Source organism: Ambystoma mexicanum, chromosome 9 (assembly GCF_040938575.1).
Source record: "Ambystoma mexicanum isolate Mex_15411 chromosome 9, UKY_AmexF1_1, whole genome shotgun sequence".
Lineage (NCBI taxonomy): Eukaryota > Metazoa > Chordata > Amphibia > Caudata > Ambystomatidae > Ambystoma > Ambystoma mexicanum.
Window position 1 is genome coordinate 89,504,231 of NC_090931.1, and position 144,179 is coordinate 89,648,409.

The window sequence follows — 144,179 nt, forward strand, 5'->3', positions numbered from 1 at the left end:
ACCTTACTTATTTATAAATTCGAGTATTTCACAGTCTGTGAAGGAACTATCTTTTGCTGCTCCTACCCCACGCAGAACGAAACCCTTTGTTGCTTCTCCTCCCTCCATAGATAAATCATCTGTCTCTTCAATTAATGAGGAGGTAATACCACACTCTTCGAATGGTCTCACAGAAATAGCTTTAACAGCGATAAATCTTGCAATACAATCCCAAGTGAAACTTTTCGAAACACTTGACACTAGGCTTGTCTCCCAAGCCGATCAACTTGGGAAAATTCTGAACTGGCAACACTCGCATTCACTCTTCCAAACACAAGCACAAAACAACCCTAAGTCACCTGTACAAATAACACCACAGAACAAAGTGACATCTGTGTTACCACAAGAATCTCTAGACTCAAATCATATAGGACTAAATTGTCATGCTGTACCTCCAATACCTGCTATAATTATTGAGCGAACAGAAAACATTCCTAAATCCAAACCACAGATCCTGGCACATGATTTAACTAAGAATCAAACGAACACGAAAGAAAATGCAAATGCAAACTATGTAGTGTTTTTAGCCCCATGTGAAAAAACAACAGGAATGACAAATAAGCCAAACAAAAAGAAATCTTCATTCAAATTAAAAAAGAAATCTGAGAATGTTAAAAAGAATTTGTCTCAAATCTGTTGTATGGACCGCTTGCAAAGTCATTACAGAAAAAATACAAATTACAAGCTTCCTTAAAGAAGTATTTACATCCAACTGAGTCTAAAAGATTGACCCAGCACTACCAACCATTAGATGACCTAGTCGCTGCTTTACCGGTAACACCGGAATTAAATCTAACATCCTTTCCTGATCCCAATTCCTCAATGGCGGAAATTACCAGTTGCAGGTTACGACAGAGTGAATTTCTTCAAGCAGTTGACGCATATATGAGCAATCACCCTGTGCAAAAAGATTTAATTTTCACCCCACATGATAAGGATTGTTGCATCTCAAATAAAGTAGCTCATGCACAAAGAGTAAAAGAACTTTCATCTCTTCCTAAAACCGACTCACACCTGCGACCTGACGTACAGAGTACAGCAGTGTATGTGTCAGTATGCGAGCAACTAATCAATAATCAACCTCCTAAATTAAACTCTGAACTTCTGAAAAGCAAAGTAGCAACAGAGTTAGACTTGAAACCGCTCATTAAAACAACCGTCTCACAGCTGATGGAAGAAATGAGCATCCCAAAAAAACAGATAAAGTCGCCCTTGCCAATGAATACAGATCATCAAAATAAACCAAAACAAACGGTCAAAGACGAGCTATTCACTCTCTTGTCCTAAAATGTTGCCCAGCTCCATGTACTCAATAAAGTCTGAATAGAACTTCTGTTTTACAGATCTTCAGTGAACTACCGGCTCTGGACGATATTAGTACTGTCGACTTGGAGCTGGTCGAATTTATAAATCCATTAAATAGAAAGGCTGTCATTTTATGGATGAACTCCAAAGTTGTCCTTAACACCATATGGATGGTTAAATCCCAACTTTTCGAACTGGGTTTTGAAATATCATCATCCCTTTCTTCCTCTGAAATCCAAACACTTAAAGAGCCTCCTCAAATGTCTTCCGCAACAAATGATAAATTTAACTCTCAATCTCCATGAACCACTCATTGCAACTGCAATTCAGCCAAGAACCAAAATTAGCTAACTGATGCCAATGCACTAAGCTGGTCCTTGGTTAGTTGGAACGCTAGAGGTTTTAAACACTTGATTAACAACCAGGACTCTACGTTGATAAATTATGATATCATCTTACTGCAAGAAACCTAGTTACTTTCTTCTCCTGTCTGGAACAATTATGACATCTTATCTGTTCCAGCGAAAAAAGCTAAACTGGGTCGTCCAGTCCCAGGTCTTCTAATAGCTACTAAACAGAGCACTCGAATTGCATTGACAAATTGGTTCTCTCCAAACCCCTTTATTCAAATGGTCAAACTATCAAAAAATCAAACAATTTATGCTGTTATCAATGTGTACTGGAACCCGGAAGGAATAAATGACGACGGGTTCCTAGAATCCATAACCGAAACTCTGGATCTGATTGCTCAAGAAAAACAATACTGTTATACAATATTAGCTGGTGACCTCAACCTACATTGTCTAGATTCGAAGCGCTTCTTAGAACGCTCTAGACTATCAAAATGGAACAATCTAATCAAATCCAGAAACTTGTTTATGCTCAATGGTGCCTGGTCGTCAGATATTCCTCCGTTGCCATCTGGCATAGGGGAACCAGCTCAGCTCTTATTGATTTTGTATATGTGGATATGATATTATTTTCTCAACTAACCTCCTTTAATGTAATACACTCTGACTTAAGTGACCATAATAAGCTATGCCTGTCGTGGATTCACAGGACTATAGAGAAGACATCTCCTAGCAAAATCCACTCAGGGCATATAGTGGTTAACACTGCCAGGAACAGACTTAGATGGTAAGAACCATCATTGAATGCATTTAAGATATGTTATACTTCAGAAATTGTGCGAGTGAGACAAAAAGACCACGCATCTAGTTTAATTTACCCAGAACTAATGCAACAGTTTCAACCTAAATCCATCCGGATGGAAACTAAGCAAACACCTCATTTGCATGTTCATAATCATGAAGTTCATTGAATGAAAACATACGCGAGATACCTTAAACGCAAAGCCATGAGTTTACCTATAGAGGAGCGAGCCAAAGCTCTAACAAGGATTAACTACAAATTATAAAAATTGGATAAAAGGTACAAAATCCAAGCTATACCAAGAAGATTGGAACCAAATGCTTAGAAATCTATCTTGTAAAAATGCATCTCAAACTTGGGCGCTGATAAATCAAACAACTTCTGGAACACAGGTGTCAGTTCAAGCGAATATGATTAAAGAACAAAAATGGATTGACTATTATAAAAAAAATATACAGTCTTCCAGTCTCTGTCACTTTCCAGAGAACTCAAACAGAGGAAAGAAACTTTGAGCTCAGTTATGATTGTGATGACATTTTATATTACATAAATAAAAGCAGCCACTCCAGGGCCTCTGGCCCTGATGGATTATCCAATGCAAATTTGAAAAAACATCCAGATATTTGGGCCGACATTCTTAAAATCATGTTTGACAACATACTACTTACTCAGCACATCCCCGATTCTTAGACTGGCTCAATCACTATACCAATTTATAAGAAGGGTGATCGTGCAAACCCTGCTAGCTACCGACCAATATCACTTCTTGATGCCCCTAGTAAAATCTTTGGGCGCATCATACTAAAGGAACTAAATAAATGGTCATTACACGAAGGGAAGAGAGATCCCCTACAATCAGGGTTTGTGAGTGGCATTTGCACGGTGCCCAATATGATTGCTTTAAGCATGATACAAGATCAAAGTGCCATAAGACAACAGCCGTTATATTTGGCTTTCATCGACTTCAGAATGGCCTTCGTTTCTGTTGATAGAAACCTACTATATACCAAACTAGAAGCTTATGGATGCCCATCGTCTTTACTAACCTTGATCAGATTATTACACACAAATACCACTATGAGAATTAGGCTTACACATGAAGGCCTATTATCAGCGGCTTTCAGAACTTTACGTGGCCTAAAACAAGGATGCATCTTGGCTTCAATATTGTTTAATCTCTTTATACTTGACATGGGCTTGTTTTTTCTTCGAATTACATCAGACTCTCCTAAACTAGGGTCCCAGCGTATTCCGTGGATGTTATACGCGGACAACCTTATACTAATGTCGCACACACCAATTGGTTTGCAGAATCTATTAAATGCACTAACTGACTTTGTTAAAGCTAATCGTTTGATCATTAACTTGGAAAAAACACAGGTTCTTGTCTATACGAATTCTAAAAAACATAGACAGTTTAATTATGTATGTCATTTGCAAGATGTTCCGCTTAAGGTTGTCAATGAGTACAAATATTTAGGAATTAATGTTTATAATAATCCTTCATACATGTTGTACCATGATACCCTTAACATCAAGATGAATAATTTAATATCTCAAGCCAAGATTCTGAATTACAAATATGGTAAGTTTACCTGTTAACATGTGGCATTATTTTATGAGCTGAAAGTTATTCCTATAATGCTATATGGAGCAGAATCAAAATTAAACACGCATACAAAAGTATGGAATACTCTTGAAGGCCGTTTTTGGAAAACAATTTTGCATTTACCCAATTCCACTCCATTGCCAATAATTCGACATGAACTGGGTTTAATGCCAATGGCAGCTCGCTTAAGCTGGTGCATGTGTAATTTCTTTCGTAAGTGTATATTGGGCCTTGAGGACAACAATATTCTAAGCGCAACAGCCCATCACCTTATAACTTCAAAGAATAATTTCCTAAAGAAATGGCGTGTAAATGTCCTAGAAACCATGGCTAAAGCTGACATAACTCTGACTCTATTACTTGAGAATCCTTCTCGCGCTAAGGTGAAATTGTATCAGTGGGACTGGATTGAAAATCAATCCATCTGTATGACCTACAAAGATTTTGACACTAACTGGTTTGGACACAAAATGTTGCGGGCCATGACTTTCTACCTGTTAAAATGCCCTTCCAAAACTCTGAGGCAAAAGTTTCTAAGGTTTAGGGTAAATCTGTGGCCTACATGAGAAATTCTAACACGTCAAATGAAAATTCCATCAAACCTGAATTATTGTCGTTTTTGTCAAATAACTACGGTTAAAGAAACGCTGCAACATCTAATAGTAAGGTGTCCAAAATTACTTTCACAAAGAATGATATACTTCAAGAACTTGGTTTGTATGTATGGTGACAAAAGTGATGATGAAATCTGGCAGGTGTTATTTTCAACAGATAGACTACCACTTATGAAGGATTTAACACAGTTTTTGGATTGTATTTTACCAGTGGAAATCAAACTCTAGTGAAAGAATAATGAAATTACTAATTTCTGTCCTTATTTACTTCATAGTGCTAGTTTTGTTTCATCTCATCACAATCATTTTCCTTTCGATTTTATTTTTATATTTTTCCTTCCTTTTAGAGAATATTAACTGTTTTAATTATGAATGAACTAAATGTTTGCAACATGTTTTGTATTTGAAAAGTTGTTTAATTTCAACTAAATCAAATTAAAAAAAAAATAGTAATAAGAAACATGAAGTTTACTTAATAGTTTCTGGTAAGTTTTGTTGTTACTGTTGTGTAGGTCTGCTGTTGCTTCTTGCTGTGCAGTTTCTGTGAGGTAATTATGTTGGAGGCATATCTTTTTTGTTTTGGTATATTCCATTTTAGTACATATGCTATTTAAATGGACAGTAGATGTGTTACATATATAGGTTCCACTTCTTATTTATTATTACATATAATGTGTTTATGTGCTGCTTTTTGAACTTGTTCAGTGTTTATATGGCATGATAGAATAATTTAAGATACCCCCTGAGTTTTTGGGCAGTGTTGATGCTGTCCGCATCCGTCCGTGGACATACGCACAGTCCGCGGACATAAAATCACTAGCTGGGGGTTCAGTATGTTCTATGTTACATATATATAAAGTAAGGGAATCCTAGTAAACATGTATCAAATTCACACTATGAATATGTATATTCAGTAAAAAAAACGTTGCTAAAGGGAGGTTAGGGTTAAGTTGAGCTATTAAAAAGCTATGAAATTCAGTAAAAAGACTTTGTTAAAGGGATGTTATGGTTAAGTTGCGCTACTAAAAACCTATGAAATTCAGTAAAAAAGCATTGTTAAAGGGACGTTATGGTTCAAAGTAAAAACAAAACCCCCCTGAAATTCGCTAGTTATGGTAAGCTAAGCAACCATAACTCGCGTCACCAACGTGCATTGCTAAGACCAACACCCAGGACATCAAAGATGACATCACAAATGTCATTGATGACATCACATGTGCATGTACTTTTCATGAAAAGTCTTTACAAAGGATTCTTATTATAATGTTCACAAAAAAGTGTCAAAACTCATTGGAATAAATATCATGAGCTATGTAGTGCATTAAAACATGCATTAATATAAATAGTTCTATTATGAAGTTCTTTACAGTATAGCAAGCTACTCATGTATAAACATAAGCATTGTGTGCAGCATACATGATAGACATGCAATATTCATAATCTTCCCATGTTGAATAGTGAAATGATAAATGTTTTCTTATTAGAGTTTTGTGTACTGTGCAACATGTAATAAGTAGCTAATGAAACCCAATTCCTATATAATTTTATTATTACATACAAAACACAAAGACACAACAACACATACAAATATGAGTATATACAGGGAACGTGAAGTACGCAAAAAAGCAGCAGTACAACCAGAAATTGTTCATAACCTATCTGATTATCTTTATGTTTAGAAATGATTGCTCTGCTTCAAACCTACTGCTTCCCTATGTGTACCTATCACATTATGTGACTGCATCCTAAAGAGAGTTATGCAAATACAAATATGAGCATATCCAGAGAAAGTACAGTAATAAAATAACAGCAGAACAATAAGAAGTGTTGATAACCTTACTGATTGTCTTCATACAGAGAAAGCATTGCTGTCTTTCAAGTGTGTAGTCTCCTTATGTATATGTTTCATATGCTGTGAGTGAACCCCAAATACATTACTGTAAGAACATATTTGAAGTATACAGCTACAAATATTGTACTTTTTGATTTCTTTGTTCCTAAGTATTACTGGCTAAGATATGACAGTAAAGGAAAAAAGAGGGAGCCAGACATGTGTTGTCATCAGTGATGTCATCAATGACATTTGTGATGTCATCTTTGATGTCCTGGGTGTTAGTCTTAGCAATGCACATTGGTGGCACGAGTTATGGTTGCTTAGCTTACCATAACTAGTGAATTTCAGAGGTTTTTTGGTTTTACTTTGAACCACAACTATTTTTTACCGAATTTCGTAGGTTATTAATAGCGCAACTTAACCATAGTTTTTTTACTGAATATATATATATACATATATATACATATTTGTGAAAGAGTTCAAGATTTATTTTTTACCAAACCATTATTATATTTTTTTTAGATGCAGATCTCAGTGAATCGGGAAATAGAAATGTTGGCCTGTCACACAGTAGTTTTTGATGCAGATGCGTTTTATTAAGAGGAGATATTTACTCTGAGAGTTGAAGTATACATATCAAGTGTTGAAGAGAGATGACATGGTTAGGGGTAGAGGTTTTGGATGTGATTGCTGGATGGGTGTGTGACTCTTTGAAAGCTGACAATGAGAAGTGTTAAGAAAATGGAATGGAAAGAGTAGAAGGGCTGCCCTCCACAAGTGGGTGTAACGCTCACCTGATATCCATGGGGACGCCACTCAGCCCTGGTTGGACCACTCGCACTCTCGAACCCCTCCCTTGGAACCTGTTCAGCAAAGGATTGGGCTTGCTATAAAGGAATTCCAATTAAAATCCTATTGTCTCTTGTTGTTTGGCTCCCTCCTCCCTTGAGGACCAAACCTTCCCCTTAAGCCTTCTTCTCACCTTGCTTTTTTGTATGATGTACTCTCCGTCCTGCTTCTCGGTGCAGGGGTGCATGGCTGGCGTGGGCACATTGCGACCTAGTTGCTTCACTGGTGCGGGCCCTGTTTGAGTCCAGACCTGCTGTGACTCCAGTTCGTTATGGTAAGTCCGCTGTTTTTACAGTCTCGATAATCTGTCCTTCTCTCTTTCTCCTGTCCTTTGATAATGTCTCAGTTTCTTACTCTAGGTGCAGGAAGAGATTATTGTTGTGCTGATTAGAATTGAGCACGAGGATGTGAGTGATGTGTGATGCACAGCGTTATTGGTCTTTTCTTGCGCTGACCTGTGTCTCCCCTTCTTTCTTGCAGGCCGCTGTAATGTCCCAGAATGGATGCTGACAGAGAGTACTAAGTGGTGAGTGAATGTACTTCTTGGCTTTTCATGTGCTAACCTGTGTTTTCTCTCTCTTGCAGGTCGGTGTGAGGTTGCGGAACGGGAGCAGACCAAGAGCGGCTCGAATTCAGGTAAGCGTCTGGTGGTTCTTGCTGCTTTCTGAATTGAAATATGGAACGCTTACTAATGTTGTCTTCTTTCCCTTCTTTCCAGGTTGCGGCGTTCCGGAGATGGATGCAGCACTGAGATGCTGTGTTCACTGGACCGGGTGAGTGATGGATTGAGAACAGGATGCTTCTCACAGGTAAGTGTCGTACTAAAGATGTTCTTGTTGTTCATTCAGGTATGCGACTCCAGGAAAGCAGGTAAGGAACTCAGGAGATCGAGCTGAGCACAGTGAGCGTTACGCTGCTAACTGCAGAGTAACTTGAAGCGTGTTCCTCTGTTTGGGCAGGGCTTATATAGCCTCAGGTATCCCAAGGCCCGACCACCCAAAACACTAGACCGCATAGCTCAGTTCTTTGAACTGAGCTATGTGGAAGCCTCTATGTTGAGCCAAGCCCATTACAAAGTCCAGGCTCCCATGTTACCTTTACATTGAGCATGAGCCTGGCACCAGAGGCGCTAGGACTGACTTCAGGAGAGTCTTTGGTGAGATGGCAAGGCCTTTGGGGCCATAATAGGAGACCCTAACATGGGTCCAAAGTGTAGGCTGCCTTGCCTATGAGGGTTGGGGGTAGGGATCGTCACAGCACTCCCCCCCCCATGCCCCTCTCACGGTTGTCCTTCTGCCTGGTCCTGGTTTGGTGATTCCGATGGAACCGTTTTATCAAGCGTAGTGCATGAACGTACTCACAAGGTTCCCACGTTCTGTCCTGCAGGCCATATCCTTTCCAATCTACTAGATAGTATAGCTTGGCCCTGGTGTATTTTGAATTCAGAATGTCTTTAACCTTTGATCACTACTTGTTTTGGTGGGGTTGTAACACGGGTCCCAGGTTGGACAGGTTTCAGAAGAGATACATGGAACACAGGATGAATCTGCATATTGGATGTTAGGGCTAGCTTAACAGCCACTGGGTTTATTATAGATTTGATAGTAAAAGGACGTAGGTATCGTGGGCGAAAGGTCTGGGTTCCTTTTATGGGCACATGTTTTGATGCTAACCAGACTTTGTCTCCAAAATGGTAATTGGAAGCCTTTCCACGATGCTGGTCAGCGAATTTCTTTTGTCGTGTCTTGGCTTGGAGTAAATGTTCGGCTGCCTTTTTGATGTATTGAGAAATTATCGCGTGTAAGGTTTTAATTGCTGGCTTTTCCAGGGTAGTTGGAACCTCTAGTTTGGAAGTGCGTGGATGTCTGCCATATATGGTATAGAACAGAGTCTGCCCAGTACTGGTGTGTAAAGAATTATTATAGGCGTATTCTGCTATCCATAACAAGTCCTTCCAACTTCCTTCCACTTGATGTAGCATACAGCGTAGGTATTGTTCGAGAGTTTGGTTCGTTCTTTCTGTTTGACCATCCGTTTGGGTATGGTGACTAGTGGATAATCGTATATCGATTTGGCCATAGAACGGCACTTCCTCCAGAAGTTGGACACAAACTGAGTACTTCGATCTGAGATCAGCACAGAAGGGAACCCGCACGATATCTTCAAAAAACACCTTTGTGGCTAGATGCATTCGGGAGACCTTAAAAAGGAACGATATCTGCCATTTTCGAAAATAAGTCCACAACCACTAGAATGGTGTTGAATCCTTACTGGGAGGTAAGTCGGTGATGAAATCGGGAGACAGTGTATGCCAGGATGCCGGTGGGATTTCCAATGGTCGAAGGAGTCCAGCTGGTTTTTGCTTAGGTAATTCATTTCGTGCACACACTCCGCAGGATAGGATAAATTGAATAACATCCTTGCGCCAAGTGGGCCACCAGTAGCTTTGTTTTACTTTGGCTAGAGTTTCAGGAATTCCAGGGTGGCCTTCAATTAAAGAGTTGTGATAGCCAGATTCGATTTGTTCTTGTAATTCTTTACTTGGTAGGTATAAACGATTCCTGAAATATGGTAGTTGGTCTTTAATCATATGGTATTCCCCTTGTGTATTCCATTCTTGTGATTGCTTAGGACTCATCAAGTGTTGACTCTTCTCCTGCAGCTCGCTCTGAGTCATTGTTGCTGTAAGGCCGAGGAGTTTGTCACTTGGAATTAGAATCAGCCTTTCTGTTTCTGACTCCCGGTGGAAACATTATTACATAATCGTACTCTGCGAAAAGGGCCCAGTGTAGTTGCCGTGAAGAATGAGCCTTTGCTGTTTTCAGGAATTGTAGGTTTGCGTGATCAGTTATTACAGTGATTGTATGCCTGGCACCTAGGAGATAATGTCGCCAGACCTTAAAGGCTGACTTGATGGCTAGAAGTTCTTTGTCCGTGATAGCGTAGTTGAGTTCAGCTGGTGAAAACTCACATGACCAGAAGGCTACAGGGTGTAATTAACCAGTTTCGGGGTGCCTTTGTGAGAGGACAGCTCCAATTGCCATGCTTGAGGCATCTGGTTCCACCACATAAGGGAGATCTGGACGAGGATGTCGTAGAATCGGGGCGGAAGTGAACATCACCTCGAGTTCTTGGAAGGCCTTCTCTGCTTCATCTGTCCATTGGAATTTCTTATTGATTTTCCTTAATGATGTGATCGGGTGCACTATCTGAGAAAACCCTGGGATGAATCGGCGGTCAAGGTTTGCAAAACCCAGCATGCCCTGGACTCCTTTGAATGAATTTGGCAATGGCCAATTAAGAATGGCATCTACTTTGTGTACGTCCATTCGGATTCCTTTTGGGGTGAGGACGAAACCGAGGAACTCCACTTCGGTCCGCAGACACAGCGGCAGTCCGCGGACGGCATGTGCCACATCCTGACCTTTCATGGATGCCTGCCATGGAAATGGGACTGTGGGGAGTAGCCAATCAGGTTTGCTGGGTGTGGTATACAGGAACAAAGAGGGTAGTAGGAGCTTTGTTTGCACGAGTTGTGATTGCAGTGATAAAGGTTATGCCGATTTCTTTGAGAAGGCACATTGTGTGGATTCTGGGGGGACTCTTCAATTCAGTCATTGAAGGTATAGCTGATAATCAGGGTATCCTTGGAAATATTGGAATGGCAGAAGTAGAAGTTTCCTGCAGTGCAGTTTGTGGCTCAAACTGGGCAAGATTGCTTTAATATTTTGAGAATATGGCTCACTTCAAATATCCAGATATTGTGATTGTCCATTGTGGAGGGGGACAGTTTGGCATTCGTGACTCCAGTGTCTTTGCAAGTTTTAAAAGCCTAATGCAACTGTTTCCTGCTGCTCTGATTATTTTATGATATTATGTCCAGCAAACTTTTTCAGTCCTCAAATTGAACAATCAAGACAGATTGTCAATAAAGGTGCATCTGCTTTTTTGAATGGTTCTGGAACGTCACCTTTTCAGAATGAATTTTTGTCTGAATGGAATTCACTTCACAAATACTGGCAATGCAATTTTCCTTTATAATGTAAGAAATGCATTGAAGAGGTTCCTATAAAGAAAAAAACAACATAAAAGAAACAAAAAGAGGAAAAGAAAGGAGTTTGTTTCCAAACCTCCAACAAAAAAAAGGTTCTTTTCAGAGCCACCACTAAAGATCAAATAACTTACATTGGGGGTCATTACTAGTTTGCTGGTCCGGGAACTACAGTACCGGTAAGCTTGCCGGTACCGTAGTTCCCAGACCGGCAAACTGCAAGTTCTGTGGGCGGGCACCCTCCCGCCCACCAGGTCTGACCTGGTGGGCAGAACAGCACCCGCGCACAGACACAGATGGTAGCACTGGCACATTTACAATGCTCCCCATTCGAATTGAGCCCTATTGGGCCCGATTGGGTTAAATGGGAATGGAGAGCATTTCATTCTGGCGTCCGTGAAAAGTTACCATGACCGGCAAGGCCGTAATGACCTGGTAATTGCCCATTTGCAGGTGCCAGAATTTTTTGTAAGTTTGGCGGCAGCCTGCTGGTTTTACCCGCAAGGCTAATGCCAAACTTATAATGAAGCCCATTGTGTTTAATTTCCCCACGCACCCCGTTCAAATGGATGATCTGTCTGCGGACATTGCAGTAGTCTGCAGACATCACGTGACTCATCCTGGTCTTTTGTTGCTGCCTGGCATGGAGAGGGGACTGTGGAGGCCTCGGATAGTTGTGGTGTCCGCGGCAATCGGAGGATCAGCCAATAGGGCTTCCTTGGTATGGTATAGAGGAAGAGAGGATAGGAGTTTTGTTAGTAGGAGTTGTGAGAGGATTGAACATGGCCATGAAAATGTCATTCAGCAGGCAGAGTGTTTGGATTTTGGAGAACTCTTGGGTCCACTGGGTGAAGGTGTATGCTGAGCACTGTGAAATAGCTGAAAATCTTGGATTTCCTGAATCGGAATTGTTCTGGTACGCAGCGTGTGACATGAAGGGGGTGGACTTGCTCCCATTTTGTGCAAATATGGTTCAGTTGAAGCATCTGGACATTGTTATCATTCTTTGTGGTGGGAACAGTTTGGGGAATGTGACTAGAATCTCATTGCAGTTTGCAATGAAGGAGACATTGGGAAAGTTGAAGGAAATGTTCCCTAATTCCAAAATAATATTTTCTTGAATTGCCCAGAGACAGATGTGGATGTGTTCTAGTTCATTTGGTTTGCAAATGGAAAAAGAAAGGCACAACGTCAATAAAGCTGTGTGTGCTTCAGTTTGCGATGTTGGGATGACTTTGTTCCATAATGAGAACATTAAATTTGATAGGGCCAACATTTCTCGATGAGATGAAGTCCATCTATCTGATGTGGGTAGTCAGATTTTTGTGGAAAACATTAAAAATGCTTTAAAAGCAGTTTTTGTGATAGTGAGAAGAAATAATGAATATCAGCAAAATGTTGTAAAAAAAGAATATATATATATATATATATATATATATATATATATATATATATATATATTCAGTAAAAGAACTTTGTTAAAGGGACGTTATGGTTAAGTTGCGCTACTAAAAACCTATGAAATTCAGTGAAAAAACTTTGTTAAAGGGACGTTATGGTTCAAAGTAAAACCGAAAAACCCCTGAAATTCAGCAGTTATGGTAAGATAAGCAACCATAACTGGCGCCACCGTGCACTGCTAAAACTTACACCCAGGACATCAAAGATGACATCACAAATGCAAAAGCATGTCAGCCAGGTCGATGGCGCAAGTGATAGGATTATCACATAATGTTGGTGCACAGCAGCCTGATTTATCGTTTCTTTAGTGAACAAAAAGTCGAGTAAGGCCCATAAGAAATGGTACTATCAGCGGACATAAGGAGGGTTCTTAGAACACTTTCAACCTGACAACGAACAATACGAACAGCGTTCTCAGAACACCCCCATTTTGTTTAATTGCAAACATTTCGGGACACCGCGAGCGTTCTTAGAACACATTCAACTTGCCAGAGTACAATATGGACAGCGTCCTCAGAACACCCCCATTTTGTTTATGTACGAACATTTAAGGACACTGCGAGTGTTCTTAGCTCAATTTTAGCTTGCTTGCGAACAAAACGGACACATACTCTGTCCTCAGAACACCCCACCATTTAGTTTATTTACAAAATTTCAGAACAGCCGTGTTGTACGCAGACAAATCGAACACAACAAAAGCATCTAGCACATAAAAAAAAACAGAACATTAAACCTATCTCATACTCCCCCACCCTCCCCAAACACTCTTACACACCAACACACTCCACTAAATACAATTTTTAATCCAAGTTTCACCGCGCTGTCCGTGGTCGACGGCGAATGCAAGATGGCGGGCACCACTGAAAATCTGACGCGCTCCACGCCCCACGCCGTCCAATCAGCGGACACGTCGCATGTCCGCGGACATCACGCTAGCCGCTCGGCCAATCGGGCCGCTGTCCGCGGAGCGAACCGGAAATCCGTCCGCAGAGCGAACGGAGATATCACTAATTTTTTTGCCTTATATTTTGGTCATTTAAAAAAAAAAACTACTGGACGGATTTACACCAAATTTGCAAAAGCACACTTTCGGGACCAAGCCCCTGCTACTGCCGCAAATTTGGTGTAAATCCGTCCAGCGGTTTGGACTGTAGGCGTGCGCACATTTTTTTCCCATTATGTCTATGGGAAAAAACAAAAGTTTTGGGACCCCCCTATAACTTTGCCCCCCCCCCTGGACCAAACCTCTCCAAACTTTGCAAAAAAATTCAGAGTGGGCTATATATGTTTTTTGCAAAGTTTAGTGAGGATTCGTCCAGAGGGAGCGAAGTTATAAGCCACTAAAAAATGCTCTTCCTATGGAAACACCAACCTAACCATAACTACATGGACGCTACTGCGTCCATGTAATATATATATATACAATTACAATGATCCCAATTGTCCCAGGCCCAAAATATATTTAAATGTCCACGGACCACCACGCTGTCCACGGACTTTGCAGGATGCACAGGGGCCTGCAACAATTTTCGCATTTCTATTTTTTTAACTGTGAAAGGTGGCTCCCAAAGGAATGTTTTTTTATGTTTTCAATTTTGTACTTGTTTCGACCATTTCTTCTCATCAGAGGCAAGGTAGGGGACGGAAGGGGTACCAACCACAGGGACGAAGGGGCAGGTGGAGAGGTGGAGAGAGGAAGATGTTGGGCAGATTAATCAGGTAGGTGGCAGTGTTTCTCATGCTCCATGACCGCAGCCTCAAAAACACTCCCAAACTTCTCCCCCTTATAGATCGGCGCTTCACAGTACATGCATAGCACTGTGACCCTTGAAAGGTAAGGGTCAACAGCATTTTGTAAGGCCTACAAAGCCACCGCTGGGATCCTCTGGCATTTGCTTTCCCAGAACACTCTGGTCGGCCGATTTGGTGTGGCGCCCCATGGAAGTAGTCCTGTAGGAATACAAGCCATGTTTCCCGTGACTGATCTTTAACTTTGCACTGAGCACATCAAACCTTGTTTGCATGTGCCTTTGGAACATTTCCAACAGTGGTGAAAAATTGACACACCCAGGACTCACTCTGAGTACTGGTCACAGAGACTTCTTCCACTTCATCCTCTTCTTCTTGATCTTGCTCTGTATTACCGTGCCTGTTCCCCTCTTGAGGCCCTCAAGGTGGTTGATTGCAGCAGGTTTTCAGAGATCTGGAAAGCAGGTGTTCGCCAGATGCTCTTTCCTGGACAGCCAGATTGAGAATGTTGATTTGATTTCATTTCATTTATACTGCGCTCCACTGACCCCGAGGGTTAAGAGCGCCGACATACAGATATTTACAAAAATAAGTAGCCCAGGAACTGAGCACACAATCTATGATACATAAACAAATAAACAGCTTCCAGGAGGAGATAAAAACAAAATATGTTATGCAACAACATCCATGGAAAAAAACAGGTCAGTTCAAGACAATTCTTAACTTGGTAGAGATGTTTGTATGTAGGTTTGTGATTCTGTCAAAAAATGAAGGTAGACTACTTAGACCACATCCAATAACAATACAGTCAGTGTTATCAGTAGAACACCAATTGTTTAACTGTAATCTCTGAAGGACTTTCAAGTCTTGGGTTCTGACACAATTAGAGCCCACTTTTTGATAGAGCCACAATATAATTGTATTCCTAAGTGCCTCCCTTCATTCAAATTCCCTAGGCTTGCCACCATTTGTGATGATGATATTTTTGGGGTCCAAAACAAAGCTCCTTATACTGGGGTCCATACATTTAGCCATCGTTGATTATTTTTGCCTAATATCCTTGGACATTAAAGTCGCAGAAGATGAAACAGAATTAGATGGAGGCGGGGTACTATTCACGGAACTTCACCCCTTGGGTCAGGAGCAGGATAGGCTACCATAGCCTGCAACGGCCAGTCTTTATATGGAGACTCTATGAAGTCAGTCTGGCAGCCCTGGTAGAGCCCACTCTATGGGAAGGGGTTTCAGAAGACCTTTCAGATCCTTGCAGTTCCGTTTGTCCAGACTTCTGCTAGTTTACCGGATGTGAAACAAGCACTTTTGGGCCAATAGAAGCCACCCAGGCAAGCCCAGCTCCAGGAATTTTCAACTGGGTGGGCCAGGTTTCTGACTAGGGGCCCATATTTTATTGGGTGTGGGTCTAGGAGTACCCTAAATAAAGTGCTGGCGTTGAACCAGATTTCCCATATCCGTGATCCAGCAAGAAATGTCTTCCCAAATCTGGAAAAAATACATTTGAACCACTCAATATAAAAAAACAGGACCGGACAAATAGAGCAGCAGGGAAAATAGTGTTGCAACATCAATCTACCTATCCTCCCTTCACATCTGCTCCCCCCTTTCTATTATATCCGATCCTCCATCACCTTTCACCCCAAGTCTCCTGCCTTCAGATCCTCTAACCACCATTCCCATTTACCTTCACTCCCCATAATCCCACCAGCCCCCCAGCATGCCTTTCTTGGCCTGGCTGGGGAAAATCGATGCCTCCTCCTCTGAGAGGGCTGAGCGGTGAGGACCCCAGTCTTTGTACCATCTCAGATGGTTTCGCCCAACAATGCCTTTCTGAACACTGTGACTCCTCCCAGGAGAATGTGCTTGTGCTCCCTCCATCTTGCTGTGAAAGATACAGCCCCCCCCTCCAGAATACTGAAGCGAGGAATAGATTTAGTATTTTACAAAATTACATTTTAAACATAACAGTTTATATTTTGTTGCATTTTTGCAGTACATTTTTATTAGGTTGAGGGTGCAAGGGAGTGCTAGCATATAGGATAGAATTCAAGGGATGGGAGAGCTGCATCAGGAGTTTTTTAAAGATTGTACCTTAAACTTCCATTGCTTGTGGCGCTGTTTAAACTCAGTGAAAATAATACCCGGCTCGATTGAAATTGAATTGCAGTGCTTTTGGCAGTCTATGGGATTTGAATCAGAGTTTCTTGTCTGCACGTGTGACTATGGGCAAGAACTACAATCCCCAGAAGGATTGTAGTTCTAGGCAGCTACTTCCCACCAAACCTGCCGCGCACGCGCCAGCGCGCACAGGCAGGCACAGTCTGCTACATTCTGTGGAAGGAGTGGCGGAGCAGCTACATGTCCTCTGTATTCTGGACAGAAAAGCCTTTTACATCCATAATTAATGTTGCTCCTGGACAACAATATAAACGGTGAGATGTCTAAGGGGAGCTGCGACCTTAAACAAAGGGAGAGAGAAGATCCCCCTCAAGGGCATTTCATCCCACTCCCTGCTACACCATACAATTAAGGTAGGATTGCTAAACACCAGATCCATGTGCAAACACACACTGAGCATACATGAGCTGATCACGGAGAAAGAAATTGATCGACTTTGTATTACTGAAACGTGGCTTAAAGACCCAATAGGATCCACCTGTGACATTGCTGTACCATAGGGATACACAGTGTATAATACTAACAGGGAAGGTAGCCAGGATGGGGGAGTGGCTATTGTAGCGAGAGAGGTCATTGAAACTATTCAAAGCAAATTTCAGTTGTCATGGATGTGAAACCCTACAGCTCAAATTAAAGTTTACACCTAGCGACTGTATCAACTTAATAGTCATTTATAGACCTCCATCGTTAGTCTCAGACTTTGCAAATGACCTCAGCTCACAACTCAAACTTAAAATCACCTAATCCATCCACATTCTTAGTAGGAGATTTTAACCACTGGAGAGGTAATAAGGTGGATAAAGAAGCCCCCTCTCTCTCGAGAAGACCTTAACAAATGTTGATTATGTTGTTATTAACAACGAACCCACACCCCCACAAGGCAGCCAACTGGACTGGGCCTTAACGCACAACCTGCAGACTCAGAGGGTCATCTCAGAACCATGTATATGGAGTGATCACTATCCGGTGTCTTTTGAGGTATCATTGTCTAACACCAAACAGCATCATCATCCTCATATAAAAGTACAGAGTAGACATTTTAAAAATGTAGGACCAGAACAACTCAAACCCTGCATCACAAGATTCCTGAAATCCTTCCAAGAGCAAGACAGCTGTGAGATAATGCTGGACAAATACCTTGCACAGATTCAGAATCTGGTGGAACAGGAAGCCCCCATGAAAACTAAAATAGTGAGGAAGAATAGTAATCACCAGAAGTGGTTCAGTGAAGAACTAAACAATCAGAAAGTAGAAAAAAAAGAGCGCTAGAAAGAAAATGGCACCAAAATCGCTCCAAGGAAAATAAAGACAAATGGAGTCAAGCCAATAAAAAATACAGGAAAGCATTAGAGAAGCTAAGGCGAATCATTACAATAAAGAAATAGCAGCAGCATCAAATGCTACAAGCAAAATATTTGAAATATTAAAAAGCATAGAAAAACCTAAAGTCTTTACTCGCCCTTTTCACCATCTAAGGAAGACTGCGATATAGTCCAAATGCCTTTGCAGCAAAAATGCAAAAGGCAAGAGACAACATAGTTAAAGCCAGAGAACAATCAGCAGAAGTCATGCCAGAGAAAGACTGTTTTAATCAGGGAGTCACTGATTCCTTTAATTTCACATCAGTCTTGGAAGCAGAACTGCTGGTTGTACTAAACAAAATGAAACCAACATCATGTGCCGGAAATATACTTCCTTCAAAATGATACTAGAAAATAAGGAAATATTTGCGCCTGTTTTGGTTAAAATAATTAACGCATCTTTTAAAGAAGGTTCATTACCGAAGAAAATTTGAAAAGTCGCAATTGCGCCTTTTGTTAAAAAAGGTGGTTTTGTAATGTGTATCTTAGGTGAGGTGGTGACATCACTGTTGTATGGAATGTAGTGTGTGGAGTGTTGGGGATGTTATGCTCTGAAAGCTGGTTCTAAGATTGACAGTTGAGAGCTATGCTGGATTGATGGGACATGCCAATGTTTCTTCCTGGCAACTAACGTGCAATAAGCCTACAAATATCTTACCTTCTGGTTGGGGTGTTACTTCAGGTACCAAGATATTACACTGGCAATGAGGATGGGATCCTGTCGAGGAGGGGACAGTTCAGAGCCAGGAAACATTGCCCTCCAGTGAATCCATGTCCCGGTATCAAGCTGTTAGCAGGCTAAGACCCAGAGTTGTTTAAACTGGGCTGTGTATGCCTCTTCAGCAGGCCGGGTGATGCTGAAGAGAGGAGCCTTGTCGGCACACAGGTCGGTGTGCAGTGTAGGTTTGAGCACTCACTCTAAGGGCCGCCAGTCCCCAGTTACCGGGTGGTGCTGTGGGTAGGAGTTCGGTGCACAGGTCGGTGTGCAGCACTTGCGTGGGTGCACCAGCCCTAGTGCCACCTTAACCCTGTGAATGGGTGCTGCTGTGGGAGAATAGCAGCACAAGGGTCGGTGTGTGGGGCTCCAAGGAGTATTTTCTCATGTTCCAGCTGTGAGGGCCCAGCTGACCGGGCGGCGTTGTGAGCGGGCTCCAAATCGCGTGCGGGACCAGCTGGAAACGTTCCGCATGTTGGAGCAGAAGTACGAGTAAAGTGCCCCGGGGCTAAGGCAGGAGTCAAGCTGCTGCGTGGTGTGGGAGTAGAGAAGGGCCAGAATGCAGGTGACTGCCCGCCCAGGTGGGCATGGTGGTTCATGTTGTGTGCCGTGGAGAAGGGTGTCGGGGGAGAGGTGCCCCGGTGCTGTGGACGCCAGAGAACCCGTGGCCATTGGTGCGCAGCGGAGATGTTGTCTTGGGCATGTCTCAAGCCAAATGGTGACGTTGCCCTCTACGGAGCATGCGTTCCAGCATAAGAAGCTGGAATATGGATGTACTGTTGACGGGTAGTCCGAATGGTCACCAGGAGTCATGTTGCCCTAGTCTGGGCGTGCGTTCCAGCGTGAGCAGCTGGAACGCAAGGAAGAATTACGTTGCATTGCATGTACGCAGTAAAGGAAAAGTACTTCCTGCCGGAAGACCACATCATTGTGATAATAGCAACAATGTGGATCTGTGTGGTGTCATGGAGAGGGTGAGTGCGGACACCCGCGTGGACTCCACGGGGAGTTTTGAACTCTTGTCGGAGAGACCCAGTGATGAAGGTTCATTGAACTGCAGTTCCATTGGGCCAGGTGCAAGGGAGGATTCGCCTGTAGCCTTTGACCGGAGTTGTTGTGCTGTGTGGGCCTTGGAGCAGTTAGGTCCTGAATCACGGCAGCTTGATGCGAGGAGGAGGACGTTCCTGTTTAAGGGGAACATTTTTCACTAGTGAGAAATGTATATGTGTGGCTGGCTGTGTTTTTGGTTGTAGTGTGTATGTGTAGCATGGGCCTGTGTCAGTGAGTGTGGATTGCGCGCATTGAAAATTTGTGTATGGATGTGTCTGGATGTGTGTTATTGTGATATAGTTTTGGATTTATAATGAGCTGTGCAAATGTAATATTGAGTTGAGTATGGTTGGTGTTTTAAGTTACAGTGCACTAAAATACTAAAATTGCATTGCACTTTCTTGTGTAACCTATTTTTCTTTCAGGTGAGAATGAACAGTTGGCATTATCGACTCCTGGGTGGGGGTACTCGCGTGTAAAGTCAGGTGCTTGATCTGTAACCATACTTTCTTGCAGGTCGGATTTGGGACTGTAGGGTCTGGACGGACTCGTGGTGGGGGACTCATGAGTTTTGATTGCGCATTGATATCAGTGGAGTTAACAAAGTGCTAAAAAATGTTACTGTGATGAATTGGTTGTTCTAACATTTATCTTTCAGTGGGATTGCTGATGTATTTCTGATGTCGGATTGTGCACATTTGCGTATTTATGCCAAAGTATTGTTTTGTATATGCCTGCCTATTGCTTGCATAGCATTGTGTGCATATGGTATGTGAGGGCAACCTCTAGGTTGTGTGTGTGTGTGGGGGTGTGTTCTGCTAATTGCAATGTGCCATGATGGTGTCCCGATGGTAACGTAGTGTGATTCGAGTTTTCCATTGGTTAGTGACTTGATGTACTGCTAGTCCAGATTGGTGTCCCATGGTAACCTAGTGTTATTCGGGTTTTCCATTGGTTAGTGACTTGGTGTGCTGCTAGTGCAGTTTGGTTAGGACTTGGTGTCCTCTGAGTTAGAGTTAGGTGTGCTGCAGGGTGCAGATTGGCAAGGACTAGGGGTCCTAGGTGTGTGTGAGTGTACTGCGGTTATGCAGTTGACTGGACTAGGGGTCCAAGGTGTGTGTGTGTGGGTATACTGCGGTGGTGCCGTTGGCTGGACTAGGGGTCCTAGGTTTCTGGTGTATTCGTATTGTGTTGGTTTAAGGTGGGTGTTTTTGCGCAATCCTGTAGGATTGGATTTCTTAGGTGTTCTTGTTGTGTTGGGGTGCTGTTGTGGACTGATCTTGGGATGGTGTGCTTGTTGTTGCTCTTCTTGAGCTGGGTTCGTGCCCAAGGGTGGCAGCCCTGGTGCCCTAGGGTGCAGACTAGGGCGGAAGGTTGTTTGTGCACGGATTGTTTGGTGCGTTAGGTAGTGTATCTGTGGGAACGCCGGGTCGTGGCAGGTCCTAGGTTCCAAGGGGCAGCTTGGAACAGATGGTAGTGCTTAGTTTATTGTTTTTGTTCCTCGAGAGTATTTCCAGTTCTGTTTTATGGGAGGAGTTAGCCCTTATTTGACTGCGTTGGGTTCCTCATTATTGTGTTTTTAGAGGGAGGAGTAGATTTGGAGTTGGATTTGGGTGTGTTCGGGAGTTGGAGTTGGGTGTCTTGGTTGACACGGGTTGGTTTATGTTGTCCAAATTGTTGGTGGCACAATTAGATAGTGTATTCTTGGGGTGCCATGTAGGTATGGTTTGTCCCATGGTTTTGTGGTTAAGCACAATTCCCTTTTGTCATAAATCTGGAGTGTTGAGGGTTAGGTGAGCTCTGGGTGGCAGTTTTCTTGTCCTCGGTGGAGTATGGTTAGTTGATGCATTACGTGCTTGGCACACGTCTATGAAGGGGATGTCAGTGATGGTTTTAGTGGAATTCCTCCTTGTTCAAGGAATGAAAGGAGGGAGAGGTGTTGTAATGTGTAGCTTAGGTGAGGTGGTGACATCACTGTTGTATGGAATGTAGTGATGTCAGAGTGTGTGGAGCGTTGGGGACGTTATTCTCTGAAAGATGGTTCTAAGACTGACAGTTGAGAGCTATGCTGGATTGATGAGACATGCCGATGTTTGTTCCTGGCAACTAACATGCAATAAATTACAAATATCTTACCTGCTGGTCCGGGTGTTACTTCAGGTACCATGATATTACAAAAAAACCTTTGAAGTTACCTTCATGTCTCCTAGAGGCCACCTCATCACAGCTCTTTGGTAATTTCATCTACTGTTGTTCTGAATGTTTCTTTGGCTCTTCCTCATCTCAGTCCTATCTGGTCTAAGAGATGTAATGATAGAGACTTCACAATAACATACAGTAGTAGCTTCGGGTTGGGAGGAAGAAAGAGTTAATAGGGCCATGGCTCCAGGGAACAAGAGTTGAGGGGGGTCTTTTATTGTATGGGAGTCCTCATTCCCATGAGGGGAGTCTCTCCATATAAGGTCCTCCAACCTTTTACCAACTCTAGGGGGACTTTGGGGTAGCTGCCTCACCTCCCTAGCCTAATAGGGAAGGGCTACCCTCTGGGGAGAAGTGATGAGAACCCGGGAATCATCACAAGTACCACCTGGTCATAAGATGGGAAAAGTCGGAAAATGGTGAGAATACCCAGACATATAATGGCATTGCTTGGCAAATGTCTGTCTAATACCTATATGCAAGTCAACACTGTTGGATTTGCGATTGCTTGTTTAAGACAGGACTTCAGTGCAAAATACAGAGACATTGACAAAGATACTGCTCATAAAATCAGCTGGCTGAAGAGACACATTAAGAGATTTGTATTACACCAGGAGCTCATTTTGTATTTGTATTTTTGTATTGTCTATTGTTCTTTATATAGCGCCTTTATCCAAAGCGCTTTACATAAAAGATCAACAGTACATCAGAACAGCAGAGCAAAACATAGATCAGGTAAAGGCGGTAACAATTAATCAGGGCACTGAAGCAGTTGAGTTGCTAAGGAGGAACGGAATAGAGAGTAAGGCCCTCATTACAACTCAGGCGTTAAGGGTTAACGCCACCGTTAACCCTTAACGCCTGATTCTGATTTTAACGCCTGCTTTTAGCAGCCGTTAAAATCCATGGCGCTAATCCGCCATGATGCTAATTACGCCACCGTAATTTACGGTGGCGTAATTAGCGCCTTCCCCACTCCCATTATGCCCTATGGGGCAAAAATGGGAATGGGGAAGGGAAAATGGGAAATGGGGATTTACCACCCCACTCACCTTGGAATGGGGCGGTAAATCCGCCATCCACCATGGTGTAAAGTTGGTGTACTTAGCACCAAGGTTGTAATGACCTCCTAAGAATTAATAGAGCGTAGGGACAGAGGGAGCAAGTTCCAGTGAAGTGGGGCGAGGAGCTGAAAAGAGCGAAAGCAGGAATGAGCGCAGGGAGGATGGGGAACGTTCAGTCTAAAGAGATCCGAGGAGCGAGAGAAGGAGAGGGAGAGTAGAATGAAAAGAGAGATGCAAGATAGTCAGGGCCAGTCTGGAGAGAGATTTGAACACTATGCAAAGAAAGTTGTATTTATGTTCAGAGTGGAAAGACAACCAACCAAGTGAGGCAAGAGACGAACAGATCGAGTCATGATAGGCGAGAACACAAAGTGAGCAAATGGCTGAATGATAGATAAATTTAAGAGGAAAAAGGTGCGAGTGAGGAAGACCAAAGAAGGTGACCGAACAGTAGAAAAGTCGAGAGAAGATGAACAACGAGATGAGAGGTTTTGAGGCGTGGAAAGTAAGGAAAGGGCAGACTCTGTGAATGTTGTAGAGATGGAATCGACAGGCGTGGGGGGATATTATTTGATATACAGCATTTATAACGCACCTAAACACAAGTGTTTCAAGGCGCGACGAGGTAAGGGAGGGGGAACAGAGGGAAGATAGATAACGATCCTACTAGGCCAGGTGTCATTCAGATCACGCAAGTGCATGGGAAGGGGGAAGGGCAAAGTGCAGGGAGGGAAGGGGAAGGGGACATGGGATAAATGAATAAATAACAAGAATAAAGTATAGCCAGCAGGTGGCAAGGGAAAAGGGTAAGTGCAGGCATCAGGTGCCAAGTGGGGATACAGTCCCCAAGTGTGGGGGTATCCAGGAGGGCAGTGCAGGTGTGCGACTGGCGGAGAGGGGGACCTGATGCCCGAGATCAGAGGGTGGCCAGGTAAACCAGTGCAGTTTCAGTATAAGCCAGGAAATCAGCAGGGGAGCGGAGGAGAAAAAGCTGAAGCAAAGAGAAAGGTTTTGAGGTGCTTCTGGAACTGGAGATGGTTCTCCTCAAGTTTCAGGGGGGCAGGGAGGCTGTTCCAGAAGGAGGCCCCGGCCGAAGAAAGTGATCTACCATCAACTCGTTGCTTGGAGAAGTGACTGACCCTGAGGGAGTTGGAGGTGGATGAGCGAAGAGCTTGAGAAGGAGGATATTTACGAAGAGAGAGTTGAAGGTATTGAGGCCCATGGCCCCAAAAGAGGATGTGACAGAGATTTGGTGAGCAAAGGAAAGGTTAGAGTCAAAGTAGAGGAAGAAATGACGGGTTGTAGGGGAGATGGATATGCTAGACTGGGAAAAGGAGATGGATGGGGGAGGAGACTGTAGTGGGAGAGTGTTTGCAGGAAAGAATAAGACTTTGGCCTTGCTGGCATTCAAAGTGGGTAGTCATCCAGGATTTGATAGCAGACAGGCAAGTTGAGGTAGTAGAGTGAATGTCAGGTGTGAAAGAGGAGAATGAGAGAAAGTGCTCAGTGTTGTCAGAATAGAAGTGGTGAGATAGTCCAAAAGAGGAGATTGTAGGGGTGAGAAAAGAAGTATATAAGGAGAATAGAAAGGGACCAAGTACTGATCCTTGAGGAACACTGTGATTGAGGGACGAGAGGTAGAGAGGTCTGGCCACCTCAGGAGACAGCAAAAGTGTGGTTGGATAGGTAAGAGGAAAACCATGATAGAACAGAGCCACAAACCAGGAGATAGAGTTCAGAAGCAAAGAGTGATCAACGGTGTCAAAAGCAGCAGATACGTTGAGAAGAATAAGAACAGAGGTGTGCTTACAATAATGAGCTGTGAGAAGAGAGTTAATCACATAAGTTAAAACTGTTTCAGAGGAGTGACGGGGGCGAAAGCCAGACTAAGTGGGGGGAAGAAGAGTTAGACCAGAGATAAATAAGGAGATTTGAGAATAAACAAGATGCTCAAGGAGTTTAGATAGAAAGGGTAAGAGGGATATAGTATTGTTTTTTTTTTAAGATAGGAATGATGATGGCATGTTTGAAAGCAGAGGGGAAGGTAGAAGTGGAGAGACACATATTGAGGAAAGAGGTAGGGAAGGGTACCAGTAACTGATAGATTTTGGGAATGAGCGAGGAAGGAATGGGGTCGGTGGGGGCGCCAGTGAGGGTGAGCTTTGGCTAAGAAGAGAGCAACCTCAGAGTCAGAGACAGGGGTGAAGTTAGAGATAGTGTTGGGAGGGGCGGGGGCGGTGAAGGAGAGGGGCTATAAGAGGGTGGTAGTAGAATTTACTGGCAGAGAGAACTTTAAAAGAAAAGAGGTTTGCATGGTCAGATGCTAATAAGGATGAGTTAATGGAAGGATCAGGTAGGGAGGTTAAAGTTAGTGTTTGAAAGAGACGTTGAGGATGAGTAGATTGAGCATGGAGAAGGTCCAAGAAATAAGTGCATTTTGCAGAGTTGATACAGTTCACATAGAGAGTATGATAGGAAAAGTAAGTGGCGTGATTGGTGGGAGAACAGAGTTTGAACCAGCACTTTTCAAGGTGACGTAGAAAGCGGCACATAGCACAGAGATGGGGAGAAAGCCAGGGTTGGGCAGGTTTTGCGAGTAGGTTGAAAAGTAGAACGTCGAGGCTGGACGCAAGAGATGAAGAAAGAGTGGAGGCAGCTTCCTCGGCAGAGAGAGTAGAAAAGTTTGCGAGAGAAGGAAGGGAGTTAATACAGGTGTCATAGAAGAGGGAGGAACTGAAGTTGTGTAAGTCACGCCTAAAGAATGTATTGGTAGAGGAGAGAGCAGAGATACTAGGAGAAGTGAGTGGGAGCAGTTAGGCAGAGAGTAAAGAGTGATCGGATAAGTGGACAGGTAGAGCAGAAGAAGAGGAAACAGTGAATGAGGAAATAAAAATCAAGTCAAGAGTGGAACCAGAAGTATGAGTGGGAGGAGTAGGAAGTGGGGGGAGCAGGTGTGAATCAAGTATGCTGAGGAAGGGAGAGGTGAAATGAGTAGAGGAGAGATGGAGGTTAAAGTCTCCAAACAGGACAAATGGAGTAGTACTAGGTAGGATGTGACCAAGAAGGTGGTCAATATCCTCATAGAAAGAGCCAAGTGGGCCAGGTGGGCAGTAAACAATGAAAAGGATATGGCATGGGGAACAGAGAAGATCTTATATAGGAATTCAAACAAGGAATATTCCGGTAAGGGGATAGGTGAAGGGATAGACACACAGTTAGAGCGATGTAGAACTCCAATGCCGCCACCCCTTCCATTGGAGCGAGGTACTTGGGCAAAGTAGGAAAGGGAAGAAGTGAGAGAAGCAGCTACTGTAGAGTTGTGGGGAAGAATCCAAGTTTCAGTTATGCATAGGAAGTGGAGATGTAAGCGTAAAAAAGGTCCAGAACTGCAGTGGTCTTATTGCAGAATGATCTAGCATTCCATAGGCCCAGGTTAATCGCAGTAGAGGTATAGACAGTTTGTTGGTACACAAGGTTAGGATTTGAACGTGTGGTGTTAGAGCGACATTTTGAATGAAGTGGTCCAGGTGGTGAATTGGTAGGTATTGTGACAGTCATGCAAAGGATAAACAGTACCTTTGTGGTGGTCCAGGCTTCAGATAATGATAGGTAGCCAGGTAGGTGCAGGAAGGGGCCGCAGGTGAGCAGGGTCATGGCTATAGGGATATTAGCTGCAGACAGACCTGCTGTGGACAGCTGCAGACAGCAACGTTTCACTTAGCCCCACTTTGCCACGGCTTCGCCTGAAGGCAGGTTTTTCAAGCCACAGTGCGCGGGATGAAAGCGGGGCTGGTGGGCGTGGCCTCACCCTGTCAGTGGTTGCCTGGCAATGGGGGTAGCATCCTCCTAGCAGCGATGCTTGCAAGGTGGTCCAGATGGGTGGGGGCCGAGATGTGGAGGTTGAAGGCAGTCCTGGGAGGTGCTGGGAACACTCCCAGAACTGCAACCAGATTGCAGTACACTTGTCCCACTTTGCCGTGGCTTTGCCTGAAGGCAGGTTTTTCATGCCGCGGTGAGCGGGATGAAATTGATGCAGGTGGGCGTGGCCTCACGCTGTCAGTGGTTGTCTGGCAATTGGGGGAGCGTCCTCCTAGCGGCGATGCTTGCAAGATGGTCCAGATGGTGTGGGGGCCAAGATGTGGATGCCCAAGGCAGTCCTGGGAAGAGATGGAAACACTCCCAGATCTGCAACCAGATTGCAGTACACTTGTCCCACTTCACTGTGGCTTCGCCTGAAGACAGGTTTTTCAAGCCGCGGCAAGCGGGATGAGGGATGGAAGTGAGTCAGGTGGGCGTGGCCTCGAGCCATCAGTGGTTGCCTGGCAATGGGGGGAGCGTCCTCCTAGCAGCGTGGGGGAGCGTCCTTCTAGCAGCGATGCTTGCAAGGTGGTCCAGTTGGTGTGGGGTCTGAGATGTGGAGGCCCAAGGCAGTCCTGGGAGAAGCTGGAAACACTCCCAGAGTTGCAACCAGATTGCAGTACACTTGTCCCAGTTTGCCAAGGCTTCACCTGAAGGAGGGGTTTTGAAGCCGCGGCTAGCAGGATGAAAGCGAGGCAGGTGAGCGTGGCCTCACACTATCAGTGGTTGCCTGGCAATGGGAGAGCATCCGCCTAGCGGCAATGCTTGCAAGGTGGTCCAGATGGTGTGGGGGCCGAGATGTGGAGGCCCAAAGCATTTCTGGGAGGAGCTGGAAACACTCCCAGAGCTGCAACCAGCTTGCAGTACACTTGTCTCACTTCGCCGGGGCTTCGCCTGAAGGCAGGTTTTTCAAGCCACGGTGAGTGGGATGATAGTGAGGCAGGTGGGCGTGGCCTTGAGCTGTCAGTGGTTGCCTGGCAATGGGGGAGGATCCTCCTAGCGGCGATGCTTGCAAGGTGGTACAGTTGGTGTGGGGGCTGAGATGTGGAGGCCCAGGGCAGTCCTGAGAGGAGCTGGAAACACTCCCAGAGCTGCAACCAGCTTGCAGTACACTTGTCTCACTTCGCCGGGGCTTCGCCTGAAGGCGAGTTTTTCAAGCCACGGTGAGTGGAATTAAAGTGAGGCAGGTGGGCGTGGCCTTGAGCTGTCAGTGGTTGCCTGGCAATGGGAGAGCATCCTCCTAGCGGTGATGCTTGCAAGGTGGTCCAGATGGTGTGGGGGCTGAGATGTGGAGGCCTAAGGCAGTCCTGGTAGGAGCTGGAAACACTCCCATAGCTGCAACCAGATTGCAGTACACTTGTCCAACTTGGCCACGGCTTCACCTAAAGGTGGGTTTTTCAAGAGGCAATTAAGTAATTCAAGACTCAAAAGAATGCTTAGCTACAACACTGGACGGCACTATATAGCAACACGTATTGTGTTTCTTTGTGATGGAGTTTGCTCAAAGAGTTCCATAAAGGTCACGTTTTGGTGGTGTGGGGCAGGCATTTGGTGGTAATGCCATAGGCATTAACATATACCTGGCTAGTCATTGTGTGGGTAAATTACTAATCTCACCCATTGGAGGTGTGTTTCTCCGAACATTTCATCTCCATCCTATCTGTGTTCCGCAGCATTAGTTCTGGCTTGCACCTAATAGGCAAATGTCTCTGAACGAATTTGAACCACTTGCATTGCTCTGGCCAGCCTTCCATACCAATGTTTTTAAATCAGCCTTGGCCATGTCACTAATCCCAAATTTCTAGACCACATGGCCTAAACATTCATGTGGTTGCTTGTGTTCGAGTGCAGAGCTGACATGGTCAAGCAATTGAGATTGAAATACACCTTTTGGTGGCAGCACCAAGAGTCAATTGCTAATGGCTTTTCTCCTTCTGTAATGGCACCGACATACTTCAGAATTATTGATTGGAATGTTGTGTAGAGCAATGGTAGTGGTAATGTTGAATTCAAAGCCTTACATCTATCACTATTTGATTTTACTACACTCTCCCCTCCTGAATTACATTTTTGTTACTACCGTCCTTATCTTTTAGCTTATACTAAAGTAGTTAATGCAGCAGAATATATAATTTGAATGTAATTTGTAAGGGCCCCGAGTCAGATGATGCACCTTCTGCAGAAATGTGTGTTCAGGCAACATCACCTGTCATCTACTGTTTGATATGGTTAAACATTTTATTAAGCATGAAGAGAAAAGATGCTATATTCCCACAAAAGAGAAATGTACTTTAAATTACAGAAAACAAAATTGTGATCTTAGTTTTGAGAACATACTAGTAGGCAGCCAGCTTGAATAAGTGTGCAACCTCACTTAAAGCTGTAAATGGCCCTCCATCTCCCTGGTCATTTCATGATTGTGGGCCATAAATCATTGTCTAGGGCATGCAAATAAATCCTGGCCGGGCCTCCTGCAGTTCAGCCTCTCAGAATGATATCTCTGAGGTTGCTGCAGCATGTTTAGAGTCAAATCCACCCCCCAGATCCCTACTCCATTGTGTTCCAGTGGTATTTATCACCACTGGCATGGCCTCCTTTCTAGGGGGATCCAGGGGATGGCCTTGGGGGGTGCATCTGGCAGGCCTTAAGACGTGCACAAAGGAGGTTCTGGGGCACTATAACCTTCACACACACATTTCACTCCCTCCCGTCCATGCCATCTGGCTTCAAGGTCTCCACCCTCGTTTTGGACTATATTTTACCCCTCCCTGCAACTCGTTATACAGATCACACGATTGTCGATCAACGATGTGCCCTGTCCATCCTCTTTGAACATTTCAGGACTTGTTACTTTGGGGTTGCTGGTCAAAGGGCACCTGTTGCCATGGAATTCAGGGATCCTAAGGTCTAATCAGTTATATGGGCTATAACTTGTGGTCATCTGGGAATGGGCTGTGTGCACATTCCTCTCGAGCAAAAAACACATTTTAGCAACACTGTCAGAACAATGAATAGACGTTGTGACAGTCGGGGGTGTGGGCTGTCCTCATGAGTGTTCAGGCATGGCTGGAGAATTCCCTCATCTAGCAATTTGGCCCTAGTGCATACAAAGTGCATTTGCTGCGCAGTGCCTCCCTTCAACCAATGGTTACTAATATCTGCGCAAAATGGCAATGCTACTTGCACCCTGCGCTACACTATGTGGGTTGATTATATTTGATTATATTGAAGTGAGGTCCTTTATATTGGGAGGTGGCCCTCTCGTCATCGTCCCCTACCCCCTGGCCCATCATAGTGCTTTGAATGCACCTCGCCTCACTCTAAAGCACTTAGGGGGGTGGGACGGGGCTGCCCCCATCCCAACAAGGTTGCAGCTGGCCAGATTGGACCTTGGTAGACATTAATAATGGGTGGAGGATAAAATAGTAACCACCCACCGGGTAGTTGGAGGGAGGCAACCATTATCCCACTATACAAGAAGGGCGATCAGGATTCTCCAAGCAACTATAGGCCAATCTCGTTGATCAACTCACTGGCAAAACTTTACTCCAGGGTGCTTTTGCACCGTCTGGAGGACTGGGTCGCTAGAGAAGGGTATCCTTTCTGATGTACAAGCGGGATTCAGAGCAGGTATTTCCACGGTAGACCAGGCCATGAGGCTGGACCTCTTATGCTGGAACAACATGCTCTGAATTCACAATGTTTATATCTGGCAGTTGTGGACCTACAGTCGGCTTTCGACACAGTCCAGAGGGATTCACTGTGGGCTGTGTTAGAGGGTTTAGACATTCCATCATCCCTGGGTAATGCTATTAAGTCATTATATTCTGGGAATACAGCACAGATACGTTTGGGGTCTGGGGAATTAACCTATCCAGTATTTATTGATGTAGGGGTTAGGCAGGGATGCATTTTGGCACCTCTGCTATTTCTATTATACATCAATAGTCTAGTCCCTGGATTCTTAGATGTTGCAAGGGATGCCCCAATGCTGGGCAATAAAGAATGGAACCTACTGCTGTTTGCAGATGATGCAGTCTTGTTGTCACAGACTACGGTTGGCCTGCAAAATCAATTGGGTGTTTTCAATAAGCTATGTTCTGCAAAGGGCCTTAGAATACATTTTTCCAAAACTAAAACCATGCAGTGTTCTGGTACTGGGAGAAAGGTCCGAGTATGGGCACATTTCAACTTAAATGGCCAGCCCTTGGAGTCTGTGGACTCATATACATACTTGGGGCTGATCTTTTCGAATAAACTGAAATGGCAGGACCAGTGTAATGGCCACTTGTCCAGGATCACAAGAGTGGCACCATCAAGTGGAGGGAGCAGGGGGCATCATGGGTCACGCACGTCCCTTTGGAACATTTATACATGGGGGGCCTGGTTGCACACAGTCCTGGCGCCTTTGGCGCCAGGCTCATAGTAGGATTTAAACAGGACATTTCCATTATGGGCAGAAGTGCTTAGAATGAACAGGAACTCGTATTATGAGTAAGAATACTCTCAAGAACTCTCATGTATGTAACTACTCCGGGTGTGGTCTCCATCTGCATCTGCACATGCAACTTCTAGGAGTGGCAGGGTGTGGCAAACAAAACTATGCTGGGGTGCCTAGCCTGAAGAGCTCAGCTATAAAAGCCAGCCCAACCCCAAGGCACACGCTTCGCTTTATTCTGCACCTCTGTGCAGTGTAATGCTCACCGTCGCCTGGGATTCATCTTACCTGGAGTTATCCTGCCATCTTCATCTGTGCTTACCACTGGAGAATCATGCTCTCACCTGTACGCTTCCTCCCGGCACCGCGGCTCACCTGCAAACATCTCGGAGTGCAGACATCTTCCTCCTGGCACCACGGCTCACCTGCAAACATCTCGGAGCGCAGACATCTTCTTCCTGGCAACACAGCTCACTGGCAAACACCCCAGAATGAAGACAGCATCATCTAGGGATCGCGGCACGATGCACTCCATCCAAACTCGTAGCACTTGCAAAGGAAAGGCAAAAGACAAGGTTAGACACTTAACAGACATAACGTTAAGGGCACGCTGCCATTAAAACCTTGCACCTTCCCTAAAGCCATCACTCCCCTGCTGCTGGACATCGCGGTCGCATCCATCTTCCGCTCAGCCACGATCCGCTACTCCACAGCTGTTGCTAGGATACATTTCCACCTATTTGGGAGAAAACAGACAGAAACGTTATTCAGAGCTAACAAAAAAAAAACATTGAGAGCAATGACATCAAGACATTGAGAGGGAAAAGACAAAGTACATTGAAAGAAAGCAGAATCTGGGGAAAGTCAAAAGACATTGAGAGAAAGCAGAAGCCGGACTGGACTAATACTCAGGATTCAGTGAAGGAACTAGATTCCACCAACAAGCGCCCCTGCCAGAAGTAGCAGGACAGAGCGCTCATCATTCACATTTACCAGGTGATCCTTATGGGCCGGTACGTGCCCACAGAAATCGCACCTTGGGTTGAAGTGGTTGGGAGATACCACAGTCACCTACCAGCGCATTCACGTTTTCCCATATCCACGGAGGAGCAGTGCCACCAATTGTCGCTGCCCATAGCTGATCCGCAGGGGACGAAACCAGAAGGGGGAGATCTAACACCACAGAGGGCTGCAACCATGCCCCAATGCCTCCACAGAGACCAGGTGAGCGTAACAACCAGATAGCAAGGTGTTCACTTTCACATCTGCGTCAGTGTGGCCTCATTAGGAATCTGGTGACAAGATTGGAGGGTGAGGGTCTTTTGGTTCCCCTAAAAATGTATCAGGCCTAGGCAATCCCAGGGACAATTCATGGTGCCGATTTATGGGGAGTAAAGGATTGCACTGCCATTCAGACCACCAAAAACACATTTTTGAAAACATTGTTGGGTTTACCCTGCAATACGCCGTCCACGCCAGTGGCATGTGAATTTGGTCTTATCGAGATCCAATACACCATTATGATGCAGCCAGTGTTTTACTGGCTGCGTATTTGGAATAGTGAAGCCTTGGTTTTGTTTAGGGAAGGTTTGGAGGAGGTTCTCTTGACACCAGGTGGCAGGAATCTTCCTTGGTTCAGGCATGTAAGAACCATGCTTTTCAACATTGGACTGGGGGATCTTTGGAATGACCCCACAAGGTCGGGTAGTGCCTATAAGGTGGTGGTCAAGAACATCTGTAGAGAATGGGCATGGATTTTGATGGTTGATAATTGTCTAAGGGGGGAAAAAAGAAAGGGCTTACCTGCTGCTTAAGGATGTCTGGAGGTTGGAGGTATATCTAAACCTCCCGATGGCAGCAAAACTAAAAACATGGTTTGCTAAGTTCCGATTAGGCATACTCCCATTGGGCCATGAGTCTGCTAAGTGGAAGAGTGGGCCTTGTCCCTCGTCCGAATGCCCCCTTTGTGGCAAGGGGCCTGAGGATGAGGCGCATCTTTTCTTTTTCTGCAAGGCCCACTCTTAGGCAAGGAGCATAGTCTTGCCCCGGTTTGGAGCCACCTAATCCACCTCCCAATTCCATCAGCCAATCGAGCCCTGAATATGTGCTATCAGTCTCAAATTTCTTAAGAGCTGCATTCAAGAAGAGAATGCTGGGGACTAGCATGAGCGCAAAACTGGGAAAGTAGTAGCTGGGTGGGATGCGTGTACTGTCCTGGGATTCATATAAGTGAACATTGGTTTTATTATTGTATGCTCATTTTTAACAAAATGTTTTTTACGATACCGAGAATAATGCAGATATCAATGTAAATTGTGTTTTTGATGTTTTATAACTGCAAAGATTGTAATTTGATGGAGACTTGTTAAAGGTAAAGATGATGATGATGATAAATTGGTGCAACACCATCGAGGGGCAGGGAACCTATACCCTTCCATATGAGGGAGACTGTTGAGAGTAAGTCCCACATACAGAAAGAGGTATCCCTTCCTCTGTGACTCTCAAGCCATCATGCCTGTTTGAGAGGATGGGCAACAGCCTGGCATGGCTGAACACCACATGTACCAGGTTCTAGAGCATCAGGTCAATTAAGACCCCAGAGGCCAGACCCACTGAAGCTGCGTTTGGAAGACCAAGGAACTTGAAGTGGTTTTGGTAATCCTTGGAGACCTGAAACACAAAGGCATGAATCAGGGTTCTTCAGTGGATCTTCAACAAGCCTCATGCGAGAGCCTTGCAGAGACATTTGTAAAAGTGTTGTTTTGTACCACTGAAAAGATTGAGAAACATCAATTTCCTTGTGACAATAGAATACATACCTTGTTTTTCTAAGGCCTTTCGAGTCTCAGCCTCATCGTGCGTCCCTCTGCCATGACACCAACCTTGTGATGAAAACTAAACAGAGATTAACAGTGTTATTTCTGGCTTGGTGTCATCAATGTCAAGCAGTTGATGAATGTTCACTTGGCAATCAAAAAGGCACACAAACAGCAATAAATTAAAAGCTACAAGTGACATTAGACAAACATTAACAAAGACATTAAGTCTTCTTTAAGATGTCATTTCAAATGTAGGTTTCTTGCTATATATACGCTCCAGGCAAATGCAGAAATTGTAGCTCTCAAGATGTGGCAGAACTTACCAGAGCACCAGACCTCTGGCCTGAGCCTACACGAATACCATGACAAATGCCTTGATGGAACGATGTTGTGGGAAACATACCTTAGGAAAGGATCTCCATTCTGTGACGATACGATAGAACAGATATTTTCTGCTTTGATCAAAATCTTTTCTTCGGGTACGTATGATTAACATTTGCATGCTGTAGGCTGTAATTTCTCATTCTTGCTTCACAAATCCAGAGCCTCCCACAGCAGTGATAGCGGGCGCTATGCTTGACGGAGAGGACCTCCTGATCATATGTGACCACCAGACCTTTCTTGCTAAAGTGCATCTAAAACCTGTGCCAGTGTGCAGACAACCCTGTCAGTGCAATCTGGTTGCTTGAAGAAAAGAGAAAGGGGGAAAGAGGTGTTAAAGTTTGCTTTATATTTATTTTAAGAGTCCTAAAAATGATTTTGTCGTTCCGACGTTAGTATTTAAACTCATGATGAATGATGTCAGCCCGATGCCCATGCTGATGCCATTGCTGTGAAATGCTTCAATCACAGGACAAGTTACAGGGAAATTCTATTTGGGCTTTATTCACAGCAAACATTTACTTAACTGTGCATTAGTCTAGGGTGAACTTCTGGATAAGGGACAGGTTATGTTTCAAAAGTCACTCTGCAGCTCCTAGAAGAGTTAGCAAATCTGTGATTATTTGTAGGTCTCTTGGGGCTCATAGTTTCCATTGTAGTTATATCTACTATGGTGGCCATTCTGGGTTCTTTCCGGTCATCAAGCTGCGCGAGGACAATGTTTAAGATGTCTGTTCAAGTACGAGCTGTAAATAACTGCATTGTCGTGGGTCTGGTGTGTCCCTCAGTGTATTCTTTAATTCTCTGGAATTTCCATATCTCTCTCCTGCATTCACATGTCCGAAGGCTGTGTGGGAGGACCTGTTCAGGATCGGGGACACTGCACTTGTTGGTGAATGTGCATGGTTCCCAAGCGCTGCAGCTTGACACTCATCCTTGCGGGTGCCGCAAGCATCAAAGACACTTGTGGTTATATGGGGGATGTTTAGGCGGTTGAACATCTGCCACACTGAGTGGAGAGGTTTCAGTAAACCTAGTGGGACTGTTTCCTGCCAAGCAGCCCATGCAGTGGGAGAATGCATCGAGGATCCTCCTCGTTCTGCCACCTGACTCACACTCTACTGGCTTTAGCAGCTACTCACCCTAGAAGTGACCATAAAAGACAGGAATGTCTCCAGGGGCACTCGTGGGCAATGACCCTTAAGCATAGGCCCGCCTCCAGGGGCAATCAAGGGCAGTGAGGCTAGAGGACAGGAACACTTGCATGGGCACTCATGGGCAATGACCCTGAGTTTAGGAATGCCTCTAGGGGCAGCCATGAGCAGTGACCCTAGAGGATAGGGACCCCTCCAGTGGCACTTATAGGCATTGACCCTAGAGCATAGGAAAGCCTTCTGGGCACTCATGGAAAGTGGTGGTAATGCATAGTAATGCCTCCACAGGCACTCATGCCCAGTGACCCTCTACACAGAGTTCAGCAGTTTTCTTGGCATTGCACGGCTTAGGGATTTGAACATTGTCAAATGGGATTCTGGCACAAATTCAATCTATGGGAATATTTGCAATGTTAGTAAAGGTGAGCTTTTCCAAATACTGCATACAGGGGACATACTCAATTATAGAGTACTGACCATCTGTAAAAATAATTAGTCAACAACTAGTCAATCAGCTTTGAGAAAAGAGTACAATGTTAGAGCAGCAAATACTTGATTTTTAAAATAATATTTATTATAATGGATTCTCTCTCGTAAGATAGGTGGCACTCTCAGCTGCACTGTCTGCAGCAGCAGCAGTCAGGAGAGCAGGGCCTGCTAATCTGGTACCGTGAGGTTCAGGTCAGACGTGGGTGTGGACGTGGCATGCTGTGCCCTGCGCAGGGCCGCAGGCAGCACCTGCGCTTTAGCACTGCACGTGCCCACTGCCCTCGTAACAGAGTTTAGCTTGTGTGAATGTCCTTTCTTCTCCGACGAGTGGACGGTCTTCTGGTGACTGGACCATCCTCTGTAGCCGGTCCTGCTGCACACTAGCTGGAGCCTTGTGTATCATGACAGGAGGATTCAAGGGTACGTGATACTTTGAGTATTATAAAATGCCAGGTGAAATGTATGCTGTTCACAGAGTACTGCAGAATGCCTTCAAAATTGGAAAAGGTTGCAGTGATGGGATTGGGAATGTTGTGTGATTTCCAGAAGACGGGACGGGTTACGTGCATTCAATATCATGGTTTGTCTATGATGCCCAGGCAATTTGAACGACAGGCATGTTGTACGTTTTATGAAATGCCCTGTGGGTTTCGGTAGTATGAGGAGGATTATATATATAATAATAATCAGCAAATACCAAGTAATCGATCAGCATGGCACTGCAGTACTAAATATATGGCAATTCTGTTATGTAAGGTTGGCTTCTTGGCACTGCAACCGTGGCCGCAGGTCAAATGAAGAGCCAAGTCTTGATAAACTGCAACTTCAATGCTTGTGCTGTTCAGAGGGCGTGTTACACAGCAGGGCAAGATGGTGTCTGGCATGCACTCCTCTGTGCATTATGTTATGGCCAGGGGATTGAAAGGGACAGCAATGGGCCCCGGGGAGAGTGGAGGATTTTTGAATGCATCACGCTCACTTACCAAGTTCCTGAGTAAACAGTTCTCCACAACCTGGGGAGATGCCCTTCAAGCACTCTGGCTTTATTTAACCCTGACTTAAAGTCAAGTCAGCCTAACGTGGACCTACACAGAGCCGGCCCCCATCCATTGGCCTGGGCAGTCTGTGTGGTGGCACAGGGCCTCACTATGAAGGGGGGTTGCAGACACTAGTGCCTGCCCCTACTATAACAAGTCACAACATTATTTTAAAGTTGGGTTGTGCTGCATCCTTGGACGATGTGTGCTTTTCTGTTTGTCCGAGTGAGGCTATGTTGTGCCCTCCCATACCCCTCTGATGTTCTTAAAACAAATATACCCCACCAGCAGCCCATCAAAAGCTGCAGGACCCACAATTATGGCTTATCACTTTCTTTCATCTAGTAGAGCTTTTAAAGTGTGAGCGATTTATAAGTGAAGTGATCGCCCATTTAAGAGACCAACCATTGTTTTGGACAAGACGTTAGTTTCCATGTTAAATAATGCAAAGGGTCATTTCTATTCTAAAACCACACGCAAACCACCATTTATCAGCCTAAAGTTATGCCCTCCTCCAAGCAACTTAAGATGTAGCATACTAAGCAGTTTTAATCTAACTACATTATTTTCAGATGTTCATATTTAATATACCAAAAGCAGTTATTTTTGTCAAACATTGAAGCACAAACCAGTAACCTTTTCACACATTGCCTTTTGTTATGAGTCTAAGGGCCTCATTACGACCCTGGCGGTACGAGTGAACGGCGCTGTAAAAGGTGCCGGCGCCGTTCACTCCTTACCGCCGCATTACGAGTTCCCCTTGCCGGGTCCCGCGAGGGGAAGAGGGAGTAAACAAAGGGCCATCTCGTAATGGCCCGTTGTTTGCTCTCTCTCCCAATCCCATTCAGCCCTATGGGGGCTGAAATGGGAATGGGGAAGGACCGTGTCCGGGTCCTTGGAGGTAAGAATTACCGGGCCTTCCGAACTCGGAATGGCCCGGTAAATCCTCATTCCAAGGACCCGGACGCCGCCAATAGCTGCATGGTTACCGCCGAACTCGTAATGAGGGCCTAAGTCTTGAAAGTAAATATTAAAAACTCAAAGGCCATTTTTGCCTTCTGATGAATTGCATTCTGGTATTTGTAGTCTCCCATTCAAAATAGGGAGAATGATGCCACAACTGTACACATTTTGCCTAACATGTTCCTATAAGGATCTATATATTTTTGTGAATACCTTACTATGGTTTGAGTACTTTTTAAGTAATCTTTATAAAACAAAGTACTGTTCAAAGCCAAACATGGGGGAGGGGAAATGATGAGAGGGCAAGCGAATCATGTATAATTATACAAACCCCAGCCCTGTGCCCTTCAGTGTTTCTCCTCCAAAGAGACTCTATCCACTTATCAGGAATCCTTCCACTAGGCCTCATATCTATGCAAATGCCTGGATAGGGTTTTGAACAGTGCATTCCATTTAAGAGACACAAACAGTGCATTAGGGACAAAGCCTCCAGACACAGCCTTGACTTGGAAAAGATGCAAAAATTAGCCTTATCTATCAGAAATAATCACCCTTAACTCTTCCAATAGACCCACTAGATCTCATCTGACCAACCAGATCTACGTGCCTGCCTTCAAAAGAACCAACGCTGGAGGGTCTAGCTTTCAACACTTGGCACCCAAAAACTGGAATGCCCTGCCCACAACACTAAGAAACAAAAGATCCTATACTGCCTTCCGCAAAATGTTGAAAACCATACTGTTTTGCTAGATCCTACCAATGTATATAGACACGCTGTTCAACTGTAACAGCATAACATATGCATGTTGCCATTCTCTGTACTATTGTCCCTGTTATTTATACTGTCACACCTGTTCATTGCTATACCTGTTCCAAGTGAGTATTTCTGTAACAGCGCCACAATGCCCCAGGGCCGATGTGCGCTTTATAAATGCAAATAAACAAATTAGGGATTCATTCTGCCACTTTACCAATTATGACAAATGCATGTCCTGAGGATGACCAAGGAATGATGGCACACATATATAGAGCCACCCTCTGACAGATGACTAAGGAGGATTTTAACTGGTTGCTATAGGAATAAAAACATTCTCTTTGTGAGGTGAAGCCCATCATAACATTAGTTGTCTTCAGCAGACTGGTCCATAGTTAGTGTCTCCAAAAACATAGCTGTACGGTACACATTACTGTCTTGCATACAACCTTGCATTGGAGAAAGGAACTCTTGTATGTTTGTCATGACTTTGGGAAGGCAAACTTGTTCCTAACCCTGGGTCATGGCAAGACCCCCATTTGCTTAATGTGGCAGGACTGTAAAGGCAAGTGAACATCTGGTTCTTCAGCCTCCTACTCAAAAGGATCTTGATGAATGTGGACCTGCCAGTAAAGAGTAAGACCTGAGTTCTCAACTTCATGATGATACTAATGGACCTTCCAGTGGTATGTGCGGCTGCCATACTTTTCTTCTACGCTGCGCCCTGAGTCCACTGTGGGACTCCAACTGCCTACCCTTATACAACAACAGGATCCAGACTGCATTGGTCCAAACACTGATGAAAAACCTGTGAAGAGGACCACTGCCCTGAGGATCAGCCTCCATGGGGTGGTACACATGAGTATCAGTCGACCGGATTGGTCGGCATACCCTCCCATTGCTGTGCCCAGACGCCGCTGGATGGTGGAGCCGTTGCATCCAAAAGCAGGATCCTTAGGCTGCAGCAGCTCTCCTGTGCTTGCTGTTGCCATGCTGCTCCTCTGTTACAAAACCAAGGCAAAGGTAAGGCTATTGCAAACAAGCATGTAAATGGCCCCACTACACTTGCCCTCCGATCGTATTGTGAAATTTTATTGCATTAGCATCACTGTTATCCCATGTCCGACCCCCTTTCTGTCTCCCGCACGACGCTGCCCAATACAGGACTGTCCTTCCCAAACCCAAACTGCAGTGCTAAAACCCAACCTGGCCCAGTTCATGCTGCCGCCCACGATAACTACTGGGAAACCACTGGGACACAAAGACCCAAAATCTGCATCAGCAAAGGCTTCCACACCCACCCTCTTGAATTCGGCTCTGCCTGCCTCGCATCTAATCTATTACACCTCAGGTAGGGTCACTATATCCCTCCCGACCAACACAAATAATGACCCCACAGAACCTCAGCCAGAAAGTGAACTAAACAGTGTCGCACTCTGGCCCACACTGGTACCCAAGCCTATCCAGCATTGCATCAAGGTCCAGAATAACCCAGACAGTCTAACCCTGAAATCCCACGGCAATTGGTGGTTAAAAGTATGCGCCGTACTGACCCGATTAGATCAGCATCTCCAAAAAGGCAACCTGTGCTCCACAACTCCTCACTATCGATCAATACTATCAGGAATGTCACATTAGGCCTGAACCCCACTGCCTAGCCACCGTCATTAATTCCAGAAATACCCACTTAGGTATGAGATCACAACCTGGTGTCAAAGCTTGCATCCCTAGCCCCTCAAGCATTGAACCTACAAGCCCACCGTCCCCCAAACACCACCATGCCAACTTAAATAGAGTCATTACTAACAATCTGAAACAAGACAAGCCTAAACCAACTAACAGCAATGCTAGTGGCCCTAAGAATAAAACTAGCTAAAGAGCCACACACATTGCCCCCGCTAAACCTATACTCAAGCCCTCTGCTAGAGGAACCTCACTATTCACCTCCCATCAAGATACAATCTCCATAGGCTCAGGACCACCACCTGCCCTCCTCAAATGTGCACTAATAAATGCCAGGTAGCTCTCGGCCCACGCCCTAGACATCCATGACCTGATCACGACACAACATTTTTACATACTTTCTATAACCGAGACCTGGCTACATCAAGCTTCTGGTCCTCTGCTATCACTGGCACCTCACGACGGCTTTACCATCCTCAGACAGGACAGAGAGAAATCCAGAGGAGGAGGTGTCACTAACCTCACAATGGAAGATAACTGTGAACTCCACACAGTTAAACTCACCATTGCCCCGCAGACTCCATCACTATTCACATCCTATAGCGACCGCGAGGCCAAATCACGATCTTTGAAGAAAGCCTTGTTCGCATGCTAGGAAAATAATTCAAACCCTCATACTCAGGGACTTCAAACTAGGCCTGAATGACCGCACTGATATTGCGGCCTCAGCGGTCGCAAAAGCCCACACTGACCTAGGTTTTATCCATTGGATCTCAGTCCCCACCCACAACCATGGGAGATCCTAGACTGGGCAGTGGACCTAAATAACCAGATCTCCATTACATCCAATCTGCCATGCCCATGGACAGAACACCACACTGTCATATTTACCCTCCTTTTCCTAAAACAGCAGCTCAATGCCCTCACTGCCACGCCCACTACCCTCTATCGATGCTCTCGTAAAATTTCCAAAGAGTCTATCTTACATCATTTTACCTCTCGGCCCACACCCTAGACATCCATGACCTGATCATGACACAACATTTTTACATACTTTCTATAACCGAGACCTGGTTACATCAAGCTTCTGGTCCTCTGCTATCACTGGCACCTCACGATGGCTTTACCATCCTCAGACAGGACAGAGAGAAATCCAGAGGAGGAGGTGTCACTAACCTCACAATGGAAGATTACTGTGAACTCCTCACAGTTAAACTCAAAACTGCCCCGCAAACTCCATCACTATTCACATCCTATAGCGATCGCGAGGCCAAATCACGACCTTTGAAGAAAGCCTTGTTCACATGCTAGGAAAATAATTCAAACCGACTACTAGAACCCTCATACTCGGGGACTTCAAACTAGGCCTGAATGACCGCACTGATATTGCGGCCTCAGCGGTCACAAAAGCCCGCACTGACCTAGGTTTTATCCATTGGATCTCAGCACCCACCCACAACCATGGTAGATCCTGGATTGGGCAGTGGACCTAAATAACCAGATCTCCATTACATCCAATCTGCCATGCCCATGGACAGAGCACCACACTGTCATATTTACCCTCCTTTTGCTAAGACAGCAGCTCAATACCCTCACTGCCACGCCCACTACCCTCTATCGATGCTCTCGTAAAATGTCCAGAGTCCATCTTGCATCATTTTACCTCTCTCCTACCAGAGAAAATTGTCTCAACAGACCCAACTACGCTAGAAGTCTTGTACTCCAGCACCATGACCTCTGCCGTAAACCTGGTGACCCCTCTAGTGCCTAGGAGAGCCGAACTAGCCAGACATATCAATGTGTGGTTTACCCCCGACCTGCAAGCTCTGTGCATGAAAACAATACAAGCAGAAGTCGCCTGCAGAATTAAGAGCGTCCTTCAACTCCATCGCCAACGAATATAAACAGGCAATTGTTACAGACAAAGTGATGGCCTTAAATTCTAGAATAACGAATGCCAGTTCAAACTCTCAGGAGATCTTTAAAATCCTCAGAGAGTTAGAAACCCCAGACCCTCCACCACTTCAATCTCGAAAGACAAAGCATCTAGCTACAACTTAAAAATGCTGAAAAACAAGGCCTGAGTACCACGCCCATTCCACACCTGTCCACACTTCCGCAGGGCACGTACTTGTTTTACTTCAGGGAAGTGTCTGAAGTGGAAACAGCCAAAATCCTAAAAAAGCTCAAACCATCCAAATGCAAAGGGGACATCTACACCACTAACATTAGTAAAGGCTGTTCGGAAGACCTAGTCCTTTACATCACAAGATGTATTAATCTCCTTCCTCTGTTTGACCCGCCAGTCCCCAAAAACTACCCCCGCACTACAACAGTAACATTCTTACTATTAAAGATCCTTGACAGAGTAGCCTATGGCCAAATCCAGTTATTCTTAGAAACTTACCACATCCTAGGGTTGCGACAGTCAGATTTCAGGCCAGGTCACGAAACAGAATCAGCTTTACTAGACCTGAAAAACAAACTGGATTCCTTCACCTGGTACATCAAAAAACTCTTTGAAACCACCTTATTGAATCAGCCAACTTCTCCCGGGAAGCCACAACCTGGTTAGTCTTCTTCTGGGAGGGGAGAACCATGAGAGTCTTCTCAGAGATGGCTTGTATCCCCTATCCCCATTCCATGTGGAGTGCCTCAAGAATCCTGCATCTCCCCCCTCCCTCTACAACATTTTTATCAAACCCCTCTTCGACCTTCTGGAATCCATCGGCATAGCATACACAAACTATGCCGACGACACCCAAATCCTCCCACTTACTGGTTTTTACGGCACTGACTCCCCCATGATGAACAGAATATATTCAACCATTCAAGCCTGGATGACCACAAATCACCTTTGTCTAAACGATGATAAGACCGAGAATCTGTTAGCTGGGTCTCCAGCCGCTAATAAAACTCCACACTCAATTTGCAGCTTTCATGACGTATGGCACCTGAATTCCGGTCTCAGCCTTGCTAAAAAGTTGTGCGTCTACCTGGATACCTCCCTCACCCTCTCCGGACAAATGAATGTGATTGCATCCTCCACAGCATATACAACAAAACTCATCAACACAGCCTGACAATTCCTCGCACCATTGCCAGAGCCGTCATAGGACTTGATTATTGTAAGGCTCTCTTTGCAGTGACTTCAAAACAAAAACATAACATTAACAGACCGGTAATCCAAAACAATGCCCTTTGTGCAGCACTGAACCTATCTAAAAAAAAGAGCACATAAAAGCAGCAAGAAAAGCATTACACTGGCTCCCAATCAGAGAGAGAATCATCTTCAAAACTATATCCATTACACACAAATTTTTGGCAAATGTGGCCTCTGAAACTTGTCTCAGAAACGTGTGCAATCCAAGTCCCCCAGACCTGTCAGAGCACTCCACTTTCACCGCCTTGTGCCACCATCATTCAAGAAAAGGAGGAGGCAATGGTAGTGCATCACTGGAACTCGCTCCCCCCTACGCTAAGGGTGGAATAATCCTACTGGCCTTTCCGTAAGGCTTTAAAGACTGAGCTATTCACCTAATAAAATAGGATTCATATTATTAGTACGGTTACCTAACTGTCTACTATACAAGCCAGCTTTCTGCCCCTCTTACTGCCTTGCCTATGTCTCTGCGAGGAACTGGTTCCACAACAGCACCCTGGTGCTCCAGGGGTTAGGTGCTTTACACATGTAAAAATAAATAAATAAATGTATGCCCCAGGATGTGGTAAGAAGTTGCAATCCTGGAGAGGTTGTTTTCCCTTATTGTGGCCATGTGTTGCTTTTCAGTGCACAAGCAGGGGACACTTGTGAGTGAACACTTTTTTCAAAAGGCGAACGCTAACCGCTCAGGCGATTTTGAGGACGGCTTACTTGCTCAAATGTTAGGTTACAAGGATTTCACCCATGTTGTTATGTTCCAAGTGTTGACACCTACCTGCAAGACCATATAAAGTGCCGTAAAAACACGTCTTGTATTGGGATTTTGTTTTCTCTGGAATATTAGGATTAAAATATGGGCACTTTTTATACTGTGGCAGCGTGCTTATTGGAAAACACAGATGATTGAATTTATTTTCTGAAACATAACACTGGGAGTGGAAGAGGACGTGAGTAAGGTTCAATGGGATCCATCCACAGCAGAAGGCGTGACCAATGTGTTAGATGAAGGTTGGGAAGGGTTAGGACCCGGAGTGTTGTGGGTTGGGGCAATCTGAAACTTTGCCTGGGGTGGCTGGCAACATTCCTTGCACCGGCCCTGGTGGGGTCCAGCAAACAGGGAATGCTGCTACCTCCGCTCATATGATCTTGATTAAAAGACACAAGTGACATATTATGTATCCTAAATCACAAACCATTGGTCCACACCTGTATATCAATGTGATGTGACTTTAGGGAACTTGCATTATATTGCAATGGGGGAGAACATCTTTCAGTGGTACAGAAGGGGTCCTGCTAATGCCAGTGTGAGATGATTTTTTTAAAAGACATACTGCTCATGCTTTATGAGCTAAACAGGCTTTTTAGGAGTCTTTATACATTAAGTTCAAAGTGACTCTATTGATCTAAATTCAATGCCAGCTATAGGCCCTATACATTTACATAATCAAATGAATTAGAGATGGATGTAAGTCACCCGAGAACCAGCATGGCCCTCTTTGTCAGGCAGAGGGCCTCTTACACTGTTGAAAATAACTTTGTCAAATGTGGATGCTATATTTTAGAACTCTCGAACCCAAGCATGGTCTTATTTTATTTATTGGACATTTGTATGGTGCCTATAAACACGTGTTTCAAGGCACCACAAGACAATGGGGGAGGGAACAGGGGAGAACAAATAAATAGTGAGCGACAGTCCTACTAGGCCTTGTGACATTGGGATTGTGAAAGTACAGTGAGAAATAAGTGAAGTTGCGAAGGGGCAGGTCAGGGAGGAAGGTAAATGGGATTAAAGGGGGAGGAGAAGTGCAAGAAGGAAGGGGGGCCCAGGGCTGGGCAAGTGCTGACGGTGGCCTGGGAGGGTAAGTGCCATGTGGAAGAGTGGTAAGGGAAAATAGTGCCAGGAATGGGCAGACCAAATACAGGCTGGTCAGGGAAGCGGGCCCGAGGGAAAGCGCTGGTAGGAGTACTGAGGAGGACTGGGTCTGGAGGGCCTGACCCTGATAAGGGCACATAAGGGTCCAGGCACCAGTCACAGCGGCAGGGGGATGGATGGTTGGATTACCAGGGCATGGGGAGAGGGAAGGAGGAGGTGAAAAGGAAAATCTTAACGAGTTTCCGTAACTTGAGATCCGGCTCAAGTCTGAGAGATGCTAGGAGGCCATTTCAGAGGGAGGCTCCTGTCAAGGAAAGAGATCTACCCCCCAGGGGTCCGAATGGCAAGGATTTTAGTCTTACTGTCATTAAGACAGAGATCATTAGCAGAACATCAAGCCTGAATAGCTGTCAGGCAGTCAGATATGAGAGTGGAAGGGGAGGATGCTGTGATAAATCCTTTGGAGTCCTCATGAAAACCCTTAAAAGTAGTCTCCTCTCAGGTGTCCAGGGAAAGGCAGCAGCTTCCTGATCCTGACTCTTGGAGGCGGTGTTAGCCGGAAGGATCACCTGAGTGGAGAAGGGACCCAGGGTAACAGGAGGACTTTGTGGGATGAAACGTGTTATTTCACTGCATCAAGGATGAGAATATCATTAATACTGACACATGAAATGGCATGCTGTCAAAAATAACTATTTTTCAAGTGTCAGAGTACAAGTCAAGACAATCGTAACCAGTCACGTATTAAGAGTGAGAACAACTTTTATAAAACATCTAACAATCTTAGAAATAGGAACCCCTGGGAGAATCATGTAGAGAAGTCTTTAAAGGCTATCAATTTAAATCCTGACAATCCTCATTACTCTGTAAAACCCAATGTATCTTTTAATCCTTCTGATACTCCTTTAAGAAATATTCTCAAGGAGAGAAAATAACTTGGTGATCAAAATGTATATTTATTACATACATAATAAAAAAGATATGCTACGAAATGGGACTTTTACTAGTTTCATTTATATATATTTATTTATATATATTGATTTATATTATGTTATATCATGTTGTTTTCTCCCTGTGAAATGTGCCCCTTTAAAGTTGTCTTCCACCGCATAATAGTCCACTTTCATGAAGTGAAGCGATGTGTGATTCGTTGGTGGATACAGAACGTAAAATCGGATTTGAGAGGATCAGACATGTTCATTTGGTCATGTCTGTTGCAATACAAAAATATGCTTCATACTTTAGGCTATTAACATATTCCCATCTGATTTCTTTTTTTTCTATACAGTTCGTGTGAAAGGAAACACTATGATTCAAATGTCTTTGCACCCCATCATTCATTACAACTTTCCAGCATGTGAATATTTCACAGAAATCATTGTTGGAACTGCGACTGACAGAAGTTTCCGTGAGCTAGAGAAATGGTGGAAGAACGAAGCCAATGCCATAGACATGAGCCATATAGCTCAGTTTGTTTGTGAAGGTGAAGGCAACAGGTATGCAATCAGCAGTGGTGCACCTATCTGCATTTATGTAATACATCGGATCACCAAAGTTGGGCCAAATTTCTTCCAACTTTGCCATTAGGTGCCTTTCGGTTTTGCCCTCTCTCTCTTTCATGTACCATGGCTGCAATCAGTCCTAATTATTTATACTCAGAGACACACATTTTATTTCTTAGTGTTGTACCCCACTCCTAATACCAAAATTATAACATAACTCAAATTACCTGCTAATCTACATGATTAAATTGACAGCTCTCATAAAATCCCATTTACGTACAATATGATGTTTCTAGATGTCCTGGGTTTGCACGTTGCTAATTCTCCTACTGCCTCTCGGCAGTGTTTTACAATCCCATGCCTTGCAGTGTTTCAGTAGCTTGACTCTTGTAGAATCACTTTCAATTCTGAATGCAGAAAATTGTCTTGCGTACATGGCCTGTTTCTCTTTCCCTTCTACTGCAGTTTCCACCATTTTATGTTCCTCACACTTCTCTCGCCCTTTTCAACTCTCTCTCCATTTGCTCCCTGCAGTATTAGCCCTTCTTTAACTAGGCCTCTGACGAACCCCGGATAAAGCCATTATAGACATAGAAAACAGATGTATTACTTGCGTCTTCATGACATGCTACATACTTGGACAGCTTTCAGTTATGGACTCATCACACAGGTGGGGTGCTCCCATTTCTCTTTCTGCATTTTGGTGACTGATGGTACTGGGTGATTTTAGCTCAGCGCTGTGCGCTTGCATATACTAATGGACTGCCAGTACGACAGAAGACCCTCTTTCTCCAATAGTACATTTTAGAGAATTTGTAGAGGCCAAATACAATTATTATAAAATTGTCTAAAATCTCATCAATTCGGAATCAAAATGGTGCGATTACCTGGGCATCTAATAGCTGTGCCTGGCAAAAGCTTAACACGTATGCACAAGCTAAACATTGGTGGATTTGCAAATGATTGTTTTAAACAGGACTTCATTGAAAGACTCAAAGAGTGCTTATGAATCGAGTGGCTGAAAGCAGGCCTGGTAACACATTTGTATTACACCAGTAGCATGTTTACAACTCCAATTAGGTCTTTAACGCTCAGAAGACTGCTATGAAGAAACACTGACAGGCACTTTGAATGCAAAGCCTGATTGGGGGGCTTGATTAAAGCGAGCTCAAATAATTCCCAGGAGGAAGTGTGTTGGGTGGGCAGAGGCAGGAATGGTTGAAAAGGGCCATATGGAACAGCTTGGCCATGGGCAAGCAACGGGTGGGCTCATAAGCAACCAAAACCTGTAGACTGTGTGCCCCTCCTCATATGTCATTCCTCTGTCTTCCTCCTCCCATGCTATTCCTCCCTATCTCTACTCCAATGCAATAGATTTGTCTCACAGGTCTCCCAAGTGACACCTAATTGTCCAAGCTAAACACAGGAGCTGCCTTTCAAGAAAATGGAGTCTGGCATTTGAGCATGCACTATTTGAAAAGAGGGTGCTCCGTGTAGGAACCCCATACTCCCTTCACAAAACTGAAACACCTTTTGACAAGTGAGAACAAAAACACAGCTATGAAAAAAGGTAAATAAAAGATGTTGAGACAAAATTTGGAACATCACAAAAAGCAGAAGAGCATATTGGTACTTGCTCAAGTATGGCTGCCCGAGGTATACTTGCTGCCAGAAAGAAATGTGGCATTGGGCGCAGTTACATTCACCTCAATTAAAAGGAGCCACCCACTTACCAAATGATAGATAGGACATCTGACTTAAGTAGTGCAGCGGACCACATATAGATTACAACAGCTACAATACAAATATAACAAGTCACCAATTGGGCTTGTTGAACAGCAAATAAATGGCATATGTGCTAATCGTGGAGACAATTACTGAAGCTCAGGCTCCATAATGACACTTCAATTTATTTTATTTTAACATTGTGTAAAAGTTTGTATAAAGCACAAACACAAATAAATAAATAAAAATGACACTAATACGGGAGTGTGTCAGTGAGATGCGATGTGGCACCCGATCCCTCCTGGTTAGCATCTAGTTGAAGATTAATGCACTGTTATAAAGACGCGTAGGCTAAATTTGAGCTGATCACAGACATATTAGGTTTTGGAAATGTATTAAGGGCAGGATAGGGCCAAATGATACTTGTTCTATGCAAACATATAAATAATAGCTTCTCCTTCAGCATCTGGGTTTATAAAGACTCAGTCCAGTTTCCATTCCTTGGGTGTATCCTTAATTATTTCATAAATTAGTTCTCCTCCTTGGTCTTGATGGCTCATGTGTACCTCCTCGTGCGCTGAGCAAGAAAACCCCTATACCAAAACCCTAGAGCACACTGTGGAGATTCTGCTCATAGTTTTTACAGTATCTCACCCTCCCTCTCCTTGGACCATCTCATGGGAACATGTCTACCCCTGGGACTTCTGATTGTGGCTGTGGGATGATTAGAGGGACAATTCTATTTGCCATAAATCACTGGTGTGCCATCGCAATTTACTTCACTATGCGGTGATGTTGATCGAGCCTATATCAGACGAGACTGAATTGTTTTTTATATTTTGTTTTTGGAAGTTTTAAGTGCTAGTAACTATGTTTCGTGGAAGGATCCGCTTCAACTAGTTTACTTTGTGAAACTATAAACCATATAATGTCTCTAAACCGGAAAACCACATCTTCTTTCTTTGATGCTCAGGGATCAGAGCAGATGAGTGCCTTGTTTACTGTAATATGACGGCTTATATGTTGTTTAAATAGCGAAGTGGAAGCGTGAGCGTAGCCGAGAGCAGGTACGCCAGCAACAAAAGCTCTTCTGTGAATTGTTTATCAGCGTGCCAGACACAAGCATCCTCCAGAAGATGCGACTGCAGGGAACAGGAAGCCGACATGCAGACTCTCTAAGTTTCCTCGAAAACCTTTGGGAGTTGCCCAGAGTGGCCCCATCTGAAGCAGCAGTCATCTCAGGTACTAGATTACCCAGCCTACAAGCACAAGACACCACCCTATTGAGCATGTGAAAGACATGCAATGCCAGATTGAGCCACTAGAGGGCGCTTGAGAGTGATTTCTAATACAGGGAAACTTCAGCAGTGTAAGAGTTTCTTTCTTGTCATATACACACAAACAGAATGTCCGAAGCCTCCTCTGTCTAGACAGAGATGATAACATTCCTTACTAAGTATCCTTAGCAAGGGATCATAGATCGCGCCCAGGGTGTTAGGATAATTGTTGGACCTAGCGGGTCCACTAGCCAAAATAATGGAAATGGCCCAAAAAGCCAAGGAGTAGGAAACCCCCATGGACCGAAACATAAACAAAAACACAGACACAATCTAATGAAACAACTTTAAGTTCCATTTTAACATTTGAGAAGAGAATATCAAACTCACGTTTCCTTTTAGCAATCAATAATTTTAACAATTACTTAAAAACATAGAAATACTAAATAATTTCTTATTTCAAAATATGTCATGCAAAGGATGTGTATTTATCCATAGGACTAGTCTAGCTGTTTCATTTTTATAATTTAGCCAATTTTGGGTGTATTTAACCATGCAATCATATTGTAAATCTTGTATTTAAGATTTAAAAACAAAAAGATCAATGTGCTTTGACTCATAACGTTCATTATTTGCTTTAAAAGGCAACACAATTTTCCTCAATGTAACAATTTGAATAAATATCATTCACTCTGGCCTCGTGCAAAAAGCATGCATTATTCACCACGTTTTTATTTAATCACTGCAGAATACAGTGTACAGAATGACACTATTCCTGAAGAAAAATAAACATAACATCTAAAGAACTGTTAGGGAGAATTCTTTCTTTAGGCTGAATTTCCTAACCTAGTGAGTCCCCCTGCAGCTTTGCTGTATTTCTGGAGTTTGTTTTTTCCTCCTGCCAAGAGTGAGACTCTTTTTCTCCCACTCTTGGACATGATTTATGGTATTCCTTTGACTGGTAATGTGTTTTATGGGCTATGGGGTCCTTTACTCCACAGGGTCTCGTGTCTTTACTATGTGTGTTACACAGCACCCTCCGTGCAGTAACACAGGGGTGTCTTAGTGACACCCCACCATAGACTCCATACCCTGGGACTGACTACTGTCTCCCAGGGCATGTAAAGTCACCATTGGCTTTACTAGTCCCAAATTATTAATAGAAACCAGTACAAACCATGATATTGTGGACGTACTGGTCGGGGAAATTCGATTGCCCCGGGGTCTGTTAGTCGAGGGGGCACGTCTCCATCCCTACTGATCGAGTTTTGGCTGGTGGCAGTGGAAACTACTTTTTATATTCGACCGCAAATATTTTCCTATGGGATTTTCCCATTGTTCGAGGCTACCAACTTTAATTATTTAATTCTCATAGCCTCAAACATACCGCCGGTTTAATAATTAATATTAATTCTCCGGTTGGTATTTTTTGCCAAGACTCGATTCTAAAATGGCATTTGTGTTCTCTTCTGTGACTCCAACCCAAGTCGAGCCCTTTGTTCCACTTTTTGGCGGGCTTCTCCACAGAAGCCTCCAAAAGTGGTGCCACTCTGTCTGGGTACCACAGGGGGTGGGGGAGGGGGTTTAGGCACCCTGGACTGAGTTACCTTGGTAACTCAAGTCGCACTCTTGTGTGATTGGACCAAGTGGTGAGCCGGCCGGCTCACCACTTAGCATGTTTGAGTGACAGCTAGGCTGAGTGAATGGGGGTTTTCTGCATAAAAGCAGGGCTTTGGGGACTGGAACTTCAGAAGTCACCAAAGGACCTGAGAATCCGACGAGGGAGAAGTTGAGCCGACCTACCACAATGACACCACCGGTGGAGCCCTGCAGAACCGACTCACCACTTCCCAATGACAGAGAAGATCTCCCGGCTGGAGAGGCTTCTTCCCCTGACTGGTGGGCACAACCAGTTTACCTTTCTTTCTTCGCACCCCAGCCCGGTTTGTGGTCGAATTGCCCGTGCCAAGCACCCCGGCAGCCGGATAGCCACTCACCACTGAACCACGAATCACCGGACCGCTCCTTGTACCTGAGAAACTCCGCGGCTGGTTTCTTCCCTGGCAGTGCAACGGACTCCTGTCTTCCTCCACGACGAGATCCTCTCTTCCCCCGGACAAAGCACCGACTTGCATCCGCTGCCAGGAACAACTGCCCCCGCTGGAGCGTTCTCACCACTTTAAGGTACCGTGTCCACCAGGCCTCCCTTTCTAAAGATTGCTACAAGGTAATAATAACTCCTTAACCTTCTGGACTGGGCTGGCCGCCTTGACCCTCTAACTGGTCCCTTTCTTTGGTCCAACTCCTTTTTGAACCTCTACAAGACTTTCGTGCACTGCAACCATGTGACCTTGGACACATTTCATTTGGATCCTCTGAAAGTGGGTCCGGCCTCTTGAGCTCTAACTTCACGGTTTTACTTTGCCTTCCTCTCTTGTGATGTTCTGATAAAAGTGTTGGGATCTGTTTCAACTTGTTCTCTGCTTTTCTCTCCCTTTTTAAAACGAACTATTAGAGTGCCATCTACGTTAAGTGCTCACCGATGTCTGAAAATAAGTGGAGCTTTACTTAAGACTTGTCTAATATTCTTTTAAGGGAGTGTATATCTTTTAGTGACCGTGTTTTTGAATTGCTTACTGTTAGTGCCTGTGTGTTTTTCTAGATGTGGTTTTAAATAAATAATTATATCTCTTTTACACCAAGCCCTGGTCAGTGTTTACTTGTTCTATTGTGTGCTCTGGACCTATTGTGAATACTCTGTATACCACCTAACTCTTCTTGAGGGAAATCTGACTGCTCAGCCACAGCTACCAAATGAATCTGTGTGGTACAGACTGCTATCAAGTGGGTTTACTGCCAAACACCTGTAGTCCTAAATCTTTTGCAGTGGTCCCAGAGCGAACTGCACAGGTTTCCGCCTAACACTGGAGTACAGCGGTGGGATTTGTATTGAGTATACACTTTAGAGTGCTTGTTGAACACTTTAGGACAACTAACCACAGAGCTTAGCACTAAAAAGCTGATTTTCTAACTATGTCTGCTATGGAGAGTTATACCCTAGAATCATTGTCTGCCAAAACTGCTGATTGCTTAAAAGAATTGTGTAGACATAAGAATCTCTCTGAGAAGGGCAAGAAAATGGTACTTATAGAAAGATTGTTAGAAAACCAAAGTCTGGGTGGTACAGAGGAATCTACCCCCCAGCAAATGTAGAAAACAGTAATGGTATTGATCTGAATCAAAGTCTTGAGAATGAGTCAGAAGAGGAAAGTGAACCTAATGAAGTTAGCCACTCTGAGCCTCTGTCTGCCTTACCTACTGTAACTACTGGGCCTATACCAGGTCCCACATGTAACCCTGCTTATTTTGAACTTGAAAAAATGAAGCTTGAATTAGAGTACACACATTTTTTAGCTCAATCTGAAAGAAACCAAGAGCTAGAGTTCAGAAGAATGAATGCCCAGGCTGAGCAGAAGCAAGCTGAGTTAAGACTCAGGGAAATAGAGCTTAATCATGAATTAGAAATGAAAAAGTTGTCTGTGGAAAATGCTTCTCTCTCCTCTGGTTCTTCTAGGAGTTCCAGTCCCAAAAGACCCCAGATGCCTAAGGAATTAGTGGGTATGTATGAACCTAGATTGGATGTGTTGGATTGGTTGAAAATGTTTGAGTATAATCATGGGCTCCAGGACATCACAGGGAATGCGTTACTTCCCTGGTTGTTCTCTAGGCTTCGCCCTGTTGCAACTGATGTGGTAATGCAGTTGGGGGAGGCGGATAAGAAGAATTATGAATGTGTGAAGCTAGCTTTGATAGCTATATTTGGGAAGACCCCTTTCCAGTATCTTAAGAGGTTTAGGACCCTCAAAAAGCATGATGGCACCCCTTGGGCTACCTGGGTGAGTGAAAGTTTGAAAAACTTAGAGGGATGGATTAAGGGTTACAGAGTTAACACTTATGAAGGAATGAAGAATCTTGTAATGTTGGAGTCAATTTATGATGCCTGCTCTCCTGAGCTCACACAGCACTTGGCTGATTCAAAGGAATTAGATTCCAGGAAGTTAGCTAAGGCTGCTGACTTGTGGGTTGCCAACAGGGCCACTCACAAGGATTCTGGGGCTACTCAGAAAAAGGATGAGGGGAAAACAGCAAAAAAAGGACTCCAAAGAGAATTCTAATAATTCCAATTCCAAAGAGGGCCCCAAACAGAACCAAAAGGGTAAGCCACCAGGGAAACCAAATCAGGCTAGTGTACCTCCTGGTGCCAAACCAGAAGGAGGTCAGAACAAGCCAGCATTCCAGAAAGCATTTGGTAAATGCTGTGTTTGTGGCTCTACTGACCATGTGAAAGGAGATCCCAGATGTAAGGTTAAACCTTCAGGGGTCCAGCTTGTCTCCTTAGCCTTCGCTCCAGAGGAGGAAGTACAAATGGCAAGTGGAAACTTTCTGTTCCTGGCTGATGAACCCATTGGAGTCTCAGCTAGTGTTTCTTTAGTGTCTCTGGGTCTGTAGGAACAACAGAACTTAGATGTCTATAATTGTATCCCAGATAATACTAAAGAATATTATAAGGACAGTGTCAAGGTGAATGGTCAGGAGACTCCTGCCATTAGGGACACTGGGGCCAGCATAACTGTGGTGGACAAATCGTTTTTTTCAGGCTGAGGATGTTGCTAAGGCACCCAAACGCCTCACCAAGTTAGCTGGAGGGCCTGTGCAGATGCTTCCCCAATTACCCGTTCTCATCCAGTGTAATGACATGACTGTGAAGATACCTGTCAGCATACAAAGTCAGGTGCCAGGAAGGGTTCTGCTGGGTAATGACGTGATAACTCTTGGAGTAGTGTCACATACACCCAGATCTCCTAGTAAAATGTTACAGGAGCTCACCAGACCTGCAAGGGAGAGAACCATGAGAGGTACTCCCAAGGAGATGATGAAGAAAGAGATCACTCCTGCTCCACTAGAGATGTCAGCTGCTGTCTCTAAGAAACTAGAAGAAAAAGGGAAACCTAAAACTTCTAAAAAGAACCTCACAGCCAGCACTCCAGTGCAGCCAACAAGGACTTCCCCTAGGTTGTCCAAAGTTACACCAGTAACTCCCCCTCCAGCTGAGGCTGAGAGGGAGGTACAACCCTGTGTGGTTGAACTAGACTCTGAAGAAGAGCTAGTAGAAGTCCAGGAATTCATTGGAGATCTGGACCCTGTTGACCATCCTGAGCTGCAGTCTTTACTGGCAGAAGGTGGACCCAACAGGGCAGACTTCAGTAAGGAACAGAGAGAATGTCCAATTCTGGAAGGTCTTCGCCACCAGGCAGATGCTCAGGCTGAAGGGCAAGAGCCTGGGAAATATAGGTTATACTGGGAAGATGGCCTCTTCTACAGTGAACCAACCGAGTCTGCACCTGGGGACAACAAACGACTTGTAGTACCCCAAGAGAACAGACCACAGTTCTTGCAGTTAGCCCATGAGATTCCCTTGGCTGGTCACTTGAGTTTCAAGAAGACTAAGGAAAGCCTCTGACTCTACTTCTATTGGCCAAAGATGGGGGCCGAAGTAGATAAATACTGCAGGAGCTGCCACACCTGCCAGACTTCTGGTAAGGTTGGCTCCAAGAATGTGGCACCTTTAGTGCCTCTCCCAGTTGTGGGAGTCCCATTTGAGAGAGTAGGGATCGACATTGTTGGTCCCCTTGATCCTTCAACTTCCTCAGGCAACAGGATTATACTTGTTGTAGTAGACCATGCTACTAGGTACCCTGAGGCAATTTCTATGAGGATTGATACAGCTCCGACTGTGGCTAAGGCCCTCCTTGGTATTTTTACCAGGGTTGGGTTTCCTAAGGAATTAATCTCTGACAGGGGGTCAAATTGTATGTCCCACTACATGAAAGCCATGTGGAATACCTGCAGAGTTACTTACAAGTTCTCAACCGCATACCACCCTCAGACAAATGGACTGGTTGAAAGGTTCAACAGAAAAAAATAACAGGTGTCCATACACTTATGGAACACTCCCGTCCCCTGCACACCCTTAGAATTGAAAATACAATCAATATTTATAACATTTAGCTTGATTATAAGTAACACAAAAATTTAGGAAACCAGTTTTTTGTAAAAAATTCTCTGTATATTTCAAATAAATTGTTGCTGTAGTCCACCAATTGTTCTTCACATATTATTTCAACAAAACATTAATTTCCGTATTCACAGCATACTAGAATAAATGCACTTCCTGAAAATAATTTTTTGAAAAAAATGTTTTTATGCAATTTCCTTCATTGGTCCTCGGGGCTAAACAATGTTCGTGGCTTTAACTCGACGCGTTTCAGGGTTTGATCCCCATTCTTCAGGAGTTATTCACCCACTTTCAAACTTTCTTTTTTTAACTTTTTCTCAATCACCTATAACATATAATGCTATAGTTAGATTCTGTATTTTAGTTATGAACACCTCTGTCATATTGTCATAATCACTGGTAGAAGTAATGATCGCCTAGACGGTCACCTGTCTCTACGGTAGGTTTACTCAGAGTGTCTTTCAATCTGAAATTTAGTGACTTTTAACCAATTCTAAAAAAAACATCTAAAAAACACGAGCTAATTATTTTTGACAAAAAATTGGAAGAAAGGATTTATAGAATTATAGTGCCTATAATATCTCATCTCTCAGTCTATCAATCATGAGAACTGTACCAACATTGTAATTACCTCGAGGTGTCAGGTCCAAGCCCCCAATTATAGGTATTATGTACATCCAATTGTGGATAACTGGACTCGGTGCAATGGTTCCACTCAGTATCCAAGTGCCTGGTTTAGAATCCACTCAATGGGGAGTCCCTCACAGGTGTGTATCTATAGTAGGAATAATCAACAAATCACATGTTGAGTTGAACTCTCTATATGCCGTGTGGAAGTATCAAAAAGTCATGGTAATTAAAATGCAAGTTAAAATGCAACCAGTGCATCCACTTAGATCTAATGTGACCCACCTCTTAAAGAGTAGATAAAGCGTCTGTCCGCTTCATTCGGCGTTCGTGTTAACCAAAAAATGGCCGTTTGTTTATATTGTGACGAAATCACGTCACGGCGTGATGATGTCACGTCCACAATACGTCAGCGTATGACGTGATGACGTCTGCGCATGACGGTGGCGTATAGATCGATCTATGCTGTGTATGTGTGTCTATATGTAAGAATGTATTCAAATGTAATCCTTATTACAAGAACATGTGGGTGGCACTCCACAATGGCAATAGTGCCATGGTACAAAATGTTAAGGAGAGATGTTCAGAGAGACTAATAAATATGAACATCTAGGCCTTCATTAGAACTTTTATGACAGTATGCTCACATGCTGCGTTGTTTGTTCTAAAGTTTTAGGCTGTATATTATATGCATGTATCACAATGTTGTGTATAGAAAATAAGAAACAACATTAATAAACAATTTTTCTGTCATAACATATCTGTTACATTATAAATCATCATGTTTTCTAATGCTGTATAGCAACCCTTAACTATTTGTAACACACATATTGTTGCAGTTTAATGACAAAGTGCACCGTTAGTAAGCATATTAGTGTCTTGTATTTACACATCTGTTACACTTTTACTCATCCTAGTTCGCCACTTTGTGGAACATTGGTTGCGAGAAAAAAAGATAGGTCATCTATTGCATAATTGGGAGAAAAGATCTATGAGGAATGGATTTGTGGTTTACTATGGCATGATGATGATGCCCAACCAATGGGGTTTTATGTTATTTTCACCTGTATCTTTCTGATTATATTTATTTCCTCAGTTGTTATGGTGTTTAGAGTGGGGAGGGGCTCCCCAGAAGTCCATCATTAGTGATTTACAAAAATCAAGCCAGACTATAGTCTTCATTCATTCCATTTGGTGCATGACTGTTTAGTTTTTCGATCCAATGGATCTCTCTTTGGTCCATCAGTTTGCCATGGTTGCCTCCTCTCTGGGATTTCTTCACTACTTCAAGTATTATGACCTTTAATTGTGCTATGCTGTGTTTTTTCATAGCAAAGTGTCTAGCTACTGGTGAATGTATGTTTTAGTCCTTATATTGCTCTTATGTTCATTCCAGCGCTCTTTCGCCTTTCTCTGGGTCTGGCCCACATAGTAGATCCCGCAGGGACAACTTAGTCCGTAGATGACGGATTTAGTATCACATGTAGCAAAGTCGTGTAATTGAATTTTGTTACCATTGTTTGGGTGTCTCACATAGCTGCCCTTCATTATATTGTTGCAATTACCACAACTTAAGCATGCAAAGGTGCCTGCTTTTTTCTTTGTTAATGTTCGTTGACTGTCCAATCTGGGTCTTTCAGCTTTAACTAGTTGATCCCTGAAGTTCCGTCCTCATTTATACACAATTATGGGTGGTTCAGAAAGAGTCTCTTGAGTTGCGGGTCAAGTTCTATAATTCTCCAGTTCTTCTTAATCATTCTTGTTATATGGTGACTTTGAGCTGAGTATCTTAATGCATATAGGAATGGTATCTCCTTGGATTTGTTTTTTGCAATTAGTAGATTCTTTCTAACCAACTTCTGTGTTTTTTCCTCTGCTTTTTTAATCGTAGATTCTGGATATCCTCTTTTCTTGTATTTCTCGGTCATCCGAATATTTTCCTCTTTAAGTGTTTCTGTGGATGAGATGATCCTTTTGAGACGAAGAAATTACTGTACGGTAAATTATTTCTCAGATGTTCCGGATGATGGCTTTGAAAATGTAGAGTATTGTTAAAATCTGTGGGTTTGTGATATATGTTTGTAGTGATACCTTCCTGTTTGATTTTCAGTTCCACATCCAAGGTTCAACAGAACCATGAAGAGCATGATAGGTGCTTTAGAGGACCCCCTTAAAAGAAAGTGGGACCTTCTACTGCCATGCCTTCTCTTTGCTTATAGAGAAGTCCCTCAGGAGGGAGTAGGTTATTCTCCCTTTGAACTTCTCCATGGTCATCCGGTCAGAGGTCCATTGGCTCTGATCAAGGAGGGGTTGGAGAGTGCTCCTTCCCCCAAGCCAGTCAGAGTGACTGACTATGTGATAGGTCTCCAAAGGAGAATGTCACAAATGATGGCAGAAGCAAGTAATAACTTGAAAGCTGGACAGGCATTGGTCAAGCACTGGCATGACCAAAAGGCTAACTTGGTTGAGTTTACTCAGGACCAGCTAGTTCTTGTTATGATTCCAACAAGGCAGAGGGCCTTGCAAGACAAATGGATGGGACCTCTCAAAGTTGTGGGTAGACTTGGAGAGGTCAACTTTCTGGTGGACTCGGGCAACCCCAAGGAGGCTCTGACAGTCTTCCACACCAACAGACTAAAAGCGTATGTCTCCAGACCTGATGTAGGAGCTTTGCTTCTAGCATCATCAGAGGAAGAAGAAGAGAGTGACGCTCTTCCTGATCTCCTCAGAGGCTTACCTTTAGATGACAAAATTGAAGGAGTAAATCTCTCTTCAAATCTGATACCTGAGCTAAAGGAAGAGTGCAAATCTATGTTGAATCAGTTTGCCTCTCTGTTCTCACTTTCACCAGGCTTGACCCCTTGGGGACAGCATGACATACTCACTGGTGACTGTCTGCCAGTCAAAAGCAGAGGATATGGAATGTCAGAAAATGTAAGAACCCACATCAAAGGTGAGGTCAACAAGATGCTTGATCTCGGGGTAATAGAGCCCTCTACTGGTCCATGGTCTAGCCCAGTTGTGTTAGTTCCAAATGCAGGATCTAAAGAACTTAGATTCTGTGTGGATTGCAGAGCTCTTAATGCAGTCACTAAGACTGATGCCCACCCTTTGCCAAGAACAGATGAGTTGGTGGATAGACTTGGTGCAGCCAAGTTCCTCAGCACATTTGACTTGACGTCAGGCTATTGGCAAATAGCCCTGACAGACCATGCCAAGGAGAACACTGCATTTTCTACCCCAGTTGGCTTATACCAGTTTAAGGTTATGCCTTTTGGATTGAAACATGCACCTGCTAAGTTTCAAAGGATGGTAAACCAGGTTCTGAATGGGATGGAGGACTTCTGCATGGCATTCTTGGATGACATAGCAGTGTTCAGCAATTCCTGGGAGGAACATGTGGACCACCTGAGATACGTTTTGCAGGCTCTTGGAAAGGCCAATCTCCATAAAGGCAAGTAAATGCCAGATTGGACAGAGTAAAGTGGTCTACCTTGGACATGAGGTAGGAGGTGGAGAAATAAGGCCTTTGCCCAGTAAGATTGAAGCTGTGCAAAATTGGACAACACCTACTACTCAGACGCAGGTGAGAGCCTTCTTAGGTCTCACTGGGTATTACAGGAATTTCATTGAGAACTATGGGTCCATAGCTTCTCCACTGAATGTCATCTCCTCTCCTAAATTCCCTAAAAAGGTTAGATGGAATGAGGAATGCAATCAGGCCTTTGAAACCCTGAAAAAGGCTCTTTGCCAAGCCCCAGTACTCAGAGCTCCTGGCTATCTCCAAACTTTCATTGTGCAAACAGATGCTTCAAATGTAGGAATAGGTGCAGTCCTCAGTCAACTGGATGGGAAAGGTAGGGAGCACCCCATTTGCTTACTCAGCCGAAAGCTGAAGGATCCTGAGACAAGGTGGGCAACAATCGAAAGAGAATGTTTTGCTATTGTGTGGGCACTGAAGAAGTTTAGGCCATACTTGTATGGTTCTACTTTTGTCATTCAGACTGACCACCAACCCTTGAGATTGTTAATGCAAATGAAAGGGGAACATCCAAAACTATTGAGATGGTCAATCTGCCTTCAATGGTTTGACTTCACCATTGAGCACAGGTCAAGGTGTCACCATCCAAATGCTGATGGACTCTCTAGGATGTATGTAATCGACTAGAGGTATGAGGTTCATCCAGGAGTGGATTAAATCCTCCTGTCCCTTAGTCTGGGGGGGCGTGTGTTAGGGAGAATTCTCTCTTTAGGCTGAATTTCCTAACCTAGTGAGTCCCTCAGCAGCTTTGCTGGATTTCTGGAGTTTGCTTTTTCCTCCTGCCAAGAGTGAGACTCTTTTTCTCCCACTCTTGGACATGATTTATGGTATTCCTTTGACTGGTAATGTGTTTTATGGGCTATGGCGTCCTTTATTCCATAGGGTCTCATGTGTTTTTCCTATGTGTGTTACACAGAACCCTCCGTGCAGTAACACAGGGGTGTCATAGTGACACCCCACCATAGACTCCATACCCTGGGACTGACTACTGTCTCCCAGTGCGTGTAAAGTCACCATTGGCTTTACTAGTCCCAAATTATTAACAGAAACCGGTACAAACCATCATATTGTGGACGTACTGGTCGGGGCAATTCGATTGCCCCGGGGTCTGTTAGTCGAGGGGGCACGTCTCCGTCCCCCCTGATCGAGTTTTGGCTGGTGGCAGTGGATACTACTTTTTATATTCGACCGCAAATATATCCCTATGGGATTTTCCCATTGTTCGAGGCTACCAACTTTAATTATTTAATTCTCATAGCCTCGAACATACCACCGGTTTATTTATTTAATATGAATTCACCGGTTGGTATTTTTTGCCAGGACGCGTTTCTAAAATGGCGTTTGTGTTCTCTTCTGTGACTCCAACCCAAGTCGAGCCCTTTGTTCTACATTTTGGCGGGCTTCTCCACAGAAGCCTCCAAAAGTGGTGCCACTCTGTCTGGGTACCACAGGGGGTGTGGGAGGGGGTTTAGGCACCCTGGACTGAGTTACCTTGTGCGCAGGGGTGTAAAATTGCTCTAGCCGCCGCATTCTGGTGCATTTGAATGTGGTTTAACAGATAGTGAGGTTGGCTATAGTACAGTGAATTATAGTAATCAACTGTACTAAGGACCAAAGCCGCAACCACAGGGGAATGGAAATGGCAAGATATAAAGGGGAGGACCTTCCGCAGGGTACGTAATTTAAAGTGACTCGATTTACGGACAGCGCCAACCTGCTCTGCCATAGAAAGAGAAGATGCAAATGCTACCCCCAGATCTCACTGAGGAAGACGGAATAGGGAAAGGTCCAAGAGAAAGAGGCCAGAAATCAGGAGTCCAGAAGGAGAGGGGGCAGGTTTTGCCAACCTCTAAGACCTCAGTTTTACCGCCATTTAATTTAAGTGCATTTTTTTCCATCAGGCACCTAAATCCTCCAAGCAGCTCCTGAGCCGAACCGCGGTTTCAGGACGAGATAGGTACAGATGGACCAGATCGTGGTCCGCATACTTGTTATATGGTTTCATTCTATTGTGGTGGTTGTGGCCAGTTGCCAGATTCTTGGGGGCATGGCCATAGGCCATGGGCCCAAGATTCTGCCCACTGGCCACAACCACCACAGTAGTGATATGTGTATAGTAATTATATGTAATGTAGTGGGAGTACAAAGTAAAATGGTGGAATTATATAATTGAACTATATATGGTATTTAAGATTAAAGTACAATTGAGGAGAGTGCTGATGGAATATGTATTTGTTTATACTTGGTACGGTTGGTTGCATTCAGTAATGAAGCTGGAATCTCTGGTTAATTTTTTGTGGAGACAAAAACTGTATAAGTTGTTAAGCAGGATAGTTTAAGAACTTTAATTGCATACCATTTTACACATACATTACTTTTGTGACCCTCATAAACAGTACATTCTATGTTCTATGTTTGGTACACCATTAGTGTATGATACACTGTTGTTGTATTAACATACAATAATCATTGGGTCATTGGCAAAGAATTTCTACAGGATAAAAAAAATGCTATTACAATTATGTGAGTGTAAGTGTGATAGTATGTTTCTTTGAAGTGTGTTGTCATTAAGAGAATGTTTAAAGTAGTTGTTAGATGCTAGTTGGCATATTCTAACTACCGTATCCTTTAGAAGAAGTTTTGTAGTAACAAGAATTGTGATGGCATATTTGAAGTGTATTGCAATAAAGGGTATTTTTGTAGTAGTTATCTACCTGTTGGCGTATTCTAACTTGATTGACTTTTAAAAGTACTATTGTAGTATTATGGATGTATTTAGACACCTGTTGAATAGTCAAACTGTTGATTGTACTACAGTTAGAGGGTACATTTGGGTTGAAGGAATATTAAATAGGCATTTGTTAGATTTGCTGGTAACCTATGTTTTGGAGGTGTTGTTACATTTAAACCAACCACTTCTTTTTTGACATATGCAGCATAGTCCCCCTGAAGTGGTTACAGCACCAATGTGGTACATTAGGTCTACTCTTGTGAAGGTTTTCTTGCCACGGGCGTGTGTAAAGCTAGTGAGTTTACAGTTATTTTTAGTATCATATGCATTGTACATTAGAAGCATTAGTATAACATTTTGGCTATGTGAGTTTTTTTTGTATGCTGGGACAATAGTCGGAATTCCAAAAAGGGCATAAAAACCATGATTTGCATTCTGCAGAAGCTAGTGAAATGGAATAGATTCACAATTTGGTATGGATATATATGCAAATTGTTTATTAGGGATGTGCTCTTGTGTCACATTGGTGCAGAGAGTGCATGTATGTTTCCACATGTATGAAATCTGGAAGATTACATTTATAGGGATGTTTTTGGTTTGTAATACCTGAAGTAAGTACATTAGTAATTCTTGAGGATTGTCTTGTGTGTTTATCGTAAATGTTACCATCCCTGCACAGTAGTTCAATTATTGTGTTATACCTGAGGCCCTGTAAGCACTGTGAGCATTATTTGTGGCATTTCTATGAAGAACAAGCATTTGCAAACACAACTGGTCCAAGCCGTTTAAGTAAATTTTATGAACAATTGGTGACTATTGGAAGAGAAGATTGATTGTTACATTTGCATAGCAATTTACTCCAGTTAGATTGCTGAATTTAAATGAACCAGAGACTGGTTCCTCTGCATTCTTTAATGGGCCTGCAGTTGTTTTTTTCAGAAGAGATATGTGTCTCTTTGACTTCTGATGGATATGCGGTTGAGATTGTACTAGACAGTTTTGTGGTGGTATTATCTGATGGAGAAGCAGTTGGTCATTGTTTCTTTAGCAGTATTGTTGGAATATCTGTTATAGGTTCTGTTTGTATTAGTTTTCTTTTTAAAGGTTTTCTTTTTTGAGGTACATGGTACATATCTAGATGGGGTGTACAATGCACGTAGCCTGTTGTATTCTAGGATGCAAGGAATGTCAGCATTGAATTTCTTTGCATCAAAGTTAGTTAGCAATAGACCATTGAATGTACAGAGACGTGAAAGTGTTACATAACCCATGCCTTCTTTAAAGACTGTACTGCCAATGTCAATCCATGCGTGATCTAGGTTACATTTTGGAAATACTCTGTAGTTTAGACACAAAGTTAACATTTTCTCCAATCCTGTTGTGTTGGAGATACATTTTAGCTATTTAGTCATGCTGCTGCTTATTGACACAAAGGGAGTGTCATGCCATGCACTTCTAGTTTGTCTGTGGAGTTGATATGCTGTGTGGGTTGCATTTCTTTGTTTTACCATTGTCCCTTTGAATTCACTACAGCTTGCAAGGGTTGGTATTAAGGACATGCCTTTTGTATTTTGCCGAGTTCATTGTTGCATGGCATTAAGAGCAGATGTGTTTTCCCACATAGCTCATGGATTAGTCAACTAGCAAGGATGGAATGTGCATCTTTAGTAAGCAGACCAGTTCTAATGCTTTTTAAAATGTTAGCATTATTTAGGTCTGCATACTGACACAAGTTTTGAGTTAGTTCTCTGTACTGAAAATGTTGCCAGAGGTTACATTTCCAATGCTGTGTTGAGGCATTGTTTGTGTCCTAATGATTTGAAAATATGTTGACCTTTTACAGATGTTAACTGTAGGAGATCTTTGAAAACAATAATGTGTTTTTCTCCAAACCGTTCTTCGTAGTCGGTTTTTAGGACTTCTTGATTTCTGAGGTGAATTAAAGGCAACATGAGGTTGGAAACCATACTTACTTCATCTATCAGGAGCACTTTCATTTGTTTCAGAATTCTGCATACTTCAGTAGCAGATTCTGCTGATAATTTGTAGTATTCTAATTTGTGCTGGTGTTCTACTGGAAGGAACAGTAGTCGGTGTAATGTTAAACCTCCATTTTTGTTGGCAGCTAAACCGGTGGGGGCGGTTACTACAGCCAAAAGGTTGTTGTTTGTTAAGTTTTGTAGAAATGTGCTGATTATTTTAATTACAGGACCAGATTCACCACTTACATACAGGAGCAGAAGTTTATTTTTTACAGCTACACTTTTAGTTTCTTGTTTAAAACCATGTTCAATTTCTTGAGAGACTTCTAGATAAATGGTGAGCTGTTCATCATTTAGCTGTGATTTGAGCACTGAAAAGTCTTCTTCAGATTGTTTATATTGATACATGGTATTATCTAGCCAAGCCATGGCTATTTCTGCTTCATTTAGAATGAGTGGTTCTCCAAGTGGTTCTTGGCTTCCTGTAAGGGAAGGTTAAATGCCCTCAGCAGTTTCTTTATCTAGTTGAGCTACAATTTCTTCCTCTTGTTGGCGTTCTGTGTCCAACATTTGTTTGTATTGTTTGAAATTGACATTTGTTATACTGCTTTCATTTGTTTTGAAGGCAGTTTCAAATGAGTCATAGTAACCTAATAATTCTTGCCAAAAACCTGCGACAAACTGAAGTCTATCTGCTAAAATTCCCCAGCCCAGTAAATAGGAATATTTTCTTATGTTTCCACCTGAATATATGCAACACCAGAGAAATTACTCGACAAAGAAAGTGCTTAATCGACAAAGCAGACAACATTTGTTGATTTCATTGTGATTCACAACAAAAGGAAAATGTACAAAATCTGATGACTGAATGCCTGTGTCTAACTAAACAACGAATGGGATACTTAAATCCATTCTTTAAAGACTACAGGCTATTGACTTCACAAACTTTGTGGCACAACATTTTTCAATCGCAATCCCCTATGATTCAAGTTGCAACTGCAAAATTCATATTAGCCCTCACACTTGGGCAGTTCGAAAAGCCATCATAAGAATCCTCACTAATATTAATTACACTTATCTGTCTGTTTTTTTTTTAATCTGCTAACTGGACAGACATGTTAAAACGCCACAAAAAGATCTTTTATGCAATGTAAAATATTGATGAGACTGTTTATTTTCACCCTTTTAATTGTTTTTACATAACTTGAATTATGAATTGTTTGAACCTGTACTTAACATTGCTAATGAATGTATGGATTTAATGAAAAGAACATTATTAAAAGATTGATGAACTCAATCGTAACAATAATAAAAAATAAAAAAATAATTCTTGTTATTTTCTCCAAGGTTTAAAAAGTTGCAGCAGGGCCATGTAATACAGTTCTCTATGTTGCAGAGATTTAAATGATAACTTTATATGATTAATTAGGCTGGATTAGGTAAGTTATATTAGGCTTCCTTCACAAGTTGAGACTGAATGTTTGCCAGTTGTCTCATCTGATGTGACATTGTTTTTGTAGGAGTAGATTTGGGCTTTGTCATACAGGCACATGTTTTCCAAAGTAGCACTTCTGTTTGGGTAGTATGTGTCAACAAAATTGTTTTTTAAAATGTCCTGGCTGTTGGGATCATTTGTGGCGATTGCTTCTATCTCTTGGTAGGATCTTAGTACTCTTTTTCGGGATGAAGCTGGACCAAACTTCAGCCAGACAATGCTTTCAGATTTGCCCTATAAGGCTGTACCTGTTAAACGGTCTGCAGCTTCGTAGCACCCACATTCTCTATGGGTGAGCATTTCTATGTCAGAGGTGTACAATTTTTGTGAAAATGTTTTGTCAGATGATATGTCAACCCAGATGTTGTTTAGCTCTGTTTTCTCGGCTTTGGTGAGATTCAGTGTGACATATCTTGCAACTGCAGTGGAATTGTCTGCATTGTATTGTATTGTATGTCTATGTTTGCATTCCACAGGAGAGCAATGATTGCATTTTTAATCATTGATGTACTTTGTCCCTTTTAATGTTGTATATATTTTTGGGGGATTTGCCTTTTACACTGTGTCTATTTACTTGTCCTTTTTTGCAAACTGGTCTATGGAAGACAAAGCGACATTTAGTAAAGCATTTACCTTTATTTTTATATCTATGTCAGCAGCATTTGCCAGACTTATGTTTTTGGAAGTGTAAGATTTGTATACGTATGTCACTATGGGCCTCATTACACAGAATGCGGTAAACCATGGTGCTATTAGCACCATGGTTACCGCCGGTACCATACCGGTACTACCATGGAGGAAAGGGGAATTACCACCCCATTCCAAGGTACTGTAATTAGCACCAAGGTCCCTTTGCAGGTCCCAACTTTAACGGCTGATCTACACCAGCCGTTAAGGTCGGGTCCCGCAAAGGGACCTCACAGTAAGGCGGTAAGGGTTTACCAGTACCGGTGCCCTTACCGGTACCGGTACCGGTAAACCCTTACCGCCTTACTATGAGGTCCCTTTGCGGGACCCGACCTAAACGGCTGGTGTAGACCAGCCGTTAAAGTTGGGACCTGCAAAGGGACCTTGGTGCTAATTACGGTACCTGCATCATTAGTCTGGCTTATTCATCCCCTTCTCTGAGCTGGGGGAATATTTGCTGAAACAAAATCCCATTTTCAGCACAATTACCACCCGTGGTATTACTGCACAGTAATTGCGCTGAAAATTCCCCATTGGCGAATGGGGACTTACAGTTTGCAGCTAACCCGTGATCCGGTGGTAATACGGCCGGAACGGTGGGTGCTAACAGTAATATTATTGGGTGGTATTACAGCCCAAATACTGCCCAAATCGTAATGAGGCCCTTTGTAGGATGTGAAGAGTGTTCTTTTTTCGGTAGCTGTCTTCGGAATGTTCTTCTTTCCTGTAATAGTAAAAGAAAGATAATAAGTATATATGTTAATGGTCACGTACTTTAGTAATAGAGGTTGTTGTTTATGAGGGTAGGAGGAGTTGTTGGGGAAAAAGAGTTAATAGCATGGTGTTATGGATGGTGTACTAAAGTATGTTAAGTATGTTGTTAGAACAATTGGAGTATGAGTAGTGGTGTTTGGGAATTAGAATGAACAGGGCAAAAATGGGTGTAAGAAAAAGGTGCATGTGTTGGTTACTTTAGTGCTGCTGATTTTAATGAAAGAAGTGCTGTGTTTGTGGGGCAATGTATGTGTAATGTGTTGCAGTGTTTTTAAGTTATAGGGAAAGTGTGGCCATGTGGTAATGCAATGGCAGATTGTTGTTGCAGCAGTGTTTCATGTCTTATAGTAGAGGTTTGAAAAGAAGAGTACTTTATATGTAAGGTGAAGTGTTGTATATAGCTACTTTGGCCGTATACAGATATGTGTGAGTTGGCGGGCAATGGTAGCAGTGTAAGGGATGTAATGTGTGAGGTTGGAAAGTGTGACATGTTTATGGAAAGGAAAATGGAAAATGCTGAGTGTTTACAAATGTCTCTTTTTAGGAGCATTTTCATTAAAGTTAAAAATGCATATGTGCATTTATAGGAGCACTATGTGCATCTTTTTTGTAAAAGAAAAGAAAAGCAGATGGAAAAGATTTGTAGCACTTGGCATGTCTATGTTTACTATGTTGGCAGTACATGCATACTTGTGTTGGGATGGAAATTAGCCTATCCCACCCCCTAGGCTCTTCCAGATAAGGCAAGCACCATATGAGATGATATAACATACAAGGGGAGTAATCGGGTAATGTGTAGAGGCACTATAGCGTTTATAAGTGGATGCACGACATTAGAAATCCAGTGCCCATGACTCCATTTTGTATGAGGCCCGAAAAGGGATACGCAGATTCTCGTTCTCTGCTCACTAGGCCCAAGTCCTGCAAGGCACATTGATTCTGCTGAGCCCTGTTCCCACAGAAGTTCACTTCCCCTTTTGTGCTCCAGTTTTGCGAATATTTAGTATCTTTCAAATGAATGTGCACTGCACGATCGTGAGACAACACTAGGCTCTGCGCTGCGCCCACTCATCTCCACCAAATTGCCAGTAGGCCTCTAACTCTCACCCAGCCAGGCCGGGGCCAGCCCCACACCACTGGCTCGACCCTCACACCTCTGTATTCCTGGGATAAGCCTGCAATCCCAGACCCTAACATAAATCAAGTGTCTACAGAAGATCTAAGCATGCACGACTGTATTTCTCTCACACATGACAACATATCCTTTGTACCACGCGGTACAGGGAGGCATACATTAAAGATTAACACCTCGGGTGGAGACCTTGAGTGTGGGAACTGTGGTATCAATGAGGTCCTGAATCTGTGGATCAGCATGACTGTATTTTACCCTCCGTTCCCTCTGGCACCATTTCCCCTGCTGCCCAGGTGCCTGCCACAATGAGTTAATGACTAGGCTTAACATGTTTAGCTTAGATAGGAAAAATTTATTAATGTGTGCCCGACCTTCACCTCGAGGATGAGCCCGGCTGACCCACGTGGATCCAGATTGACAGGAACAAACTAACCAACTAATGCCTGGCATCCGCTATGGAGCAGGCTCATGTGTAAGGTGCATCCAATCAGTGGCACCCAATTTTACTGTATATTGTGAAATATTTGGGGTTTATAAGCCCCTGTTTGTAACTGAAAGAGTCAGAGTGCTCTCTAACAGCAGAGTCCTCTGCTGATATTTGTATTCTGTACGATTAAACCTTGTTATGCTTGCAACGCAATCTCCTGGCCTATTTCACTTGCGGGTTGCCTTTATTCTGGAGTGTGCATACAAAGGGACTTGCCTTCATTTGCCAACATAATCTATTCCAATCTGTAGAACTGCATGTAATCCTAGGTTTCTTGGTTGCGATTGGGACTCTAAAACTTTGACTACAAGTTCCAGATTGCACAGAAAAACCCAGAACCGCCTACAGATTGGAATGGGTTATGTTAGCAAGTATGCATGTACTGCATAGATATTACACTCCCACATATCAAGTGCCACTGAAACAGGTTGTAGAAATGTTTTGCATCTGCTTTTCCTTTCTTTTAGGAAACAGTTATACACAGTGCTGCTATAAATGCACGTATGCATTTTCAACTTACATGAAAATGCTCTTAAAAAGAAACATTGTATAGCATAGCATAACATTTCATATTTTTCATTCAATATAAATGTCACACTTTCGAATTTCCATTTGGGACCTGTTTTTTTCTTTGCCTTGTGGGACTTGTAGTCTCAGCTTTATAATGGGAGAAAATGGAATTACAAGTCACAGAACGCAAAGAAAAAAAGTAAGACTTGTTAAGCATCTAGCGATTGGAATGGGTCATATTGGCAGGTATACATGTACTACCAACATATTAAACAAGTGTACATCTGAAATGTTGAACTGAGAAGACAGGGTTAGGTGTAGATATTTTGGATGTGATTGGCGGATGGATGTGTGACTGAACGCAGCCAATGAGGGAGTGTTACAAACATGAAAGTGGAAATGGTGGAAAGGCTGCCCTGTGCTATTTCTGCGGAATCGTGGTAGTCCGCAGATGGCACGTGCTACATCCAGGTCTTATAAGTGTGCCTGGCCTGGAAATGGGACTGCGGAGATCACAGACAGTTGTTTGTGTCCGCGGACATCAGAGGATCAGCCAATCAAGTTTCCTGGGTGTGGTGTACAGGAACAAAGGGTGGCAGGAGTTTTGTTTGTTGAGACCACTGAAGATGGCTTTTGCTATGTCTTTGAGGAGCTAGAGTGTATGCATGTTGGGCGACTCTTGGATCCATTGGCTGAAGGTCTATTCTGAGCACTGTGGATTGGCTGAAAATCTTGGATTCCATTAATTTGAAGTGTCATAGTATGGAGTGCGAGTTATCAAGGGGGCTGACTGTTAGGATGGATTTCTAAACTCTGACCTGGTGGACAGATGTTTTGGGGGACCCCGTAGTTTAGTGGAACAGGGGAACCTTCTGGAGAAGCCAGACCAATTACAGTAGCTTGGCAGGTGGTCAAGACTAAGTGGGTAATTCATAGAATTCGGCGCACAGGTGGCGCACGCGGCTGGCGCACAGAGTGCGCATGCGGCAGCCTGCGCCATCCGTTTGCGCCAAAACCTATTTCAGCGCACAGCGTATTCATGGATTTCAACTTCCATAACCAGCCGTGGTGCATAGTGGCGCAGATAACCTGCAGCAGCGCCAATTACGCCCCCAAACCCCGCCCCATGAGCCATAAACATCGCACAAATCCAGTGCATGGCACAAAGGCCAGTGGACCAGCATACAGCCCCCCAACCACAAAAACGCATGTAAAACTCCCCATGCACCCCTCAGAATACACGTACCCCTCTCACGCTAGCGAAAATGTGTGGAAACTCCCCGCGCAACCCCTCAGAATACACGTACCCCTCACGCGCTAGCGAAAACGCATGTGAATCTCCCTGCGCACCCCTCAGAATACACGTACCCCTCTCACGCTAGTGAAAATGCATGTGAAACTCCCCGCGCACCCCTTAGAACACATGTACCCCTCTCGTGCTAGCGAAAACACATGTGAAACTCCCCACGCACCCCTCAGAATACACGTACCCCTCTCGCGCTAGTGAAAACGCCTGTGAAACTCCCTGCGCACCCCTCAGAATACACATACCCTCTTGCACTAGTGAAAACGCATGTGAAACTTCCCGCGCACCCCTCAGAACACATGTACCCCTCTCGCGGTAGCGAAAACGCACATGAAACTCCCCGCGCACCCCTCAGAATACACGTACCCCTCTCGTGCTAGCGAAAACGCATGTGAAACACCCCGCGCACCCCTCAGAATACAAGTACCCCTCTTGCGCTAGTGAAAATGCATGGGAAAAGTCCCCCCTGTGGTGTGGGCTGCTGTGGGGCATGCACTGGGGTAATGGGCTGCCTGTGGGGCATGCAGAGGGAGGATGGGCTGCATTCAGGCATTCTGCGGGTTGCGTGTGCAGTTTTACATGTGTTGTTTTCACTAGGGGTACGTGTACTCTGAGGGGTGCGTGGGGAGTTACACACGCGATTTGGCAGTGTGGGCCCTCCCTGGTGTGTCCCTACCCCCCTCCCCATGCCCCACAGGCAGCCCACACCACAGGGAAGCACCCTACACCCCTGGGCATGCCCCACAGGCAGCCCATCACCCCTGGGCATGCCCCGCATCCAGCCCGCATGGCACCATGCAACTGGGAGCCCTGCCACATGTCCCCCCATCCCACCCCCAGTGACGGGCACCTGACAGCAGGCCCCGACTCATGTCCCCCCCCAACATGACATCACAATCCAGACTCATGGCCCTTATGGCCACCCAAATCCCACCCCACGCCACCCCAGTCCAAAGACCCAACCAAGCCTTCCATCCTCTCCACATTGAAATCCCCATGTCATGATAAATCCCAAATGCCAAGGATGCCAATTAATACATGTCCATCAGACACACACAATGGCGACACATGAATGAGAAAACCCACACTGTGACATGCACGAAACCAATGAGAGAATACCACACAAATGAAGTATGAAATAAAAATGTATTATATACAAAAAATAACGATTGAAAGAAAATCACACAAGAAAATGAATAAGAAATAAAAGGCTGAATGTCCAAAATGAATGAAAAAATGTCAATGTTGATATCAATAACCAACAATCCAAAGGAACCCTACAAAAAACCCTACCTAATAAATAACCATATACAAAAAGGCGGGGCATAGTCCATGCACCCCAAATGAAAGAAAAATAGAAAGGAAACTTACACCTACAGAACTATTTATAAAGGCGGCGGGCAAGTCCAACGGCTCACTTGTTGATGTCCCCGGCCAGGGCATCATCGAACTCCTCTTCAACGTCCTGGAGGCGAGCCTGTTCCCTGGCCCCGAGGTCTTGCAGGGATAAAGCCATGTCCACCTTCAACTACCTGCGAATTTCCTCGAGGTACTCAGCCCGCCTCAACGCCCTGTGCATGGAGTTCTCCGCCCTGACCATAGTGAGCCGTGCCTCTTCCGCCCACCGCTGCTCCGCATCTATTTGCCGGCCCAACCGCTGCCACACGGAAGACACTCCCAATCCAGGGTCCTCCTTCCCTCTGGCCAATGCCTGCCGCTCTGATGTTGATGGCCCCAAGCTATCATCGCTCCCACCTTGAGCCTGCTACTGCTGTGCATGTGCCCTGTCTGTTGATGTCTGCACATCCTCCTCCTGCTGGGGTCCAGTTGTTGGTGTGGCCACCCCTGCTGGACCTCCGACTCCCGACTGTGGCAGGCATGTGTCCTCCACCAGCCTGGTCGCTGGGTCAGAGGCAGCTCCACAGGGTGCCCAGGTGATACTTGGGCAGGAAGATGGCACATAGGACGACTGGCGTATAGGGGGTTCAGTTGAGGAGGGAGTTGGTAGAAGGTCCAGCACATGGAGGAACGCAGCACTGGTGACCCGTCCTAGTAGGTCAACACGGTCAATGAGGCATCCAAAATAACGTGCAGAGTCCTCACGAGAACCCTGCATGTCATCCCGGATGCCACGTTGACGCAACGCCACCCCAGCCAGGACAGGCTCAACACGGTCCCGGATTGCCACATCCGCAGAGTTAGGAAGGCCAGTTGTTGTTCGCGCATCTCCTCGCTGAAAACGGGTCTGGACGAAGGCATCCCTGCTGGTGCGGGATGATGCAGTCACAGGATTGGGGACAGGATTACACACAGGCACCTCCACGGCCGCCTGTGCTGCCTCTTGTCCTTGCCCCTGGACTGCACCACTAGCACAAGTGGAATCCCCCCTCCAGACCCTGTGTGTGACCCTTCAACGGCCTACTCCTCAACCAAACCCCCCACCAACCTGGATGACTCTGTGCCATCTTCCTCCATAGGCCCCTGTGGGGTCTCAGCTGCCCCTTCTGCTTCGGAGGAGTCCACCTCCGACCTCTGTCTCTTGGACCTACCCTCGGCAGCTGCGGCTGTGGACGCGGCACCAGACTCCTCACTCCCCAACGACATGACAACATGGGAAGGGAGCTGGGCCTTGCGTCTCCGGCTGGCGGTGGGATCCCTGCCGCTGTGCTCCACAGCACCGTCTCTGCCCTCTTCATCAGTTGACGCTGCAGACAGGGAGAGACAGAACACAGGTATCAGGGCACTGTACAATGGTCTGATACACACATGACAGTTGCACATGAGTGGCAGTGTCAAACTTCACATATGGCACCACACTCCCCAACACACATATCATTTGAACCCACACACATGCGCAAATCAACAGGAATGTTGCAGCAGGCAGCACCATCCATACACATACAACAGCATGAGCATCCGAAGGTTAGCCTGACGCCACATGCAACACGGGGAGTGCCGAACACATGCACACACGCCCCAAGACATACATGCATCTGTACATCTCCACCACGTGTCGCAGTGAAATCATCGGCATCCATGTCACATCTGCCAATCAGCCTCCTACATGTCGGTGTCACATGCATCCATGGTGTATCACAGTGGCACACATGACAAATACACACACGCACATGTGCATTGTGCACATAAATGAAGGGAGAACCAGCATCCATGTGTCACACCACAACCATGCCACAGTACCACAGTACATACACAGAAATGTAAACATGTGTGCACCCACACATGCATTTGGGCACCATGCATTTGAACACATACACCATTGATGCGCCCCACACATGACATGCAGCAGGCTTGTGTCCCTGTACATACACATCCATACACATCCATACATGGGCCTACCAAGACATATGTCCAACCTGCACACTCCTGCCACACCTCAACATGCACAGCGTCCAATCAGTACGCATGTACATTTACTGCTCGACTGCGGACAGGTCTGCCTCTGAAGGATCTGGAGGTGGAGCGCTGGGTGTATGCATTCCAGGACCCTCATCTGTATGTTGGTAAGGCGGACCCGGCACCCCTCTGCATGCTCTGCCTTCAAGCGGCGCTGGGCCTTGCTGAGGGTCCTGGACCTAAAGTCCTCCCAGCGCTTCCGTGGGCGGTCACCCCCTCCACATTGACGGCAGCCACAATGTCCTTCCAGATCCTCTTCCGTCCTTCATTGTCAGCGCGTGAACTTCCAAAGAGGGCATCATAATGCCCCAGGACTTGCTTCAACAGGATGCCAACTTCATTGGCAGTGAAGCTGGCAGCCCTCTGCCTCTCTGCTGGGGAGTTGCCTCTGGTGTCAGATGGTGTTATAGGAAACTGGGTCCTGGGGCTGGGCTGGGCTGTGGAGTTATGGAATACCAGTCGGGAGTCTTCTGTTCCAGCAGGGGTTGTCACAGCAACTGGACCCCTGCAGATGGCTGACATGAAGGCACCAAATAGCAGGGCATGTGGCCAGCAGGCAGGCAGGCAGGCAGGCAGGCAGGCAGCAGCAGATGGCAGGTGGGAGCGTGCTCGGGGCTCTGGGGGGCAGGAAAATGGCCTTCTGTGCAGGAGCGTGGTCTTCCGTGTGTTGTCACATGGCCAGCTTGATACGGAGTGATTCGGCACGTGAAAAAACTGCACGTCAGCGTGTAATTCGAGGAAAGTCCCTTAGCATGTAAGCGCATCTGTGACGTAATGCACGTGGGCGTTTTCCTCCACATGGGTGCATGTTGATTGTACACGTGCAAAAACTGTCTGGGTGTCACTGCATGTAATTCGAGGAAAGGCCCTTAGCGCGTAAGTGAATTGATGTGCGTGGGCGTTTCCCTCAGCACAGGTTAAAGGTGAGTGGGGCCAGCAGTTCGCTGCACATGCCTTTCATGGAGACCGATGTGTGTGTTGCTACTTCGTGTTGTTTCGCGCACCATCACATCTTCACAGCGGATCAAGGACGTATCTCTTCTATTGGCGGGGGTATTGGCTACGTGTGTTTTTCATTATCACGATAGTTTGACGGTTAGTCGCACACGCTATTTTTCCCACTGCGGGTGCCCCTGTGTATCGCATACCCATTTCGAGGTCATAGTAGCCTGCATGTCCCACGCATATGTGTTTTTCGTGCCCCTGGGTGCCACCGCGTACTGCGGGAGGTTAATTCCACACACGTGGGCTACCGGTGGTTGCGTGCACGATTTTACTGCAGTTTTGGGGTACCTGAGCGTTGCGTGACCTGTCACTTTATCACCGGGGTCACATACAGCCTTGCAGGTGCAGGGGTGCTGTTGACATCTTGTATCCCACCCCCTTCACCCCCATTGCCCAGGACAATTGTCTTGTACACTTCCCATTGGCACTACTACATCTGTGCTGGCACTACTACATCTGTGCCATGCTGGGAGGCCACGAAAGGTGAGGGGTGCCTCAGCTGGGCGTACTCCACCTGGCGGGTGTGGTCAGGGATGTGTCCGGGGTGACCAGGGAGTAGGGGGACTCCAGGGTGTCCAGGGTGGCTGCAGAGGGGGAAGAGGCAGGGGTGCGCCAGTTCGGCATGATGTTGTGCCTCGTGTTGGTGCAGTCATGCCACCACCCCCTGCGGCTTCCGGGAGATGCAGTTCTTGCATCTGGCACTGGCACTGGCACCCATGTGACCCGGCAGTCCGTCTCATTGACTGCCGCGGGCCCAAGGGTAGTGGTAGCTGCAGGTGCATCACCACCCAGGCTCAGGGTCTGCTAGAACAGGCTGCGTTGGCACCTGAAGAGTCCCAGGAAGATGTCCAAGAGGTCACGAGGCACACCGTAAGTGCACCGAGGCACATGTCCCTGGGGCAGCAATGTCATCTGCTGCCCCGACCAGCCTGGTTTTTGGCAAGTGCATGGGCAGATGCAGCCGACAACACACCGGTTGTGAGTCTACCATCCAGGACAGTCCCGGTCAATGACCCTGGCACAGCGGATGTTGCTGCGCAGGGTCCATTCCAGGGCACCCAGCAGCCACTGACGCAAGTCAGGGCTTCTGTTCTTGTTCCACCTGCCACTCCCTCGGTTCAATCCACAAGCGCCACTGCCCATATTGATCAGGGCAGCATTTGCCAGCCAGGGTCCGGACCACTGTCCAAGAGGAGGACGGTTGCACCTGCAGTAGAGGCTGGGACCCCAGACACAGCTCCGGCCTCCGGCACATCCAGGAAGAAGTCTTTCTGCGTGCAGGAACTGGACTTCCTTGTGGACTACGTGCGGGACCACAACCGTGATATGCTAGTGGGGCCGAATTGTCAAACTACGGCTGCCCATCATATGTCCCACTGGAAGAAAGTTGCGGATTGTGTGAGTGCATTCGGCCATGAGGTGCGCACAGCTCAAGAGTGCAAAAAGCGCTGGGATGACCTCAAACGCAGTACTAAGGCGAAGCGTGCCTCTAATTACAACATTATTCTGGTGACTGGCAGTGGGCCACCACCTGAGGAGGAAGACCTCACTTCACACGCGTCAGTCGTTGCGGGGTTCATACTGGCAGGAATGGTCAAAGGAGTGGGAGAGACGCTGGACTTTGATGCCCCGTCCAGTGAGTGTTGTTGCGTGTTTTTCGAGGCCATGTGTGGTTTGCTTGTGTGATGTGTTGTGCTTGACTGCCACTACATGTCATGTGTACATGGTCCTCATGTGCAAGTCATGCAATGCTTCACTGATGCGTGCCTGCTGTGCAGGATGCTGGACATGTAGAGCAGACAGGGACTGTCCTCATTGCAACACTTGCACCCTACTCACATGCTACTCACGCTGCTGCTCCTCTGGTCCATGTTCCAGCTCACTGGCCCTTCTACATGTAGCGTGGGGTGTCTTTCCTCTCAGCACTGGGACTATGTCATTGCATGACTAACATGCATGTGTCTTCTGCCTGCATGTGGGTACTCCACGTAGGCATGCTCCCTTGCCCCTCCACCCCCCCTGCACCACAATTTCACCATGGCACTGGTGTGGATCATGTTGGCGTACTGCAATGGCCTGTTCAAGACTCCTGTGTACATGCAAACTTCCACCAGCCAACCTGCCAGACACATACAGTGGGGTACACCCTCTGTCCTTCATGCAGGGTGTCTCACTTGGACTGTGCAGATGGCAGATGCTCCGCAGGGACATGAGGGCCCATTCATGCTCCATGTGCATTCCATGCATGTCCCTATGTGTCCTTGACTGGATGATCATTGTAGTACGTGTCCAGGATCACCTACATCTCATGGCGTTTCATCATCCATTCCATGCCCACTCTGGCTCAGTCCTGCATCACACACAGGTTTAGGGTGTCACAGTCTGTGTGGGGCACAGGCCTCCCCCTGTGTCAGGCCCACTGACTCTGTTCATCTGGTGTAGTGGCTTCTGCACACATGGGTGTACTTCTGAGGGTTCATCATGTGTCCTGCTTACTGTCCCATTATCATCTGCTGTGTTGTCTTGACTGTTGTGTTGACTCAGATGATGCAATTGACGCTAGTCAACACTGTCTGCCAATACACAGGTCTCTGGTCACCCTTTCGCTGCCATGCAATGCCTCCCTGCATTTTCACTTAGGGGGGCTGGGGGGATTGCTTGTAGCCATGCAACCCATTGCATGCACATTGCACGTGATGCCTGAACCTGCCCTTGCACTGCCTTCACGTTTATTGATAGACATCATAATGTACTTGTTCATGTAGATAGTGGGTAACGTACACATGTTCTGCACTGCATCAACCCACTTCTGAGCCATGTTACACCATTCTACATGCCTACTCACTGATGAAATGTCAAAGTGACCTGGCATGTATGGTCAGTTTTTCATCCCTTCTCTGTCATGAATACGATGGGCACAGGTGCATCTGCATAGGGCGCTGATTGAATGTGGCCTGCCAATATGGTATTTTATAGTTAGTTTAATTCGTTAAATTAGTTTAAAATTGCTTGTCTATTGTGCATTCATGTGACGGTGTGGTGCTTTGTGGCTTTTGAAAGCATCCACTGTCTGTTCCAGCTGGGCTCTTCAAGCTTGCCTCATGTATGTGTTTGCAGCTTGGGGTCCTGACTCACATAGGCCACTCCTGCTTCCCTTATCCATGGGTTCGCAAGGATGGTTCGGTGTAACAACCATTTACACAAGGGCTTTGGACTTTCGTCATATCTGTGGCCTGTCTGCTGCTGTACTACTTGTGTTAACACAAGATTAAGTAGGTTTTCTCCAAGGCATGTCTGCAATCAATTTGGGTGAGTACATGATTGATATCTCCATTAATTGATGTGGATTGTGATGTATGTTCTTTCCTTGCCTGTATAAGTGCTGGATGCACTTCATGCTGTAGACAGTAGCCTGCACCCTTTGGCTGTCAAAGTCACACTGACGGTGGGAGGAGTTCAGATGTAGGTCTCAAACATGGCCCAGTGACAACCAGCATGGAGACACACACACAGGGAACTTTCCGGCCTTATTAATATCTTTTATTCCCATTCTGCAGGAAAATGAGGCTCCAGACTCCTTTCCCAGCAGGCATAGGGCCAAGTACTACTGAAACCTGGCGACGTTCGGTGGTGCACACGTGTGCATGTGTGTGCAAGCAGAAGCATAGGGTGTGTGCTCAGACGTCCGACAGAAGCAGACGTGTTTCCAGGAGCTCCAAGCAAGGTGAGCAGCACAATGGCCACACCGCAGACAACCTTCCACCAGTCCAGTTGCGCATGCATGCTAAGTAGCGCCAGTGCAGGGGAGCTTGGCCAGGCATTGTTGTAGAGGCGCACAGTACAGCTAAGATGCGTTGAGGAACAAATGCCAAGTAGCTTTACAAGTTGTCAGGGGCACACGCAGGGGCCGTCGCACATATCCTCGAGTCCACTCTGCTCCATGGAAGCTGAGTTATTAGCGCAGTAGCGTTCCTAGCCAGAAACTAATACAGTGCACAGGGACACCCAGCGAGGCACAGACTTGTGTGCAGTGCATATCATTTGCATATGCAAATTGCCACGTGCACTACCTATTGAAATCCACACCTGCCAGGACACGACTTGTACTGAAGTCGCACCTCGCTATACGGGTCTAGCAGCTCACCCAGGGACCATTCTATCATGTGTGATTCTTGACGCATTGGTCTTCCATTTACCATGCGCCCACGCGTGCCTGCCTTGCTGCATTGACAGTGTATGAACCATCACGGGGGCCTGCTAACGTATACGTACAAAGCAGCAGACAAGAGTGTTTGTTTGTGGAGAATTCACTTAGTTTGGGGCATGAATGGTGTTGGGTGTGTGTTGTAAACACACACAGATTAGTAACCAACGCTCTCTTTGCAGCATTGAACTGCTCTTGTTACCGGACCTGAGAGTGCACAGGCAGGAGGCCAGCACTCACCCCAGAGATAAGTCTCTCTTTGGCTTGTATTTGACTCATTTAGTACAATGTGCATGAAGAACATGTTTTCTCTGATTGAGTATGTGTTATTGTCAATAGTTGTATTTTGTATTTTGCCTACTTTCCCTTGCCAATCCAACTCCCCTCTCCTGCCCCTCTTTCCGGTTATCCTGAATACCAATGCCTGTCCAAACAACAGATCCCTGACCCTCTTTCGCCGGGGTCTCCGAGGCCTGTGTAAGTTTTACCTTGCAGGCGCCCAGACCACGGAGGGGGTGGTTGGTTTGTGCCACTCCTGCTCCTGGAGACCGGAATTGTGACACTACCTATCAGTTGTTGCATCCTCATTGTATGTTGTGTCCTGAAAATGCTATCCATCCTGTTGAACTATTGTTGAACTGTGCTACCTTAGTTGTTCTAGAATTCTACTTGTACATGTGCTTGGACATTTTTTGCAACTTCAAGTCATCTACTGGAGACTCTTGCAGGTTTTTTGTGTGCCTATAGGCTTTTTCCCTGGTTTGGGGGTTTGGCTTCTTGGAGTTCTCTGCAATTTGGTATTTTTACCAGTTAAGGTGACCTCTGAGGGGTCTGGACCCTATTTACATGCAAGGTGGAACATGAAGACCAAGGGGTAGGGGGATCCTGTAGCCAGGTAGACTAGAAGGAAGAAGGCTACATACCCCAGACACAGGGCCTCATCACGACCTCGGCGGTAACCCTTAAATCCGGATTTAAGGGTCCGCCAAATCAGGGCTTTGGCGGATTTCAAACCAGCTCTGAGCTGGTGTGAAATCTGCCGAGAATTCGCGCTAATACCCCCGGCGGGAAATCCGCCGGCGGTATGAGCGCAAAATTTCCCAATTGAGCCCAATGGGGAATGGGGCATTCCCGAATGGGCTCAATGGGGAATGGGGACTTCCAAGTCCGCCCAACTTGCGATCCCGCGCTATTAGCGCCAGGGGCTATGGCGGTCGCGCTAATAGCCCGCGCGCTAATAGTGCCACCGCTACCGCCGTGGTCGTGATGAGGCCCACAGTGTTCAGAAGGTCATGGTTATGTGTATATGAGGGAGGGTATTTTGTTGTTGCACAGTAAGCTTGGGCAACAGTGCTGGGGCACTCTCTAACATTGTCATTGTGGGGTACTATGTAAATGATGTGTTCTGCTGGTCAATGGCTGTTCCTGTGTTTAATTTACTTTTCAGGTGTCAGGGGATTGTTGTGGTTTGACATGCTGGGGTGTACACATGGGCAATGTTTGCATGGGATGTGTGCAGGACAATGAGAGTCACTTGATTTCACATGCATATATTGAGTGCATGTCCCTACTGACACACACAGTTACACAATTCTCCACCACACGTACAACCATCCCTCCATGCCCACAGGTGCACACAAATTGCCTTCTCGGGCACGCTGAGTCCCTGCAGCACATGATCAATTGCCATTTGGGGATCATGTACATGCGTCAATAGGTTGTTTATTTTGTTTGTCCTTTTGATGTGATGCTCAAGGTTTATTCCCCACACAATAGCTGCTCACTGTGCTGTGTGCTGAGCAGTGCGTTGCAGGAGACACACACAGCACACAGGTTAGGGACTAGCGATTTTGGCTTGCCCAATCTGCATGTGAACAGGCATTCAGTCTTTTGTTCATGCTACCACTTGTGGAAAGCATTTCTGTATGACTTGGTATGTGTGGGAGGTTATTGGTCAGTCATTTCATCTGATTCCGTGCAAGGCGTCATTGTCTCAGGCCACTTTCTATTTATCATATGTTGCTTCGTATCATATTGGTCATGTGTTGGGCTTTTGCTATTTCATTGCCATGTCCTGGTGTAGCAGAAAAGGGTGATGTTGGTTGGGAGGGTTTGGGTGACATACCAGTGATTGTCATGGCCTGTTTTGCAGGGGGTGGTGTGATACACACCTTGCATGTGTTCCCTTTGGTCACACAGGATTGGTTATGTTTAAGTAGCTAGGGATGCACACAATGTAGCACTTCCGTGGCAACATTCTCAGGGTTGTAAGGTTGTGACAGTTGACTGTCTCTTTGTCATCATCAATTGTCACCTGGTATGCAGGCCTGTGTGCACTACGCAGGAGTGGGAGTTCAGGTGAAAAATGTGGCCATAAGCTGGGTCCGGGCTGCCTCGCCACATGCCCTTTCCCCTCCCATGGCCAGCGCCTGTGCATGTGCATGTGGTTGGGGATGTGGGGGCAACACCATGTCCACCGGTACGTCCCGCCGTGTTGCAACATTGTGCAGGACACATGCTGCCACAATGATCCTGCACACTACTGGGGGTGCATATAGTAGTTGGCCGCCAGAGCGGTCAAGGGAGCGGAAGCGTGACTTGAGCACCACAAATGTGCACTCCACTACGGCTCTTGTTGCAATATGTGCAGCGTTGTATCTTACCTGGGATGGTGTGGTGGGGTTCCGGACTGGCGTCATCATGTGGTTGCTCAAAGGGTAGGCACTGTCCCCTGGGGAGGTGATACTGGTTGTGATTAGTTGGGTGTGTGTATTTGTCTGTGTGTGACATGCATGCATGTGCACAGGCATTTGTACTCACCTAGGAGCCATGTGTCGCCATGCTTCCCAGCTTCCAGGGCCCGGCTCAGGGCGGACATTCTGTATATGAAACTGTCATGGGTTGAGCCAGGGTAGTTTGCATAAACAGAGGTGATGATTCCCTTGGCATCGCATACACCCTGCACGTTGATGGAATGGCAGTGCTTGCGGTTTCAATAGATGTGCTCAGTGGCCCTATGTGGACGTAGGGCCACATGGGTGCCATCTATGACACCAAGCACTTTGGGGAAGTGTGCCACCCTGTAAAAGTCCTGGACCACGGCCTGCCTTTCTGCGGGTGTTCTGGGCATGTATATGTGCCTGCGGACTTAGGGGCGTGCAGTCATGATTGCCAACACCTGGTGTAGGCAGCGTGACTGCGTGGCCGTGAAACCCCCCCACTATGTCAGTTGTCCACTGAAATGACCCAGTGGCCAAAAAATGCAGGATATTGAGCACCTTCTCCAAGGCGCTCAATGCTTGGGAGCACAGGGTGGGGGATGTAAGGTAATCTTCCCACTCCCTGACCAGGTCTAGGATGATACGAGGTGGAAACCTATACCTGCCATAGACCTGGTAGTCAGGCATCCCAAAAAGGCTGGTCCGGGGCAAAAAAATGCAGGGCCTGGCTATTCTCCCCCTCCTGCAGAGTCCCACGATCAGTGCTGCGACAAATGGGGCATTCATCGTAGCTGTATGTACGTGTTTGTTGTTTGCGCACACTTTTATACTGTGCGTGGGGACGCTTCTGTCTGCCTTCGTGTGGCGGACTTGTTGACAACTGTGCACGTCTTTTAGCGTGCGCGGGTTTCCCATATTCAATTCCATGAATACGTGTTGTTTGTGTGCGTGTGGGCGTTCCGTGTATTTGCCTGCAGTACTTCCCCAGTTAGTCCTTCTTTTTCACGCGTTGTTCCCCATTCAGTGTGTTACGCCCTGTGTTCTGCTTCCTTTTTGTTGTGTGCGGCGACGTTGTGCGCTTTCGCTGTGCACGTCGCGCACGGCGTTCGGGATGTTGCTGTGACGTGTGCGCTCGTGCACGCCACGCTCAGATTCGGCGCACATCCTGCAGTAAACACGCGCAGGCCCTTCCATGACTCTTACATGTGCGCGTGTGCTTGCTTTTTCACGCTTGTGCCGGCTTGCGCCAAGATTTTCGGCGCACATTTGTTCCATGAATCGGCCCCTAAGTGTCAGGAGGGGTTAGAGTGATTGGAAGCCCACAATGAGCACACACAGTAAAACTCCACCAAATACGCTTAGACAAGTGCATCTAAAAAAAACATATATATTTAATATAATATATAATAATTAAACACAAATACACCAAAGAAATATCGGAAAGTTACCACACACGCCTTTCACTATTTATCCTATACTCAATTACATTTTGCCTAAAGCGGTAAAGGGGAAAAAAAACAACCTGCAACAGAAGGGTAAATTAACACAAATATAGCATTAGGCAGTTCTTCAGAGTTGATCCCTAATTTAAGCAGTCCAGCCCTACTAAGCGGGGAGCCTTATGCATATGAGAGAAAGCGGGTCATCTTTAGGGAATTGTAGCAGTTCAGGAAGTGGCTTGAGGTGATGAAGAATAGTGCCCTAGTATTCGAGGAGGGTCTACCCTTGCAGGCAGAGCAACAGTTGATTTTTGGTAATAGCTAGGGAGCACAGGCTTGCCCAGCGAAGGTGAGTATCTTTTCAGGGATTCTTGTGTGTAAAGAACAATGGCTGTGCAGGGGGCCACCAGTAAGTGATGTAAGTACTCACTGAACCTCAACACAGTACGGATCAAACAGTACCAGTCTAGTCCAAGTTGCTTATAGGTTCAACCCCTGTAGTTACACAACGTCCGGGCTGTCAGCGGCTGCAGGACAGGACAATCGTCCATGGTGGGACAGTAGCCTTTTCTCAGCTCCAGATGAAGTAAAGAAAACAGTTCCAGTGCGCATCAGGCCAGAGGGGGGCAGGTAAGCAAGGCTAATGCTTGCAGCATGGTGCACTCTCTTAAATCTCAACCCAGAGGAGCTAGGAATATGACATTTGGCAGGAGACCCAGGACCACAAACTTGCGATTCCTTAAATCTTGAGTGTCAATGGCGGCGCTCCTAGGCTATACCCTGGGTTTGAGCTGGTCAGTTCACTGGATGGCCCAGGAACACATCCGAATTGGCTCTAACAGAGGATTATCAGGAGATGCAGATAGTAGTCAAAGCACCCTTGCAGGCCTTTAGTGATCAAAGCTAAAACATGGTCTGATGGGACAACAGCGGGCACAGGGTGAAAAACCTTCCAGCACATCTCTAGCAGTTCCACGGGTCTGCTTTAGCATTTCAGGATACTTGGATCCTTCAGTTTGGTGTAAACTTCAGGTGATCGACCTGGAATGGAAGCAGAGCCCCTTCTCATATCCAAGATTCATTTCATGCTCAAATCTGGGATACCCATTTAAAGATCTGCTCTCTTCCATTCACGCCAGGCATGGGCCAATCATGTTCCACTGCTGTCCCAGACATTCAGGCATACCAGACATACTGGCACCAGTAGTGTGGATTGGGACCAGACAGTCCCAATCCTCTTCCTGGCACTAGCACACGTAACATGCAGGAGCCCTCAAAAGTTGCGGTTTTTGTGGGAGGCTGCATTGCCAAATAAGGAATTCCCGCGTTGGTTCAACCTGGGGGAAGGCAAATGGACAAAATGGCCAAAGGACATAACAAAAGACTTTGTGGCACAGCCATTTTCGGCACTGGCCACAGTCTTGAGCTAAACACTATTCCCAGGTGTTTCACATGTTCTTCCCATTTGGCTCTGAAAACTGCTATATCATCGAGATGTGCTAAGTAGAATTCATCCAACCCATTTAGTCCATAATTCACAGGCCTTTGAAAAGTGGCATGTGCCTTTTGTAATCCAAAGGGCATTACCCTGAACTAATAAAGGCCCTCTGGAGTTGAAAATGCAGTCTTATCCTTGACATGTTCTTCTAGGGTTATTTGCCAATACCCTGCAGTGAGGTCAAAGGTGCTGAGGTACTTGGAGACACCCAAGGTATACACCAGCTCATCAGTTTGAGGCAAGGGGTGACCATCTGTCCTGGTGACAGCATTCAGAGCCCAGTAGTCCACACAGAACCTCAGTTCAGAAGTACCCGCCTTTTGCACCGGAACTACATGATTGGACCATGGACTACTGCTGGGCTCAATCACCCCAAGATCCAACATTTTGTTGACCTCAGTTTTGATGTAGGATCTTACCTTGTCTGACATCCTACATCCCCTACTTTTGGTAGGTACACTATCCCCAATGTCAATGTCATGTTTGCACCAAGGTGTCAAACCTGGGGTTATTGAGAACAAGGGGTATAACTGCCTCAGAAAGGGTCTTACTTCCCCTTGTTGATTAGGAGTCAGATAAGGGGCCACTTTAACACCCTCAATGGAGCCATCTGAAGAGCTACTTTGGAATAAGTCAGGAAGAGGTTCTGATTCGTCCTCTTCAATGCCAGATGCCAAATGTAGTGCAGCTATTTCAACCCTAGGGATGAAAGCCTTCAGCCTACTTACGTGGAACACTTTGGGGGCTTGACTCAGACCCCTAAGGTACACTAAATAGTTTATCTCACCCAGCTGCTCTACAACTGTGTAAGGGCCTGATCATTTATCCTGTAGGGCTCTAGGCTTATAGGGTTCATAATCAGGACTTCTTGACCTGGGGTAAAGTGAATAAGTGGAGCCTTCTGGTCATACCAATGTTTCACCAGAGCTTGACTATCCTTCAACATATCACTGGCCTGAGCCATCAGGAGGACTATTCTCTTCCTTAACCCCTTCACATGATCCACCACATTGGGAGTGTTAGAAGGAGTAGGGAACTCCCACCCTCCTTGGCTATGTCCTGTGGTCCCTTTACAGGGTGACACAAAGAAGCTCCAAGGGGCTGAAACCAACACCCTTTTAAGACACATCTCTGTATGCAAAGAGTAAGCATGGTAACAGGAGATCCCATTGTCTCCTTTGGGGTTCTTCCAGAGCCCTAATCGTGCTTTTGAGAATCCTAATAAATCTCTCAACTAAGCCATTTGTTTGTGAATTATAAGCAGATGAAAACGTATAAGTGGACCCACACTCTTTCCACATGGCTTCCATGTACTTAGACATGAAGTTGCTGCCTCAGTCAGACACAACATACATAGGGAAGCCAACCCTAGTAACAATTCCAAGTAATGTGAGCATATGGCCCGTTGGATATCATGCATGCAAAGGATGGGATGCAGAATAATTATGACACCAAATAATCGAATGAACTCAGGAAGATGGCTAAGGTTCTGTTTTATTAACAAGTTTCTAAAACAGGGAGTTACAACGGACATCAACAGACATTCGCTCGAGCTCAATGCATTTCTCACAAAAACAGCCTTATATTCAGAAAATATGTCAGATGTGACGTCATACTATGTGGCAAATGAGAAAAACCTACATGGGATTGTTATAGGCTTAACTGGAACATCTAAATATACCATTTACAAGTCGAGTGATTGTGATTGCATGTCTACTGTCAGGTGGACAATTTATGCCTACCTTTAAAAACATTTAATCTTTAACACTATTAAATACACTGTATATCATTGGCTTTCAACCTATAAGACCCTTCATTAGATGGCCCTCTACAATTGGTTGACACGCTTGTGCCATGTCTGGAACATTCAGCTCATTTAGCAGCACGTAAATTCATACCCAGGTGCCAGGAGGGGGACTTGACTTTATCTCTCCACCCAATCAGCCCTTCATCTCTCATCACCCAAGCCTTCTGCCATGCAGATTGTCTTTACACTTGGCCTTGCAAAGTATCCTTGTCTGTGGTAATATATGGGCGTGCGAGCATGCAGTATTGTTGTTCTAGGACTCCATGTTCAACTCTATTTCCATTCTTGGTTCACGTGACAGGAAAACATGATTTAGACCATTTTGCAGCATTTAAATGTCTTAAATGAATAAATCTTGGTTTTCTGTCTTTGCTCATTAACAAGAGATGATTCAACTTCTCACGTTCACCGCCTTCAAGAATAAATAACCAACCTTGGCTTGCTTCTGCTTTGACACCAGGCCACACAGACTCGCAATTAGTTTCCACAATCTCTGCTTATTTGTACTGTGACAGAGTTCTGAGCCTTTCGTTTCCATTGGTCCTGACTTACTAATTGTTTGACACTGATGTCCAGTTTCTATACAATGGCAGCTTTGCCTACAGTCTATTCACTATGTATAGCCAGCTTCTATGATTACTTATCCTACTTGCATTACAGAATCTGTACAGTCATTGAACGGCCTGTATTTTCTGCAATACTTTGCATTCATGCAATCTCCTTTTCTGCATATTAAAGTTTACTCGATTCTTAACTCTGTCATCAGTTTCTGTATGATTGTCACGCTCACCTGGTCTCCACGGTGCGTAGCACGTGGCTGCACAAATGATGTCTGCGCTGGCGTGGTACTGCGCAGTTGATGATGCTGCTGCGACTTCTTCCTTGTTATCACCCCCACGAGGCATTTGTCTGCAAGATCGAAATAAGATATGAGCCACTGAGTGGGGTTGAATTGGACCCACCTCCTTCACCACCTAATACCCTACTCCTCTTGATCTCACCTCCGAATTTTGTAAGGTAGACTCTCCATCCTGCAATCTAGCAGGGGCACGATTAATACAGTCTTTCCCAGGATCGAGTTACTTCACTTATCTGATGAGTGGTTGCCGAGTCTTGGAGAGCTGGGTCAAACAGGTAATTCTCTATGCCAATAGCTACTTGGTATAGGTGTTTAAAGTCTTAATTTTGCCTCAACCCCTTTTGATCTGTGTCTTTGTCTTTTCTTTCAGGCGCGGCCTGGAATGGATTTCAAATGGAGATTCAAATAGTTTTAAGATGAGGAGCAGATTTCCTTCAGGTGAGTTGAAGCGCAAGAGTAAGGCACTGTAAGTCTAAAATACTGGTTTCCCTTCCGTGCGAGACTAACCTGTTGTTTCTTCATCTTTTTTCAGAAGCGGCACAGCGCCGGAATGCAGAATGGAAGAACCGCTCCGAAGATGCTCCGGAAGAATGCTGAACCCGAGTGCGTCTTGCGGCCTGAATGAATACCTTCCCTTCAGCTGATGCGGAGGTCCGGGAGCAGCTGAAGAAGCAACCAATGGAAGGATGCTGCAGGTAATGCATTGCTGTTGTACTGACTTTGTTTTCTCTTGCCTTTCTCCTTCTAGGTACCGATGGATGAAATTCTGAACGGGCGTGGCTGTAAAAGTTTGAGGACAGAACAGACACAGTGAGCGTTACGCTGCAGGAGTGCAGAATAACGCGACACGTGTTCTCCCCGCAGGGCGTGGCTTAAATAGCCTTGCAAGTAGTTCCAGGTAAAGTAGTCCCTTTACCACACCCTGTTCTTCAAGTAAAATAGTCCCTCAACCACACCCAGAGAAAGCTGAAAGGCTCAGCCTCACTAGACTCAGCAAGTAGTTTCACGTGCTTCATCCCATCTTATGAGCCTGGCGCCAACGGCACCAGGACTGAGTCCAAGAGGCTCTGGTGCACTCCCTTGGGGCTTGATAAGTCATTATGGGAGTCGATGACTGGGGGGCCCCCATCGGATCCAGGGGGTTCTTAGCGCAAACCATGACAATGATCCATACTTTCTCTTCAGCTAGTGTTCTCTGGGTGCCATTCTCGTCTCTTGTGAAGTCACCTGCTCCACTTTCACTCTTTTTCCTATTCCTTCAGAGAGTTCCTCCCTCAGATTATTGTCTTTCGGGGATACATTTGAAAGGTTTTTCTCAGAGGATATCTTCTCTCAAACACTTGCTGTGGTATTTGCACACATGAAGGTGTCAAACATGGCACAACTTCAGGTTTCTAACATATAGGAGGTTGGGTGTGGCACTTCCTGCAGAGGCATTTACCTGCTCCTCTACACTCCCCCTTCTGGTTGAGCCATCGACCACCTCTACAATGGTTTCCACATTTTGATATTATCTCTTGAAGAAATGCTACTTTGGAGTCCAGATGTTCATCACCCCCCTCAGGGTCCAGCTAATTTAACATGTTCATCCACACTCCAGGTCATTAGTTAAACTGTCCATTCAGACTGCAATAGAACCTTCATCCCACATACTTCTTGTGATATTTTGGATACAGAAACTATGATGCTAGCCTCTATACATCTTCATCGGTCAGTTCTTTGTGTTCAAACCCTGATTTGACAACATCTTCATTCATACTGCTTTCTCTGCTGTTTTCTTACATTGTGCAATTATTATCCTTATCACACAAAATCCAAACTTCACCATGACCAATATTCCTCCAAGAAACCTGAAAATGTTTGCCATCCACTGTGGAATCCATGAAAATATGAAAGCAAATCAACTATCATCCGCAATGTCCTCTATCTCGTCTTCCTTCTTATTATGCAATTTCGTCAGCAATGTTATGGCCTCTGTCAAGGTCCCATTCTCTTTGTCATGAGAAGGTATAAATCTGCAACATGATGGCACAATTTTGGCACAAACTCATCCTTCCATCGCTGTGATCATGTGAAGGACATATCTGTTCTGCACGGTGATCAGTCGTATTGCCCTTAGCCCTTCTTTGATAGCTTTAAATCTGTGTATGGTGGTGTTGATCGGCTGCAGAAGCTCCTGGTAATTTGCAACCATTTGCCATTGGCCATCGTCTGGATCCCAGGAATTAAGAATGTTGTGAAGATTGAAGCAGTCTTGCTGAACAGCCTATGTTCACATGGAATGGAGTCAAATGCTTCTATTCACTTGGTTGAGAAGTCATTCTCTCTTATGGTTCGATTAAGAAAATCAAGCAATCTTCTTTTTCTCAAATGGGCATCCACTTTTGCAAATTCTCCAATGTTCAGGGCACTCTGAGGAATCACTAATGCTTGAACATGAATAACCACCGAGGAACACGTTCTTCCCCATTCCTTGGACAGCTTCATGTAAGCCCTAGGCCCATAAGCCCAATATCGATCCATTAGGACGGCTGTTTCTGCTCCCATCCTGGAAACGTCAATTGTAGTTTTACAGTCTATGTTATCTCCCACATGCTTCTTTCCATGTCTACGGAAGCACAATGTCACATTCGCCAATGGGCCTGCAACCATTGGACTTGATTCATCTTCTGCCCATGTTAGCAGTTTAGCATGCTTAGCCCAAGACTTTAAGCACCACAGTTCACTCTCTGCACCTCCTGCACATATTCTGGCTTCAATAGATGAGCTGCACAGGACATCAGTCCTCCTTCCAACATCCAGCTGATCCAGTTGTTTCTGTTATATCAGGGCACTCATATCTCTTTGTGTCTTCAATGACTACCTCTTCTTGTCCTGCTGCAGGATACACAGCATCTTGCTCTCTCATCCAGGCTCCTTTTCCATCTGTGTAGCCTTGATATAATCATGCTGGAATGGAAACAACCATTTCGATGTCCATTGCAGAGTGGCCCAACTTCCCTGAAAGTGTCCTCTGGTCATACATGCTACAAGATGAATCAGGCATCTGGCATTGTGTTCTGGAACCTTTCTGGAGATGAACGTTTGCACTGTTTATCTGGCATAGGGAATGAGAGCACAGTCGATTTTATCTTGGAAATCCTTTCTTTAAGGTGGCCGTTGAGTCTCTCACATATTCCATTCGCTTGCAGGTGATAAGTAGAAGAAAATGTATGTCTAATATTCAATAGAAGCCCAAATTGTTCAAATAGCTCATTAACAAAATGTGGCCCATTGTCGGACCTCAGCACTTCACACACACACCCCATCTCGGAAAGACTTAACACACTAAAAACTTCACTGCGCAAGTGACATCAGGGTCTGTACACGGACCTACCTCGATCCACCTAGAGAAGGAAAACACCACCACTAATAGATACCTATATCCATTACACACGTGCAGCATATGGACATAGTCAATATGTAAATGCTTAAACATACCATTTGGTTGAGGTATTACCCCTCTAATTGTTCTCAGTGTATGCCCAGTAGTAAACATTTCACACACGATGCAGTTTACCATAAATAGTGCAACGTACTCCAACAAATTCAGAATAAACCAGTCTTTTGCAATTGTAGCAGCAAGACTATCCCTAGTTACATGTGCAGGGAAATTAAGGTGTTGAAGCGCGACCTTTAATAATGCTACTGGCATCACCGGCTTTCCAGAGCTGACTTGTCACCATAATGCTTCATGGGGGATAAAGAACACCCCCTTCACTTCCATAATTCCTGCTCTTCCTGTGGTGCACTCCCTTGAATCTCCATTAGTTGGACTATCAACAATTTATTAAACCCATCTTGCACAAACATGGCTATAACTACTTGTTCTTTAATATTCTCAGTATCAAAACTCAAAAGGCCTTAGGAATATGCAACCCTTTTGGCTTCTACTTCCGCAGCTTTTTTCCCGCAAGAGATAAAGTTTGTTTGCTTAGTGTGTGCTGCACATTTAATGACCGCTATGGTCACTGGAGTTGTAGTGCTTTAATAAGCCTGTCCAATAAGGATGCATGCTGCACTGGAGTGCCACCTGCACGGAGCTAGCCCCTGCTCTTCCAACATGATAATCCTGCATGTATTGTTGACATCACATAGACAGAGTCACTGTACACTGTCAATTCATGACCTTCATGTTTTTCGAGCGTGACAATGAACACTTCTATTTCTGCTGCTTGCTCTGAAAAGTAAGATGGTAGCCTCACACTTGCTAAAATTTCAAATTCTCCATATAATCTGTGTCTCACTATCGCTGCACCTGAATGCCTTTCCCCACTAATCTCATACATTTTCAAAGAACCATCAATAAAGAAAATGTCCCCTCCTGCCAGAGCATTTTCCTTCACTCAGGGATTATCATCCTAAAATTCAACATAATTAGCACAGTCATTGACATGATCGCCTTCTGTTATTGGCTCAGCTATAACCGTGGCATGATTCAATATTTTACATATTATAATCTTAGCCGTCGGATTCAAAATCATTGCGTCATAAGCTGAAGCTCTTTGGGATATCAATGTGCCTTTGGGTTTCTCTAAAATAGCAAACAAAGCATGCTCCACAAAAAGGGCCTTAGAGCAGCCCATGACAATACTTGTAGACTTCCAATTGCTAATGCGGCGGCTGCCAGTGATTGTTCGCAATTAAAGTGTCCTCTCATAACTGGGTATAAAATCCCACTGTAATATGGTAAAGGCTTGTACCCCAATGTAGTTCTCTGTGTAAGTTATGTTGTCATGACTGTGCCATTTGTGTGTGAAAACAAATAAAATTCCTCAGCATAATTGGGAATTCTTAAAACCGGGGTTGTGCAAATTGCCTTTTTCAGCTCCTCAAACCCTTCCTCCATTTCTTCAGTCCATTCTAGTTTTACTTTATCCACTTGTGCTTTCTTTAAAGCTTGCAAAAGGGGTCTTGTATACAAACTGGAATCAAACACTGAGGCTCTAACATAGTTGCACAGTGCCAAAAACTGTTGCATCTGTTTTACTCAATTTGGCTTTCAGGTTTTCATAATTGCCTCAGCTCTTTCAGGTGTCACCTTTTTTCCTTCATGTGAAATCAACTGCCCTATGTTTAACACCTCTTCTTGGCAGTATTCTAACTTCTCCTTGTCTACCTTATATCCCTTATCTGCTAGAATAGTCATTAACTGAATAGAATCTTGTCTGCACTCATCTTCCATGGAGCTACACATTAAAACGTCATTGATGTAATGTATCACCACGCTCCTAAGATCAATATTGCCTAAATCCATCTGTAAGACTCTGTTAAAAATCGATGGGGGCCCAAAGTAACCCTGGGGCAAAAGAGTATGTTTCAGTCGGCTTTGGTGGAATGTAAAGGAAGTCAAGTTTTGTGAGTCCTTGTGCAACGGGATCGAGAAAAACAAATGTTTCAAATCGATCACAGTGAAATATCAAGCTTCCACTGGGAGCTTCCATTGGGATACTGCATAGTATCGTCGCCGGATTAGGAACTAAAGGAAACTGTGCTTCTACAATCTGGTTAATCGGTCTCATATCAGTCTCATATCTTGTGTAAATCTCCACAACCCCCTTTTGAATCGGATACCACGCTGTATTATGATGATTCTGATGGCATCAAAATCCCTTGTTTCATTAATGCTGAAATGGTCTGAAATATACCTTCATCAGCCTCTGGAGACATGGGGTACTGTCTCGCTCGAGGTAGAATCACTCCTGGTTTCAGCTTTATTCCCCTATTCCCTTTAATAAACCTACATCATAAGGGCCTGTGGTCCAAAGAACGCTTGGCACCTTTTCCAAGTCTTCCTGAAAAAATGCTGGATGCTGCCGCATTGTCACCATTTGCTGTGGGACTTCCCTCTTTTCTATCCTTATCCAATATGTGAAGCTCATAAAGAACACCACTTCATCATTTGTTTGGTCTTCCCTGAACATGTCATCATCAGTTATGTCAGTCCTTCGAGCATTGCCATTTCCCTTCGTACTATGGCTGCTTCTAATTCTATAGGGATAGTATGTTCCCACTCTTCATCCATAGGTATTCCTGGTCTAAACAAAAACTCATCATATATCCTTACAATTTTTCCCAACAAGCCAGGTAGCCATGCGAGAGGAATGCTCATTCCATATAAAAAAAAAATCTGGATCTACTGGAACGCCTCGCAGATCCATTTTACGTGTAAATGCCAGTATAAATTCGACCACGTTTAAAGAGTGTATTCCTGGAGTGGAACACACTATCCCTTGATCAGTGAATTAAATCGTCATGTTCGGTTTTTGTCATCAAATCTCTTCCTAATATGTTAACCGGTGTCTGTCGTGAATATAACAAAGGAACAGGCATGTCACACTCTCCTATAAAGACTGATAATTTGTTAGTAAAAGGAATTTAACTTGTAGCTCCAGAGAACCCTTGCGCATCTATGGCAATTACCGACATTGGGTATTTTCCATCTTGTATACATGAACTAGTTGCTGCAGTGTCAACTAGAAAAGAAAAGGATTGCCTCCTATCATCACATCGACCCTTGGTTCCTCTTGCGGGTCTGGTGTTACAGACAATACTGAACACATCAAGTCACTCTGTGTGCTGTCCTATTGTGGGCGCAGGCTCATCCCCATCCCTGTGAAAAGGACTTCCTTCTACCACAGTGACACCTCCTTTTCTGGGTGTCAATACTTGTCCTGTGTTCGCATACTGCTGTGTCTGCATGAAAGCTTGTTGCAACTGCCCTTGTGGTGGATTCATCTGCACTCGCCATTGTTGCTGTACCTGCTCTACTCGTGGTGCTTGTGTTTGATACACTGGGTAATCTTGGCCGTTCCCTTCCCTAGTTTGTGTGCTACATGGTGAACGATAAGCTGTTCCCCCTCTTAAAAATTGGCCATTTTGTAAATTACCTTGGCTCTCACATATGCGTGCAATGTGCCTTGTCATCCCACAAGTCCAACATACTGGGTGAGTCCATCTGACAAACTCTCCATGATTATATCCTCCCTGGGTATACTGATTCACATTCTGGGCCTCATTACGACCCAGGCGCTAATGGGTTAGCGGCGCCGTAAAAGGCTGTGGCGCCGTTAACCTATTAGCGCCTAATTACGAGGTCCCTTTGCGGGACCCGACCTTAACGGCTGGTGTAGACCAGCCGTTAAAGTAGGGTGCCGCAAAGGGACCTTGGTGCTAATTACGGTGCCGCAGTTTGCGGCACTGTACTTAGCGCCTTCCCTATTCCCATTGAGCCCTGTGGGGCAAAAATGGGAATGGGGAAGGGCCATGGCGGCATGGGGAATTACCGTCCCGCCAACCTTGAAATGGGGTGGTAATTCCCCATTCCGCCATGGCGGACACTGGCATGGACCATGGTGCTATTAGCCCTCTGTGTACTCTGAAACCCACCTTGATTATTTAGAAATCCACCTCCTCTTCCTCGATAGCCCATACCTCTGCCTCATGGCACAAACCCATATCCACCTTGATCCATCAGGCATTAATTTTTTACCTGTGATGAACCCTTTGTTTCCTGGACTTCCAATCCTTCTCCACTGGTCAATACTGCATCTTCTAAAACAGATTTAGGGCCTCATTACACGGTAGGCGGTGGACCAAGGTGCTAATATAGCACCTTGGTCCATGTCGGTAAAATACTGGCACCACCTTGGTGGAAAGGGGAATTACCGCCCTATTCCAAGGTTGGCGGGGCGGTAATTCCCCCTTCCACCATTGCCCTTCCCCATTCCCATTTTTGCCCCATAGGGCTCTATGGGAATGGGGAAGGTGCTAATTATGGTGCCACAAATTGCGGTATCGTAATGAGCTCCCTTGTCACTTTGTGGGCGTTAAATTCTCCAACCCGCAAAGGGACCTCGTAGTAAGGCGGTAAGGATTTACCGGTACCGGTAAAATACCGGTACCGGTAAACCCTTACCGCCTACCATGTAATGAGGCCCATAGTCTTTTCTGTCAGCCTTTGACATTTCCATAATGGCACCGCATCCAGAATGGGGTAGTTGACTGAGCAACCATACAATCTTATCAGAATACACACATTCTTAACCTTCACATGCATACTCGAAAGCAGTTAACCAGTCCATGATGTCATTCTTGTCATCATACATACTGAACAGATCTTTTGGAAACCTTGGATGAGAGGAGGAGCCAGACCCATTACCAGATTTTCTAGAGGAGCCATCGGCAGCATGTAACTTAGCAAACTCCAACTGGTGATCCCTGTCCTTTTTCTCAGCTTTCCCAGTTCTAATTTAGCCATGCAAAATTCAAACTCCTTCTGCTTAAACAGCAGCTCTTGTCTCATAAATTCCAGCATGGCCTTGGTCTCAAAGCCAGCAAAAGAAGCATGGGACTCTACATCATCCCTATCATAATTATTCTCCTCTATGAAGGCAGCAACAGTCCTTTTAGCACTGTTACTGGGAGCCGCCCCATCACCTTCTGCACTGCCATAAGAGGGAAAACTGTGATTTGACTTTCCTGCCATTCCATGATCTTCTGGATTATTTCAGCTTGTGTGCCAGAGGGCTGACAAGCCTCTCTCTGCACATATCTTCCTTTAGTGTTTCAGACTTGGAAACACTTAGTTACATTTGCAATTGCTTCCATGATATAAGTAAGGCAGGTGGTTTACAGTTAAATGCATACTAAGGTCACTGTGTTTCTTGTTTAAGTGTTACTTGGGTATTTCACCAGTGCGCAACACTGACTACCATTTATCTTATCCCACCGATCTGTTAAGATGTTAAGATGGATTTCTAAACTGAACTGGTGGGCAGAAGTTTAGGATGCCACTCTAGTTCAGTCAAACAGGGGAACCGTCTGGACAAGCCAGACCAATCACGATAGCTTGGCAGGTAGTCAAGTCTCAGGAGGGGTGAGAGTGATTGGAAGCCCAAAATGAGCACACACAGCAAACACCACTGAATACGCTTAGACAAGTGTATATAAAAATTCATATACTTTTATTGTAGTCCTTAATAATTAAAAACAAATACACCAAAGTAATATCAAACAGTTACTACACACGCCTTTCACTATTTACCATATATAAAATTATGTTTTGCCTAATGCAGTAAAGGGGAAAACACAACCACAAACTGCAACAGAAGGGTAAGTTAGCACAAATATAGCATTAGGCAGTTCTTCAGAGTTGATCCCTAACTTAAGCAGTCCAGCCCTACCAAGTTGGGAGCCTTAGGCTCAAAAGTACAGTAGTGCATTGAAAACACACAGTTGTGCATATGAGGGAACGCGGGACCTCTTCAGGGAGTTGGAGCTATTCAGGAAGGGGCTTGAGGTGATGAAGAACAGTGTCCTACTATTCAAGGAGGGTCTACCATTGCTGGCAAGTTGACTTTCTAGTTTTCGGGAATAGCTAGGGAGCGCATGTTAGCCCAGTTAATGTGAGTATCTTTTCATGGATTCTCATGCGTAAAGAACAATGGCTGTGACAGGGGGCCACCGGTAAGTGATGCGAGTACTCACCGACACTCGACACAGTCCGGGCCAAACTTTGCCAGTCTAGGCAAGATCACTTGTAGGTTGAACCCCTATAGTTAATGGTTGCTCCAGCTCTCAGCGGCTGCAGGACAGGATGATCTTCTGTGTTGGGACATTAGCCTTTTCTCAGCACTTGATGAAGAAAAAAGAGAACAGTCCCAGTCCAGCACATCTCAAGGCACCAGGGGCAGGTATGCAAGACTCCTACAATGACCGTCACCAGAACAGAGTGACACTGGGACCGCAAATGTTTGCGGCATGACGCACTCACATAAATCTCGACCCAGAGGAGCTAGGACTAGAATCTGACAGGACAGTGCCCAGGACGACAAGCTGGCGATTCCTTAAATCTTGAGTGTCAACTTGGGACTGCAGCACTCCTAGGCGATACTCAGGGCTTGAGCTGGTCAGTTCACTGGATGGCCCCGGAACACTTCCAAAGAAACTCTAATGGAGGGTTATCAGGAGATGTCAAGTGTAGTTGCTCCCACTACTCCATAGGGTCAAAGCACCCTTGAAGGCCTTTGGTGATAGATCCAAAAGCAGGGGTCCGGTGAGACAACAGCAGGAACAGGGTGCCAAATCTTCCAGCACATCCAGGCATTTCCACAGGTCTGCTTTAGCATTTCAGGATACTTGGCTCCTTCCGTAGTTTGGTGTGAACTTCAGGTGATCTACCTGGAATGGATGCAGAACCCTTTCTCTTATTTCAAGATTTGTTTCACGCTAAAATATGGGATAACCAATCAAAGATTCTTTCTCTTGCATTCACTCCAGGCATAGGTCATTCATAGCCCACAGTGGTTCCAGTTATTCAGGCATACCAGACATACTGGCACCAGGAGTCTGGATTGGGACCAGACAGTCCCGATACTCTTCCTGGGCACTAGCACACGTGACATGAAAGTTGCAGTTTTCGTGGGAGGCTGCGTGCCCAAATAAGGAATTCCCGGGTCGGCTCGACCTGGGGGCATGCAAAGGGGCAAAATGGTCAAAGGACAGAACAAAAGATTTTGTGGCACAGCCATTTTCAGCACTGGTCACCGTCTTGAACTAAATGTGGTAAATGTTATATGGTTCATTAAAAATAAGTAAAAATACTATAAATGTAAACTGCTGCCAACAATTCGTCCTAGGCACACTTATATAATCATCAAAAAAATCCTTAGACGTTGTCTAAGGCAATAAAACAAAAGGACCCATATGCGCTGTACTGTAAGGTACTTTGCAGATAGATAAAAAGTTACCAAGAAATGGCAACATAGTCAAAGACTAAGGGAAATATAGTTTTCCAGTACTGACAATCTGAAGGACATGTCAGTTTCCCCATAACAGATGAACAACAGCCCAGAGGAGTGCAGCTGAAGACTGTGTTCCACTGGAAAAGTAAGGTTCGGTTAGCCAAAAAAATCAAAACGTTTGGAGGTCCATAAATGGAGGGAAAATTGGACCTAAAGAAAATCTGTCCCAACACTGACTTAGGGCCTCATTCCGAGGTTGGTGGTAAGGGGTTAAGGGTGCCGGAGCCATCAACCCCTTACCGCCACATTACAAGGTCTTGTAGCGGGTCCCACTAAGGGACCAGCATGCTAACAACGGGCCCGTTATTAACAGACCCGTTGTTAGCATGGTCCCTATTCCCATTGAGCCCGATGGGGGCTTGAATGGGGATGGGTTCCCTGAATGGGGAAATACCGGGTCCTCCAAGGTTGGAATGGCCCGGTATTTCCCCATTCAGGGAATCCGGACCCGGTATGCGGTAAGGGGGTAGCCATGGCGCTAATAGTGCCATGTCTACCTCCAACCTCGTAATGACCCCCTTAGTTTCATTTTGTAAGAAAATGGTTCACTTAAAACATCTGGACATCATTGTTGTTCATTGTGGAGGGAACAGTTTGGGGTACAGACCCCAGAATGTCATTGCAGTTTGCAATGAAGGATACATTTGGAAAGTTGATGGAAATGTTTCCAAATTCCAAAATTATGATTTCTCTCATTGCTCAGAGAAAAATGTGGATGCGTTCCAATTTATTTTTTCCACAAATGGAAAAAGCATGGCACAATGTGAATAAAGCTGTGTGCACTTTTTTGAGAAATGTTATGACATCTTTTCATAATGAGAACACTACATTTGATATTGTCAACATTTTTCGGAGCGATGTCGTCCATCTAACTGATGTGGGCAATCAGATTTTTTGGGAAAAAGTCAAAAATGCATTGAAGCAGTTTTTGTGAACACATAATGTATGGACTCAAATATTAGTTAGATGTTGCATTAAATAAAAATGAAAAATACATAAAAGAAACATACAGCACTTTCTGTGAAAGTTACAAAATAAATATTTCCTTGTGTAGAATCTTTTTTGGTTTAGCATATAAAACAAAATAATCAAAAACATATAAAAGTTAAAAAGAAAAAAAAGGTTATTTTAAGAATCAACATTTTGCGCAAAATAAATTAAATTGATTTCCATTCCCTCACCCCTTTTCCAGATGTTCTCGGACAACTCTGCTGTCCGCAGACTATGCAGGCCGGAAAGGAGCCTGTGACTTTTTTCTCACTTTTATTTTTTAACTGTGAAAGGTGGCTCCTAAAGGAACAGTTTTTTTAATATTTTCTTTGCTTTTGTATTTTTCCCAGGCGAGGCAAGGTAAGGGTTTGAAGGAACATCAACCACAGAAATGCAGGGGCAGGTGGATAGAGTAAGATGTTGGGCGGGCCTTAAGTTTAAGGTGAGGGGCAGCGTTTCTTGTGCTCCTTGATCACGGCATCGAAAGCTTTCCGAAACGGCTCTCCTCTACAGATAAGTGCATCGCAGTACATACATAGTTTTGTGACCCTCAAAAAGTAAGGGTCAACGGTGTTCTGGATGGCCTGCGAGGCAGTCGCTGGGATCCTCTGCCCCAAAGGAGTATCCTTTGTGATAACAGAAGTAGTTTAAGAAGATGGGGTAGAGGGTGTGAACCTACTTTTATCTGAGAAAGGTACCGTCTTTCTCAGAGCACCCTTAGATTTGGTGTTGCGCCTCAGGGAGGTGGTCCTGTAGCAATACAGATCAGGTTTTCTGTGACTAGGTACAACTTTGCACTCAGTGCATCTCTCCTTGGCTGCACAAGTCTTCGAGACATCCTCAATGGTGGTGAACTATTGTCACACCCAGGACTCACTCTGGGTGCTGGAGATAGGGACTTCCTCCACCTCATCTTCATCTTCCTCTTCCTCTTCATCCTGATCTGTATCATCATGCCTGTTCCCCTGCCCAGTCCCTCCAGATGGTGATGGTGGTGGGGGTAGCTAGGGGCAAGGAATGCCAACAACAGGTGCCATTAGAGCAAATGAGAAGCTCTATCTTGGATAGCCAGATTGAGAGTTAAGAAAAGTATTGGTTGAGTCCATTCAGAAGAGCTGTCCGCGGACTGTGCGACTGTCCGCAGACTACTGAGTCAAAAATAGGCCTTGGAAAATTTTTAAAAGTTGCTAGATCAACTAAGATATGGTCTAGGAGCTCTGGAGTGGTAACTTTCACCTGAAAACACACTAGATTGGCCGAAAATGCAGATTTAAACTGTCTGCAGAAAACATACACTGTTTGCATTCAGGCCATCACACTGGATGAGTGCGGTCACATGATGATGTCCGGGGACGTCCGTGCCCTGAGGGCCATCAGCAGACCCTCATCAGGCGGGAATCACAGTGCGCATGCACATGGGTGTCCGCAGAATAGGCATGCTGTCTGTGGACTAATTAAAAGTGTGGCATGCGAGAACGGACATGTCACCTTAATTTTGCGTGTGGACACCCTTGAAAGGTTGTACTGTCCGGGGACTCATAATTAGGTTTTTAATTAAAAGAAAAAATATTACGCAAATACAACACATTCATAGTATACAAAACTCATTTATATATGAAGGGGATGGGGTATCGGAATGGGAAACATAAATAGGAGAATTAGGATTTTTTTTTCCAATGATGATCAGTGTAGGGTGGGAATGAGGTTTCATCAAAGCGTCTTTGATTTACATTTTGGGACTTTAAGGGGGATGCTTGCTGGGGACAAGGGGAGCAGGTGCAAGAAAGACAGCGATAGGGAACATTTTTAATGACATGATTTTTACATATTGTAAAAGTTCATTAAAATCATTACTTAGTTCATCCAATGTTGCAGACAAGTTCATGATTTGTTTATGTACAGTTGGGGATAGGGCTTCAATTTGTGATTCTTGGGATTGTGTAGAATTAAATTGGGGCATCGTGTCTTCATGAAAATTATGCACTGCAAGAAAAAAAGAAATTATTATTTCAGTAAGGTCTAACCAAACTATATTATTTGTTTATATTAAACAATGTATTATATACCATTAGACATGTTATCATCAACCATTTCTTTATTTGGGAAGTTCTCTAACCACTTCAGTGTGTTTGCCATTTCTGTCCACATTTTAAAATACTGCTGTTTCCTTGTAAGACGTGTTTACCTAATGAATGCTAATAATAAAGATATAAATACAGTGTACTTACTGTTTGGTCCGAGATTGATTTAGAATAAGCGCTTGGTCTATATCAGTCTCTATGAACAGTTGTATTGAAGTGATTATATGAGGTGTGCACTTATGGTTTATGCTTGGTGCATTCCATTATAATGTGTGTAATAAATAAAAAATAATTTGTAAATTTCCAAGTAATCATTTGTACAAAAAGGTATATTGGGGTGCAGTAAATATAAGTAATGTTTTCATGTATATGTGTTGGTTGATGGGCAGAACATTTTCTGTTCTCCACTGTGCTTCTGGGCTTTGTGAATGCTAGCTGATATCCACGGACTACTGTGCTGTCTGCAGACTCAGATTGGGGGTCAGTACAATATAAGGAACTTGTAGCAAATTAAGGGTGCATTTGTAAAAAATTATGACATCCAGTGAAAAACTTTGGAGCTATGATTAAGTTGTACTAATAAAAACCTATGAAGTTCATTGAAAACGGTTTGTTAAAGGTATGTTATGGTTAAAAGTAAAATCGAAAACCCCCAGGTATTGCAAACTAAGCAACCATAACTCGCGCCACCACCATGCACTGCTAAGAATAAAACCAGGGACATCAGAAATGTCCAGAGTGAACCACTGTTAACACATTCAAGTTCTTTCAGCTATAATCCATCAAACACACACAAATAGCATCAATAACACCAATTAAAATACAATAAAAATCAGTTCATACTGGATTAAACATAAAAATGTACGATTGAATAACTTAAAAGTCACGTATGTTCATTAGTAAATGATCCCCTCATATAATGTGTTCAAATAAAAATGTCCAAAAATGGTTTCCTTGCTTTCCAGGCCCTCCTCAAATAGTTAAGAAATCCTCAAGTAACAACACAGGGCTCAATTTGAAGCAAAAAAGGTTAATGTCGTCGACATTGGAGAAATTTCCACTGTTTCAAAATTAGAGGGATTTTCTGTTTTCTAATATGCTTATAATAGGGGGGCAACAGAACAAAATGCAGGAGATCCTCTCTTGCCAAACCACATGGACATTCTAAAACTTGAGCATAACCCTGCCATTTCACTGTGTTTAATAAAAGATCAAAATGCGCTCCGGTCAAATTCCAACGTTCGGCTCGATTGACACTGTAAGTTAAGTATGTAAATAATCCACTTTCGCAACTATGGCATGTTTACTATTTGAGACCAGAAGGAACCCTACTGATTCTAGTATTTCTTTAATTAAAATACAAACATTCCTTTTGGAAACTTTGTTCCCCTGTTGGGTCAACAAAAACTGGAGTCTGGGAGCATTTAACTGGAATATACAATCTTGAATGTGCTTCAACCAGGGTGTCTTATCTTGCACCAGGCAGCACTAAATACCAGGACTTTGACTACATTTTGTTATCAGTGCTCAGGGGTTTGATCATATTTTCAACCAATGTTCTAATGGGGCCTGATGCCAGTCATCTTCCAAGTACTTAGCTACCTTCATAATCATTTCAAGTGGTTTCGCCTGGCACATTTGCATTAAATGCATGAGTCATTTTAGTTCTTTGTCTCGATAAGTGTGACACCTCCTTCCAGTTTTCTGCAAATCGTATGCCTAAATAATCAAACTCTTTAACCCTTGGGATTAGAGAACCATTTCTGTTCAACCCATGCATCAACATTTTGGTCCCTCTCCCAGCCGAAAATGCCATTACAACCAATTACGTTGTGTTGATTTTCAAATATAAATTTGTCATAAAATCAGTCTAACATTGATTAATTTCTGAAGGGCATTTGGGGTCTAGGCTATAATAATAGTGTCATAACACATTCACTCAGAGGCTTCCCAGATCCCATCCAAAAATCATGCTACAAGCAGCATGCAAAGGTGTTGGTGCCAAACCAATCAGGCAGGCCCTAGAAAATGCCAAATCCACAGCTGCCCTCACATAGAATATAGATTGAGATGTCTCGTGGATTTTAAAACAGATTTTACTAGTCAAACCTGATGTGTGAGCGTATATTAGCAAAACAGCCATTATGGCCATGCCACAGGATCCACTCAGACAAAGAAAGACCACATAATAAATGGGCAGGAGGCGGGCTTAATCATACGTTAAAACCCACTGACGAATGTTTAGGTGCATTGGGCTTCTAATGCATTAGCAGTAGCTTCAACCCCGATGAAGCTGTTGCTAATTTATAACTGTCACTGGCCTATTTCACAAGACACTTTCAGGGTGATTGAATCACCCACGGACCACATTATCTCAAAACATGTATCTCTTATTATAGGCTGGTTGCAGGTCACCCTTCTTCTTTTGAATTGACTTTGCTTTTCACTGTTTCCAAATGAATATCTGTCCATTCCGTATTACACAAAACAAATCAGAATGTTTGGAATGATATCAATAATTGAGATTAGCATTCTGGGGTGCTGGCCAGGCAGGATTATTGGAATTGGAGTGTTATGTGGCCTGCACCCTTTGCTCCCTTTATTTTGGTGGCCCACACACGACTGACAGCAAACTGCCGCGAGCCTGCAAAGACCACATGTGTGTGCTAAGGGCTCTTTTGTAGCAGAAAGTCCCTGAATCTGTGCTAATATTCCAATCGTATGGTGGGTATGGCAATGTTTATTTGTAAAGCGCCTATACACATGACAAGTGTTTCAAAGTGCTCAAGGAGGGAGGGAACAAGGGGAAAAACAAACAGTCATTCAGAGCCCTTGCATTTCTGAATGATACAGGTCTGCACAGGCAGAGTAAGTGCATATAATACAATTAACAGTGTAGATAACAGGAAATAGGCCTGACAACGATTCTGCAGTTTTTCCAAGTGCATTGAGGCGCCACCATGCAAGGAGGGGGGACAGGGAAGATAGACGATCTTCAAGGCATTGTACATTCAGATTGTGCAATTGCATATATGGTACAGGAGAGTGGTGGGGGGCAAGTGCAAGGGGGAGGAGTCCAAGTGTGCCCAGTAAGTCAGAATCTGCAGTAAGTGCTGAAATGACCCTCTTGGTGATGTAAAGGTCACCATCATGGAAACCTGACTTCAGAAGTGGTACACAAACCTTTGGGATCCTGCAGACAAGTTGTATTTCTTTCTAAAGAGCCCTTAGCAACTGCATGTAGTTTTTCTTGGGCCCCAATGATGATCCACTCCATTGGGTGAGCTGACCCAGTCATTAACATCACCATAAACTTTGTTAATCACCCTTGCTTAGCTAAGGACCTTAACTCACCTGGTGAGCCGTTACAGGTGGGGTTGCTCCCCCCGGTTGATATCATCTCTTTGATTACAGCATTCTTTGAATTCTGATTGGTGTAGAGGCGGTAAATAATGACTTCCATATGCAGTGCTTGTTATAGCTTCATTAGTTAAGGCCTAGAGAAGCAGAAGAAGATATGAAGTATTAATGGCCGTGATTCCGATGCTTGATTCACTGTGTGAGACTTTTGAGAGCTCCATTTGGAAGGGTGCCTTTCTTATCAATACTTTCTCCAGGAGATAAGGTGGTAGGGTTTGGGGGAACTAGGCACCTGTCTACAGCAGTGAATCACCTTAATGAATTAAGGACTGGGATGAGGAAGAGTATGACCCACAGTAATGAACATTACTGGTAAGTAATCAGGCATTATAGTATATGCAAAGACGTTAAGGCTGCATTTACTACTCTAGAAAACAACCGATACAAAAAATGAAATCAATACCAGTATGTTTAGTGAGAGGCTGGGTGATGGGGGTCACAAACAATTGATCCAAGGTTATCATTTACTGCTTGCTGCAATACACAATGCATTGAAATATGCAATACACAGGGTAAGGTGGAAGTCACTTAAGGGGCCATTATGAAACATATCATGGAGGCCTGTTGCATAACCTTGCATGGGAGGTCATAATGAAACCTCTCATGTGAGCCATTATATAACCTTACATGGGGGGTCATTATGAAACCATGTAAGGGGGGCCATTATTGCATGGGAGCCATTATGAAACCTTGAATAACACTTTGAATGCATTGCAACCATGATTGTTGACTTCACATTGAAAGCAGGTCTTTCTGAATATATCCAAAATCATGGTAATGATGCCATATATCTTTTATTGCAGGGAAACGGGGATCGAGAAACAAAATATATTGCGGAGAAAGGTGAAAAACATTCTCAAATACGATATCACCAAAAGTAATCCATTCTCTCCTGTCGTCCTGCCCCAGGTGGACTGCCTAATGCTGTCGCACTGCTTAGAGATGCATGCCCTAAACAAAGAGGACTTCTGCAGTGCCCTAAAAAATGCCTCGTCACTGTTAAAACCTGGGGGGGATCTTATAATGGTTGTTGCCATTGAAACAACATTTTACATGGTCGGCAAGTTCAAATTTCCTCACCTGTGTTTTGATGTTGATTTTTTGAGGAAACCGCTTACCGATAATGGTTATTTTGTTGAAGAACTAAAGGTGTTGCCACGGAAAGCTGTAGGTTTGATTGATGTTTGCGATTATAGTGCTTACCTAGTTTTAAAAGCACACAAAGAAGCTGAGGGTTTGCTATCTGACAAGAGAACATCTGTGAGGGAGAACTCTGAGGGTCTAGGTCATGGGTCAGATTTTTTCCTTTGACACCTTCTCCCCCCATGATACTGAAACTTCTTTTTTAGGAAGTAAATGGATGACAATAGATGAAATTCAAAAACAAGCTTTTCATCCATGATTGGGCTACAAAATGAACTCAAATTATAGTGACTAGCTGCAGAGTGCAGACATAGACCATATTTTCTAACTTACCTCTCTCTACTTACATTCTAAGAACCTTAATTACATATGATATCTTCGTGTTAAGCACAAACAGAAAGGTTCCTCTTTTCTTCTCAGAATTAAGAGGCTGTACTAGGCATCTGTGACCCCATTCAGCCAAATTCCAAACAACAAATGTATTTCAGGCTTTCAGAGTATGACATACTGGGCTTTAACAGATGGACACTTGCTGCCAGCCCCAAATGATCACTATTGTAATGTTACCAACTTCATTAGTACTTGTTTAAGTAACCTCTGAAGGATAAATGGCTGCATTGTGCATGGCTCAGGTGTGACTGCCTACCATCCAGATATGTACAAGCTGAGTCTATCGCTATTGCCTTTCAGCTCACTGCCAATCACAGACCGATGAGTCTGAGGCAATGTACGCCACACCACCCTTACCTCAGCCCACTAAAGGTTCCTCTGCCTCTTCATTGCCCAGTACCCTCCCCTCTTAAACAACACTCTGATGTCTACTCCCAGGTTTATGCTACATACACATTCATGCATACATACCTGCAATGCAATAAACCTTTTGCTAAATTAGAAATCTTGATGGGACTCATTTAAACAACCTCAGAATATGAATTGGTGCATCATGTGCGCTTGAGATGTGACTGATGCTGCCCCAGTCCTTATAGTGTTTTAGAAGTAAATGCCTGCCATGAACCCACCCGCTAATACTTTGTCCAACCTCAGTGATTCTCATGTGAACAGTCTTTTAACTCCCCCTTGGGTATTATTGCCAATCTAAATGGTACACACGCAAACTTCCTGAGTAGGATGCACTTCACATACTGGATGCTTGTAATGTGACTGCCAAGTACTTCAGGCCTTTTACATGTACGTCATGCAGTCTCTCCTATTATAATATGCCCACATTCAATAGTTCTCTGCTCTTACCTCTCACTATTGTAATACTGCCACTCCCATTGATACTCATATAAGCAACCTCAGAAGGATTATGCACTACTTTACCTATTTTAGAGGCTTCAGAAAAGAGAAAGCCTGAGTGATCCCTAACTCATTTCAGGGCTGCCACCTGCAGTCTCACAGTCTCAGTCTCTCTCACACTCACACACACACACACACACACACACACACACACACACACACACACACACACACACACACACACACACACACACACACACACACACACACACACACACACACACACACACACACACACACACACACACACACACACACACACACACACACACACACACACACACACACACACACACACACACACACACACACACACACACACACACACACACACACACACACACACACACACACACACCCCTCTCTTTGCAACCGGGACATGCAGCTAGTGAGATGTCCTACTGCAGAGTTAAATGTGCTGTCTTATTTGGATACTAAACTAGTCGTTTTTCGCACCCCTTCTTAACTCACAAAGCAACCTCAGACACAATGACAAGTTGCATAACAGCCCCTTTTACTCCCAAAGCAGGAAAGGGCTCCTGACTAGAATAAATGGCTCGTGGTAATATCCCAACTGCCACAGCCAAACAGTGCACGTTAATTGTTTGGACCAGTGGTGCAAGCAAAGCAGTCACCAGAAAGGAGCACTACTACATTTATCATTACCTAATCCAAAGAGGAACTTTAAGGAAAAAAACAATATCATCATTTTGCATGAGTTACCAGCTGCAAAGGAATATAGGTCTCAAACAGATATCTGATTCAGAGTCCCAATATATGCTGACTCATCTATAAAATATGCTAATTGCACAGCAGAATTACATTTTACTCCCGATAAACAACTTTACAACTACCTTGAAATACATAGAGATTAAAATACGTGTGCTTCTAAATCCTCTCCAGAGCCTTCACATGATCCACAAGATAAGGTTTCTTTTAGATTTTATGTTTGCACTCACACCAGGCTCTGTGTTGTATTTACACACAAACAAGGACATCACAGTGTATCCTTAATTAGTATTCACATTACATTTATTAATATTTGTTTTTCCTAGATTCCCACCACTTCTTACCCTCTTGCCAAAAACACATATTAGCTTAATGCGAACAAGACGTACTGATACTTATCGAACAATCGACATTTCATAACACATTCCACTCATTTATCGCCACAGGTTTCAATCCTTCCAACCACATTTGAAATGAGGTTCTTCCTATGCCCTCTATGTCCTCCTTCTCAGGAGTCATTATACAATTAAGCCGCCCCAGTGGCCGCTCAACAACTGCTGGAGAGGACACTCATTCTTAATATCTGACGCCGATACCATGAATACTGTTGCAATTGTTGCGATTTTGGTTCTATGTGATCAGAAACTGGAAGAATCGTATAGCAACCACTGACTAAATGATCTGCATCATTATGATATATTATTGATGTACAAAAAGAATGGCTTTTTAAAAATGTATAGAATGCAGAATTAGGCTATGGGTCACGTTGTGTAGGTTGGCGATGGTTTGTATAGTTTAGGCAGAGACCTCCAGATTGCTTTACGATCTCTAACAGGGAACTAGTACAAAAAAGCAAAATGCAGGTCACTGTGTTCAATCAGAGTATGGTTATGGGGCACAAGTGTATGATAGATGTCCCACCCTTTTCTTCATGACAACAATGGGTCTCTTCATGAAAGGTGTGTGATAAAGTGCAAGACAAAAGCCACTGCAGAGACTATTATGAAGCATCATATTATTGTTTGCATGCATAGCAGCAATGCTGGTAATCTTCGCTTTGCAAAACATCTTAATAAATGATTGAAATCATGTACATGGTGTGACATCTTTATTTTAGGACAACATGCCTCAAGATTCAAAACATTTAAAGTCAAATGAGCTTTTAACTCCAACATCACTAAAAGTAACCCATTCTCCACAGTTATTCTGCCTCAGGCTAAGGGTCTGCTCCTGCCACATTGCTTGGATGTCCAGGTCAATGGCAGAGGGTCCTGTGGCTATTTCCTCAAATGTCCTTATCACTATTAAAGCCTGAAGGGCATCCAGCAAGGACTTTACCTCCCTCAGTTCTCTTGCTAGTTCATTATTGACATGTCATGTCCCCCATTTGAGCACATTCCTAGGGGTCTATTGTCTATCACTGTCAGATAGACAGGTTAGAGAGGCACAGCTCCACCCCACTGATGAGGTCCAACCAGACCGAAACATGTGTCTGGGATTGCTGTTGGTACTCTTGTTCAGAGGAAAATTGCCTAGCATTTGGGGGCTGAACTGCCCCAGGGCAGGACAAAGACTGATATGTTTTGGATATATCTCTGCCTTGACGGGTAGAATAAGGCTCTCGTAACCAGGACTAATGTCTGGACGAGGGACTCCCAGGACCCCCCTTGTTAATTTGTATAATTTAAGTAACTTTAGGTCACCCTAGGTTACTAGGGAATCCTGACGTGGACCCGTTGCTCACTATCCTTAGAGAGGCACAGCTCCACCCTACTGATGAGGTCCAACCAGACCAAAACACGTGTCTGGGGATGCTGTTGGTACTCTTGTTCAGAGGAAAATTGCATAGCATTTTTGGTGCTGGACTGCCCCAGCGCAGGACAAAGACTGATATGTTTTGGATATTTCTCCTCTTTGAAAGATAGTGAGCTAAAGAATCTGGGTAAGGCTTTCGTAACCAGGACTAATATCTGGCAGAGGGACTCCTAGGAACCCCCTTGTTAATTACTATACTCACCAGACTTGGACATATCTATTAAACTCATCTCAGTGCAAACCAAATCCCTAATGTGTGCAGCCTTTTATGAAAGTCCCAAACATTTTAGAGGTTTGGGGGTTACAGTCGTGCTAAGTTCATGCTTGCCAGATCGATGTTTATGGACCTCAGCCATTAGAAATGGTCATAGAATATTTGACTCTGTGCCTATTTACAAAAAGGTCCAGTCCATCCAGAATTGTGTTCTGTTTTTCCAACTTCTACAGATGAACTTGGGACTTGATCTCATGCATGCTTCACTGTTGCATCTCAGTGCCAGCGCTTTATTATCAGGTGTGTCTAGCTATAGGTGACCTGCCTGCCCAAATTACTCTTATGGTTCCCAGGTGTGCAAGTTTCCATCTGCGCCCTAGAGAGGGAAAGCAACATCCGGAGACACAGATCACCAAAGGCTACGTATCAATGCAACACTAAATAGGTTCTGGGGATACACTAAATTACTTCGGACCATGCTGTGCGGCCTGCCACCTGTGCGTGGCCGTTGCTCCTGTTGCAATTGTGTGTCTTTGTTCTTTGACCGGGATATTCACCAGATTAGATCAGGATCAAAGAGCCAACGGATTCAAAAGACACATACGCGGTTGCTATGTTTTCAAATGTAAACTGCACGGAGGGGATCACTTCTATATGCACTTAAGTGCAAAAGGTCCCATTTTGGAATGTGTAACTATTACACCACATTGGGCTCATGTTCAATAAGCCACAACATGAGAAAAATGCGTATAAGTCTTGAGTAAGCCTATTATACATTTCTCTTACATCATTTTCATTTATTTGTATGGTGGGGAGGAGGGGAAGAAGGCAACTTGCATTACCGCTGCCTCCCTTCCTGTCCCTTCCTGTCCACTGTATAAGGCCCTAATATTTGCACCAACATGCATTTTCATGCCGGTGCAAATGCTTGGGACCTGTGGATTACATAGGGATCCATTGTACTGTGCTGTTTGCATGGTATGCAGCATTATTTACAGTTACAATTGAATGCTGCCTGTCATGAGCACATCGTAGGAAGTGTTTACCATTTGCACGGCAGAGTGCAAATGTGCAGGGCAAAGTTTGGTGTGTGCATGCATGTATGCCACCTTTGGCCCTGCACATTTGCAGTCCTACGTACAAATGATAAACATTTTGCAGCAGTTACGTGCCTACGTCTGAGTGCAAATGTACCAGGTTTCCGCCATCAAGTTTTGGAGCAACATGAGCTCATAGTAGAAAATCTAGAAATAAAATACAGGTGACTTCACCTCTGCTCTTCACTTTTCCACTACATTGGTGGAAAAGTGTAGCTACGTCCCGCAATTAACTAATGCAGCAGGCATTTAGAATGTATTCCCATGGAATATGCATGCTTGCACCAGGTGGTAATTTCAGGTAGTTTCCACTGGAATCCACTGATTTCATGCCTAACTGAAAATACGTGTTGGGGGGGAAATCAAATGCATTTGACGGGAGGACCTGAGCGATCAAAGCAGGTAGACTTCTTAAGCCCTTTCTGCTCTCCAAATCATCCTGCCGAATGAAAGAAATGCCATGGATTGGTAAAGATGGCTGTAAACATTTACCTACATTTTTACAGATAAGCGGGACTTTTTTTACCAATCACATCTACATTCTAACACTTCAAGTGATATATGGAGAGGATTACATGGTGGATTACAAAATAGTCTCAGAATAATTGATCCTGTATTAGGACGTTGAATAGGACAACTTCCTTTTGAATCAGAAAACCATGTAATTCATTACATCAGATGGACTGTCATTGAATACGTTCAGGTGAGGAACCATGAGCAACAGGGTCGGCAACATTGCCCATAGCTTGTATAAACTGGGACAGAAACCCACATCCCATCTTTGGCCACATTGAGTAGGTCCTAATAGACTGGCTAACCTTGGTTTTATAGTTATTAGTTATATAGTTTATAGCTATTGTCCCTTGCTTCATTTATTGATTTCAGGAATATGTGTGTTTGATTATCCTCAGATGTGGTTGGACCCTGCCACAGAATTGTTACATTTTTCTAGAAGTATCTGAAGGATACATAATATTTATTGATTTGCTTGACTGAATATGATGTCTGGTCAAATTATGATGGGTTTCAGTTAACAGGCCACACATATCACAGCTATATTCACAACAGGGAGGGATATCAGATGTTAAAAGAAGAGGAGGGAGTAAAACTGATACAATATAATCACAATTACAAAACAGATTCCCTACCTCTTGTAGGTTTGGTGAAATAATTCACTAGACTGGAGGGCCTGAGTCACATATTAAACAACATCAAATCAGTATAGAAGGTCTTGGAAGATTATACCAGACTTCATAACATATACACAATTATATAACATCTTTAATATACAATGGTTAAAATCAACATACTAAAACACATATATTAAACAATCTCTAAAGTGACAAGAGCAAGAAATGTGTTGTGTGCCAGTCACCTAGATGGTGACTCAAAGGGTAACATTAAAAACCATTTGAATAGTACAAAAACCTTTATACAGTTGGAGTAGTGCACAAATGCATATACACAAAGTTGTCTTGACTATAAGAAACCTTGTAATTGATTTATCAAACCACACAAGCCAAAGGCAGAACACAGAGTACTACATTCATATATGACTCTATGATTGATGCATTAGCAATACAATGCCTAAATTGCATTTAACAAGAGTATTAATCCCATTTGACACATCTCGTTTTAGTGTTATGTATACCCTACATGTTTTGTTCCTATGAGATTTAACACCTATTTAAGGAACTTCTTCAGGGGCACAGAGAGTCACTGAGGCAGACCCCAAGGGTCTGATTGTTGGTGGTTTCAGATCGGCCCACTTAGGGGCTTGTTGATGTTCAGCGCTAATTTCAATGTGACGTCGCAGTTGTGAATCCGCAGTGGAAAATTGTAGTATATGCCTTTCCACAGTCTATTGTCCTTCTATTAGAACTTGAGAGTCGAGACCAAACCTAAGTATAGAATAAGAAAGGGACCTAATTAGTACGGGTCACATAATCAGCATACCAGAATGTCGATTATTACTGTATTGTCGAACATATGGTGCTCAATAAATAAGAATGTAAAAGGATTGCCATAACGTAGTTACGTAGTACATATGAAACTCCTTTCACTGGTCACAGGAGTATGCAGAAGGGGGATAGTCTCTGACCTGTAGAAAAACTAAGTGGTGGTCAGAACCTTTACAGTGGCATTGGGGGAAGTTAAAACTTTGAATGCTGGTGTAGCACAGTACTGAGCCACCTAAGAGTGGGGTAATATTCGAGCCCGTTGGAAGATTTGCAATATAAGATAATATAATCACACGTGCAACCGCTCTATCACTTAAAGCACCAATCTTGTGTGGAGAGATATAGCTGAAGTCTGCTAACGATAGGCAATATAGTAGTGCTCTATGAAAGGTAAAGAAGTCATTTGTCATATATTGATAATAGTAACTAAAATGGAGCGTCCGCATATTGAAAATAAGGTTACGGCTCATAAAACGTTAATGCAGGCATGAGTTGCCGTTGTCTGGGTACATAGGGTAAAGGAGCAGCAAGCTAGATCGGGAATTTAGAAAAATGCCTCTGCTCGTTGAACGAACACCATCTCCATTCTGGTAGTGGTACAAGATTAAATGCACACGTGTAGCAAAAGTTAAGGGGTCGGAACGAGATTGTTACAATACATTTGAGCATCAAGAAGTCCGATTTTCCGAGGCAAGTCAGACCACTTGTCTAGTAATGCGGTGCTGCGAGGGCTGAGGTTGTTGTGGCAACCTACCAAGTTTCAAGAAACCTAGGTAGGTGTAGGGGGCGCATGCGTCGCAATCGATTTAAACAAAATCAAAAAGGGACTCAACAACCCTTGTATCCGAATCTGTCTAAATGAGCACACTTGTGAATGGTGAAGCGTTGTTTAACTCACCGCCATGTTATCAGTTTGACTCCATACTCTGCACGTCAGGTCCTGGAGATTAACACCATTTATTAAACAGAGCTTGCCACCTGAAGTTCAAAAGGGTGTTGGTCCCTTTAAGTGTTACAATCTCCCAGGTTTAGGAATAAATAGAGGCTGTAATACTTTAATGTTGCTTCTATGTTCTGTGTCAAATCAAAGGCAGACTGCGGACAGTGGACTAGATATCATTTTTTTTGCAGCAGCAGTGCTAAATACATCACAATGCAGCACAAAGCGTTTGTTACTTGTGTCTCTTCTGTGGCACAGGCAGAGGAAGCATGTGAACAGAAAGCACACACTATCACAGTTGCATGATCCGCGCAGATCAGGTTCCAGACAAACACAAAATGGAAAGATTTTCAGTGACTTTCAGTGCGGTCCGTGTGACTTGAGTGGTCATGTGGAATTCCTGACATGTTTTTACCAATCAATTGAATGGCTCAGGGGATACATAGTATCAATTCTGCCACCATAAAAGCCCCCAAGTGCAGGAAGGCTTCCCGGGGAAGTTTCTGACTCAGCCCATATGCGTGGGACACTTAGAGGGGAGGTGGGCGAGAAGCAAGAAAATTCACCTCACCATCGAGGAGAAGAAATCCACTCTCACCGAGCCCACCAAAGTATGAAATCCAAAATGAATTGCTGGCTTTCTTATAATATTAAGGGGCTGATTCATGGAATGTGTGCACTGAAAAACGTGGATTTGTGTGCCATTCTGCCTGCAAATCCCCATTTGTTAAACAGGGATTTGCGTGCAGTATGGCGCACAAATCCCAGTTTTTCGGTGCACAAATTCCATGAATCAGCCCCTAAATCTTAAAGAAAATGCAGAAATTCTAGGAGTACAATGACCAATAGATGTATATTTGATTGTACTAGATAATGGTGTACCAACAAAAGACAACAACATTTGGCAACAACTAGTTGACTTAAACAAAGTTAGAAAAGCCCTACAATATCTGAAAGAAAACAATGAATACTACAAAGAATCCACCCAAATAATTCAAGATTCTCCAACAATTGGCCAATTTGAATGTGTAGATCCTGTTACTCCAGCCAACATTTTAGACCAGCATACAATGCACCGACGGCACTCCAAACACATAATTGAAGATGCATTAGAAACATATCAAATGCATCAAGCCAAATGATCCCCAAATGAGCATATGGGAAAAAAGTGTAGAACCACATTATTTTCCTCTACTCTTTCCTACAGGAAAAGGAGGAAGATATGATGAAAGGTCACCCAAATTAGTGCATCAGAATATTGCTCCTTACAAATGTATTCTGAAGACCCCAGACTCTGACAAAGGGGCTGATTCATGGAATTATTTGTGCCGAAAATTGGGGATATGTGCGCCATTCTGCCTACGAATCCCTGTTTAACCAATGTGGATTCGCGGGCAGAATGGCGTACAAATTCCCATTTTTTGGCACAAAAATTCCATGAATCAGCCCCAAAATGTAGAATACATTGTCCTCCTCCTGTTCAAAAGTGAATGTCTATGTTATAGAGTTGCACACACATTAAGACAGGTTCTAATTCTTTAAACATCTCCACTACCCAACTGCTTAAAAAAATAAATGACATAGATGAAGTTTTCCAGTCAAGTATCACAAATCTGTTGGCAAACATGTGTGGAGCAAAGGAATACTGGTTCTGACATCATGCTGATGTAGGTTGTATGTTAAGGAACCTAGGCCCACCCACATGGTTTGTTACTTTAAGCTGTGCAGAGTACGCTTTTGATGACTTGCACAACTTCTTACACACTGAAAACCAAAATAAAACTACCCCTCCGCTCTGAGAACTGCAATACTTCTTTTGGAGAAAAGAATATCCATCAAGAGGAGCACCAAACATCCACATGCTTTTGTGGATAAAAGATGCTCCCATATTTGGCCATGACAGTGATGCCACTGTTTTACAGTTAATTGAAAAATACATAACCTGTGACATCCCTTTGGAAACCACAAATAGTGACCTACTTACACAAATCTTACCCTTCCAAAAACATAAGTGTGGCAAATACTGCCGATATAGATATAAAAACAAATATAAATAGGATACCAAATGTTGGTTTGCCTTTCCTAGACCAGTTTCCAAAAACAGACATGTAAATAGCTTGATGTCTTATGTTAGACACAGTGTAAAAGTCAAATGCCCTAAAAACTCATACAACATTAAAAGGGATGAAGCAAGCATCCAAGTACATCAATGTTTACAATGCAATCATTCTCCTCTGGTGGTATGCAAACATAGACGTACAATACATTGCAGACAATTCCACTGCAGTTGCAATATATGCCAGAGCTGAAAATCTGATTTTATAGACATCTGGGATGACATATCATCCAACAAAACAGTGCCACAAAAACTGTACAGCTTCAGTATAAAAATGTTCTCCCATAGAGAATGCGGGTCCTAGGCAGCTGTTGACGGTGGAGCAGGTATGCTGTTAGATGGCAAATCTGAACACATTGTCTGGCTAAACCTTGGTCCAGCTTCATCCCGAATAAGAGTACCAAAATCCTACCAAGAGATAGAAACAATAGCCACAAATGACCCGAAAAGCCAGGACATTTTAAAAAACTATTTAATTGACACAGACTACCCAAACAGAAGTACTACTTTGGAAAACATGTGCTTGTACAACATAGCCCAAACTACTCCTACATAAACAATGTCACACCAGATGAAACACCTGGCAAATATTCAGTCTCAATTTGTGAAGGAAGCGCAGCAAAGCCTATCAAACTCAACCTAATCATATCAAGTTATCATTTAAATCTCTGCAACATAGATAACTGTATTACATGGCCCTAGTACAACTTTTTAAACCTTGGAGAAAAGAAGAAGAATTATGAGGTGACTACGACTGATTTGATATGATATGATATCTATATAAGCTGTATTCAAAGCAAATGAAAGCAGTATAACAAATGACAATTTCAAACAATACAAAGAAATGTTGCACAATGAACACAGACAAGAGGAAGAAATTGAAGCTCAACTAGATGAAGACACTCCTGAGGGAAGTCAACGCTCCCTTACAGGAAGCCAAGTACCACTTGGAGAACCACTCAATCTAAATGAAGCAGAAATAGCCATGACTGAGGTAGAAAATACCATGTGTCAATATAAACAATCTGAAGAAAACTTGTCAGTGCTCAAATCACAGCTAACTGATGAACAACTCACTATTTGTCAGGCAGTCACTAAAGAAATTGAACATGGTTTTAAACATGAAACTAAAATGTGTAGCTGTAAAAATAATAAACCGTTGCTCCTGTATGTAAGTGGTGAAGCTGGTTCCGTTAAAACATTCTTAATTAAAATAATTAGCAAATTTATACAAAACTTAACAAACAGCAAGCTTTCGACTATTTTAACAGCCCCCAAAGGTTAGGAGGTGTAACTTTACACCGACTACTGTTCCTTCCAGTAGAACAACAAAACAAATTAGAATTCTACAAACTATCAGCAGAGGCTGCTACTGAAGTATGCAGAATTCTGAAACAAATGAAATTGCTCCTAATAGATGAAGTAAGCATGGATTCCAACCTCATATTGGGAGTGCCCTGAGAGTGCCCAGAGAGTGCTGTTAGGCTGCTGTGCCAGCAGAGTCCTGAACTTTGACAGAAGAATTATAGCTACTCACCGAACATTGGGGAAAATTACCTGCCACTTTTTAAAAATTGTTTATAACTGAAGCAAGCCACGTTCCCTTTTAGCCAGAACACTATGGGCCTCATTACGACCCAGGCGGTAAGTTACCGCCTGGGTCGTACCTTTACCACCATGGCGTAAACTACGTTTACGCCATGGTGGTTGGCGGACTTACCGCCCCATTCCGAGGTTGGCGGGGCGGTAAGTCCCCATTAACCCATTTACCCTTCCCCATTGCCATTTTTGCCCCATAGGGCATAATGGGAGTGGGCAAGGCGTTAATTACGCCACCGTAAATTACGGTGGCGTAATTAACAACAAGGTCCCTTAGCGCCATGGATTTTAACACCTGCTAAAAGCAGGTGTGAAATCCTCCATGGCGCTAAGGGACCTCGGAATCAGGCGGTAAGGGTCGGCGCTGTTTACGCCGCCGTAAACCCCTTACCGCCTGGGTCCTAATGAGGCCCTATGTGATTAAAAACTGGCACGCACCTGCGCGTGTGCACCTGTGGGAGTGCCCTGAGAGTGCTGTTAGGCTACTGTGCCTGCTGAGAGACCTGAACTTCATAAGAAGGTTTAACTGATGCTCTATGTGAATTGCACAAAGGAGACATCATAGCAAGCCCTGGACTAACAACGTTTTTCTATCTCTACTTTTAGAATTATAGATACTAACTGAACATTGTGGAAAATTACCTGCTACATTATTATAACTGAAGCAAGCCATGCCCCCTTTTTGCCAGAAGACTATGGGGCTCATCACGAGTCTGGCGGTATCCCTTAAATGCGGTGGTAGCGCTATTACCGCCACATTTAAGGGTCAGCCAGATCATGGCCTTGGCGGATTTCCCCCCAGCATTGAGCTGGGGGAAATACGTGGCAAAATTGCTGATTTTCGGCACTCTTACCGCCGGTGGGAAATACGCCGGCGGTAATAGCGTGAATTTTCCCCATTGGGCCCAGTGGGGAATGAGGAATTCCCAAATTGGCCCAATGGGGACTGGACAATAACCCTTCCGCCAAACCCGTGATCCGGCGCTAATAGCGCCGGGGGGGTTGGCGGTAGGGCTATTAGCGCCAGCGCTAATAGCGCTGCCGTTACCGCCCAACTCGTGATGAGGCCCTATATAATTTAAAACTGGCAGGCACCTGCACGTGCGCACCTATGGGAGTGCCCTGGGTGTGCTTTTAGGCTGTTTTGCTAGTGATGGGTGGTGAGTGGGTGTAATATACACCACAATTTTACCCCAACTGCAAAAGTTGTACGTTTGTGAGACTGGCTGGGCTTAGTCGCTGAGTGGTGTATTTGGCTGGAACCACTCGGGTTATGGCTGCAGCTCTCCGGAAATATCAATTAAGGAGTGCATTTAAAAATGCTGATATTACTAGACCGACGGTGACCTTAAGAAAAATGAAAAACAGAACGATTGGAAAAAAACGTAAAAACAACTCCCTTAGTGACCAGCTAAAAAACAAAGGAGTGGTTGCATGGTCCATTGAGGTCTTGTAGGAAGGTGAAGGCGACAAAAGCGCAGGACAGGAAAAGATCTCATCTATCCTGAAATGCATAGGTAGACTCAACACTAACATTGCTAATCCTATAGCAATGCAGGTGGATGAGAACCCTGTGGGTGACGAGATTACAGGATTGGAACCAATTGATAACAACTCTCTGTTAAACATAGTACTACAATTAAAGGAAAGAACTACTGAGGTTGTTAGTGTGAATGCAGATGAGGGAAGGGTGTATGTAAAGTTGGCTGAGGATGTACGGGTGGCCCCAAATGTGATGGTATCCTGAATATCGCATTTGGAGAGATCACCTCATCTCATAGCAATAGCAGATACGGCCTAAGCCTCATCACCAGTTAGCAAAGCTTGCTCATCCGATTCTGACTCGGAAGATGACGATAGACATTATGAACCAGAGCACATCAACAAAATGGCAGGCCCTATGATTGAAGAGGTTAATGTGGCAGACGCTAGTTTGTGGGAGTGTGATGTCCTTCAAGAACATCATTCAATACTTATGGTAGATAATGATGAGGAGGTCTTGAATATAGAGAAGAGTGGGATGAATCCATTGAACCTCAATGATCTTCTATGGAAGTTATACATTTTGAATTGGGAACTATCTCACTAAGTACACAATACATGATATCTAAAAGGGTCTTCTATATTTGCATGATAAATGCAAATGTGTCCAGTGAATCGATATTGAAAAACATTTATAACAACTTACAGAATTGGGAGGGAACAAATGCCCTAACCCCATGGACACTGGAAGTGATGTCTTTTTTTGAACACATGTCTTATGAATTCAAGGAAGATCTTCCCAGTAGCTATTTAGTTAACCACTATAATCATGGGATGGAAGATTTATTTTCTTGTTAAGATTAGTACTCCTACCCACGATGTCAAGTTTGGGTGTTTGGAAAAACATGGCATATGAAGATAGTCTGTGTAGACTTTGTAGTATGGACATTGAGACGCCTAGGCACCTCCTCACAAAATGTGACAAACTCCAGGATGCTCATAAAAAAGCTTATTTGAATTTAAGCGAGAGAGAACCAAATAAAATTTTGCCCTGTACCATATGTGGAACAAAATTATAAACTTGATATCAAATTTATGAAATATTGAAATGTGTTATGAATTCACTTGCACTATTTGATGTTGTTTCTTTTAAAAACTGGTTACCATAAAATGATGTATTAAGGAATGCTGGTATTTGTCATGGTGATACAGTATGTATATGTAAATATAGTATGTGCCATAATGTAGCTTTTATTATTTTATACTATGCTTGAAGGAAAGATAATAACTTTTTTTTAAAAAAATGTGTATATGTTGTTGCAAAAAAGATGTAATGATAAAAATCAATAAAACAAAAAATGACAAAAAAATATTGCCATGAATTCACCTCAGAATGCAAAAAGTCCGAAAAAATGACTACGAAGAACTGTTTGGAGGAAAACACGTTACTGTTTTCGGAGACCTCCTACAGTTAACACCAGTCAACCAATGTTCAAAAACATTAGGACACAAACAATACCACAAGACACTCAGCAGCTTGGAAAGGTGCATCTCTAGCCACATTTTCAGTACAGAGAACTAACAAAACATGCAGACTTCACCTACGCTAACATTTTAAAAAGCATTAGAACTGGCAGCTTAATAAATTTGCCAAGTCCATCTTAAATATTAGACTAATACATGAGCTATATGGGCAAAGCACATCTGCTCCTGATGTAATGGAACAATGAACTCAACACAATCAAAAATGCATGTCCTGAAAGCCAACCCTTGCAAGCTGTAGTCATTTCAACGAGACAATGTTAAAAAAAGAAATGCAACCCATACTGCATATCAGCTTGATGTTGAACAAGGTTTAGTCAATGGAGCAACTGGTACAGTTGTTGGCTTCCAGACATATCCACATGATAACAACATTAAGTTTGTCAACATCCACTTTGACAAACTTACAGAAGTTAACAAAATTGGCCGCACAATAGCACATTTACTTCTTTTCAAAGACACGTACGTACGCAGAGAACAGCTTTCTCTATTTCTTGCATATGCTGTCACTAGTCACAAATTGCAAGGTCTAACCCTATATCATGCTTTGTTTGACATTGACAGCACAGTTTTTAAGGAACATTTGAGTTACATATCACTTTCAAATCTGTGTACACTCAATGGAAGAAAAAAAATCAACATTGACATTCCCTGCATCCGAGAATACAAAAGGCTACGTACACTGTACACCCCCATATAGATATGTACCTTGTACCTCAACAAATTAAACCTTTAAAAAGAAGACAAACTGAGACCACCAGGGGCGCGTATGGGAATATCTGCCAAACGTATAGCTCTGTGCCCCGTGGGACGACAAGAGATGATGCAGAGTTTTGTCCGACTAGAAAATGAAGAATTAAAACCATAGTTGTGGAGCGGAAACATCAGCGATCAAGTACATCTGAGGCCGGGGGAGGATAATCGGATAGAAAGCAGATAAAACAAAGCTTGACCATCCCCCCACCATGTTCTTGAAAATGGCGGGTGGCTGCTGCGTGTGAAGCTCTAAGCCATGCTGCGGCCCAGTGAGGAACAACAGGAGTGGAGAGGGACAGAGGTGATATGAAGCTGTGGTCCAAACCCCAGAGAGGAGCCGCCGAGACCTCCCGTCGGTGAGGGAATCGCGCTGTTCACAGCGCTGAAGAAAGTGGCACTACTGGATGGGAGAATACACACTACGCAACAGACAGAAGCAGAAGGACGCCAACCAAGGCTGGCGCCACGGTGGCTGAGAGAGCCCGGTCCCGGCGATAAGGATCCCACCTAAGAGATCAAATTCAGATGTTGTGGTGCGCGTAAGTGAAACCCAGCATACGGGATTAGAGGGAAGGACAACTCAGGACAGAGTCTGCACGATAGAGAAGCCTCGTCTGACCCCAGGCACCAGCGGCGCACAGACAAAATTCGGCACATTGAGGAGTGGTGCTGGAGGGACCACCGGGCCAAGGGGCATCCGGCAGAAAAGAGTGACAGTGGAGCTGGGAAATGGGCTCCCCGGCCTCTGCATGATAATCCCAATGGCGCTGCACTCCTGAGCACCCTGGGAAAAGTAACACGAAAGTGGTGGGCCAAGGGACCTGCATGGGGGTACAGACAGTCCCAAGCCAAAGCCGTGAGGGCTGACGCTGGGGCCCCAGCAAGAGAGTGGGTCCCAGGTGTGGAGGGCCTGGAACCAGGGTCAAGGGTGATCCCCAGTGGCAGGGGAGGTGCAGTCCACAGTTCACCCACCCTCAAGCAAAGCTACTCCTCCACAAAGTAGGAGGCCAGGACCCTCTAGGGGGGCTGCAAAATTGGAGGCTCGAGGAAAGGAGATACAGAGAGTGCTGGGCTGCCGCGCCAGGCACGCCTGAAGCGGTAAGAGCTCACGCAGGCAGCACTGGGTGATCGGTGATAGCAAGAAAGGGCTCGGCCACCTGGCTGAAGGGGAAAGGCCGAGGAGTGGGAGAGAGCACCTCAGAGAGTGCCACACGAGGAGATCTGAGACCCCCCCCCCAAGGGAGAAGAGTTGTGAAGTTTATGTGCAGGCCACTCTGGATGAGCTCAGGTGACAGAATAAGAGAGTTGCCCTGCACTCTGAAGGCACTGCACTCATCCCCCAGCAAGGCCGGGGCCCCCGCGGAGAATGCGCAATCAGGGTGGCCTAAAGCATAGATAGATGGAAGAGAAGACAGGCCTGGTTCGAAGAAGAAAGGCTGCCTGGCACAGACGCTCCCACCCCTAATCACCTGGCACAACCATCGGAAAACAACTGCCCTGGAGGAGGTGAAACACAAAGGGGGTGCCCAAACAGAGGGTGCCATCATCAGACTACAGCAATATAGAAGAGCGGACCAAGGGGAGCAGGAGTCAGCATTTTACGGCAAGGTGATGATGGCCGCGGCAGCCACCAAGGATGACAAAGCAGGGATCATGGCTGAAATCAAGGCGCTCAGGTCAGACATCCAGACTTCAATCACCAAAATTACAGGGACAGTTGACTGAATAGAAGGCAAAGTGGAAAAGCTTGAGAACAACCAGCTTAATGTGGATCTCCTGGAGATGAAACTGAGCACCAGAAAGACTGACAATTGAGGGAGGAGGAAATGGCCCGCAAGATGGACGACATGGAAAACAGGGAAAGGAGGTCCAATCTGCGCATCCTGGGACTTGCAGAGACGGAGGGTGAGACCCCACAGCATGTGGAAAGCAAAGTACAGGAAATAATAGACCTCCTGTTCAAGGACGAGGGAGGATAGATGGTGAAAGAGCCTACGGGGGAGAGAGAGGGACAGAGCTTTTGGAGGAGGCCCACGCTCGATTGTGGTCAAATTCTTGAAATGCAAAGAAAAGTCAGAAATTCTTGACAAGGAAAAGTAGAAACAGGACATTGAATTTCAAGGCTCTAAAATTAAAATATTGCAGGAGCTCTCAAGTTTCACCCTGGCCAGAAGAAGTGTATGCAGGCCCCTAACGATGTGGCTCATGGAGTGTGCAATTTGCTACAGATGGGACTATCCCTTTGACCTAACATTTCAGTATAAAGGTGAAGACTATCGGGTCACCACGCCAGAAGAAGCCAAACAAATCCTGGCCAGCCTAACGGAACAGGTGGGCTTCAGATGCCCGCCAGCCCCACACCCATCTCCGCCCTCCCATTCGGAGGAGCAAGGAGGCACGCTCTGCAGGCAAAGGAGGGCTAAAATGGGGAGAAAATACTTCAAACCGAACCCTGTCTCACCTCCGAAGCCGCCATGATAAGGTAGGGGAGACAATATCAATCAAGACACTTAAACACGACCTTCTGAGATAGTATACATGCACACAATGATGATCACAAAACATGATGGGGAAACGAGCAAGGTTGATACAGCTGACACCCCACAGGGTTCTGGGGTTCCCACCCGGGTGGCCCTCAATCCTATGAGGGCGTCTCACACCAGTGGACCTGAGCCCAGAGTTTGGACTTTGGTTCTACTTAGGGTGTTTGTTATTGTTAAAGTTTCAGGTGGAGGGTGGGGGGAATCAAATGGGTCAGCGTATTCAAGCATGAGAAGGGGAGATCAGGAAGGCAACACCAGGAGGGTTATAAAATCTATCTTTCAACATGGGATCCAGTGTAATGCGAACAGAGGGTGCTGGCGCACTTTGTAGGAGACCTGGGCTAAGGGTGGGAATACTAAAAGTGAAGGGGATCCACTCGCCAACCAAGAGATCCCTACTGGTAAGGGAATTTGAAAGGGCAGACTTGGATATGCCTTTTATACAGGAGACCCGGCTGAAGAAGGGGGAAGAACGGTGGGACAGACTTTCTGAGCTTCAGGGAAACGAAAGAAGGGAGGAGTGGGAGTCCTTCTGAGCAAGGAGGCTCAGGTTAGAAAATCTGGCAATCGAGCCATCAATGGAAGGCCGAATGGGAGGCCGTCCACCTTATGCTAGTAGCGATATACGTGCCTAATCAAGGTCAATGCCCTTTTAATGAGGAAGCGCTAGCTTCCCTCAGGGGAAACAGAGAAGATCTGATCATGGTGGGGGGTGACTTCAACACCTGGGCCGATACCCAAATGGAGAGGCAGCAGACAAAGATAATGACTAAGAGTAACCCGAGGGAGGAGCTCCGCTGATTCATGGCCACTCTGGAGGGAGATGGGTTGGTAGATATATGGTGGTCCTGCAACCCTGGGAAAAGGGGATACACCTTTAAATCAGAGGTGCATAGCACTTTCATGAGGATTGATTATCTGCTCATCAAAAGAGAAAGCAAATCTAGGCTAAACAACTGTACAATACGCCCAGTAGCATGGTCTGACCATGATATGTAATTACTTCCTTAGAACTTGAGGGGATGGGCCGTAGATAAGCTAGGTGGAGATGTAAGTGTACAGGAGGGCGGAGCGACCTCTGACGGGCCCTTGGGATCAGAGCTCACCCTCAAGTACCTTTAAGACGAGATAGCTGCACCTTGACGAAGATGGGGTGCAGGATTGTCTTACTCCAACACTAATCAATAAGTACAACTCAATGGTTTGGCAAATGGAAGTCCGTTTAATGACAAGTACAAAAAACGGGGAAACAATGGAAATCAACAGTGATGCAATCGCCCGTCTCGCTTCCACTCCCGAAATCTTCATTCAGACAGCAATAGTTATAGCGAATGTTTGTCATCGTTGACGTGTTACACTCAAAGTTTGTCATGCAATTCTATTGGTCGGAAAAGGTAACTTAAGAATAGGTGCTATATCTGTATACGTAACAGAGTGTGAGGATTGGATAACTCTTATCGGGTGGGCGTCTACGCCCATCCCTCTACATCACTTGTGATAGACGTCACTACAAGTACGACGTCTTATTGGTTCTACTAGCTATAGGACCCTAAATTATTTGGCCCATTGTTATTGGGTAGGTTTCACCCCTACACATAAATCTCCACTTTAATTAGCAGCATGCAGAATGGACACTCAGATGCGGTGTGCCCCACGATTCACTCTGCCTCCCTTCCATCAATCAGTACCTTTAGGGCTATGTGTCAATTAGTTGGCTAAGGATGGCCTCGAAACTGTAGCTTCTTATCAGGAGAAGTTATGGCATCCTCTGCGTTTGGATGACATCAGACGTGGGTACCTCTTTGTGTTTGGCTGGTCACGTGTCAGTACACGGTGAAACTGCTTCACATTCCTTCTTTTTGTGTATTTGATTCCCCTTCAGCACTTCCGCCTGTCTGGGCCTCCTTATCTTGACCTTCATGGGGCAGGCTGCTATGCTCTTGAGTTTCGTTTCTTCGAAGATGCCGTTCTCCACCCTCTCTTGGGTGACCTTGAATTCCCAGGCATGAGCTGCTTCTGGCTGAGTTTTGATTCCGCTTCTTTCGTCTGGCTTTGTGCTTGTATATGAATCCTGGCTTGTTTGACCCCCACCATTCTGGGCTTAATTCTGCTTTTGTAAAATGGAGTCGCACTTGTATAATGTGCTTCGTTGAGGTAGATATATAGCTGGTTCTTGCCGCTCTTTTCTTCTACTAAGCATAGCAAGCAGTACTGTTTTCTTAGCTTCTTGCGTTCCAAGCCTATTTACAGGCGATTAGCCAGTTGCATATTTAAAGCCTGCATTATGGTTACGTCCTCTATGTTGCATCCTTATATTTCGTCTTTACCTGTCGTACTTTGCTTGTCGTTTCGTTCATTAGTACGTCTGTCAAGGCCCTTGTGTTGTCACCATTCGCCTTCCATTAAGGCCTTTTGGGTCTCTTCGAGGACAGTTTGTAAGTAGTCTTCATTTCGTGTCAACTGCTGGTACGGTTGTCTCAATGGGTACCGTGCTGCCCATGGGTGTCTGGTTATAGGCACGTCAACAGGTATTGCTCTTCTGATGGGCACTGGGCAGAGCCCTAGCGCTGCCCTCTGTTGGTTTATTTGCTCCTCATACGTCACATATCTTGGTGAGTATGTCCCTGGTATCTCAAAATGGGCGGCTGGAGTGCAGGCCATTTCTGGAACCTCCTCTACATAACGACACCCTGTGGCCGGACAAAATTTATGAACAGGCATTGCGCTCAGCAATAGATGAGTACTTTAAAATCAATGGCAATGGCTTGGTGGATGGTAAGACGGTATGGGAGGCGGCTAAAGCAGTGTGGAGGGGCCATATCATGAGAGAGGGGATGAGACGCAAGAGGGAGCGTAAAAAACTGGAAGAGAAATTATGGGGGGAAATATAGAACTAGAAGAGAGACTGCATGCCCAAGCGGGGTATCGGGAGGAACACCTTGCGACCCTCAAAAGGAAACGGGAAGACCTGAGAGCCATGGGGATGGGTGAGGTAATTAGAAAGCTAAGGTTTTTGAAGCAGACCTTCTACGAAATGGGGGATAAGGCTGACAGAATGCTGGCTGTTGGGCTTGACAGATGGGTGGAAGAGATCAAAACAGAGGAGGGGGAGCGAGTGCGATCATCCGGGGAGATAACAGAGCAGTTTGCAGACTTTTATGGTAACCTCTACACCACAGAGGGGAGCAGGGCAAGCAGAGGGATGGAGGAATACATAGAGGCAGTGGGCTTGACGTGTTTCAAGGACGCGGAGCAGCCCTTCCTGGAGACAGACATCACGTCGGATGAGGTTGAGGCGGTAATAAAGAGGCTGCCTACGGGGGTGCCCTGGGGGAGGATGCATTCACCATGGGTTTCTTCAAACATTTTGCAGGTAGCCTGGCACCCCATATGGTACGTTGTTCAACCGCATAAGGGGGCCGGGCCAGGCCCCCCATTCATCCTCAACAGCACATATAGTAGTGATCCCCAAGGCAGGAAGTGACCCCACAAGCTGTAAATCATACAGACCAATATCGCTACTCAACACCAACACCAAAATATACACCAGAGTGCTCACCACCTCTTGGAGGACATCATGCCCTGCCTGGTGCACCCGGACCAGGTGGGCTTCATAAAGGACAGGCAGGGAGCGGACGCAATGAGAAAGACCCTGGATATAATGGAACACACCGCGGGAATTGTTAGGCAGAATCCTGTGCAGTACCCTTTGGGAACATTACACACAATTAAGACTACAGGTGTCAGTACAATTTCACCTTTGGTACAAGCCTGCACTACACAGTAATGTGGTAGCAGTGGCTGAGCAGCCAGACCTATCTCAAGATCAAAGTGAGCAGTAGCAAGAGTTACACAAAGGACCAATAATTACAGTGATTCAAGTAGACACTAACTCAAGGTTTCTTGGTAAAAAGAATATACATTTATTTACACGTTGGTTCAGAAAACATTACACTAGCAAAAACAGCTCAATATCTTAAGCAGATATACTACAACACACCACCAATAAATTACTGAACAAGTTCAGCTCCCCTGAAGGGGGAGCAAAATGGCACTTCAGTGATTTCCAAAAGGAGGTTGAAAGACAAGGTTAGAGAAAGTCAAGGCACACATACTCTCTAGGCAGGGCAAAGGTTTTCAGTTCACTACAACCAGCAATTCAATTCAATAGGCCTGAGCCAAAATCAATGGATCAGAGTCTTGTATAGGATAGCACAGTTCTGGTAGAGAGCGGTTAAGTCTTTGCCATGGTTTTTAGAAGAATTTGGTCAGGCGAAAAGTTAGACAAATGTTAAGCCTTCAAAGAGGGGAAAGTTTCCCAAACTTTCTCTGTGAATGAAAAGATTTCTGGACCGCGTTTGCACAGTACCTTTGAATGAAGAAAAAGCTGTAGCTGAGGCAGTTGTTCCTGGCAGTTCCTGCAGGTCTCGCAGTTCATGGGCTTCAGTCGTGGGGACAAGAAAGAGGACGTTGGGAGGTTCCTGCACTGCCCAGGGAAGAAGCCACAAGCTTGGCTAAAACGTCGGTTTGAGTGTGAGTGTGAGTGCCTTAAAGACCACAAACTGGTATCCTTCCCACTGGCTATCCAGTTTTCCACAGCACTCTGCAGAAAATTCGACCAGGAGGGGACGGTTTACAGATGGTTTGCGAGTCGATTGGTCCCACCAAACTCAAGGGAAGAAGTTAACCTTGAAGGGCTTCTCTGTCGATGGAGTTTCAGGTATTTCAGACCTGGAGCGGGGCTTCACCGGTTGTCCAGGAGTTGTAGCAGTCCTCGTCCTTCAGCTCGTCTTCGGTTCTGTCGTTCCAGTGGTCGACTCTGCTTTCCAAGTCCCAGAGACCTGCTTTTAAACAGTTTTCCCCATTCATTCCAGCTTGGCTGTCACTCAAACAGCAGGGTTGCTGTCCTTGCCGGACAGCCAGCCAGCCAACCACGCAAGAGTGCATTCAGGTCTCCTAGGAAACTAAGCACAGGGAGTTTCGGGCAACTCCCTCACATCCTGTCCATCTCAGACACTCAGGCACCAGAGGAGGGCTTCAACACTGAAGCCTGCCAAAGGCCAACGAACAAAGGGACCAAACCTGGTTTGGCACACAGAGTTAAACACAAGAAGGACCTTTCCTAAAAGAAATGGTGAAAAAGTTGACTGGAGACTGTTCTTACAGAAAGGTCTTGGGCACCATATTGAAGAACATGAATGACCCGATTTTTAGCTACCCTTGTTCGCGGTCGGGAAAATTCATTGTATTTTGTTCTAAACCACTGCCACCAGCCATTTAGAGTAGGAAAGGGTAACATTTGACTGTTACATGAGTGTTTTGACTCAGGGGATGCTAGGCAACCCCTCCAGCACTCTATATGAAGATAGTGTGTGCTGGGTCAGTAAATGTAAAGAGATTAGTAAAGTCAATTTAACTTTACATGCTCTGGGAGACAGTAGTCAGTCCCAGAGAAGGTATTTAAACCTTGTACACTTGCTGTTTTTCTTTCTCGATTAATGTCCATGTGTTTGAATGATTTTGTTGTTTGGTTGGAAAACGCTCAATCAAAACGAATTAAAAAAAGAAAATGAATTGAAACAGAATGCACAACAGATCTCCCAACGAAACCGCTAATGAAACAACAACCAACTCCTTCTCCATCAAACAATACAGCAACAAAACTGTCTAATGCAAACTCCGCTGCATGTCCATCAGAAAGCAAAGATACAAATGTCTCTTCTCAAAAAAAAACTGCAGGCCCATCAAAGGATGCACAGACAGATCTCTTTGGTCCATTTAAATTTAGCAGCACAACTAGAGTAAATTGCCATGCAAAAGCAACAATCAATCTTTTCTTCCAATTGCCACCAATCATTCATATTTAGTTAAATGGCTCAGACGAGTTGTGTTTGCAAATCCATGTCCTTCATAGAAATGCCACAAATAATCCTGACACCACTTACAGTCTCAGGTATAAGACAAGAATTGGTCAACTAAGGGGGTCTGTTCTGACATATAACGTTTTTTGGGGGACTACTTATTGACTATAGTAGGCCTAGGTTATTTCTATTATGTCAAAGAGATACAAAAACACTTTTATACGTCAGAACAGACCCCCTTAGTTGACCAAGTATCACCAGCCCATTGTTCTGCCATAGTTGGGCTGTCCCTCCAGTTACCAATAAGACAAGAATTGGCCTACTGTACAGGACTGGTGAAATTTACCATCAACACACAGCAAGATCCACAAGAATGACTAATGTACTTACTACAAGTACTGGAAAGCAAAATCATCACTATCAATTAAATCTTCCAAATGTCATATACTTGGAAACATACACGCACTCTCTGCAACCATGTTTCACAAGAGCACATCCCTAGTGAATGATTTGTATATGTATCCATACCAAATTGTGAATCGATTTCATTTTTACCGGGTTCTGCATAATACAAATGATGGCATGTTATGCAGTTTTTGCAATTCTGACACTCATTCTCGCATGCAAATCAACTCCCATAGCCAATATGTCATACTAATGCTTCTAAGATACAATGTAGATATACCTGTAAGTTCACTGGCTTCGCACACTGCCAAGTGTCTCTTGGGAAGAAAACCTTCACAACATTAGGTATAATATACCACACTGGTGCCACAAACACTTCAGGGCACTACACTGCATATGTCAAAAATTTAAGTGGTTGGTTTGAATGTGACAACACCTCCATTACTCCAAAACATAGTTGCCAGCAAATTTAACAGATGCCTACTTAATATTCCTTCAACCCAAATTTACTCACTAAACTGTAGCACAATAAACAGTTTGAATATGCCAACAGGAACCAAATACAGCAATAAAAAGTCAATAGTACTTTTAAAAGTCAAAATAGTTACAATATGCCAACAGGTATCTAACTACTTAAAATAAATACCCTTCATTGTAATACACCATCATAATTCTTGTTCTTCTGAAGTCTAATGTAGTTAGAATACGCCAACAGATATCTAATTGCTGTTAACATTCCCTTAATAAGAACACACTTAAAACAAACATACTATCCCACTTACACTGACATAATTGTGGTACGGTTTTTTGTTTATCCTCTATGGATTTTTTCCCAATGATTATTCAAGTCAATACAACAGTGTAGCTGTCATGCATCACCCTTGGAAGTGCTGGCAGAAATGGAAGTACTCATAATATGGTGCTCCATGTTTCCATCTTGACAGTTTATTATTCCTGCAAGATGGCTGCTGATACTATAATGCTAGGATGAGTGCTTTTCCTCCTTGTGTTGTATCCGTCTCTTTGGTTAAATGCTGCCAGTTCCTGTTTACAGTGCACTTGCATTCCTTCCTGCCTTCCGTAGTTCCGAACCTTCCTTCTCTGTGCCTCTTTCGTTTTCAGCACGTTCCTGTTTGCCATCTATATTCAGGTACCTTTTCACAGTGTATTACTTTGCTTGCAACACTTTCCCTACTTTCCTTCTTGAAGCGGTTCCTTTCTGCGTTATGCCTTCCAGTCTTCCGTTCTCTTTCGCTTTCCATTGGGCAACCTTGCACCTGTTAATTCTCTGCCACTTGTGTTTTCCTTTTCTCTTACTTGCTATCTGGCTTGACCCTTCGTGATAATACCTATCTGTTATCTTTACTGCTATAGCCTTATATTGTTGCGAGCGTCCTCCTCTGTTATTTATCTCTGTCTCCTTCTCTCTCTGTCTTGCCACAGATCGGAATTCCGTACTCAGACACTTGAAACCTGTTTACTTCTGTGTCAATTTTTCCCTGCGAGAAGGATACTTTCTACTTTACGCCATTTGCGTATGGTTTGTACTTCCCTGATACGGCGCCTTTCTTATACAGTGCTAGTCTTCTTCTACCTGCCTTAGTTGGTTCACTCTTGCTATCGCTCTGTCTATGCTTATATTTCTGCTAGGTGCTCATTCCTTTCCTAGCACATTCTACACAACCTTATAGGAGAACTGTATCCTGTCTGGAGGCTGCACAACCTGTCTACAGCTTCCCTTATATCACGCAGAGACTTCCCTTTACACTTCATGTGTACAACAGACTGTTGATTATCGGATTCATATTGGATTATGTGTTAATTCCTTTCATCATCTACCTGGACAACAACTTGTTTAATCAAGGAAGACATATTGGTTCCAGTATCACCTTCATTCAGGGTTTTTTACGCCAAGGAGGCTTTTTCCCTGACTTTGGGAGCCTGGTCCTCGAAGGTCCCCTGAACCTGGGTTCTCGTCAGGTCAAGGTGGCCACTGAGGGAGCTCGCCCTTACCTTCATCAAACGAAGGAGAAGAATACCAAGGAGCAGAGAAAGTCACGACGAAAAAAGGATTCCGAAACCCAAGAAAGCTCCATTGAAGACCCAGGTGAGAAGGATTTTCGGTAGGTATCCCCAGGGCTTGAAAGTAGCACACACTAATGTTCTACCAAACATAGTACATAGAATGTACTGCTTATGATGGTCAGAAAACGTACATTTATATGTAAATTTGTATGCAATTAAAGCTTTTAAACTATCCTGCTTAAATGATACTGTTTTTTTTCACAGAAAACCAACCAGAGTTTCCGGCTTTACTACTGTATACAACTAAGTAAATGTACCAAGTGTAAACAAATACATACTCCATAAGCACTACCCTCAATTGTACTATAATTATAAATACCACATACTTTCAACTGAGCCTACAGTACCTAAAATGACTATATACATTACTATAATGTGTGTGGCCAGTGGCCAGATTTTTGGGGCAATGGCCTACAATACAACAAGACCTGGTATCGTATCTCTCCAGATCTGAAATCTCTCCAATTGCTCGCAGTGGATGCAAGGATTACATTTAAAACCTGCTGCATTGTCCACAAGGCTTTCTGGGGCCTGGGTCCAAATACCTTCAGCTATCCCTCCGCAAATACCTCCCCTCTCGAGCTCTTCGCTCCTCTACCTCTAACTCCCTAAGGTTCAGTCGTTTCTCAATGAAACGAGCCGGGGGTAGATCTCTGTCTTCGGCCGGGGCCTCCCTCTGGAACAGCCTCCCTGCCACTCTAAAACTTGAGGAGATCCATCTCCGGTTCCGGAAGAACCTCAAGACCTTCCTCTTTGCATCTTCCTTTGCTCCCTCTCTCCCTTGCTGATCTACTCTCTCTTGGCACTGTGCACCTGGCCACCCTATGTCCCCTTGGCCCATGTACCTGCTCACCCTGCCACCCTTCTGCACTGCCTCCCGGCCACCCCTTGCACTGGGGACTGTATCTGTACCCTTACAGTCTCTCACCCACCCATTTTCTTCTTTTTATGCACTTATTAGACTTACCCAGTTCTGCTGCCATAAACACTGCACTACCCCTGTTTATTGCTCCATTATCAATGTATTTGTATTTATTATTATTTATACTGTTTATCCTCTGCTCAGCAATTTCCACTCTCCCCTTTCCATGCACTTTTCCCCTTTCCCTTTCCCATGCAGTTTCACGTTCTCAATGTCACTGGGCCTAGTAAGATCGCTGTTTTGTTCTCCCCTGTTCCCCTCCCCTGCCTTGTCATGCTCTGAAACACTTGTGTACGAGGGTGATACAAATAAAATATATCATATCATATGAATACATTAAGTAGTTCATGGTCAGTCTTTCATCTAGCTTTCAAACACACAACTATTATTCCCATTCTAAAAAAACCTGCCAACCCGCTTATTGTTTCTAATGACCATCCTATCCCACTCTTACCCCTTGTTTCTAAGCTTGTAGAGTGCCTAGATTACTCACAGACATCTTCATTTGTCAATGATCTATCTCTCCTTCCACATTTTCAATCAGGGTTTCACCCCATCACTCAACGGAAACTGCTCTGACCTGTGTGCTTAATTCTCTTCTTTCTGCTTGCTGTTCTAAACACTCCTCCTTTCTTATTCTTCTTGATCTATCTGCATCTTTTGACACTGTTGATCACTCTTTAATTCTGGAAATGTTCTCCTCATTTGGTTTTAGGGGATCTGTTCTCTCCTGGTTCTCTTCATATCTGTCTAACAGAACTTTTTCGGTCTCCTTGGGTAATAAGAGCTCCTCACCTCTTCCTCTTGAGCACGGTGTTACCCAAGGGTCAGTCTCCTGTCCCTTCCTTTTCTCATTATATACTGCACTACTCGCTCCTGTCATCTCATCTTTTGGACGCTAGCATCACTTTTACGCTGACGACACACAACTCTTTCTATCCTTTTCATCTTTTACTCCGGAATTACACTTGTCTCTCTGCTATCAAATCTTGGATTGCGTCTCACTTCTTCACTTTAAATGCCGGGAACACTCAGGTCTTATTCTTCCCTGCTAACACTCTTTCCTCTCTCCCTTCACCATCGTCTATCTCATTTCACCCATCTACTTGCTCTATATTCTCTACCGCATATAATCTTGGACTTTATCTTGACTGCAATCTCTCTTTTACTCACCACATCTCTCTCATGTCTCGTTCTTGCCACTTTCACCTCTACAATAATCGTAAAGTTTGTTCTTCTCTTACTTTCCATGCTACTAAACTTCTTTTCTCTTCTCTTATTTTTTCACAGCTCTTTTACTGTTCTGTTCTGTACCGTCTTGCTCCTTTAAAATCTATTTAACACTCTTCCGTTCGGGTACTCTGTTCACTTTCCTACTGTGATTCTATTACAGCATCACTTGTCTTCCTTGGTTGGCTAACTTTCCATTCTCAACTTAAATTTGATTTCCTCTGCTTAGTCTTTAAATCTCTTTATGGCTTAGCCCCTGATTATCTTGCTGCACTTGTGTCCTTTTATACTCTTTCTCGCTCCCTTTGTTCCTCTTCCCTCTTTAGGCTAAACATTCCTCACCCTCCCTGTGCTCAGTCCCGTTTTCGGTCTTTTCAGTTTCTCGCTCCCCTTCATTGGGATACTCTTCCTCTCGCTGTTTGGTCTATGTCTGTCTACTCTCTTTTTCGGGTCTCTTTGAAAACCCACCTCTTCATCACCCCCCGATTGCTAGCTCATGAACTCATGAGAACAGGATAGGCACGCAAATAATCTTTCCAACGATTGTGTTACAAAATGGATTGACACTGCAACAGTTCCCAATGGTAAGAGCAGAACGATGGTGCCAACTGCTGAGGTAAATAGGAAGAGGGGTAAAAGTTATATTTTTTGTGTCACACTGTCACATCTCACATAATGTTTGGTTTAGATTTTTGTAATTGTTCACTCCACATCTACTCCCTCTTCAACAACCGATGGGAAATTAACATTGATTGATACATTTTTCAAGCAGTGTCCAATGGAAGAGAGTAAGAAGGGAGATGATCTCAACATAAATGAGATTGATATTTAACATGTCAAGTTAATTACATAGATGGAATAAGCCAATAGAGTTAAAAAAAATGTTTGCAAGCATTTATAGCATAAATGACAACAGCCAATGAGCAATGCAGAAATCTGTAACATTTCCTGTTTTTCCTTTCTTTAATTTGCTATATAACCAGCCATGTTGGTATGAGGAGTTGAATGTCTGTTAGGTGTTTCCTTGCCTTGGCAGTTCTAATATATTTTTTTTCTCATATCTCGTGCATTGCATTTTTTTTCTCTTTTGGATTGACTTCACTACCTAAAAGGGGACTTGCCTTACACAACTTATTGCTGCAGCATTGTGGTTGTTGTCGATACACCACACACGTTTATATATTTTAATACATTATATGGATTTATTACATTGAGTTAGATGGATTTGTTACCTCAAACTCATCACTGACTGATTTTTTCTTGGACTCTCATTTCAATCTTAATAAATAAGTTCCATTTGAAAGGTAACTTAACAAAGCGTGTGCTTATATGTCATATTGATTGTCATGGTGGCATGTTTCATCTGAGATTTTTCGGTGCTCATTTGCCTAGGTGCCTGGATTACAGGGAACACTTTAAAGCAACTGGCATACACACCACACATACATGCCTACACACACACACACGCACAAGAGACAGCAGATGAATGTGGAGCTGAAGAAGTAACTGGGAAAAGTGAGTTATTTTGCTTCTGGCTCATTTTATGAAAACAATACAAAAACAAATGGAACACAAGTGAAACACACACCAACGCATGTGTGCATGGACAAAGAGCCACAGGATAGGTGATAGAAACTAATATGAATTAAAAAGGCACGTTTTGCTATACATGTTACTGAAAACACCCCTGCATTAGTTTGCAGGGAAGAGTATTGAAAACGAACTTGTGATTGTATGCCCCCTTTTATGGGTGCAGTGTCTCAACTTCTGACCCCATCCAACCATGCTTCAGAACACAGCAGCCCACCAACATCTCTCCATTTGGACTGGGAATCACATGTGTTTGGGATATTGCCTTCCAGCAGAATCTATAAGGCATTTTCAGAAAATGTACAACAATCCCCAATCTTTCTATAACAAAGACAGGGCATTTCTGAATCAGAAACTTAGTGGGCACACTCCCACTTATGCTCCGAGATCTTCGGCACCTGCTGTCCCCTTCTCCATATCCTAAAAGTACAACTTTTCCCTTTGGGTGCTCTTTTTCCTCACATGACATCTTGTCTGTGGAATTATTTGCCTCTTGTCATGCATGTTTTGGAAAATGAAACCTTGTAAAAAATAAATTACTAACGACGTGCTAATTTCCCTAAGCATCCCGAAGGCAAGTGCCTGTTCATGCTCACAGCAGAATTAATACAACCCTCTAGGGAAATAAGCCAAGAGATGGCTTGCAAGGAGAACAAGTTTTAATTGTACAGAATACAAAATATCTGCAAAGGACGCTGCTGCTCAAGAACGTTCTGGCTCCAGAATGATTGGCAATGCCTTTTGAGAGGCCACAGCATCACTGCAGACGTCACAAATAGGATCTAAATCTGCACAGTCAATTGGTAAGACAGTATACATGGTTCTGCCCCACAGGGGATTCCAAGCTACACTTGGTTCGCTTCTTCGCTTCTCTCCACTGACTGTCAGGCTCCACGTGGGTCAACTGGGCTCATAGGAAAAGTGATTTATTTTTGCTTCTTGCTCATTTTATGAAAACAATACAAAAACAAAAGGAAAAAAGCCAAGCAACAAATGTGGGTGTAGACAAAGAGCACCGGGATAGGTGATTGAACCTTATATGATTTGAAAGGCACTTTTTGCTATAAATGCTACTGAAAACACCCGGCAATAGGTTGCAGCGAAGAGTATTGTAAGGAACTCATGGTGGCAACAGTAAAGACAGACACAAGTGAACACAGTTCAATGGTGTTTATTAAACTGTAAAATGGGTGAGATATACGCCTAATCTAAACCTAAATCTAAGATGGAAGCAAGCTACGACCATCAAATAATAACAATGCAGTCCAAGTGGAGTTTAGTCAACTAAAAAGGGCCTACACTAAAAATAAATATTGGCAGTCCTTACAGCCATGCTACAAAATAATGGGGGATAATGGTCAAAAGAAAAGAAAGACGTGTTCTAAAAATTATACCCCATGTTTTTAGCACGGTACAAGGCGGGACACAGCACACCCCTGAGCCTCTCCAGTCCAAGGTTATAGTTTACTTCGAAAATATTGGGGCCTTCTGTGGCCAAGTCTCTTTCACACAAAGTCTCTTGCTTCAGAGGACCTGATGTACCATAAACCACAGAAACAAATTTGTAACGGGGAGATTACACTTTTTCTTAGGATCCCCTCAACCGGTCTCTGATCATTTGTGCAATGTGGGCCTCCCTCCGTTGGGATCACTATGGCCTTTCCTTCGTAACAATCAAGAGTCTCAATGTCTTTTCAAACAATCATGCACTGTGGACATCACTCGACCGGGTTCACTCTTGTCGACACAATGTTCACAGGCATATTATGCTTCACCCCAATTCGCAGGCATCCCTCAATCGGGTTCATGTTTGCCAAATACACAGTTCACTTTGCTTTATCGCAATGCAGGATTCACTTACCTTTACTTTCCTTCTTGTCAACATGTCAGAGACTTTCGATTGTACAAGGGGTTTGACTCGACACTTGTATTTACCCTGACTCCTCACGCCAGCCTCTTCTAGAGCCTCCTGTTGCTTGTAGTTTCAACAAAGGCGGGACCTGCCAGAGTCCTTCGAATGAGTGCCCACTTGGCACCTGGCCACTCTGCAGCTGGTCCTTCAGTGGACTTTCTTTCAAGCTTAAACACATGCAGGATCTTTGTTCACAAAAATCTATGCAAGAAAAATCCTGTCACCTCTTAACTAATCCCTAATGGTATCAACCTTCTATGGTGAACTTCGTGAGGATTGATAAGCACACACCCAACTCTTATTACAAGACAAAGGGCCTCATTACGAGGTTTGCGCTGACGGAATGAAGGGGGTCGGTACGGTGCCGTCCCCCTTCATTCCGTCAGGGCCGATTACGAGATTCCCTTTGCGGGACCTGGATCAGAAGTCTGGTAAAACCAGATGTCTTTGCCGGGTCCCGCGAGGGGAAGAGGGAGGTAACAACGGGACACTTGTAATGTGCCCGTTGTTACCAACCCTCCCCATTGAGCCCTATGGGGGCTCAAATGGGAATGGGGAATGTTTCCTGCAAGGAGGATCTACCGGGTCCTCCTATGTCGGAATGACCCGGTAAGTCCCCATTGCAGGAACCCAGTAATGAAGCCCGGTTTGAAGGCAGCCATGGAGCTAATAGCTAATAGCTCCATGGCTACCTCCAAACTCGTAATGAGGCCCAAAGTGTTTTGGTCTTATCTCGTGAGTATACTTATTGAAACCTCACAACTTCAATACAAAAATAAAACATTTGTTTATTGTACATAAATTGTTCATGAAAACAGACCACACATATCAAAACAGGTCATTTTCTAAAATTACTAAAATAACTCATTGAAAAACAAAAGAAGGTTTGAGGAAGGTGAAAATAGATTGAATACACAACTTGAAAGTGAATATAACCATAAAAGAACCAATAACCTATTCACTGACTCACTTTCAAGTTGACAGATCAAGAATAAAATATATAAAAACAAAAAAATATGTTTTTGTTATTGATCAACTGAAAAGACACAATAAATGAAACTAGCATTTTAAACAATCAAACGTGCTCATGTCTAGTATCGCAACCCGTAACCTCATTGAAGGGTTCTTAAGTACAGTTTGATTTACTTAGCTTTTAATGCTTTAATAAATCTGTGGAAATAATCTCACAGTGTTTCTAACCCAACATGTTTCATTCCCAATAGATTCATGTTGCTTTGAGGGAAATTCATCAGGGAACAACATTCACTGTGTCTTCAACACCAAGTTCTTGAAATCTGTAGCTCCAGCGTTGGGGTTAAACCTTTTAAAAAATCAGTCCTCATGGAGTTTCAAACTGCTATTAAATGTGCAGTTACCTACGGGAATAATACAACACTATGTAAGTTGCACTGCTATCTGATACATTCCAGTAGTCTTCTCACCAAAATTGCGTAAATACAAATGGTGGGGCTTACCACGTGTCAGTCCAAAATCACTGATAGTTGTGGATAGTGGGACTTCTTATAATTAGAGGCCGAATCTATACGAGTAAAAAGGGAACACACGTCCTTATTGTTTAGGTCCAAGCATGTCCAGCCATCCTATACCTCCTCATTGGGAGAACAATTATAACCTAGTATAAAATGATCTGCTTCCTCTGTTCTAATTAGGACTGTTATGCTTTAAAAAAAATATACCCCTATACATCAAATGGGAATATGTCTGATCTATTGTTCTCCAACAGATGTAAACTAGACATTATTGGCCAGTGCACTTTGTATCTATCTAGCCTTATTCCTGGTTGGATTCATGTTCTTAAATAAAAACTCGCCTAGTTGTGACCCAAAGCAGCAATAATATATTTGACATGATCCACTTGCACTCACCGTCTTCAAACAGTGCTGTAAAGTTTTCATTTTTCAACAGACTTTTTCTTGTGTGCTGGTAAAATAACCACTCTCGAATGTGCATGTTTTCTAATGGTGTGCAGCTGTGAGGTTAATATACTGCAACACTAAAACAAAAAAGGAATAGTGTTTAGTATAAAGCAGCCTATGACTTCTGTTTGTCAAATCACAACCCAATTTTCTAAATATGGAAAGAGGATCTGTTTCTTTGTATCTTTGTAAGCATACTGCAGAAACCAAATAGTATGATTCCGAACGAGTACTACAGCAGCACGGCTGTCAACATTTCAAGTTGAGGCATCGGGGACCATGCGGAAGAAAAAATAATGTTTCCATTTACCTCGCTGCATTCAAAGCCAACACGGAATCCATCCTGAGAACTGTATGAATGCTGACTTCATCGCGAATGACCGTGCATGCGTCATAGATGTTTACAACATGTACTTGCGATACCAGAAATAAATCCGCTATCGCGAAACAACTAGACAGTGGGCTTCATTACGAGAATGGAGGTAATGAAAAAAGGAAGGCGGAATGGTAATAGCAGCATCGTTAACGGGTCCGGGGCATTCCGACCCAACAACCCGCCAATACCGGCACCGCCCGTACCGTGCCCCCTCATACGGGCATGGGCGCGTACACACGCCCCTTCGGAGAGCAAATACTGGCATGCCGGTAATAGGAGGACATCACAACCCACGCAGACATGCAAATACCAGCATCCCGAAGGTGGTAATCAGGGGATGCACAATGCCGGCCATACAGGCATCGCGGACCACCCGCAAACAGCAATCAGCAATCAAGCCAACTGCCACAGGTGCACACAATCACCACAGGTGGAGTCAATGGAGGCTGGGCCAGTATAAAATGAGTACACCCACACACCACACCCCTTCCTACATATAAATGCTACCACTAGCTGTTGCAATCATGGCGCTGGAGGACATGCCTATACTGCTACAACTACAGCAACAACAACAACTCCAACAACAACCACAGCAGCAACAACAGGCAGCACAAAGGAGACGCAGGAGGTGAAGGAGGGTGAGACAGGGCCAGCAATTACCACCAGCGCAGCCAGCAGTGCCTCCTAGGCAGCCACCAATCCCTCGCATCAGACCCAGGCCATTCAACCTAAACCTTGAGCAGATCCACACCCTGTACTGGTTGGACCGGGACACCATCACCACCATAGTGGACATGATACACAACAACATTGCCAGCCTCATAACAATACGCACTGCCATCCCCCCGCTACTAAAGATGGTGTCTGTGCTCCACTTCCTGGCCAAAGGCACCTATCAACACACAGTGGGGTAGCTGCATGACATTTCACAACCACTATTTTCACGAGTGCTGAACCAAGTGCTGGATGCCCTCCTGAAGCACGCAAGCACCCACATATCCCTACCACGGACTGCCCAGGAGATAGCCGACACCAAAGTCGGCTTCCATGCACTGGCAGGCATGCCCAATTGTGTTGGTGCCCTGGACTGCACCCATGTGGAATTGGTAGTCTCCCATGCCTTAGAGGCGGTATACCGCAATCGCAAGAAATACCACTCCATCAATGTGCAAATGGTATGTGTCTCCAGCAAGATCATCACACATTGCTGCACCCGATTTCCCGGATCAACACATGATGCCATGGTGCTGCGCAACTCCACGCTACCTCGTCACATGGAGCGACATGCTGGACCACGTGCCTGGCTGCTTGGTGAGTTGCCCAACTGGCCCATGGCAGTGCTTTGGGGTACTGATGTGCAGGGATGCATACTCCACCTGGGTGGGAAAGGAGGGGGGATGCATACTCCACCTGGGTGGCAATTGGCAGTGATTGGAGAATGCATGCAGAGCTAGACACTCCTGACCTGAACCTCCCAAACCCAACATGACACATCACTGGCAAACATTTTACCAATTATGCATATCGATGACAACAAGTAAGAGGCACAACCAGGACACCATGGGTATGTCAAGCAATGCATGACTGAACAGGATTGCAACTGTGCCAATGTGGCTAGTGTGACCATGCACAGTGTAGAATACATAGCATAAATGGGAGGCTATAACCTTGTGACTATACAGCGAAACCCACCCGGGAAGAGAGCTGCATTTTGTGGTGCATTTAAACCAGCACTGCTTGTTGCCGCTTTGTTGCCGCTCGTCCCTCGCACCAGCGTGCTTCCTGGAGGAGGCGGGGCAGGAGGCAGGAGCAACACGTGACTGGATCACGTGAGCGCGGCCGCCTACAAAGGACCAAGGCAGCCGCCCGCTCACTGATAACCTTGTGACTATACAGCGAAACCCACCCGGGAAGAGAGCTGCATTTTGTGGTGCATTTAAACCAGCACTGCTTGTTGCCGCTTTGTTGCCGCTCGTCCCTCGCACCAGCGTGCTTCCTGGAGGAGGCGGGGCAGGAGGCAGGAGCAACACGTGACTGGATCACGTGAGCGCGGCCGCCTACAAAGGACCAAGGCAGCCGCCCGCTCACTGATAACCTTGTGACTATACAGCGAAACCCACCCGGGAAGAGAGCTGCATTTTGTGGTGCATTTAAACCAGCACTGCTTGTTGCCGCTTTGTTGCCGCTCGTCCCTCGCACCAGCGTGCTTCCTGGAGGAGGCGGGGCAGGAGGCAGGAGCAACACGTGACTGGATCACGTGAGCGCGGCCGCCTACAAAGGACCAAGGCAGCCGCCCGCTCACTGATAACCTTGTGACTATACAGCGAAACCCACCCGGGAAGAGAGCTGCATTTTGTGGTGCATTTAAACCAGCACTGCTTGTTGCCGCTTTGTTGCCGCTCGTCCCTCGCACCAGCGTGCTTCCTGGAGGAGGCGGGGCAGGAGGCAGGAGCAACACGTGACTGGATCACGTGAGCGCGGCCGCCTACAAAGGACCAAGGCAGCCGCCCGCTCACTGATAACCTTGTGACTATACAGCGAAACCCACCCGGGAAGAGAGCTGCATTTTGTGGTGCATTTAAACCAGCACTGCTTGTTGCCGCTTTGTTGCCGCTCGTCCCTCGCACCAGCGTGC

At 44.5% G+C, this 144,179-nt stretch overlaps 1 protein-coding gene across 1 annotated transcript; it reads left to right on the forward strand.

The window, feature by feature from the left end:
- The first annotated feature begins 34,645 nt into the window (after window positions 1–34,645).
- On the forward strand, window positions 34,646–108,588 carry LOC138487689 (nicotinamide N-methyltransferase-like). The gene is made up of 3 exons (XM_069614214.1): window positions 34,646–34,839; window positions 47,146–47,353; window positions 106,794–108,588. The coding sequence occupies exons 1-3, from the start codon at window positions 34,668–34,670 to the stop codon at window positions 107,299–107,301; spliced, it is 888 nt and encodes a 295-aa protein (XP_069470315.1). The 5' UTR covers window positions 34,646–34,667; the 3' UTR covers window positions 107,302–108,588.
- Window positions 108,589–144,179: the final 35,591 nt, after the last annotated feature.

What these genes read in the sequence shown, in the direction of transcription:
- LOC138487689 (XM_069614214.1), top strand. Translation starts at nt 34,668, where the DNA reads ATGTGGCAGAACTTACCAGAGCACCAGACCTCTGGCCTGAGCCTACAC. An exon ending in GATCAAAATCTTTTCTTCGG is followed by an intron (nt 34,840 to 47,145) that starts GTACGTATGATT and finishes TTTTCTATACAG; the next exon opens with TTCGTGTGAAAGGAAACACT. An exon ending in TGTGAAGGTGAAGGCAACAG is followed by an intron (nt 47,354 to 106,793) that starts GTATGCAATCAG and finishes CTTTTATTGCAG; the next exon opens with GGAAACGGGGATCGAGAAAC.